The 121,896-nt window shown below is 40.0% G+C and overlaps 2 protein-coding genes across 5 annotated transcripts; both read left to right on the top strand.

Moving 5' to 3' along the window:
• The first annotated feature begins 4,849 nt into the window (after positions 1-4,849).
• Positions 4,850-21,220, top strand: MRLN (myoregulin). 2 transcript variants are annotated; one of them, XM_054659355.2, is made up of 4 exons: positions 4,850-4,975; positions 19,090-19,211; positions 19,646-19,749; positions 20,990-21,215. In XM_054659355.2, exon 4 carries the CDS (start codon positions 21,010-21,012, stop codon positions 21,148-21,150), a length of 141 nt encoding a protein of 46 aa, XP_054515330.1. In that variant the 5' UTR covers positions 4,850-4,975; positions 19,090-19,211; positions 19,646-19,749; positions 20,990-21,009; the 3' UTR covers positions 21,151-21,215.
• Positions 21,221-24,569: 3,349 nt separating this feature from the next.
• Positions 24,570-103,374, top strand: SLC16A9 (solute carrier family 16 member 9). 3 transcript variants are annotated; one of them, XM_016918355.4, is made up of 6 exons: positions 24,570-24,880; positions 72,502-72,733; positions 83,166-83,309; positions 87,033-87,128; positions 99,550-100,464; positions 101,194-103,374. In XM_016918355.4, the coding sequence occupies exons 2-6, from the start codon at positions 72,538-72,540 to the stop codon at positions 101,370-101,372; spliced, it is 1,530 nt and encodes a 509-aa protein (XP_016773844.1). In that variant the 5' UTR covers positions 24,570-24,880; positions 72,502-72,537; the 3' UTR covers positions 101,373-103,374. The 3 variants fall into 3 exon arrangements, with proteins under 3 accessions (XP_016773844.1, XP_507806.3, XP_054515609.1); XM_507806.7 differs by lacking the exon at positions 24,570-24,880 and adding an exon at positions 48,934-49,041; XM_054659634.2 differs by lacking the exon at positions 24,570-24,880 and adding an exon at positions 49,066-51,429.
• Positions 103,375-121,896: the final 18,522 nt, after the last annotated feature.

Raw genomic sequence — 121,896 nt, 5'->3', positions numbered from 1 at the left:
AGGACGTTCAAAATGGACCTTTAAAAACCTCTTGAGGCTTGATTCTTCTGAGAGAGTATTTAAAAAATAAACAAACACAAACCTCTTGAAGTGAAGAAGCCAAGCCAAGAATTCACCATGAGATCTCACCTATATTAATCATAGATTTGAGTAAATTCCTCTCTTCTCGAGGTCACGCAAATAGTCTCGGTTTCCTTGGCCCACTAGCAAGAGAACTTCCTTATTCATCGGTAAGGCTGAGAACCCCATAAGACAACCCTGTAAAGTCAGCCTCAGTTCCTTAAGACTTACTGGCCATATCTTGATTCATTCTCAGATATGACATTCTGAACAAAGCCTTATTCAGAATAAGCTTTGTTGTATAACCAATGTTTCCAATTACCTCGTCTTAATAAGGAGAGCAGATTCTTACTGAACCTATGTAAATAACTATATTGCCATGGAAATAAAAGTATTCAATAAAAGTTTCCGAATTCTGGAGGAAACAGGAAGAAAAAGATAAATGTTTTGTTTTTATTAATCTACATTTTTTTAGATAATAGCTTAAAAGAGAAAGTAGCCCTCATGTCCAGAAAATAGAATGTTAAAGTATTAGCAGCATTCCAAACAAAACCCAAATCATTCCTCATAATTTTGCTCAGGCTTATTCTTGTTCTGTTCCATCTTGGGTTAGTAGCCTCATGAACCCGTTAGCTTCTTAATGAGAATGCAGGAAATCCTGGATGGTCCAATGGCATGGGCCCCAAGTTATTTAAGCAATACCATCATAAGCCTGTGCCCATGAGTACTCAGCATAGTCCTTTCCCGTGGGGCTCTGAGACCATCGTTTTTAATGTCAAAGCACTCTGGTTTGTAGCTGATTTGCAAGTGCTTTGCAGGAAGAATCAAAGTAAAACAACAACAACAAAAACTATCTCTAGAGGCCAAGAGACCAAAAATGACCATGGTTAACTTATTAATGATAATTTTTCAAAAGTGAAATATCTGATGAGTTCGTTACAAAAATAATGCAATTGACAAGGAAATTTGGTTGTTTCTGTGGCATTTAAAACAAAGCAGTGAATTTAAAATCAAAGTGACAGAAAATTTTTAAAGAAAACATAGGAGGTAACAGGATTGTAAGGAACCTTAATTCTTTCAAGAGTGAGAAGACTTTGTTCCTGTAAGTAATCAACGACCTGAAAAACTGAACGTAAAGCACAGAAAATTATTCTGATAAAATAGAATCATTGCCTTTTAGGCAGATTTCTCAGAAGGTAAAGAAAAATCTTAACAACCTCTTAAAAAGTACATAAATGATTCAAGAAAATTTTGTCATTTAACAGAAAGAAAAGCAGTTTTAATTTTGTATCAGCATAATATTTGATATCAAGGCTCTTAAGAAAATCTTGTAAATAAAGCCACTAAACCTTAGCCAGTTTCGACAATGGCAAATAAAATTCCCTTTCTGTGCACCTTCCACAGGTTTCTACATCCATTTAGGTTTTGTGCTACCTATTCTTCTTCCTCATTCTGGAACAGCTAGTCATTTTACTTTAGGACAAAACTATGCTCCTTTACCTTAACAAAAGCACAGCCTGAGTACCTTGCATACAAAGTTACTCTTCTTTGCAATATTTTTCCTAGAGAATCTCACTCAGAATATTAATCATAACTTTTTAACTTCTATTTCACAGAGATAGCTATGAGGTAAATACCTGTGAGCTGTCAGACACTACAATTTTGTAGCAAAGCTTATGAATATATACCTTACAATGTTTTATAGCTTAAATGTCCTTATAGTACAATTTCTCAATGTGGCAAAATACATACAGCCTTAAAATTATGCTTAGTGATTAACATTTTAATACTTTATCTTATTAGAAATGATCTAGATATTTAATGACTATCCATTAATTAACTTAAACTAGCATAAGTTTTAAGTTACTAAAAGATCTTAGAGACTGTCTTAAAGCTGACATACCACAAAACATAATTATTGTTGAAATGAAGTTTGTCAGAATAATAATTTAATTTAGTTAAACACACATCTCCCGTTTTCATCATCTTAAACATCTAGGAAACATAATACTAGTTTATTCAATCAGTAGAGCTGTCTAAATTCAGGAAGAATAAGCCCAAATAGAATATAAATGTATGCTTGCATTATGCTGAACTTGGATAACTCAGAAGACAGCTCTTTCTATCAAAAACAAATATTTAAGTAGTCTTTTTTTTAAAAAAAAGAGTTAACTAAATTTTTTGAATTTGAATTCTTAAAACATTTGCATTCATTTTTTATAAAAATACTTTTTAAAGTATCAGAAGCTCAATTCTACCACCAACAGGGTGGCTTAAAACAACAGAAATTTATTGTGTCATTTCTGGAGACCAGAAGACGAAGACTAAGGTATCGGCAGGACCATGGCCCCTCTGAAGGCTCTGGGGGAGGGTCTTTCTTTGCCTCTTCCTTGCTTCTCTGGTGGTTGCCCACAGTCCTTGGTATTCCTTGGCTTGTGGACACGTCACTCCAATATCTATTTCCTTTGTCACATGATGTCTCCCTATGTGTCTGACTATGTCCCCATTTCCCACTTCTCACAAGGACTCAGGTGATTGGATTAGGACCCACCCTAATCCAGCATGATCTCATCTGGATTATATCAGCAAGGCCTTGTTTCCAAATAGGGTCACATTCACAGGTACTGAGGACTTGGGCTTGAAAATGTCTCTAGGGGATGCAGTTCAACCCACAACAGCTAATAAGTGGTGGGCCTGGTGTTCTGAACACTCATCAGTCAGCTGCAGAGTGGAGTCTCCATGCCCCAGGGACCAGTAAAGATGACCCATTGGAAGTGTGGTAAGAAAATATTAGAATGTCTATTTATTTTTACATTTCTTCTTTTAAAAATTGTGTTTATATTTTATGATGTAAATGATATATTTACAATAGTATATGCATATGTTCTATAAATAAAAATACATATATTCAGTGGGTACTCAAAATTTTTTAATTGACCAGAGAATGGAAAAAAAAAGAAAGGCCGTACACCTATTCCACTCCTTCTCTCCCATCTATTAAACTGAGCGTCACTAGCATATCAGTTTCTCTTTTTCACAGTTGCCTCAGTAGAATAACATTCCACTGGGTGAGATTTGTAGTGAGGTATCCACCCCACCGACCACAGCATTTAGCTGAAAAAGGTTTAGTTTGACAAAAGAGCAGTTACTAGATCTGAGCCAGGGTGAGAAGTAGCTGGAACCTTAAGAATGAAGCAGTTGGCTGGGTGCAGTGGCTCACGGCTGTAATTCCATCACATTGGGAGACAGAGGCAAAGGGTCACTTGAGTCCAGGATTCAAGACCAGGCAAGACCTCATCTCTACAAAAAAAAAAAAAAAAAAAAAAATTTAGCTGAGTGCAGTGGCGCGTGCCTATGGTCCCAGCTACTCAAGAGGCCAAGGTGGGAGGATTGCTTGAACTCAGGAGTTCAAAGCTGCAGTGGGCTATGATCATGATACTGCACTTCAGCCTGGGTGACAGAGTGAGTCCCTATCTCTACTGAAAAAGAAAAAAAGAAGCAATTGAACAATCTTTATGTATTTCAGTAACTTTTCTCTAATTGTCAGTTTTCTTTTTTATTTTTTGAGACAGAGTCTTGCTCTGTTACCTAGGCTGTAGTGCCATGGCATGATCTTGGCTCACTGCAACCTCTGTCTCCAGGGTTCAAGTGATCCTTCTACCTCAGCCTCCTGAGTAGCTGGGACTGCAGGCATGTGCCACCATACCTGGCTACTTTTCTGTATTTTTTTGGTAGATACTGGGTTTCACCATGCTGCCCAGGCTGGTCTCGAACTTCAGAGCTCAAGCCATCTGCCTGCTTTGGCCTACCAAAGTGCTGGTATTACAGGCATGAGCCACCACTCCCAGCCACATAATTGTCAGTTTCTTTTAATACTTCAGACAGAACCAGTGTTTAATGTAATTAGGTATAAAGACATACTGTTAATATTATAAACAATTTGATGCCATTTATGGGGGAGGAGGGAAGGCACAGAATTTGGAATGTTTTGAAATATAAGTTTCCAAAAGACGAGAGCCACTGCAAACCAGAAGTAAAGTGAGGATTACACCTCCATTCTTACCACATGAATTTATGTATGATACAATCACAAGATCCAGCCTCCAACCCCCACATATACCTGTATGTTTCCAGGAATTGTTTTGGGATCTCTAAGGGAAGCCAGCTGATATGCTCACAGGTAAACACATTTTAAAAAGTTGATAACATGCATTTCAAAATCCATTTGTTGATAGATTTTTAAAATTGAGGAGTCAATATAAACAAGGTAAAATGTATAAATTTAAGAAGATATTCAGATGTCCATGGAAAATAATTGTTCAGAAGAGCAAAGGATAGTATAACATTAAATGAGTCATGGTGTCTTTTTGACATTCCTGATTTTTTGTATTATTATTATACTTCAAGTTCTAGGGTACATGTGCACAACATGCAGGTTTGTTACATAGGTATACATATGCCATGTTGGTTTGCTGCACCCATCAACTTGTGATTTACATTAGGTATTTCTCCTAATGCTATCCCTCCCCCAGGCTCCCACCCTCTCCCCGACAGGCCCTGGTGTGTGATGTTCCCTGCCGACATTCAGGATATTTTGTTGGTTGTTTAACTCTTCAAAAACTTGACATAAGGGTCTATTGATTGTGGAGGAACTGATCTCCTTCTCATGGGTTCTTTGAGCTCCTGTGTGGGCATAAGTATATCTTTGTTATAATTTGTTCCACCTGTGCCTGTCAATTTCTTTCCGCTTGCCTCCTCCCGTGACATTCTGGCTCATGTTTCTTCATAAAGCTCTAAGCCAGTTATTAATAACAGACCAGTGAGCCTCCTGATCCACCAAGACCATATGGTGTTTTTCATAAAAGAGAGAGATCATTCCCTTGACTTTGGACTTCGCTTATTGAACCCCTGGACAGTAAGTGTTTTTTGTTTGTTTGTTTGTTTTGTTTTGTTTTTTAATGTAGCATTTTAAGATGTTGATTTTGGAGGAAAGTTTAGTGTGACTCTAAAGTTTATGTGCTTCTGATAGAGGGAGAACATAGTAGGCTAAAATTCACTAAGACTCATAAAGCCTATTTCCTATTCCCTGCAGCATCTCTCTGCTTTTTATAAGGCTGATTATAAAGAGAGACCAATGAATTAGATTTCTACTCCTCTCATTTTCTTTTGGTTAAATAAAGGCAGGAGGAGAAGCAAAGGATTAACGATATTTAAACTACTTGACCAAGACCTGTGGCTGCAGCTTGAGCTGTCTCCTTGTATTTTCTCTCCAAATAGAATTCCAGTGATTTCAAAGAGAATTTTCACATATGAAAAGTATATGTAGGGGATTGGGGGGAGGAGTAGTTGGACAAGAGACCTGGGCACTTTTGTTTTTTTCCCCCTTGTTCTAGGTTTGGATCAGAGAGGGCACCTGTCTTGTTCCATGGATTCATTGCTTCCTTGTTTTTTAGCCAGAGGCTTTGTCTTTGCAGCCTTCTTTATGCTGGTTGCTTCTGAGAGTCCTTCAAAGTAGGTCACTATGTTTTCTGTCTAGAAAAGGGGGACCCTGAAGCCCAGAAAGGCCAATGCCCCGCTTGGTTCTCTTGAGCAGGGTTAAAACCTGACACTCCAATCCTTCTTCAAGACCACAGACTAATATAGCTTTCTGCTTTGGTTATGTATGTTCAATTCTTGAACATGTGCACCAGGCTTCTAAATAAAATGTGTAAGGGAGGCATGACAGGGAACTAGAAGGAGGCAGATGTGGGCTTGTTGTTGAGCCCTGGCTTGGACCACATACAAGCTGTGTGATCCTAAGAAAGTACTCAACCACTCTGAGCCTCAGTTTGCTCATTTGTAAAATGAGAATCATAGTCTCTTTTACAACGTGGTGGGGTTTACTCAGTGTATATAAGAAGCCAAGTATAGTGACAGTGACTGTTATTTTAACAAATTTATAAATTCCTTCTTTGAATTTTTCCTGAATCTTCCTAATTATCTCTCATTTGTTTCCAATTTAAATCCAGAGCCTCCAAATATGGTTTTTGATGGGAAACATGAATTTAAACTGTAGAGGCGATATCTGACTTCTACTACTTTTAGTAACTTCATTTTTAGAATAGTGTAAACCATGCAAATGCTGAGGACAGGTGGATTGGAGGATGGTATACTGTTAGCAATCAAGACATGAAGTCTACAGCTAAGATCAGCGATGATGAGAAACCTCCCCAAACAACTTCAAAATATAAACTATTATTTCCATAAACGTATGTGCTCTATTATAATCAGCATTCTAACATTTTTCTTTTTGCTCTGTCTTTCTATGTTTCCAAAAGACTGGTTTCCACCCTTGCCACATTAGATTCTGTGTGTCTGGATAAGACAGAAAGAAGGATTGTCTCAATACCTGCTTTCCAAAGTGTTGCTCTGTAACTCAGGAGATATGATTGGATTTTTGTTTTCCTCTGTAAACTTTAATTGTGCAAATATGTATTTAATTCCTACCATGTGCAAGACACCATGTGCTAACCTAAAACGGGGTCTATAAAAGTCAGAATGGGCTTACTCATGGTTCAGTACTCCTCCTTGGGTATCACTTTTTTTTTTTTTTTTTTTTTTTTTTGAGACAGAGTCTTACTCTGTCACCCAGGCTGGAGTGCAGTGGCTTGATATCACCTCACTGCAATCTCCACCTCCCGGGCTCAAGTGATTCTTCCACCTCAGCCTCCCGGGTACCTGGGACTACAGGTGTGCACCAACATGCCCAGCTAATTTTTTGTTATTATTTTTTTTTAGTAGAGACAGAGTTTTGCCATGTTGCCCAGCCTGGTCTCAAACTCCTGGGCTCAAGTGAACCACCGCCTTGGTCTCCCAAAGTGCTGGAATTATAGGTGTGAGCCACTGCACCTGGCCAAGTATCACCTTCTAAGTAATGACTTTGTGAAGAATAGAAGAGCAACACCTTAAAGTCACACCTCATCTGCCCAATGGAAAAAAATTGTCATTAAGCACTTACTTTGTTCCAAGCTCTGTGGAAAATGCTAGAGATATCATTTCTGCTCTAAAGGTGGTCATAGTCTGTCATTTAAACTTGAAATTCTATTCTCCAGCCTAACCATCTATTTTCAGCTAAACTTGACTCCAAAGAACAATCAGCTTGTTTCAGAAATCAGATCTGCACCTAAAAACATAAAGACATTGCCACCAGTGAATTTATACCAAGGAGTGTGTGTTGCAGGCCAAGTAGGCAGTTTAAAAGGTTTTGCCAAATGCCTTTGAATACTCAAAAAAGCCCAGAGATTTCCCCACTCCCCTCCATTCACCAACTCCAAATGGGAATGACACTCATTTGGATATCTGAGTTCTGCAGGTCAAAAAACACAAACAAGCCCCCCTAGTCCCATTTCTGCATCCTGCACCCGTTTCTGCATCCTGCACCCATTTCTGCATCCTCGCACCACTCAAAGGACAAGTGTCTGCTGGCACCGCTGTGTTGGGGCTCTCTGAGGAAGCCTCGCACAGCTGATCCCCAGCCAGGGCTCCGGGCATTTCATCCGGCTTTGTAAAAGTGCATCACAACTGTGATTCATGGAGAGGGCTGGAAAACTTGGCAGGGAGAAGGTTGATAACATTTTGATTATTTCAATTCCAGAATATTTCATAATGTTCAGTGCCCATAACTGAATAAATTCGTGTCATCTCAGGGGCAATGTATGATCTGTTTAGGGCAAGAATATGGCAGCTAGAAACGTTAACCTTCAAGAGTCCTGATAGTGGAGGATTAAGAAGTCATGTTTGTTCATATGTAGAAAACTTGTTCTTTTTAGGGCCACAACATTTACTTCAAACATTTGAGGCATGGCCATCAATGGCTTGGGAAAGCCAAAACTGAACAGATGTTGACCTAAAAAGAAAGCAAGTGGGCTGGGCGTGATGGCTTATGCCTGTAATCCCAGCATTTTGGGAGGCCACGGAGGATGGATCACCTGAGGTCAGGAGTTCAACACCAGCCTGTCCAACATGGTGAAACCCTGTCTCTACTAAAAATACAAAAATTAACCGGTGTGGTGGCGGGAGCCTGTAATCCCAGCTACTCGGGAGGCTGAGGCAGGAGAATTACTTAAACCCAGGAGGCGGAGGTTGCAGTGAGCCAAGATTGCGCCATTGCACTCCAGCCTAGGCAACAAGAGCGAAACTCCGTCTCAAAAAAAAAAAAAAAAAAAAAGAGAGAGAGAGCAAGGGAGGTTCCATTGAAGAGAAGAGAAACACAGTGGCTCCTGACAGGTCTGAAACCTGCTTTCTGACCTGGGGCGGGTGGGTGATCAGATGGACCCTCAGGAGTGCTGCCAGGTGAGCCAACACCCTGCTGCTCATGTGTCTGTGTGTCTGCCTCAGCTTCTCTGGGCTTTCCATCTCTTAAGGGCTATTTGTTTCCTCTCATCTAACTGAACCACTCCATCCCTCTTCATGGCTGGGCTGCAAGGAAGTGGCCATCTTTCTGAATCTGCTGCTTCACTTAACTAGGCACTATTTATTGAGTGTCAGGCAGCATGCTGGGCTCTTGGCTTACTTTTTTTGTTTGCTTGTTTTGTTTTGTTTTGTTTTTGAGACCCAGGCTGGAGTTTAGTGGCATGATCTCGGCTCACTGCAACCTCTGCCTGCCAGGTTCAAGCGATTCTTGTGCTTCAGCCTCCCGAGTAGCTGGGACTACAGGTGCGAACCACCACGCCCAGCTAATTTTTGCATTTTTAGTAGAGGCAGGGTTTTGCCATGTTGGCCAAGCTGATCTCCAACTCCTGACTTCAGGTGATCTGCCTGCCTTGGCCTCCCAGAGTGCTGGGATTACGGGTGTGAGCCACCATGCCTGGCCTCTTGGCTTACATTTTTACCAGTCCTGCAATATTGCAGTGGCTAAGGCCGTGGGCATTGGAGCCAAACAAATCTCCATAAAAATCCTTGGTCACCTCTTACTACGTGTGTAACGTTGGACAGCTATCTTAACCTCTCTGGGTTTCTGTATTTTTGAATAAGAAAATAGTGGTATGAATATTCCACCTCATAAAGTTTTATGAGATTAAAAATCAAAGTGTGTATAGAAGGCACTGAACTTTAGCTATGAATAAAGTCCTTTCAACCCCCCACAAGACAGATATTACTCTCTCTGTTCTCCAGATGAGGTGGCATCTGAGGTCAGGTGCTTTGTCCAAGGCTGCAGAGTTAATAGTGGTAAGAGCCAGGATCTCAAACTGGTTCCATCCGGTTCAGATCCTGTACTCTCTCCTCACTCCACCTTGCTGACTGATCATCTGTGACTAACATGTTTCTGTGTTCAGTCGAAGTCCACTTGTCAAATTCTCTGCCTTGTGGCCCTGACCTGCCACATTTTCTACTTTTCACTTGTGATTTGCTTTGATCTGGACTCTCTGGTTATACATGGGCTGGAATCAAAGATGTTGGAGGGTGATGAAGGTAGACTCTCCTCACATAGCTGACTGGTGAAATGCAGAATCCAGTCTATCATAAATGTCAGAAAATTGCTGAGGCAATTGTAGCACTAGCTTTGGAAAAAGTCACTGTGTGACCTCAGACAAGTCTCTGCACTTCTCTGGGCCTTGTTTGTCAAATGAGAAGTTTACAAAAGCTCCGATATCTTTTCTATACCAAGATTTCGTTAGTATTTCCAGTCTTTCCCTCTTGTTGTTTTTCTTAGCTGGAAAGAGAATAATTGACCTGAGATCATGTCTTAATCAGGAAACAAGGTGCAAGAATAATGCCTGCCATCATTTAAACATACAGCCATATGCATTATTTAATTCCTATACAAGCTTTCTATGATATAATGTTCACGTCATTGATAAGTTAATTTCTCAGATTTGTGTTAAATTTCCTTTCTCATATAATTCAACTTCGGGCAGAATTGAAGGGGACCTTAATGAGCTCAGAAAATGCAGCTTGAACTCAAATTTTAGAAGCTTACAGAACACAAAAAATCCATTTACCATTGCATATGCCCAAATTTTCCCAAATTACTCGAATTTGAGTTTAGTGAGGGCAAACCTCCACTATGCTGTAGAAACGGTGGCCATCCCAACAGATCATCCCATTCTAAAACCCTGCACGTCCTGTGCCAAGTTTTTCTTGCCTTCCAACAACTTGACTTGCTTCCCTAATTATAAGCAAAAAAAAAAAAAAAAAAAAACAAAAGAAAAAGCATTAATAAGACATAGTTCTCATACGATTTCTCAAGTTTCTAAAAGACAGTTGTCTTGAACATAAACTTTCTGGGAAAGGGAGATGTTTTCCATAGGGAGACAAGTTGCAAGCACCCAACTTTGGGATTTTATTTTTAAAATTATTTGCTGGGAGAAGTAGACTTATTATGTATGTTTTTCTTGTTGTAATTGTCATTTGGACAAAGTGAACTTTCATTCTTTCCAGAAAGCTTCTGCTTTAAGTATAGTCAAGTCAGTATTTTTTGAGAACTAATTAGTGTCGGAGAGTGTGAGGCACTGGAATCCAGATTCCCCTACCTTCTAGGAAAGCATCACTGACTATAGGGTATCGCATGTAAACAACCATGATACAGTGTGGTCACTGGCAACATGTTACGGACAAGTCGGAAATACATTCTGCCTAAGGAAGTCAGATTGGATAACAGAGGAGGTGAGATTGAATCTCAAAGGATGAATAGGAGTTTAACAGTTTTGCCTGTTTAGGTGCTTAAAGAGAACTTGAGAAGAATGATTCATTCAAGTGCTACTGTCTAACAGTAATATGCTAAACTGTAATTAATAATAGACACTATCACTTACTAAATGTTTACTTTCTAGGCACAAGCATTATCTCATTGAATTATCAGGCTACCCTAAGAAGCAGGTACCATTATCCCCACGTTATGGAACTGCCAACTAAGGCACAGAGTTAATGTAACTTGCTTAAGGTCTCATGCACAGTGGCAGACCTGAGATTCAAACTCTGTCAGTCTGATTCTAGACCCATCTCTCAAACACCATGTCTTGGTAGCATTCTTATTATTTCTCAGCTTAGTTAATGTTAAGGAGGTCAAGGGGAGAAACTTGTTAGCCATAAGGTAACAAGTGGTTAAAAACAAATAACAATAAATATGAATAAAATAGGTAGTAAAAGATAATAAAAATAAATAATAAAAACTGTACTTTTAGCTGGGCGCAGTGGCTCACGCCTGTAATCCCAGCACTTTGGGCGGATGAGGCGGACGGATCACCTGAGGTTGGGAGTTCAAGACCAGCCTGACCAACATGGAGAAACCCCATCTCTACTAAAAATACAAAAATTAGCCAGGCGTGGTGGTGCATGCCTGTAATCCTAGCTACTCAGGAGGCTGAGGCAGGAGAATCACTTGAATCCGGGAGGTGGAGGCTGCAGTGTGCAGTGAGCCGACATCGTGCCATTGGACTCCAGCCTGGGCAACAAGAGCAAAAACAAAAAAACTGTACTTTCAGCTAAATTTGTTGTTAAATAGTGAGCTCACAGTTGTGATCTGGGCAATGTCCCATTTACAAAGGGCAGATTGTTTTGATGTGAATAAATTAGCAACTAACTGTTATAAAGTGAATTCCGGCAAATTTGGGGTTATCGGGGCCAGAGGGGTAACTGTCAGCCCTTGCATCCCATCCACAACCAGCTCACTTATATAGAAAGGATCCAGGACTGAAGAAGGAGCATGGCCATTAATAATTATGTGATGTTTCCATGCCAGTATAGTCCATTTCCATTATAATGTAGATCTTTTCAAAAGTAACTTTTCATTTTAAAACATGAATAAATCAGTATAGTTGAAAGAACATGGCATCTGGAAGCTGAAGTACTGGATTAGTTTCTAAACTATGGCACAGAATACTCAAAGTCCTTCATCTCCCAGTTGTGCATAAGCAGCGCCTGGCACATAATAGACCCTCAATAAATGGTGATTATTATAATATTATTTACTTAAGTGGCTTATTCAGCAGAAGTGGACAGATTTCAACTGTGTCTCATTTTTCAACATATGCCTCTAGGGAACTTCTATCAATATTATCTTAACTGTTAGACATTGATTGAAACAAGGAGAAGGATTAGAAAATTTTTATTAAAAGAGAAAATATTTTTGTAGTGTGACTGATGTGTTTAAGATTATAAACTTGAATCCAATGAAAATTTTTATTTTGAGTGAAAAAGAGACTTTGCAAAGTATATTCATTCTGTACTTTGTCCTAACCAAAAATCCACACTTAATAAAGAGAAATGTTAGAGGTTAGGAGAAATTGAGGAGAGTGTGAAGTCTCAGAACTTGTAATACTTTTATATAATAGAGGTATTTTGTTGTTGTTGTTGTTTTTTTGTTGTTGTGGTTTTTTTGCCAGGGGACCAAGCCATTTAGAAAATACATTGTTCTTATGGTCCCTGGAGTCAGAGTTGACTTCAAAGGCAAGGGCTTACAAACTGGTGGCAGAGTGAAGAACAGAGGGTACAATGAAGTCCAGCTCCTAGAAACCAGGGGTTCCTGCTACTCTCATTTGTCTATCTCTGTGGGATACCACTCCTCAACTATCTAATAAGCAATGAACAGGTCAATTTAAATTAGATTATTTGGACCTGAATCTTGATAGAATCAAAGGAAGAAATAAAAACTTATAAACTAGATGAGAGTATCCATTCTACTTTCAGTACAACAGTTTATAAAATAATAAAGTGACTCCCAATGGCCTCTAGAAATGAGGAAAAGAAAGGCAGAGGTGTTCACATGGTGGGGGGGGGGTGGTGGGGGGGAATTATTTGCCGTCATCTGAAGTTTCAACATAAAAAAAATTTGACCCAAAGTAACCTCAGCTGTCATATCAGAAATGGAAGGTCATGTCATTTTAACTATGATGTTAAAACATTACGTTCGAGATAAGACCAAGGTCTTCAGATAAACACATTCAGTAAGTTGTAGCATAGTTTTTAAGGTGTCCTAACTTGTTTAAAATTTGTGTATATTTTTTGGTACATGTTTCTATCAGATAAAAACTAGGAAATATTTCATCCTGAAAATTACTGCTGTTAAATAGCTATTCTCTTCAACAAATGCCCCTTCGATCCTAAAGAAGAAACACTTACTACCATGATTCATTTTTTTATTTTTATTTTTATTTTTAGTATTTATTGATCATTCTTGGGTGTTTCTCGGAGAGGGGGTTTGGCAGGGTCATAGGACAATAGTGGAGGGAAGGTCGGCAGATAAACATGTGAACAAAGGTCTCTGGTTTTCCTAGGCAGAGGGCCCTGCCGCAGTGTTTGTGTCCCTGGGTATTTGAGATTAGGGAGTGGTGATGACTCTTAATGAGTATGCTGCCTTCAAGCATCTGTTTAACAAAGCACATCTTGCACCGCCCTTAATCCATTTAACCCTTAGTGGACACAGCACATGTTTCAGAGAGCACCGGGTTGGGGGTAAGGTTGTAGATTAACAGCATCCCAAGGCAGAAGAATTTTTCTTAGTACAGAACACAGTGGAGTCTCCTATGTCTACTTCTTTCTACACAGACACAGTAACAATCTGATCTCTCTTTCTTTTCCCCACATTTCCCCCTTTTCTATTAGACAAAACCGCCGTTGTCATCATGGCCCGTTCTCAATGAGCTGTTGGGTACACCTCCCAGACGGGGTGGCGGCTGGGCAGAGGGGCTCCTCACTTCCCAGATGGGGCGGCCGGGCAGAGGCGCCCCCCACCTCCCAGACGGGGCGGCGGGGCAGAGGCGCCCCCCACCTCCCAGACGGGGCGGCGGGGCAGAGGCGCTCCCCACATCCCAGATGATGGGCGGCCAGGCAGAGATGCTCCTCACTTCCTAGACGGGATGACGGTTGGGAAGAGGCTCTTCTCACTTCCCAGACTGGGCAGCCGGGCAGAGGGGCTCCTCACATCCCGGACAATGGGCGGCCAGGCAGAGACGCTCCTCACTTCCTAGACGGGGTGGCGGCCGGGCAGAGGCTGCAATCTCGGCACTTTGGGAGGCCAAGGCAGGCGGCTGGGAGGTGGAGGTTGTAGCGAGCCGAGATCACGCCACTGCACTCCAGCCTGGGCAACATTGAGCACTGAGTGAGCGAGACTCAGTCTGCAATCCTGGCACCTCGGGAGGCTGAGGCTGGCAGATCACTCGCGGTCAGGAGCTGGAGACCAGCCCAGCCAACATGGCAAAACCCCGTCTCCACCAAAAAATACGAAAACCAGTCAGGCATGGCGGCGCACGCCTGCAATCCCAGGCACTCGGCAGGCTGAGGCAGGAGAATCAGGCAGGGAGGTTGCAGTGAGTCGAGATGGCGGCAGTACAGTCCAGCCTCGGCTTGGCATCAGAGGGAGACCGTGCAAAGGTAGCGGCAGCGGTGGAGGTAGGAGGTAGGAGGTAGGAGGTAGAGGTGCCCCTGATTCATTTTCAATGTAAATCCAACCACCATGTGACTCATAATTTTAATCCACAGTAAAACCTGGGTGTGTTAGGAAACTTGTGATGAGACAAATTTGTGTCCTTCCAATTATTTAGATCTAGAAACAGACCTAACATCAAGGGCAAAAACCAAACAGGAACCCCTGGTTCCTGTTCCTCATGGTGGAAGAGATTTGCCTTATCATAGAAGTTACATACTTTCATTAAAATGTTTCATTGATAAATGTAATTTTCCTTTCATTCATATTTGTTATAATGATTGGTTTGACAAAAATAAAATCAGTATAAATTACTTTGAAATATATCAGAGGCAGGAAGACTAACAGTAATGAGACTACTTTCCTTAGTGTTCTGAAGTTATATAGGCAATATCCTTTTAAATGAATGAATGTGAGAAATGGAAACAGCAAGGTGTGGTGGGGGGCGGGGGCGGGTGGCAGTGAGAAATGGAAACAGCAGAGGGAAAAGAAAATCACCCAAATTCCTTCCACCCAAACTTCACAACTATGGCCACTATTGACATTTGGATTTATTTCTCTCTGGTCTTTTATTTTGTTTAGTATTTTAATTATGAAGTCTAACATACATACAGAAAAGCACATGAAGGCCAGGTACAGTGGCTCATGTCTGTAATCCCACCACTTTGGGAGGCTGAGGCAGGAGGATCACTGGAGGCCAGGAGTTCAAGACCAGCCTGGGGAATATAGTGAGACCCTGTCTCTACAAAAATAAAAATAAACTACCTGGGTGTGGTTGCATGTGCCTGTGGCCCCAGCTACTCGTGAGGCTGAGGTGGGAGGATTGCTTGAGTCCAGGAGTTCAAGGCTGCAATGAAATAGGATTGTACCACTACACTCCAAGCTAGGATACAGAGTGAGACTCTCGAAAGAAAGCAAGCAAGAAGGAAGGAAGGAAGGAAAAGAAAGGGAAGGAAGGAAAAGAAAGGGAAGGAAGGAAGGAAGGGAAGGAAGGGAAGGGAAGGGAAGGAAGGAAAAGAAAGGGAAGGAAGGAAAAGAAAGGGAAGGAAGGAAGGAAGGGAAGGAAGGAAGGGAAGGAAGGAAGGGAAGGGAAGGAAGAAAGGAAGGAAATAAATCACATGAAGCTTCTATGTACAGTTTAATAAATAGTTAAAAAGTGATTGCTAGTATAACCACCACCCAGGACAAGAGATGAAACACTGTTGGAATCTCTTGCCTGTTTCCTTTCCCTATACTCCCTAAAGTCAGGACTACTCTGATTTTGTGGTAGCAAATCTCTTTCTTTTCTTGATAAATTTACCACTTGCATTACTGCCAACCATATATATACCCCTAAACCATGCACTTTAACTCTATTTTTCTAGTTTATATAAATGTACTTACGCTGTTGTCTTTTGTGTCTTGCTTTTTAAAATTCAATGCTATCTTTATTAGATTCACCTGTTTTTGTATTTTAAAATTCAATGGTATATTTGTAAGATTCATCTTTGTTTTTGTCTATAGCTGTAGTTTAATTTTTACTATTATATAATATTCCATTATATGACTATGCCACAATTTATCCATGTACTAATGGCATTTAAGTTGTTTCCATATTGAAGCTATTACGATGTTTGGATATGTGTCTTGGTAGGCAGATAGCCATGCATTCTGGTGGGGGATACACTTAGGAGTGTAATGGGTGGTTATAAGTAGGAGTTATAATCATATTTAAACATTTTAATATCATCAAGGTGCAGTGGCTCCCCAGCGCTTTGGGAAACTGAGGAGGGGAGGACCACCTGAGGCCAGCAGTTTGAGGCTGCAGTGAGCTAGAATCGCACTCCTGTTCTCCCAGGATTGCTTGAGGTCAGGAGTTTGAGACTAGCCTGGGCAACATAGCAGGACTCCGTCTCTACAAAAAATTAAAAATTAGCCAGGCAAGGCGGTGCACACCTGTAGCCGTAGCTACTCAGGAGCTGAGGAGGGAGGATTGAATGAGCCCAGGAGTTCAAGGTTACAGTGAGCTATGATCACACCACTACATTCCAGCCTGGGTAACAGAGCAAGCTCCTGTTTCAAAATAAGGAAATAGGTTGGGTGTGGTGGCTCACCTCTGTAATCCTAGCATTTTGGGAGGCTGAGGCAGGTGGACTGCTTGAGCTCAGGGCTTCAGTATCAGCCTGGGCAACGTGGCAAAATCCCATCTCCACAAAAAAATACAAAAAATTAGCTAGGCATGGTGGCACACACCTGTAGTCCCAGCTACGCAGGAGGCTGAGGTGGGAGCATCGCTTGAGCCTGGGAGGTCGAGCCTGTAGTGAGCCATATTTGTGCCACTGCACTCCAGCCTAGGTGACAGAGTGAGATACTATCTCAAAAAAATTAAAAATACAATAAAGAAGTAAATAAAAAATTAAAATAAAAAAGGTACAGTAAAAATGTGGTATAAAAGATAAACAGTGGTACACCTGTATAGGACACTTCCCATGAATGGAGCTTGCAGGACTGGAAGTTGCACTGGGTGAGTCACTGAGTGAATGGTGAGTGAATGTAAAGGCCTAGGACATTCCTGTACACTACTCTAGACTTTGTGAACACTGTACACTTAGGCTACACTAAATTTATTTATCATTTTTTTCTTTCATCAGTAATAAATTTTCAGAATAAAGAAATAGGCTGGGACTGGTGGCTCACCTCTGTAATCTCAGCACTTTGGGAGGCTGAAGCAGACGGATCACCTCAGGGGAGGAGCTCAAGACCAGCCTGGCCAACATGGTGAAACACCGTCTTTACTAAAAATATAAAAATCAGCCAGATTTGCTAGTGCATTCCTGTAATCTCAGCTACTCGGTAGGCTGAGGCAGGAGAATTGCATGAACCCAGAAGGCAGAGGTTGCAGTGTGCTGAGATCGCGCCATTGCACTCCAGCCTGGGCGATAAGAGCGAGACTCTGTCTCAAAAAGAAAGAAAGAAAGAAAGAAAACAAAGAAAAAGAAAAAAATTAAATTTCATATACTCTAATTTTTTACTTTATAAACTTTTTAATTTTCTTAATGTTTTGACTCTTTCATAATAATAATAATACTTAGCTTAAAGCACAAACACATTGTATGGCTGTACACAAACATTTTCTTTCTTTATATCCTAATTCTATAAGCTTTTTTCTATTAAAATTTTTATTTATTTTTTTCTTATAAGACACAAACACACACATTAGCCTAGGTCTGCACAGGGCCAGGATCATTAATATCACTGTCGTCCACATCCGCATCTTGTCCCACTGGAAGGTCTTCAGGGACAATAGCATGCATGGAGCTGTCATCTCCTGTGATAATGATGCCTTCTTCTGGAATACCTCAAGGACCTACCTGGGGCTGTTTTACAGTTAACTTTTAAAAAGATAAGTACAAGGAGTGCACTCTAAAATAATAAAAAGTATAGTATAGTCAATACAACTATTAACACAGTCATTTTTTATCATTATCAAGTATTATGTACCATACATCATTGTACATGCTGTGGTTTCACAGGACTGGCAGTGCTGTAGGTTTGTTTATAGCAGCATCACCACAAACACACGAGTAATGCATTGTGCTATGACATTATAACAACTATGACTTCACTAAGACATAGGAATTTTACAACTCTGTTATAATCTTTTTTTTTTTTTTAAGATGGAGTCTCACTCCGTCGCCCAGGCTGGAGTGCAGTGGCGCGATCTCAGCTCACTGCAGCCTCCACCTCCTAGGTTCAAGCAATTCTCTGCCTCAGCCTCCCAAGTAGCTGGGATTACAGGCGCCTGCCACCACGCCCGGCTAATTTTTGTATTTTTAGTATAGACAGGGTGTCACCATCTTGGCCAGGCTGGTCTTGAACTCCTGACCTTGTGATCCACCCGCCTTGGCCTCCCAAAGTGCTGGGATTACAGGCGTGAGCCACTGTGCCTGGCTAACTCTGTTATAATCTCATGGGGCTACTGCCAGTCCTTCATTGACTCAAGTCATTATGCAGTGTGTGACTGCACGTGGTTAAAGGAGACAGCAATCAGATTTTATAGCCTTGTCTTTTGTAATAAATTCACTCCATTTTCTAATTTGTTTGTAAAAATGATACAAAATATTAAAACATAATACAGTTGGCCCTCCAGATCCATGGGTTCCATATCCATGGATTCAACCAACCACAGATTGAAAATATTTTGAAAAAACTATGTATCCCTATTGCATATGTACAGACTTTTTTTCTTGTCATTGTTTTGTATACAATACAGCATAACAGCTATTTACATAGCACTTATATTGTATTAGGTATTATAAGTAACATATGGAGATGATTTACAGCATATGGGAGGATATGTGTAGTTTATATGTAAATACTATGCCATTTATATCAGGGACTTGAGCATCTATGGATTTTGGTATCCATGGTTACTGTATCTGTGGGGTATTCTAGAACTAATCCCCCATGGGTACTGAGGGATGACTGTACTTAAAAAATAGGCACACAATCTCATGAGTTATGGTCACTTACATACGAAGGCTTTTCTGGTTGTAATTGTTGTTTTGTCATGAAGATATTAAAGCCTTGGTTTCAGATAATTTTTAGGGAATTATTTCTTTTCTTTTCTTTTCTTTTTTTTTTTTGAGATGGAATCTCCCTCTGTCGCCCAGGCTGGAGTGCAGTGGCACCATCTCGGCTTACCGCAACCTCCGCCTCCTGGGTTCAGACAATACTGCTGCCTTGGCCTCCTGAGTAGCTGGGATTACAGGTGTGCACCACCATGCCTGGATAATTTTTTTGTATTTTTAGTAGAGATGGGGTTTCACCATATTGGTCAGGCTGGTCTCGAACTCCTGACCTTGTGATCTGCCCGCTTTGGCCTTCCAAAGTGCTGGGATTACAGGCGTGAGCCACCGTGCCCGGTCGAGAATTACTTCTTTAAAAAGTGTGGTGAATGTTTGCCCCACCAGGAAAATCCTAGAATTTAGCTTAATCTTTCTGTCCAATGTTCAGTTTTATGCTCTACAATTCTGGGATAAACAGAAATTAAAGTGTCATATTTTCAAAAGTTCACTCTTAGACATCTCCTTCCAATCTAGTTTTGAAAACAATTTTGGAAGTTTTTCTGTGTAGGCTCCCTGCCCCTCCACTTCCTACACTACCTCACTGTCCAGTAAAACTTTTTGCTATGATTTGACACAGGAATCAAGGTTGCTAAGAGACCACCTGTGCTGAATGCACTTTGTTCTGGCAAGAGCAGAAAACTGAGAAGCCGTGTTACCTACCACTACCTGGGATTAATTCAGGTGAGAAATGGGTCTCTACTCACTCCTCATTCCTCACTAATTGTCTATTCCCCTCCTCACTTCTTATTTCAGTCTCTCTCTTACTCTTTTTGGAGAGAGTTGAAGGTACCCCTGGGAGCCACAGACTGAAGAAACACAAGCTGGAGTTTGAGGTTTCTGGAGAGAAGGAAAATCACTTTGCAAACCCACGTATTATTTTTGCTCCTTGTTGCTGAAACACAGGCAAAAGGAATTGTTGCATGCAGGGAAAATTCTAGGTGTTTCTTTTGCTAATGATTATTGTATAATTTGGGGCAAGTAATTCCCTTCTCTAGGAATGGAGCAATTTATTACAGAAATTATCAAGATAGCTCAAAATGGGAGTAGATAACACTGGCAGAGTACTCATTTCTTTCCCCTTCTCTTTTTCTTATTCTCTCTTAAAAGTCTACCTGCCTTTTTTATTTTGGGGTGAAAATAGTAGATGAAATATTTTACTACCCAAATCTTGCCACCTTTTTGATACTGACGTTCATTTTAAGTTGAGTATATATGGGGAACTTTGGTGTAAGGCTTTGAAAACCACTTATTTGCCTTTACATCCCCTGTAAAAGGGATTAAGAATGGTTCTAAATGTCCTGCCTAACAGACATTTGGTAAACAGTTCCAACAATGTGGAATGCAGACCACAAATTCCAGGTAGTTTTTAAAACCTGTTTTATTAATACAGAAATGTGGAGGAAATTAAATGTTTGATGTCTTAGTAAGTAACCAAAACATGACAGACAGGATCTTGGGGAAAGAAAAATACCTTTTTTTTTTTTTTTTTTTTTGATCAGTACCTGCCTTTTTTCATGTCTTCAAATTCTCACTTCCTGGTAACACCAATAGTACAAGTTAGAGGAATAGCAGCTTCACCAATGCCAATAAAAATGATTGAAATGACTGCAGATACTTGATAAATAAACTTACTACAGATAACATGAAAAGAGAATGGCCACTATGAAAGTTCCTTGAGCTGTTTGTTTTAGAAAGAAAGGCAAGTTTGGCATAGAGAAAAGCCTGTGATTTTGACAGAAAGTGGTCAAAATAAATGGGAGAAAAATATTTTATTTCATTGATTGGTTACAAATAGGTGTGGCATATTCCCTGGAAGACTTACCTTGTTCACTATCTTTTTATAGTGGAAATATTAGATTGAGTTGAAAGAATCAGTATTATAAATGTGTTCATTTGAAGATACTTTTCTCTTTTTTCCTAGGGAGCGGGAGAATTCTGGATATGACTGGTAAAAACTGGATATTAATTTCTACTACTATTCCCAAAAGTCTAGAAGATGAAATTGTGGGAAGACTTCTAAAAATTTTGTTTGTTATCTTTGTTGACTTAATTTCTATTATATATGTTGTGATAACTTCTTAGAAAGCTGACTTCCTTTCCATGTACATTTCAAACTGAATTACAGTGAATAAAAATTTGTATTTTAACTTGTTGAGTGACTCACGTTTTATGACATTGCCAATTTACTCTAGAAGCCAACAGGACACTGCAATACAAACAACATTGTGTATTGTTTAGTTCTTTATGGCTTATGAAACATTCACATATACTGAAGTGAATTTTTTTCCCCAAAAACATCTATCCTACTGAGTCATGAAACTTCTAGATTTTTGGCCAGGTGTGGTGGCTCACACCTGTAATCCCAGCACTTTGAGAGGCCCAGGTAGGCGGATCCCTTGAGTGCAGGAGTTCGATACGGGCCTGAGCAACCTGAGAAAATCCCATCTCTACTAAAAATAAAAATTAAAAAAATTTGACAGGCATGGTGGTGCATGCCTGTATAGTCCCAGATACTCATACTCGGGATGCTGAGGTGGGAGAATCGCCTGAGTCCAGGAAATCAAGTTTGCAGTGAGCTGTGATCACACCACTGCACTCCAGCCTGGGTGAAAGAGAGAGACCCAGTCTCAAAACAAAAACAAACAAACAAACAAACAACTTCTGGATTTTTTTAACATAGTCGTTATTTGGTGTATTGACTAACATTTATACGTGAGATTGTGAGTGAAGTTGATTTTTTAGGATGTGTACCTATGTGACATTTTACATAATTCTATTTTTAACATACCAAGTTTAACATTCCAGTAGCATAATCTTTACATATGCTGTACCAATTTTCTTATACACATATTTCATCTGTTTGTAGGTGGATTATTTTTCTTAACCCTGGGCAATTGGATAAGTGAGAAATATTTCTATCAACAAAGACTTAGGAATGAAAATACTTAGAAGAGATTCTTTTAGGAAAACAACTTATAAGAAAGGAGAGAAGGCAGAGTATAACCTATGTTGATTTCCTATTTGGGACTAAATGCTCACTCTATGTCATTGAATGTAAGGCTTACAATAACCCTAGGTGGCAGGCACTTCTTGCCTCCATTTTACAGATGAAGAAACTGAATCTTGGAAGAATTGTGCCAGTTTGAGGCCAACACTAGGAAGTGTCTGGAACCGGATCCGGAGGCTTCATAATCTATATGTTGCCTCCAAAGGTAAATAATAACTTTATAAGACAAGTGTAGTTAAAAACCAATCTGTAGAGCTAAACTCTTTTTCTTACAGTAATTCTTTATTCAAGTTCCTCTTGCTGTATTTAATATTGCCTCTGTTTTCTTATTCCATATTTAAACATTTTTTTTTATCAAGAAGAAAGATCAAGTTTACTTTTTTCTTATGTCCCACTCGAAAATGTGTTCTCTTCCCCTGTTTTCTCCATTTCCGCTTTATCTCACAGGGTTAAAATATAACTGTTGAACTTCTACTTTTTAAGCTTTTGAAAAACAAATGACTCTCTGTCCTTTAGACTTTTTGAGTTCTTACTTTGGACATACATACTCAACAAAATTCTGAGTTCTTCTATGTGATAATTGTTTTCTTTGATTTGGTCCAATCATTAATGCAAGGTTTCATAAGAGATCTAATTAAGTGTGAAAGGAATCTGGACCTTTGAGACATATCCTTTAACCAGCTCTTACTTAACCTGTCAGCAGTGTTGTATATTTAACCACAAACCAAATAGAGTCAAACTGAGTGTTAATTGAAAACAGTAGCAGAACGTCCTATTCTTCCTCTACACTGTATTATTAGGCCATACCTTTGGGGTATAAGGACCACCTCCTGTTGATGTGATGTGCTTCTCCTCAAACCCCTATATTTGAGATTTGTTGGAACCCATTATCAGGTTACTCCTGTTTTCAGGCAGTTGTTTCTTTTCTCTGGGAACTTCCAGGCAGTAGACAAGGTGGTCCGAATCATCTATTCTGAAGCCAGACTGCTTGGGTCACTTCCTATAGTTTGACAGCCCTATGTCTCAGCTTCCTTACTTATAAAATGAGAGCCTAGCTCATAGGGTTGTAGAGAAAATGAAATGAGGTAACTGATGCAAAGTGCTTAGTACAGTCCCTGGCATATGGGAAACCTTTAATCTATGATAGATTGCTGTCATTATTATCCTCAGGTGGGAGCAAAAGTGATGTGGCTTCCTTCAAACTTACACTCCCCCTTACACTTAGAATGACCTCATATTAACCCATCACATTGGCCCAAGGAGGTGATTATGTTCCACAGGAACCTAGGCATAGTTCTGCTGGAGGTATAGATCTAAACTGGCTGACCTCGCAGGGCGTCTTTTGGTTATGTTATTTTGGGAGCTGGAAATTACAACTAGGTACCATAATGTGACTTGAGACAAGAAAAGATACATGATGAACATCCTTTTTCAACAAGTAATAAGAGTCTTAATATGCAAGTGTTGTGGCTTTATAATTGGCAATAGGTCATTTTTTTCTTCAGTCTTCAAAAATATTCATTCAGTTCCTTTTTGCCAGATTGTGCTGGGCAGCCAGGCCAAGTTGTAAACAAAACACAGCTACTGTTCTCATGGAGTTCAAAGCTTGGTGGGGAACATGAATGAATACCGAAATGGTGCAATTACAATTGGGGGAAGTATTGGGAAGGATATGCTCACGGTGTTATGAAGGATATAGTGAGAGATGATTCAAGAACTATTAGCAGTGGCAACTTCTGGGAGCTTGTTGGCATCCATAATCCTAGTCCCCCTGAGACCTACTGAATTCAGAATCCACATTGTAACAAGATCCCCAGTGTTCCATACACATCTTATGGTTTGAGAAGCCTTGCGAAGCTCATGTGACTAAGTGTTCCTGCCATCTTGTTGCTCTGGCTATTGAGCTATGTGACATTTGGACAAGTTGCTTAATCTCTCTGGGTCTCATACTCCTCCTGCATTAAAATAAAGAGAGACACAAACAAAAATGGCACAAATACCACATGCTTTGCATATCACATATAAATATGTGAATGTCAAATGAATTGGGCAGAAACTGACACAAAAATGCATACCAGAAAGTAAGGGCTCCACCCCTCATATTGCCTTATGCCCAATTTCTGCCTCCAAAGAAAGAAAAAGTAAAAACTAAAAGGCAGAAATGAAATCCACAGGCAGACAGCCCGGCGCCACACCCTGGGCCTGGTAGTGAAAGATCGACCCCTGACCTAATCGGTTATGTTATCTATAGATTACAGACATTCTATAGACCAGCACTGTGGAAATCCCTATCCTGTTTTGTTCCTATCTAATTACCAGTGCATGCAGCCCCTAGTCACGTACCACCTGCTTGCTCAATCGATCACGACCCTCTCACGTGCACCCCCTTAGAGTTGTGAGCCCTTAAAAGGGACAGGAATTGCTTACTCGGGGAGCTTGGTTCTTGAGACAGGAGTCCTACCAATGCTCCCGGCTGAATAAACCCCCTCCTTCTTTAAGTCAGTGTCTGAGGAGTTTTGTCTGTGGCTCGTCCTGCTACATTTCTTGGTTCACTGACTGGAAGTGAGGTGATTGGCAGATGGTTGAGGCAGCTCCTTAGGTGGCTTAAGCCTGCCCTGTAGAACATCCCTGTGGGGGACTCTGACCAGCCCAAGTGACGCAGATCCTGAGAGCGCTCCTGGGTAGGCATTTGCCCCAGTGGGACGCCTCACCAGAGCAGTGTGTGGCAGGCCCCTGTGGAGGATCAACGCAGTGGCTGAACACCAGGAAGGAACGGGCACTTGGAGTCTGGACATCTAAAACTTGGTAAGACTAGTCTTCGAAACTTGCCCACTCCGTTTGAGTGCAAGTGTGGCCTGATCACCCATGGAGTGCCTTTATTGGCACTTGATTTTGGTTTAGACTTGGTTTGAATTGCTTGACAGGACTGGTCTTGGGAACTTGCCTACTCCATTTCAGTGGAAGCGTGGCCTGATCACCCACGGTGTGCCTGTACCGGCACTTTGGTTTTTGTTTTTGACTTGACTTGGATTGCTTGATACTTTGGTTTTGGTTTTGACCTGGCTTGGATTTCTGGATACTCTGATTTTGGTTTTGATTTTGGTTTGGTGCAAACTGTGTGTGTGTGTGTGTGCGTGTGCCCTTTTTACCTGTTCTTTGTTTTGTGGTGTGCATGTGGTGTGAGCGTGGTGTTTTGTCTCAAAGAAGAGTAGGTCGGGCACAGATAAGCCCACCCTACTAGGAACTATGTTGAAAAATTTCAAAAAAGAATTTAAAGGAGACTATGGAGTACTATGACACCAGGAAAACTTAAAACTTTGTGTAAGAGAGACTGGCCAGCATTAGAGGTAGGTTGGCCATTAGAAGGAAGCCTGGACAGGTCCCTTGTTTCAAAGGTATGGCACAAGGTAACCTGTAAGCCAGGGAACCCAGACCAGTTCCCGTATGTAGACACTTGGTTACAGCTGGTTTTAGACCCCCCGCCCCCAACACACAGTGGTTGAGAGAACAGCAGCATAAGCGACTGGCAGAGGCAAGGAAAGATCAGCAGAGAGAGAGAAAGGAAAGAGACAGAGAGGAAAAGAGGCAAAGAGGGAGAGGAAGAGACAGAGAGGAAGAGACAAAGAGGAAGTCAAGGAGAAAGACAGCGAGAGAGAAAGAAAGAGAGAGGCAGAGAGAGAGGAAGAGACAGAGGCAAAAGGAAAGTCAAAGAGAGAGAGAGGGAAAGTCAAAGAGAGAAAGAAAGAGAGAAAGAGAGAGATATACAAGCAGTTAAGAAAAAAAAAAAGTGTACCCATTCCTTTAAAAGCCAAGGTAAATTTAAAACCTACAATTGATAATTGAAGATATTCTCTGTAACCCTATAACACTTCAATACCACTTTGTAGTCAGTGTAAACAAGGGAGTATCCTGAAAGCACTGAGGTCTTCCTATCAAAAATCCTTAACCCAGTAACCCGCAGATGGCCCAAATGCATTCAATCTGTAGCAGCAATTGCTTTGCTAACAACAACAACAAAAAAGTAAAAAAAAAACTTTTAGAGGAAACGTCATTGTGAGCACACCTCACCAGTTCAGAAGTATCCTAAGGTTAAAGAAAAAAAAAAAGGAAAAAAAGGGGGGGCAGAATTTATATAAAAAGAGTATTGTATGGTAAATTCTTGTCCTGAAATAAATTAACTGGTTGTTTAAAGAAAGAAATATTTGTCATAAGTCAGAAAGTTGAAGCAGCATGTCGAAGAATTGTCTGCAAAAGTCATGAAAGAGAAAAATGTTATAAAAAAGAATTTATGCAAAAAATGTTGTATAATTTAAAAGTAACTAGGCCTCCTGAATGTAAAACTACTGAAAAAAAAACCAAAACAGTTTATGTGCAAGTTGTATAAGAAAAGTAAAATATACCTTTGGTAAAAGGATTATAAGGAGGCATAAGAAGGTACATTTTTACCTACATTAAAAAGTTAAAAAAATTATTGTTTTGAAGATTTAAGCAAGTTTTAAAATATTAATTATAAAGAAAATTCTGTGTGTAAACATCTTAACTAAAGTTAAAGAAGTATCATCCAGTTTTGCTGTGAACTGGACATTAAAGTAAAAGCATAACAGGTTTTTCTTAAAGCACCAACCTGCTCTTTAGCAAAAATTATAAAAGGTTAAAAAGAGTTTATAAAATCTTACCTTATGGTCTGACATTAAAAATTAGATAAATATATCTACAAGGTTTTATTAAAATTAGGTTTAACATTAATAACATACTAATATAAAGATAAAATTTAGCTTATCTGGTATAAAAATCATACGAGAAGCATTGTTAAATGTAAAATGGTATTTGGGTTTCTTTGGTTTAAAAACTAATAAAAATAGGTGCTAAAGGAAATTTCTCAGTAAAAAGGCACTAAGGACTATAAAGTCCACTGCTAAGGTCCCCACATTTAAAACAAAAGGTCAATTCTTAAAAGTTATATACTTGGTTTATCTTCCACTTTCCTTTCTCTCAAAAACTAAAAGTCTTTTAGTACATGTACCACCCCTAGAATTTCCAGTAAACGAGCATTAGCCTGAAGATCACGTTCTCATCAAAGGGTGAAAAGAAGAAAAACTCGAGCCAGCCTGGGAAGGACCCTACCTTGTGCTGCTAACCACCAAGACTTCTGTTCGTATAGCAGAAAAAAGATGGACTCATCACACCCGAGTCAAGAAAGCGCCACCCCCTCCACAGTCGTGGGCCATAGTCCCAGGGGAAAACCCTACCAAACTAAAGCTAAGAAAAATTTAACTCTTTTCATCTATTCTATTTCTCTTTCATCGTTCTATTGCTAAGCATCTAGTTAATAACATAACCAAGTCAATTTCACCTCAAACTATTGCATTTAATGCTTGCCTTATTATACCCTGTGGGGACTTGCCAAGTCAAAGCAGCTTTCTACTTCAGAAAAGTACTTCTGTCCCTCATGACTCTCCTCAGACTGGGCATTAGTAAACTAGGACCATTTAATCCGGGGAGATTTCGATAAAATCCTGGTGCCAACCAGGAGTCTTGCCCCCCGATGTAGAACTTTCATGCCATAGTTGGTCCAACGTTCTGTGGACCACTACAGAGCAAGGATGGACTGCTCCAACTGGTTTTTGTAATTTCCTAAAACCATACATTCATTTTACTAGAGGATCATAGAAGTTAAAGACTTAAAACCAACTTCAGCAATTAAAACAGGATACCAAGATGCAAATGCCTGGTTAAAATGGATCAAATATTCCATCTGCATGTTAAACAAAAACAATTGTTATGCTTGTGCACATGGCAGGGCAGAGGCCCAGATTGTCCCCTTTCCACTAAGGTGGTCCTCCAGTCAACCAGGCGTAGGCTGCATGGTAGCTGTTTTCCAGGATTCTACAGCCTGGAGTAATAAGTCGTGCCAAGATCTCTCTGCTATATCCCAAAGTCCGGCACCCTGTGGATAAGCCCCCGAGGGCCATCCAGCCTCCATCTCCCAACACTAAGTTCACTTCGTGTCTCTCATGACAGGGAGGAAACAGCATTCCTTGGAGACCTGAAAGGATGCAGTGAGCTTAAGAATTTTCAAGAGCTTATCAATCAGTCAGCCCTTGTTCATCCCCGAGCGGATGTGTGGTGGTATTGTGGTGGACCTTTACTGGGCGCTCTGCCAAATAACTGGAGTGGCACTTGTACTTTAGTCTAATTGTCTATCCCTTTTGCCCTGGCATTTTATCAACCAGAAGGAAAAAAAATAAGCCATTGTAAAGCAAGAGAAGCCCCTTATGGGTCTTTCGACTCTCATGTCTATTTAGACACAACTGGAGTCCCACGAGCAATACCAGATCAATTTAAAGCTTTAAATCAAATAGCTGCAGGATTTGAGTCAATATTTTGGTAGGTGACAGTTAATAAAAATGTAGATTAGATAAACTACATCTATTACAACCAACAGCAACGAGCTTTTCATGAGTTAAAAGAAAAACTCATGTCGGCCCCAGCCCTGAGGCTACCTGACCTGACAAAACTCTTTACACTCTATGTGTCAGAAAGGGAAAAAATGGCAGTTGGAGTTTTAACCCAGACTGTGGGGCCCTGGCCAAGGCCAGTGGCCTATCTCTCAAAACAACTAGACAGGGTTTCCAAAGGCTGGCCCCCAGGTCTAAAGGCCCTAGCAGCAACGGCCCTGTTAGCGCAAGAAGCAGATAAACTAACCCTTAGGCAAAACCTGACTATAAAGGCCCCACATGCTGTGGTAACTTTAATGACATCATTGGTTAACAAATCCTAGATCAACCAAGTACCAAAGCTTGCTTATGTGAAAATCCCCACATAACCATTGAAGTTTGCAACACCCTAAACCCCACCACCTTGCTTCTGGTATCAGAGAGCCCAGCTGAACATAACTGTATAAAGGTGTTGGACTCAGTTTATTCTAGCAGGCCCAACCTCCGAGACCATCCTTAAACATCAGTAGACTGTGAGCGGTATGTGGATGGGAGCAGCTTCGCCAACCCCTGCAAAGTGACTCTGAAGAAGATGACAAGCCCTGCTCCAGTCACACCTGGAAGCTGACTGGTCCACGCATGGCCGAAGAATGAGAAAACTCACCGCAGGACTCATTTTCCTTAAAATTTGGACTTGTACAGTAAGGACTTCAACTGACTTTCCTCAGATTGAGGACTGTTCCTAGTGTATACATCAAGTCACTGAGGTAGGGCAAAAGGTTGCTACAGTCCTATTATATTATGGTTATTATATGTGTCCTGGAACTCTAAAAAGAAATTGTTTGTATAATGTTATTCTATACAAGGTGTGTAGCCCAGGAAATGATCAACCTGACGTGTGTTACGACCCATCTGAGCCTCCCATGACCACAGTTTTTAAAATAAGATTAAGGACTGAGGACTGGTGGGGGCTTATAAACAATACGAGTAAAGTGTTAGTCGAAACAGAAGAAAAAGGGGTGCCCAAACAAGTCACCTTAAAATTTGATGCCTTTGCTCTCATTAATAGTAATAAGTTAGGAATAAGGTGTGGTTCTCTTAATTAGGAAAGAGGCTATATGGCAGAAAATAAGTACATCTGTCATAAATTAGGACTGTGTGGAAATAAATGTAAACACATTTATTTACATTTGTAGTCTTGTGTCATTTAGGCCACTTGGATAAAAAAAAAAATGAAAAGGATCCAGTCCACCTTCAGACAGGAAAAAATGTCCCTTCCTGTACTAAAAGACAATGTAACTCCTTAGAGCTAGTAACAACCAATCCCCTTGATCCTCGCTGGAAAAAAGGGGAGCGTGTGACCTTAGGAATTGATGGGCTGGACTGGATCCTCGAGTACATATCTTGATTCAAGGAGAAGTTTACAAATGCTCTCCTGAGCCAGTGTTTCAAACTTTCTATGATGAACTAAATGTGCCAGTACCAGAAATTCCAGGAAAAACAAGAAGTTTGTTTTTGCAATTAGCTGAGCACGTAGCCCAGTCTCTCAATGTCACTTCATGTTATGTATGTGGAGGAACTGTAATAGGAGATCAATGGCCATGGGAAGCCCGAGAATTAGTACCTCCAGACCCAGTTCCTGATGCATTCCCGGCTCAAAAGACTCACCCTGTTAATTTCTGGGTCCTATAAGCCTCAATTATTGGACAATATTGCATAGCTAGAGAAGGAAAAGAATTCACTCACCCCGCAGGACGACTTAGTTGTCTGAGACAGAAACTGTATAATGGTACCACAAAAACAGTCACTTAGTGGAGTTCAAATCACACAGAGAGAAATCCATTTAGTAAATTCCCAAATTTGCAAACCGTGTGGACCCACCCGGAGTCCCACTGGGACTGGACAGCCCCCACTGGATTATATTGCATATGTGGGCATAGAGCTATACCAAATTAGCTGACCAGTGGGCAGGTAGTTGTGTTATTGGCACTATTAAACCATCTTTCTTCCTACTGCCCATAAAAACAGGGAACTCCTGGGCTTCCCTGTCTATGCTTCCTGCAAAAAGAGAATATGGCTATAGGAAATTGAAAAAATGATAAATGGCCCCCTGAGAGAATCATACAATATTATGGGCCTGCTACTTGGGCACAAGATGGCTCGTGGGGATACCGGACCCCCATTTACATGATCAACCAAATCATACGGTTACAAGCTGTCTTAAAAATAATCACTAACAAAACCGGCAGAGCCTTGACTATTCTGGCCTGGCAAGAAACTCAGATGAGAAATGCTATCTATCAAAGTAGATCAGCTCTCGACTGCTTGCTAGCAGCTGAAGGAGAGGTCTGTAAGAATTTTAACCTTACTAATTCCTGCCTATACATAGAAAATCAAAGGCAAGTAGTTGAAGACATAGTTAGAGATATGACAAAACAGGCACATGTGCCCATGCAAGTGTGGCATAGATTTGATCCTAGGGCCATGTTTGGAAAATGAATCCCAGTGCTAGGAGGATTTAAAACTCTCATAATAAGAGTTATAATAGTAATAGGAACCTGCTTACTGCTCCCTTGTTTGCTACCTGTACTTCTTCAAATGATAAAAAGCTTCATTACTACCTTAGTTCACCAAAATGCTTCAGCACAAGGGTACTATATGAATCACTATTGATCTGTCTTGCAAGAAGACATGGGTAGTAAAAATGAAAGTGAGAACTTCCACTATTGAGTGAGAGTCTCAAAGGGGGGGAATAAGGGAGGAGACCAACCCTCATATTATCTTATGCCCAATTTCTGACTCCAAAGAAAGAAAAAGTAAAAACTAAAAGGCAGAAATGAAATCCACGGGGCAGACAGCCCGGTGCCACACCCTGGCCTGGTAGTGAAAGATCGACCCCTGACCTAATTGGTTATGTTATCTATAGATTACAGACATTATATAGAAAAGCACTGTGGAAATCCCTATCCTGTTTTGTTCTGATCTAATTACCAGTGCATGCAGCCCCCAGCCCTTGAAAGGGACAGGAATTGCTCACTCGGGGAGCTCGGCTCTTGAGACAGGAGTCTTGCCAATGCCCCCAGCCAAATAAACCCCTTCCTTCTTTAACTGGGTATCTGAGGAGTTTTGTCTGTGGCTTGTCCTGCTACAAAAGGAGTTATGTAAATCCAAGTCATTATTATAAACATTAGGAAGACAAGAGTAGCTCTTCGAGGTAAGGAATCTGTGACTGCCTTTAGTAGAATTGGGAAAGGATTGTAACAATATCCATGGCAAATATGTATGTATACAGTATGGATTGGGTAACATATAATTTCCTCTGGTAGATTTCTGTGATGTTTCATAGAACTTAATGTCCATCAGTGCTGTTATAATTAACCCTCCAACTGAGGTGGATGGTGTTTCTTAACTTGCCACTAATAAGCTTGGCATACCTGAACACAGATATCTCTGTGCTATTAATTTCATAATCTCTTGGTATTAATTCAAGTGGACTTGCATTCTTCCCAGTGCTATAGTCCCTTGAAGAAATTATTCTGAGTTGAGAAGAGAGGTCAGAAAATGCCTTCCAGAAAGAACCCTTTTTATTTATATGTCAGTATCTAGAATTAGAGTGTACGGTGCTGTGTTTTGCATACATCATGAAACATCTGTACTAACAAGTATATGAGGTATTTCCATTTCATAGATAAGGAAATGCAGGTTCAGAGAAATGAAGTAAAACGCCCAGGTTCATATAGGATATCCTAACTGTGATGATGCAGCTAGAAGGTGAGAGAACCAAGACCTCCCAGCTCAAAACCATCTGCCTCTAGAATCCTGTTGTTAAATGATTAAAACCATTCAGTTATTCTGCCTCATAACAAGCCAGAGAAGTTAATTACCTCACTGCTTCCTCATTTGGAAGACAAGAGGTTTGAACTGTAATGAGGCACCCCAATCCTAAACTCAAGGATTCAATGAGTGAAAATGCAACCTGTTGCATCTGTCCTAAATGTGTCAGGAGACCATTTGCAAGGTCTCACTTTACAGATAACTGTTTCCTCTTCTCTAAGGCTTCCGTCTGTAATAAAATGGCATATGTATTCGCCAGTCATTAAGCTCTGTTGGGAACAGGCCCCCCATATCTGGCCATAAACTGGCCCTAAAACTGGCCATAAACAAAATCTCTGCAGCACTGTGACATGTTCATGATGGCCATGATGCCCATGCTGGAAGGTTGTGGGTTTACTGGAATGAGGGCAAGGAACACCTGGCCCACCAAGGGCGGAGAACCACTTAAGGCGTTCTTAAACCACAAACAATAGCATGAGCGATCTATGCCTTAAAAACATGCTCCCGCTGCAGTTAACTAGCCAGAGCCTATCACTTTATTTCGGCCCATCCCTTTGTTTCCCAAGGAATACTTTTAGTTAATCTATAATCTATAGAAACAATGCTTATCACTGGCTTGCTGTCAATAAATATGTGGGTAAATCTCTGTTCGAGGCTCTCAGCTCTGAAGGCTATGAGACCCCTGATTTCCCACTCCATACCTCTATATTTCTGTGTGTGTGTCTTTAATTCCTCTAATGCTGCTAGGTTAGGGTCTCCATGACTGAGTTGGTCTTGGCAAAGCTCCACTGTTTTTTGTTATTAAATATGAAGTCAGGCCTTATAAATGGGAGTCTCAGATCACTGTTCTGTGTTCAGTACCCAAATAAATTAAAGCTGTACCCATAAAAATCATTTTAATGTAATTTTTAAAATAATTTAAAAATCTCAAATACTATTTTAAGCAATTTGTTTTCAAAGAACTCACAAGTATTGGTATAATTTGGAAACAATTTCCAATTGTTTGGCCTTTATAATAATACCTCTTGTGTGACCAGCACTCTTCAGTTTATGAAGCATTGAGTGACTCATTAGATGGGGTAACATTTGAGTGTCCACTTGAATAAAATGACTTTCAAGAACAGTAAGCCAGAGAGCCATTCCAGTAAGAATGAAAAATTCCTAAGTCTATCGCATAATTGGGATGAACTGCCTCTGTAGTGATGGGGGGCAAGGTTTGAGAGAGGATCTTAAATGTGTGGAGTTTGTATGACCACTTAGACCCAGGGTGTTGTTCTGGGCTGTTCTCTGCATGACTGTTTACTGATCTTACTGGGAGTTGTCCCACTCACTGAGCAAACTCAGGGCAAGATGCTATGTAGGCCAGTCTAAGATCAACAATGATCCCAGACTTATTTATAAACCCACAGGAAAGGCCCCTGAGAGCGCTCTGCCATCTGACCTGAGACTAGGGTGAGGAAGGATTAGTGCTAAGGCACGGGAAGTCCTTTGTGGCCAACTAGGTTTCCAGTGTGAGCCAGGAGACTCATTTGGCCTTTCAGCCAGTAGGCAGCTGCAGACTGTTCTCTGGACTCTTGTACAAGGTGCAATCTCAACTACAGGGCTTGCCATTTTGGGTGTTGTATATGGAAGTTGATTATGACTCATACCATGGAGATCATTCACTCAATAAATATTTATCAAGTACCCTTAGCCTATCTGGCAGTGTTGTAGGTACAGGGATATATTAAGAGTACCAGGTAGGTGGGGCCCCTATCCTTATGGAGCTTGCTTTCAGTGAGGAAGGCAGGCAAGAAGTTGATAAACACATGAGAATTTCATGTGCTGTGGAGAAAATAAAACAGAGGAAAGAGAGAGAGAGCTTAGGTAGAGGAAGAATATTTTCGCTAGCAGGAGCTAAGAAAGTTTTCCTGAGAAAGCAACATTGGAGCAGAGACTTGATTGGTGAGGAGCCTGCTAGGTGGAGGCCTAGAGGAAGAGTGAGGACTCAGATGCCAAGGAAAGCAGATACAAAGGCCCTGGGGTAGGTAGAACTCATTAAAGCATTAGGAAGCTGATATGGTTTGGCTGTGTCCCCACCCAGATCTCACCTAGAATTGTAATAATCCCCATGTGTCAACGGCAGGGCCAGGTGGAGATAATTGAATCATGGGGGTGGTTTCCCCCATACTGTTCTTGTGATAGTGAATAAGTTGCATGAGATCTGATGGTTTTATGAAGCACACACTCTTTTGCCTGCCATCATGTAAGAAATGACTTTGCTGCTCTTTTGCCTTCCATCATGCTTGTGAGGCCTTCTCAGCCATGTGGAACTGTGAGTCAATTAAACCTCTTTTCTTTATAAATTACCCAGTCTCAGGTATGTCTTTAACAGCATCATGAGAACAGAGTCTCACACTGCTAATAAAGATACTACAGAAGCTCACTGTGACTACAGCTTAGTGAGTAAGTGGAGAGCTAATTTTTCAGGATTGATAAAAATCAGCTTCTACATAATTTCTCTGACATTTATCCTGCAACCTGGATGGTTAGGGAAAACTTCCAATGGCAGAAGATACAGATTCTCTATGTATTGTTGTTGTTGTTGTTTTTTTTTTTGGTTGGGGGGATGGAGTCTCACCCTGTCATCCAGGCTGGAGTGCAATGATGAAATCTCGGCTCACTGCAACCTCTGCCTCCCAGGTTCAAGTGATTCTCCCTGTCTCAGCCACCCGAGTAGCTGGGATAACAGGCACACGCCACCATGTCTAGCTAATTTTTGTGTTTTTAGTAGAGACGGGGTTTCACCATATTGGCCAGGCTGGTCTCGAACTCCTGACCTCAGGTGATCCTCCTGCCTTGGCCTTACAAAGTGCTGGGATTACAGGCGTGAACCACTGTACCTGGCCCTATGTATTGTTCTGTGTCCTTTGTGCCAGCATATGTCACAACTTACATTAAACAGTGAATCCTCTCTCTGAAGGTTGCAATTTTTCATGGTTATTCCAGCCTGATCTTGTCTGACCCCTAACTTGGCACAATATTAAGCAGATCTGTTGCTCTACTAGATGAATTTAAAGGCTGTGTTTTGCTGACATATTTTTAAAAACTACAAGCAGAGCTAAAATTACATCTGCTGTATTTTTTTAGTAACAGCTTTATTGAGATATAATTCATATATCATACAATTCAATTGACATACCTGGATGGGTAGAATCTATCTTCTAAAAATGATAATACTGCCAAAAGCAATCTACAAATTCAATGTAATTTCCATCAGAATACCACCATCATTCTTCACAGAACTAGAATAAACAACACTAAAATTCATATGGAACCAAAAAAAGTGCCCCCATAGCCAAAGAAAGACTAAGCAAAAAGAAGAAATCTGGAGGCATCACATTACCTGACTTCAAATATACTATAACGCCATAGTCACCAAAACAGCATGGTACTGGTACAAAATAGGCACATAGACCAATGGAACAGAATAGAGAACCCAGAAATAAAGCCAAGCACTTTCATCCAACTGATCTTCGACAAAGCAAGGAAAAACATAAAGTGGGAAAAGGACACCCTATTCAACAAATGGTGCTTGACAAGCCACATGTAGAAGAATGAAACTGGATCATCTCTTACCTTATACAAAAATCAACTCAAGATGGATCAAAGACTTAAATATAAGGCCTGAAACCATAAAAGTTCTAGAAGATAAGCTAGACCTTGGCTTAGGCAAAGACTTCATGACCTGGAATCCAAAAGCAAATGTAACAAAAACAAAGATAAATAGATGGGACTTAATTAAACTAACAAGATTCTGCACAGCAAAAGAAACAATCAGCAGAGCAAACGGCCCACAGAGTGGGAGAAAATCTTTGCAATCTACACATGTGACGAAGGACCAATATCCAGAATCTATAAGGAACTCAAATAAATTAGCAAGAAAGAAACAAACAATCCCATCAAAAATTGGGCTAAGGACATGATTAGACAATTCTCAAAAGAAGATATACAAATGGCCAACAAACATATGAAAAAATGCTCAACATCACTAATGATCAGAGAAATGCAAATCAAAACCACTATGTGATACCACCTTGCTCCTGAAAGAATGGCCATAATAAAAAAAAATCAAATCAAATAATAATAGATGTTGGCATGGATGTGGTGAAAAGAGAACACTTTTACACTATCGGTGGGAATGTAAACTAGTACAATCACTATGGAAAACAGTGTGAAGATTCCTTAAAAAACTAAAAGCAGAACTACCGTTTGACCCAGCAATTCCACTACTGGCTATCTACCCAGAGGAAAATAAGTCATTATATGAAAAACATACTTTCACATGCATGTATATAGCAGCACAATTCACAATTGCAAAAATATGGAACCAGCCCAAATGACCATCAATCACTGAGTGGATAAAGAAATTGTTTTATATATATATATACACGTATATATATATACGTGTATATATATATACACGTATATATATATACGTGTATATATATACACGTATATATATATACGTATATATATACACGTATATATATACACGTATATATACACGTATATATATACACGTATATATATACACGTATATATACACACGTATATATATACACGTATATATATACACGTATATATATACACGTATATATATACACGTATATATATACGCGTGTATATATATACGCGTATATATACGCGTATATATATACGCGTATATATATACGCGTATATATATACGCGTATATATATACGCGTATATATATACACACATACACACACACACACACACACACACACACACCACGGAATACTACTCAGCTATAAAAAGGAATGAAATAATGGCATTTGCAGCAACCTGGAAGGAACTGGAGACCATTATTCTAAGTGAAGTAACTCAGGAATGGAAAACCAAACATCGTATGTTCTCACTCATAAGTGGGAACTAAGCTATGAGCATGCCAAGGCATAAGAATGATACATTGGACTTTGGGGACTTGGGGGAAAGGGTAGGGGGTGGTGAGGGATAAAAGACTACACATTGGGTACAGCATCCACTGCTCCAGTGATGGGTGCACTGAAATCTCAGAAATCACCACTAAAGAACTTATTCATGTAAAAATAAAATAAAATAAAATAGAAAAAAAAATCAGAAAAAAATGAAAGCAAAAAAAAAAAAAAAACACAAGCAGAGCTAAAGTTACATCTGCTGTATTTTTTTAAATAACAGCTTTATTGAGAGGTAATTCATATACCATACAATTCACTTGACATACAATTGACATGCAATTCAAAGTGTAAAATTTAATGCTTTTTAGCATATTTACAGAGTTCTGCAATCAACATCACAATCAATTTTAGAAATTTTCATCATTCCAAAAAGAAACCCCATGCCCATTAGTACATGTTAGGAGCTTCTCCCCATTTTCCCTCAGCAGGTCCCCCTCCTCAGCCCTAGGCAACCAGTAATCTTCTTTCTGTCTCTAAATTCACCTAATTCTGTGATGTTCATATAAATGGAATATATAACATGTAGCCTTTCCTATCTGTCTTCTTTCCACTTAGAATTTATAAGTACTTTTTACAGCAGAATAATATTCCATTGTATGGATATACCACATTTTCTTTATTTGTTCATCAGTTGATGGGCATTTGCGTTGTTTCCACTTTTTGGCTAATGTGATTAATGCTGCTATGAACATTCATGTACAGGTCTTTGTGAGGGCGTGTTTTCATTTTTCTTGGTTATGTACCCAGGAGTGGAAACCATTGGCTCATCTGGTGACTCTATCTTTAACCTTTTGAGGAAGTGCCAGGCTATTTTACAAAGTGGCTGCCCCACTTTTATAGTTTTTGAAAAGATTTTCTCCTAATCTCTAGAAGGGGGAGCACATTTTTGACACCTGATAATTCTCAGCATTTGAAATGTGAAATACACAGATTATGAAATAAAGAAATTTAAAGAAAATAAATGAGTTTTAAAACTCAAACCAAAGTAAGAGGTTTGAGTTTTAAAACTTTCATTTCTTTTCTTTGAATTTATTTTTTATGCCATCTAATAATAATTTACCTTATTATTGGGGTTCCTTATTACCCATTACATATTAAATAGTTAATTACATAAGAAATTCCTCACATTTTCTTCAAGTGCCTTAGGTCAAGTAATGAAGAGCCAAGTTAACCTGAGATACTTTTTAATTGACAGTCATTAAATTTATTTACCTACTAAATCATTGGGTACCTACTCTATGCCAGTCATGTGTGCAGTGCTGAGTATTTTCTTTGCTATTTTATACTTTGAGAGGTTACTTTATTATTTCAAGGTTGGAGGAACACTGTGTACTTCAAATAATTATCATAGCTAACGTTCCACAAGCAAGCTCTTTGCATATTGAGTTTTTTGCTTTGGGTATTTATTAGTTACATACTTCTTTTTATAAAATATGCCATTTGGGCCACACTTGACAAGTCAAACTTTTTGCAAATTACAGTTGTCAGCACCACAGGAGTTCCATTACGTATTTATTTTTCCACCTCACAGCAATGTTCATTTCTTAATTTATTTGGTGTATATTATAACATTACTGGCTGGAGAACCTCTTGAAAAATAATCTTGACCAGCCAAAGAAAAGTTGAACTAGCGGCCTTTCCAAGAATTACATCGAAGGCAGAATCCAATCCTTTACTTCATTAAGACCACAGTTGACAGAAGATGTACCCGAGTTATAGAAATATTGATGTGATGTGGAAGGAGGGTGATGCCTGAGGAGTGATTTAATTCTATTTAAATTCACATTAAAAAGCCACGTTTCAGACTATTTTGGTCGCTGGACTTTGATTCTCTGAACTGGTTACCATACCTGCGTGTCACTGCAGAAACTTCTTGGATGAATTTGAATAACTCAGATGCCAGTTGTGTAATGGAGAGAAAAGGATAGTGCATATGACATCCATTCATTAGTCATTGTAAATTTGTCGATGGATAGAATTTTCTTCCTTTAACTTTAGTACAGATAGGTTCAGAACCTTACTTGCCATGGGATTCTTTGGTATACTCATGAAAACAAGTACTCATATAGAACTTATGTACTATGTGTTAGGCTGTTCTGAACACTTTTTCTGGTTTAATTCATGAACCTTCACAACTACCATTTGAGGTAGGTATTATTTTCCCTGTTTTATGATGATGAAACAGGCACAAAGAAGATAAGGACCCTCATCAAGATTAAGAAGCTAATAGGTAGTCTGGGCTTCAGGGTCTGTGCTTTTGTCCTATATGCCCTCTGCTTCTTTTAACCTCTTGGGATTTCTGTTTCTTCATCTGAAAAATTAGAAGATTAAATCCTACATTGAATATGAGGTTGCACCTGCTAATCTCCAGGGCCCTTTTCATAAGACTCAGGTTCAGATTCGGCAGTCTCAAAAAGAGCATTCATGACCACATGTGACTAAGAGAAATAATCAAGACAAAAAGTACCCTAGGAATTAAAACACCCAGAAGCAGCTTCTTTGTGCCTCCAAAGATGTCTGAAGAACCAGATTCAATAAAAGGAAATGCCCATAATTATCATTGTACATGATGTTGACAATCAATTCAGCCTTAGATTGGTGGGTACCAGAGTCTTTGTGATGGATCCAAGTATTTGTACCATGGACCATACCTCTCTGTAGACTTGGAAACATAATGACTTTTAATCTAAATCCACAGTGACAGATTTGGTTGAGGATAAAGGAGCTATTGCCATGCTTCTATCTGAGCCAGCTGCACCCCTGGGGTTTGACAGACGTTAGCTTCTTACTGCCAAAAGATATTGTCTTTTTTTCCCTAAGACCTCTTTAGCCTAATCATCAATTTCTCATTCTTCTTGGTTAGGACAGTTCTATTTCCAGTGAAACTTTAGCCCTTCCTTTACCAGACACCGTTCCTTAATATACTGGTATCTCATAGGTTTTCTATTTTTTGTTTCTGTTGCCTCTTCAGTGATCTATGATTATATTTTCCAAGCCACAAATCAAGAAACTGAATTTGACAAAATAATTTTGTACTATTTCCAGTTGCAAAAGAAATCTGAAGATGTATTTTAGATTCAATAATGCTGGAGTTTCATGAAATTTTTATGTGTTATTGGAATGATGAGATATCATATTTGAAATTGGAACTATTCTAGAGGATCCTGCAATGTGAGGCACACTTCCCTCACTTTCTAGCAATTCTTTGTTCTTATTATTCTAAGTTCTAACTGGAAATCCAGAAACTATCTTAGACCTTTATCTACTAATCACAGCCACTACCAGTTATGTGGTACTTCTCTATCTTTCAAATTGGTCCCTATATCATTTTATAATTTTATAGATTTTAAGTTTTCCTATCTTTTGCCTCAGCTATTAAATCAGCCTTCTAACTAGTCTCCTTCCCAGTCAGTGTACCCTCCGACATGGTTTCTAAGAGTGATCACCTTGAAACACAAATTCAACCATGTCATTCCTCTGTTTAGAATGTTGCAATGGTTCTCCTTTGCTGGATAGTCTTCACATGGAGATGAGAACTTCCATGGTCTAAACCATTGTAGAGAACATTTGTTGTTTTTTGGCTAGTCAGCATCCCAGTTTGTTTTTGGAGAAGTATCTCTCCCCTAATGAGTACTCTCAAAGTGCCCTGTTTTCCCCTAGCTTAGAGATGGCTACATGGCCCAAACCAGGCCAGTCACACTTTCTTCTGGGACTTTGAATCTTGAATAAAACTCTGCAAGGATGGAGCTCATTAATGTCCTCATGAGAATACATAGTCCCTACCAATGAGATCTCTAAATGAACGTGGGTCCTTCCAAGTTCTCCAATTTATGCTATCCTGCCAAGAGATGGGAACTGTTAACTGCATTCAAAAGCCCTATGATTGTTTACCTTCCCCTTCCCACAAATACTCTGACTTTTAATCATTTGTAACAATCCATTGTAATTCCCTAGCATACCATGGGAGTCTTTCATGCCATGAAGACTTTGCAGATGCTCTCCTCTCTGTCTTGGAATGCCTCGCTCTCAAGCCAAGCAGTGCCTCAGACTCTGTGTTTCTTTAACATGGCACAAGTTCCCTGATTGGGGTGGTTAGCCCATTCTAGTATTACTGTCAGTCTTCTTTCCTAGATTGCAACCTCCTTTGTTTTACATGATGCCTGGCATAAAATAAACAAGATATATTATTTATTTTTAATTTTTATTTTTTGAGACAGGGTCTCACTCTGTGGCCCAGGCTGGAGTGCAGTGGCACGATCTCTGCTCACTTCAACCTCTGCCTCCCAGGTTCAAGCGATTCTCATGCCTCAGCCTCTTGAGTAGCTGGGATTACACGTGTCAGCCACCATGCCCAGGCTACAAGAATTATTAGATGAATGAATAAATAAAATGACAGTATATTTTGTAGTTCATACATGGGAATTTATGTTATAGATAACAAATAAGGCACATCTCCAGAACTGAAGAAAAGGATAGAAGGTTTAAGATAATAGGATCAACATAAAATTCATGAGACTGACTATAGGAGAATTGCTGATGAAATCAGGGCAAATTTATTAAAATAGGAGTGATGATGATGATAAAGTTATGTGACAAACACAGAGCATGTATGTTACTAGCTAAGTAGTTTCTAATTAGGTAAGTAGTTTTAAAATATCATTTAAATTTATCTATTTATTTATTTTTAGAGTTGGGGGGTCTTACTATGTTGCCCAGGCTGGACTCAAACTTCTGAGCTTCAGCAATTTTCCTCCCTCAGCTTCCCAAGTAGCTGGGACTACAGGCATGTGCCACCACACTCAGTTCAAAATGCTATTTTTAATACAGCTTGGTTAAATAGTAGTGGTTGAGAGCACAGAATCCAGAGTCAGACAGCCTGGGTTTAATCTCCATACCTCTATTTTTTCATTTTTTGGATGGAATAAATTGTACCTACCTCATAAGGTTGTCATTATGAAAATAAAATAATATAGGTAAAGTACTTAGCACAGTGCCTGGTGGTTCTAGTCATTCTTCATTTGCCAGCCCACCCCATCCCAATCCAATTTCTGCCCCTCTTTGACTCTCTGTTCCTGGGAGGCTGAACCCTTATGGGCGGTATTCCATTCTCCCTCAATGCCTGCTTTCTGCGTGGGCTTGGCCAAGGGTAGGCACCACCAAGAGATCTGAGAGCAGAGAGAGAGGTGAGAGTATTGGCTGTACACCCATTTTGATGCCTTGTCTCTGGGAACAAACTACCTTCCTTCCCAATTCCAGCTCCCTTCAGGAGCTGCTAGCCCAGGCCCTGGGCACACTAGGTCTTCCCTTTGTCACTGAAGCCCCAGGAGCAGTAAAGGCTTCCCACTGTCCCTCAGCTTTGAGTGCCTCCTATTTATTCTTTTGACTCTGCCCACATTGCTATAAAGTAATTTTCCCTTAAGATTTCTTTGACTATCTGGGATGAATCCTGTTTCCTGCCCAGACCCTAATACACTGTACATAGTAATTTCTTTAAAATGTGAGCTTTGGTTATTATATTAAATTATTAATATTAAATATTTAAATTGTTAAATTATCAGTGATTTGATAATTGTTAAATTATCAAATAATAAATATTTAAATTGTTAAACTATCAATGAAATTTTCATATAGTTTGATTAACTATATAAAAACAAACATTGATATTGAGAAGGCAGGATTCAGAAGCATCTTCAAAATAAAGCAGGCCAGGCATGGTGGCTCACGCCAATAATCCCAGCACTTTGGAAGGCAGAGGCAGGAGGATCACTTGAGCCCTGGAGTTTGAGATCAGCCTGGGCAATATAGTGAGACCCTGTCTACACATCCCTCAACATACACACGATTAGCTGAGTGTGATGCTGCCTGCCTGTAGTTCCAGCTACTTGGAGGCAGAAGTAGGAGAATCGCTTGAGACCAAAAGGTTCGGGTTGCAGTGAACCAAAATCATGCCACTGCACTCCTGCCTGGGCAACAGAGACCCTGCCACACACACACACACACAAAAAAAAAAAAAAAAAAAAAAAATCCGAACTAACCAACCAAACAAACAAAAAACATAAACCAGAGGACACATTTCATAGCTACAGCAAGTTGCTTGCCTATGGTTTGGAATAACTCCCAAGTACTTTGATGGAAAAGTGTAAGTAGCTCTGCAATGTGGTAGGTGGTAGGGACAGAGATGAGTAAACCATTCTATGTGAGCCCAGCCTGGGGGTAGGGTAAGTAGAGGATAATTCATGTATCCTTTTAGATTGCTTCTGTCTGCATTGATTTCAGTCTATGTTCAAACTGTTAGGAAACTGCTTGACTATATTTTTTTTCCTCAAGGGTATGTTTTTTCCTGTATAACTTTTACTTTCATGGATTAGTTACCATCTTCTAAATTACTCCCAAGAAATCAAAATTGCAGCCTGTTGAATAGATAGATCTAAGGTGACCATATTTGCCAAGTAAACATTTTTTACTTAGTGAACCAGTGGGCAAAGTCTTTGGACTACCTACAAATTTTAGGCAGGATGGACCCTGTACATAGAGTAAAAGTCATGCTCTTTCTCTTACATCATGTAATGAAGAGAAGAAGGCTAAAATGTAACACTTTGAACTGAAAAACTGGTGCCATCTGAAACTTTATGTAATACATCTAAATCAAATACTTAGGCAAAAGCACATTAAAAAAAACTGGCACTGTTTCATAAAAAGATTTGATTCACTCATCTTGTGTTTATTTTGATATAGTATGCATCTACTCCACCTGTATTTTCACAAGAAGAAATTGGATCCGTTGGTACATTTGAACTCCACACCCTGCCTTTGGTAGTAAGCCCTTCTTCCTTAATGATGACACTGTAGATCATGTAAACTGAATTTGTAGCACATAAGATTCTATGGGTGGATTTAAAATGTGGGAAATGGCTTTAAAGTGCCCTGGACAGATGCAGAAATTTTCTCTTCCTCTCCTTCAGTGAACTTTTGAGAACCTGCTATGTGCCAAGCACTCTGCTGGAGCCTGGTATAAAGCTTGGTAAGCACAGCTGGAGGTCCTACGTTATGTGTGGACCCTGGACTCACTTTGCCTGTGTCTGCCTCTGTCTCAGCCATTTCGGTGCCCTCCAACTTCAGGCACCTCTTTAACCTCATGAGGCCTTAATTTTCCTTATACATAAGAATATGCACATTCTGTATAATTTTATGTTTCTGATTTCCACTTTCATGAGAATTTAGAGTGACAATTCAGAGCAGGGTTCTCTGTAGCCTGGTCACCAAGATTCAAACCTCAGCTTCACCTCTCACTATGTGATTGAGGGCAAATTATTCAGCTTCTCTCTAGTTTATTTTCATTATTGGCAAAAGGCAGGTGATAATAGTAGAACCTACTTCTTGGGTTTCTTGTGAAGCTTTAAATTAGTGTAAGAAGTCAGTCCTCATTGTTAGCTCTCCCCAGTCTTGAATCATTCTTCCAAAGTAGATTGGGAAGAGCACAGGCTTAACAATCAGCCAGATCAGGCTCGGAATCTCACTCCATCACTGACCCAGCAAGTGACTCAGCAAGTAACTTAACCATTCTGAACCCCAGTGTCCTCATCTGTAAAGTGAAGATAACAATACTTAGCCAGGCTGGGCACGGTGGCTCATGCCTATAATCCCAACACTTTGGGAGGCTGAGAAGGGAGGATCGCTTGAGCCCAGGTGTTCGAGATCAGCCTGGGCAAGATGGCAAGACCAAGTCCCTACAAATAAATTTTTCGAATTAGCTGGGTGTTGTGGTGCATGCCTGTAGTCCCAGCTACTCAGGTGGCTAAGGTGAAGGATCCCTTGAGCCCCAGAGTTCGAGGGTGAGGTGAACCGTGATCATGCCACTGCACTCCAGCCTGGATGAGAGAGTAAGAGCATGTCTCTAAAAAACAAAACAAAACAATACCATTGATTTATCTTCCCCATTTCCCCTAAATTAAAAATCACTTGAGCCAGATAATATGATGAAAGATAAAGGCAGGAAAATATGAAATGATATTCTGGAGAATTGCAAGTAAAAATACAATATAGTGTATCTTTAAGGTCACTTATAACATTTGAAAATTTGTCCTTTTAAACAAAAGCTCTATAAGCATAAGAGAATGATTTATCCACTTTTATTATTTTCTGACTGTTTATCTGTTAGAGTGTGAGAGAATAAATTGGAATTAATAGAATGGTTTATAGATAGATCTCCAAGCCAACTGCTATAAAAATCACAAAATCAGTTTTCTTTAATTGTTTTTAACACAAAGTATAGTGTCTTCGTAGCTATGCTGTCATTCATAACAGGAGAAGAACATCATGTCAAAAGAAAAGAAACCTGAATGGTGTGGCAAGTCAGGGAGGAAAGTCTGGTCAGCCAGGCAAGCACTGGACCAGTGACTCAGGTGCTGGTCAAGTGTACCACCTTCCCCTGACCTGATGACACCTTGCTCTGCCCTCTGTGTTTCATGTTTCTGCTTCCATGCTGGGATAAGGACCAAAGAACAATTTTAGGTTAATTTCTCCATCTCATTCTCTAAAGGACTAAGGTGGCAAATAGCTTAAGAAAGAGAAGCCTTAGAACATTTCACAAATTATGAAGTTCTTAATAAATGCCTAATAATAACAATGCAAAGCAAAAAATGAACTCTTTTATTTAGTTGACACCTCTATATCAACTTTTGTTTAAAAGCATTTCTCAGGTTCCTTTTCTTCCAAAGCTGGGTTCATTTAAATCTGGCTTATGTAATAGCCTGCCTTTTTCCATCTTGTTGAAACTATCTCTGAGCCTGGAGAGTGACCCAAAGGGCAGATGCTGGCCAGGGCTGTAAAGCCAGCAATATCTAACTTATCTGATTCTCGCTTTGCAAGCACAGCTTGCATTTTTTTTTGTCACTGGATGGAAAAAAGTGGGGGCATAGAGGGGTGGTTTTAGCTTTGTCTCTGCTGACTTATCTGCCTCCCTCACCCCCAGGGTGATCTGGAGCACATCTTGAGCTTCTCCCGGTCAAATTCCATTTGGAAGTAAAGTGTCAGGACTCAACTAGATTTCTGAGTTCTTTTACATGTCTTAATGCTCTCCTGCAGATGATGGGGGCAATTTTCACATTCCAGCCTGGAGCAGTCCCCTTAGCCAAGTGTCTACTGCCCCAGGGCCAGATTCTAGCTCTCTGATTCCTCCAAGCTCCCTTCTAGCCACTTCATTCATTACATTAGAAGCCTGGCCCTGCAGCCATCTGAGTTTATGACCCCTGAGAACCAGTCTTTCTCTCTAAAGCTGGGAGCATGCCTGTGTGTGAGCACAAGCTCATTTTTGGTTCTTAGTTGATAGGCAAGGGCTGGCCTGAGTAAAAATGGAAGTGCTGACTATATACTCTTCTAAAAGAAATCTGGGAAAACTTGGTGCAAGTGATAACAGGCATGTGTCAATTTCAGAAACCAGTTGGTGGATGTAGAATATTTTCCAGGCACAATTTCCTTGTCCCCAAAACATAAGTTCATATACATTGATTGGTTTGAGCAACAATCAAGATAACATGTGCTCTGGTGCTTAGGAAGTATTTGAATCAAAGACAGACTTTCTAAAATTACCTTTCATTGGCTGGGCGCGGTGGCTCACACCTGTAATCTCAGCACTTTGGAGGCCAAGGCGGTGGATCACTTGAGGTTAGGCGTTCAAGACCAGGCCAACATGGTGAAACCCCGTATCCACTAAAAATACAAAAATTAGCCAGGTATAGTGCTGAGTGCCTGTAATCCCAGCTACTCAGGAGGCTGAGGCAGGAGAATTGCTTGAACCCTGGGAGGTGGAGGTTACAATGAGCTGAGATCACGCCGCTGCACTCCAGCCTGGGCAACAGAGCAAGACTCCATCTCAAAAAAAAATATTTTATTGAAACATAGAGAAAAGAACACAAATTATCAGTGTATAGGTCAACACATTACCACAAAGTGAACGCACTTGAGTAACCATAAACCAGGTAAAAAAATACAGCCTAAGAATCCCCTATTGTGTTCCCTTGCCTCTTTAGAAATAAGTTTTTTATGGTGTTGACAGTACAGTTTCTCCATTTTTCCTTCCAGAACTTATTCTTGGGACCACGTTGCTCTCATTCTCACTGTTACTTTTCCCCTCTTCTCTTTTTCCTTCTTAGAACAAAACAAAATACTATTGACTAGCAGTGGTCATTCTCTTCCCTCTAACCTGAAAGTCAATAAATTGAGTAGAAAGGACTGATGGGGGCCAAAAGGGCTGAACCTCCACCACATTTGTGCTGTAAGAAAACATGACATGGTTGCCTAGGCTCCACAGGTTTTTTAAACTCTCATCTCACACAAACTCCATGATACAGGCAAGATTCTTGTAATTTCATAGACAAGGAAACGGAGGCTCAGCAGCTTGATCAGCACTTCTGAAACCTACCCTTTGCCAGGTGTAGAGTCTTCGTCTAGGCCAGGACCTGTCACTTCAGTGTATAAAGGAAGTTCTCATCAAGGTGGTTGATGGCCGCAGTCCCCTTTAAGAAGTAGAAAGTGTGGTGCGGCTTCCCAGAAAAAACACAGAGGAACACAAAAAGTGCATATCACTTTGGAGGGTTCCCACGGCTGGCGAACCACTGGTACCTATGGACAGCCCCCAGCTGCTGCAGTGACTCTGAGGGGTAAAACAGCCATCCATCTCTGCGCGCAAGCTCATTACCAAAGATAGTATTGCCAATGGTAGTATTGTTAGTGCAGTTCAACTGCAGGACAGACTGAACGTCCTTAGAAGCAGCCTGTGTGTGTGTGTGTGTGCACCGCAGGACGCCCTCCTTTCCCGCGGAGCTGTCACAAAGGACTGTACTTGGCATCCTCACTCCTCACTTCCCAGGATCACGGACTCCACAAAGTTCTGGTGCCCGTTTCTCCGGGACCACTGCCAGCTGAGCATACAGCTCCGGCCAGGAGGGCGCCAGCGGCCCCGGGAGCCAGGGAGACCAAGGAAGACTCGCATTCATTTGTAGACCCCGGCTCCCCCCAAATGCGCACGGTCCTTGGCGGGCTTGGCCAGGGCACGTGGTGGGCGGCGGGGGCACAGCGGCGCCTGGGGACGCGCGTGTGTGCGCACCGAGAGGGCGCCTGGCCGACGGCGCCCACCTCTCTCGTGGCTTTGGTGGCTCCAGGCCTGGTAGGGCCGGGGCCGCGGCTCGGGCAGTGCCCTCCCTACTCCTGGCCGGGCTGGGAGCAGCGGGAGCAGGCGCAGCGCCCCTACCGCCCGCTTTTCCGCCTCCATCTCCTCCGCCTCCTCCTCCTCCTTCCCCCAACCACCCGCGCAGTCACAACCGGTTCAGACTGGCCGGGGTGCCCCGCAAAGAGAGACAAGGGAGAAAAAGACAGCAGGGAAAACCCCGGGGAGGAGGAGGCGAAGGAGAAGGTGGAGCTCAGAGAAGGGGGCCGGCTCCCCAGCTCCATGTGGCCGCCGCCGCTGCGGGTCTGTGGGGGCAGAGGGCGGCGGCTCCCGGGGCAGCGCGTAGCGGGACCGATTGCCTAATACTCCGGCAGGGGCCGGGGCCGCAGCTGGCTCGGATAAATAGCCGCCCGGCTGGCCCGGAGCTGCAGGGGAGAGCGGCGGCCGCGATCCCCACCACACCACCAGCCCGGCCGCCCGGGGCACTGAGCTGGGTGCTGAGCACCGGAGGCCCCGCCGAGGCCGGGACTCAGGTAAAGGGCTGGAGCTTGCGGGGAGGGTTCCAAGGGTGGGCAGCAGCCCCTGCTGCCCAGCGTCCTAGAGACAAGAAGTAACTCCCACTCGGAGCAGTAGGAGGGGGCGGTGGAGCAGCATGGAACCGGGCTTTTGTCTGGGGTGTATGCCGGGGGCTTCGAGTGTCCACGGTGCGCCCGCCCCTCGCCGCCCCCTTTTTGATGGGGTGCTTCTACAAAGTGGGCAAGTTTTCCCGGGAATCCGAAGGCGGCATTTTGTACGGAGTTGAAAGAGAGGGAGGGGGTCCTGGGGGTGGTACGGTGGTCCCCCAGAGAGCTGCCTCTGGACTCCAGAGAGCTTCCAGGGTTGCTGGTGGAAGAGCAGGGAGAGGTGCATGTGATGCAGGTGGGCCTCCATTTCCCAGAGGACCGAAAGGCCTCCAACTGCCTTGGTCCGGAGCGCGAGCAACCAGGTGCCCCCGGAGGGTTGGGATTGGGGCGCCGGGGGTACTCCTGACCTACGTGGAGCGCAGCGAGCAGGGCCGGCGGATTCTGCACGTTGGCGCCAGGTTCAGCACCACCCGGCAGCCCTGGGCGAGCGCGGGAGCCCAGCCTTCGCCACCGCCGCAGGAGGCACCGGCACCGCGCCCACCTGGACCCTCAGCCAGAACTTGGGAGGACTTGGTGCTTAATGCCCCATCTTTGGTTCGCCCTAGGTAACCTGTTCTGGCTTCAGCAGCGCCCAGAGGCTTTCCAGAGAGCTGATAACCACGAACAAACTTGGCCGTCAAAAGCAAATCAATGCTTTACCTTGTTTTCTGGGTGCCTAGTCTATCCAACACAAACTATCCCCGAAGTTTAGTCGGGATTTACACTAAATATATTACTTATATAGTAAGTTATTCGATATAACATTTTTGATCAATTTTCTAGGCTACAGTTTTGATGTGTTTTTAAAAAATCTTGAATTAACTGAATAATAGTTCATATTGAAGGTGGATTCTCCCATTTCCTGCACCCAGGATTTTCCGTTATTCCATCAAATTCTGTAAATTGGTATGCCCTAACAGTTTCTTATATTTGAGTTGGCTTCAGCTTCGAGAAATTCTTCAGGCAGGTTTAGGCAGAGGGCTGAGGAAGCTAGAGAAGATTCCGAAGAGAAAGGATGATTATTTGTTGCATGATTATAGCTTCTTTTAAAACTTCTAATAGGAAAACACTTCCACTTTCCTGGACCAAATGCAGAGTAAAGTCATTTTCTATTATCTGTTGCAATAATTAATAATAAATATGTAAATGCAGAAAACATCGTTAGTACCCATATCATTGCCAGAAACCAGTCCCGCTCTCCCCCCACCATCAAAAAAAAGTCCTCGGAAGTAGAAATTAGATAAAATAATTTAACCTGCAATTTTGCAACAGCTCAGACTTTCAGCACCACCGACCCCCTAATAACATCCCTACTGGTTTCTTCCATTTTTTGTGTAGGCGAGTGGAATAACAGGTATCCTTCATATCCATAGGAAGAGCACTGGGAGGAGCCAAAGATATGGGGAGGTAGATCAAGACATTAGGAAATCTTTTCTGGCTTCTGACTTTGAGTCTGAAAAGGTGGTGTGAATTGGTTGGTGTCTGAATCTTTATCAGGACACATTATGGTGGTCTGGGGTGGATCTGGCCATGCAACTCAAGCTAGAGGATGACAACTACAGAGATGTGGTCACATTTTCAAGTTTTACTTTCTTACCCCAATCTTTCAAACCCCTAATTAATTAGGTAATAAAAATTGTATATATTTATGATGCACACAACACAGTATTTTGAAACAGTAATACATTGTAGAATGGCCCAACCAACATAATTAACCTATGTATTATGTCACATTTTTATCTTTTGTTTTTTTTTTTGGTGTGGTGAGAACACTTCAAATCTACCGTCTTAACAGTTTTCAAAATTGTGACTATAGTGACTATAGTCACTATGTTGCACAATAGATCTCTTAAACTTATTGCTCCTATCTAACTGAAATTTTGTATCCTTTGACAAACATCTCTTCACCCCAACCCTAACTACTGGTAACCAGGGTTCTACTCTCTTCTCTGAGTTCAACCATTTTAGATTCAAGTCTCCCTTCCCTTCCCTTCCCCTCCCTTCCCCTCCCTTCCCTTCCCCTCCCTTTCCTTCCCTTCCCTTCCCTTCCCCTCCCTTCCGTTCCCTTCCCTTCCCTTCCCTTCCCTCCGCTCCCTTCCCCTTCTCTGCCCTCCGCTCTTTTCCTTCCCTCTTTTCTTCTCTCTCTTTCTTCTCTCTCTCTTTCTTCTCACTGCAGCCTCGACTTCACCAGGCTCAGGTGATCCTCGCACCTCAGCCTCCCGAGTAGCTGGGACTACAAGCGTGTGCCACCACACCCAGGTAATTTCTGTGTTTTTTGTAGAGATGGCGTTTCGCCATGGTTCCCAAGCTGGATTACAGGCATGAGCCACTGTGCCCGGCTGATTTCCTTCTTTTTTTTCTTTTTTTGAGATGGAGTTTCACTCTTTTTTTTGAGACGGAGTTTTGCTGTTGTCACCCAGGCTGGAGTGCAGTGGTGCAATCTTGGCTTACTGCAACCTCTGCCTCCCGGGTTCAAGCAGTTCTTCTGCCTCAGCCTCCCGAGTAGCTGGCATTACAGGTGCGTGCCACCATGCCTGGCTAATTTTTTGTATTTTTAGTAGAGATGGGGTTTCACCATGTTGGCCAGGCTGGTCTCGAACTTCTGACCTCAGGTGATCAACCCGCCTCAGCCTCCCAAAGTGCTGGGATTACAGGTGTGAGCCACCACGCCTGACTGATTTCCTTCTTTTTCAAGTCTGAATTAGTCTCCTATTGTGTGTGTGTGTGTGTGTGTGTGTGTGTATCACATTTCTTCATCCATTCATCCACTCATAGACATTTAGGTTGATTCCATATCTTGGCTATGGTGAATAATGCTGCAAGGAACATGGAAGTGCAGCTATCTCTTCAATATAATGCTTTCCTTTCCTTTGGGTATATAGTGAGATTGCTGGATCATATGGTAGTTCCATTTTTAATTTTTCTGAGGAACCACTGTATTGTTTTCCATCATGGCTTTCCAAGATAGTATCACTTAATGACTTCAGTTTTAATTAATGATTGCAAAAATGTATGTATTTTGAGCTACTTAGCCTTTTCTTCCGGAGGTTCTTGGCAGACACCAAAGTAACCCTTATGGATGATGAGGCTGAACTATAACAAAACACCAAGTTCAAAAAAAAGAACACATGGTCCCTGCCTCCAAATGTTTAGTGAGAAAAATAGATTTACAAATATCTGTATTACAAGATAGTATAAATGGAGTCATAGGGTAGAACATCAATAGTGTGCTACTGAATGACAAAGGAAAGGAGAGGTTCATTCAAGGCTAAGTGTGAAGAAAAGTTGTGGGGTGGGCATAGCAATTTAGGAAGAGGATTTCCTTGATGGAAAAGAGGCCTGCTGGAACAAGAGAATAGCACAGAGATAAGGAAGTCTAGTGTGTTTATAGGAAGCAAAGCAGTTTGGAGTAGCTGAAACCTGGAATTTAAGACAGATAAGGCTGGGAGGTGGGATGGGGCTAGATTATAGAGACTATGACATGTCATGCTAAGAAATTAAAATATGATTGAACATTATTGGTATATTTACATAAACAGTATCAACATCCTTAACTGTACTTTTTGCCTTTAATTTCAGTTTTATGAGTTTCCTTCTAAAATAAGTAGTTGATTAAAATCTCAATATTTACTTCCTATCAGTTTCTTTCAAGGAGTAAAAGAATAATGTATTCCTAATATCCTTCAATGCTTCATCTAAATCCAACAGTGTTTTACCCCCAAACCTGCATTCCTATGATATTAATAGCTCTTAGCTTGATTAAAACTTCCGATAGAAAAACACTTCCACTTTCCTGGGGCAATATGCAGTGTACAGTCATTTTCTGTTCTCTGTTGCAATCATTAATAATAATAATTAATGTTTATTAAATAGATTATGTTATGTCAAGGGAGCCACATAGCCTTATGTTATCTAGGGAGGCATTATTTTGATCTTAGACTGAGAATTTTTACAAGGTCACACAACTAAGTAAATGGACCAAGGAGTCTACCCCCAGAGCCTGTGCTTTGAACTATTGTACTATCATGTAACAGGGGCATAGTGTATGATAATTATTATTAATATTAGATAGAAACTGGGCCTGATTCCTGTAGCAGGACTGTTTCTCTGTTTTTTTTTCTTTGCATCTTAATTTTCATCATTTGGATTAATTTTATCTTACACTTTCAGTGATGGGACATATTTTAATGTTTTAATACACTTTTAAACTACTCATGGGATCTCGTATTTTTATGACCCACCCAAAAGAAACTCTTAAACTCTGAGAAGAGACAGGATGTGGGATGAAAAAAAATGTTAGCAACAGTGATGGCACAAAATGTGAAGACCAGGCCTCTGGAAGAATGTTGATTACCAATATTCTCATGATTCCCAATAAACTCCCCAAATCACCAGATCTTTTTGCATTTCAGCATCCCATATATTTTTCTGTGTGTCTTGATTTTTTTATTATGAAGGTAATACAGTAAACATACTACTTTGTACATGACATACTAAAGTATGTATTTAGACAACAGATCAAACATCACATGATCATGTATAAATTGTGCAAAACGTTTGCTAACTGAAAGAACACGTCAGTGTTATTATCATAGATTTCTTCACCAGAACACTATTCTCAGGCCAAGCTCTGCAGGAGAGGGTTGTGTGGAGTAGAGAGAAGCTGAAATGAGAACCTGGCAGTCCAGTGACCCTGGTAACAGTGTGGGACACAGGGAGATGATGATACCAATGTATCTCAGTGTCTGGCCCTCACTCTGCCTAAATTTAACTGTTACATCTTTATTTTTGTATTTACTTTGTTAAATATTTGGACCTTTCCATCTTTTCTCAGGCTCTGAGTGGTTTACAGATTCTGCTATTTTCACTTTTGAGTTTGAGAGTAGGACTTAGAAATAGATGACTCTTCAATGGATTGGTGAGTAAAGGATCCTGAAACTGTTCTCTTCTTTAGCATGATGTCTCTCAACTTCAGTTTCCTCATGGGTAGATTGAGGGATTGAATAAGATCAGTGGTGGCAATCACAAATCTTCACAAGGTTTACCCAGATGAGACAGGCATCATAAATGAGCAAAGAAGACTGGGGGCAGTGGTTGGGTAGTAGGTGTGTGGAGGTATGGGGGATAGCACAGGTGAAACTAAATGCAAGGCAACGTTAGTCCTGTGTCAGGGAGATATTAGGGAGTAGAAGGACCTGGAGAGAAAATGCCTCATCCAATGAGAGCCAGACTTACTCAGTTCCAGTTAATCGTTATGTAAGAATGAGGGCTCGGTGTTATCAGAACTTTCAATGTTTTGAGAGAATCCTAAAGTTCAGATTTTTATGTGAAATCTATTCTAGTGTTAAAACATCAGCAATTTGGCCGGGCGCAGTGGCTCACGCCTGTAATCCCAGCACTTTGGAGGCAGAGGCGGGCGGATCACGAGGTCAGGATATTGACACCATCCTGGCTAACAGGGCGAAACCCCGTCTCTACTAAAAAAATACCAAAAGAATTAGCCAGGCATGGTGGCGGGCACCTGTAGTCCCAGCTACTTGGGAGGCTGAGGCAGGAGAATGGCGTGAACCCGGGAGGTGGAGCTTGCAGTGAGCCGAGAGCTCGCCACTGCACTCCGGCCTGGGCGACACAGCAAGACTTCGTCTCAAAAAAAACGAAAAAAAAAATCAGGAATTCATTCAAATTTACTAAAAACAAAACCAAAAACATTGAGCCCGTCAAACGAAACACATTAAGAGACCAGACTTGGCCAGGTTTGGCCTGAGTGGTGCCAAAGTTTCCAAAATTCCTTCTGACGTCAGACTTTTGTGATCCTACATAGCCAATTTCTTCCCCTTTTGCTAAAACATATGGTAGTACTCCCTGTATCCAAATTATGACAGCTTTGGAGGAGCTCTTTGGCAAATGCTAGACTATAAAAAATCTACAAGGCCTTGAACGTTAAAAAATATCCTTTTTCATAGCCGCACTATTGATAAAATTCAGAGGCCTCATACCACGTGAGGCCATGGTAGGAGAATTGCTTCAGCCCAGCAGTTTGAGACCAGCTTGGGTATCATAGTGAGACTTCGTCTCTACAAAAATTGAAAAATTAGCGGTCATAGTGGCACCTGCCTGTAGTCCTAGCTATTTGGGAAGCTGAGGTAGCAGGATCATTTGAGCTTGGGAGGTCAAGGCTGCAGTGATGAGCTGTGATTGCACTACTGCACCCCAGCCTGGTAACACAGCAAGGACCTGTCTCAAAAAATCAGAGGCTCCAGAAGTTAATTACCTGTATTTATTTTCCCTTTCAGGAACAATTAGTGTGATTTAGTTCCAAGATTCAGAACTGCTCCTCTAAATATTTTACTTCCTGTTCTGCCTTTCCATCTCAATGTGAAAGAATCAATTTTGGTTTCCACTTGGATGAGGGGTATTTATAGGCTTGGCTGATGGTGTTCAGACAAAGAAATCTTCATTGTCTTTAACCTGGCAATATTTCACCACGTATTCTGTCCCTCTTCCTTAACAGAGCTATCTGGGGATGTTCTTGAATTTCAACTAGATGGATAAATTAAGGGTTTGACTTTTAGAAGTTAATATGGCAATTTCGATTTTTTTAAAAAGCTATTTATATGGATCCAAAAAATAAAAAGGTAAACATAATGAATGGATTTGCAGTGAAATTCTTTAATACAAGTGTGTTTTTAAAGCTGAGTTTCTTGGATTTGACTGGCTGGGATGTGTTATTTGCTTTATGTCAATGAGCTATTCTACAAACAAGTGGGCCTGACTTAAAGTTCAGAGCAGATGTTGACAATGAGAAGGAAGCATCTGAGTACATAAAACAAGAATGACATGTTGAGAGAAACCACATACCTTACTGTGACTGAGCTGACTACAGAGGACAAACAAGAGGCTCTGAATGACAGTTCTGAGCCACGATTTGCCCTTGTCCTAGCCCCAGTAATGAGTCAGCCCCCACCCTTTCACATCAGCGAGTATGTTAACCATCACTGAATGTTTAACATTTAAAACTGAATCGGAAAGAATCAGGTAATTATTTGATCATTACAGCCATGTCATCCGATGTTATATTGGTAAAAGATTTGGATTTTAATTTTTTTACTTATGTATTTGGCTAGCTTTTCAGATTCAATGGTGGAGACAGACTCTAAGCTCCAGAGAGGAAGGGGCCACATCTCCTTCACCCCACAATGCCTTCTAAATGCACTCAATTCATTTTGTTGAATGAAAGATCTTTGATTAATCATTTGAATATATAGGAGATTTTAGGTAAGTAGGCTTTCAGTGCATTCATTCATTCATTTCATACAGATTTGTTGAGCTTTCCCTATGTGCCAATCATAATTCTTAGTGCTAGGCATATGTGATAGACTTGTGGGCTAGTCCCTTAACAAATAACAATCTATTGTAATAAATATTATGGCAGAGATGCTTAAATCGGTGTGAGACCTTGGAGGAGGAATGACTGATGTAGAGTTTCACAGATGGCATCAAGATGAGAGAAACATTTGGGCTCAGTCTTGAAGGAAGAGTAGAATTGGAGAAAGGCATTCCAGCTGCCTCCAGCTACTAACAGGAACTGAAGAGTCAAAGCTTGGATGAGGGAGGGAGCATAGCTAAAATGCTGAGTCGTGAGCTGTGGGTTGGGGGGCACAGATTTCTGGGACATCCTAGCATTACAGACTTTTAGAAGAAAGAATCAGGTAACTGGCTAGTTATTTAAAGATCTGGATATCTGATGTCATATGAACACAACATGGTTTTATAAAACCAATGCTTTCATTTTTGTTTATAATTTTTGAATAACATTATAGTTTTAGTGATGGACAACTGTAAGCTTCATGAGGGAAAGAATGATTGTCATTGATATCTTAGTGTCCTTTTGTAATTAATGAAATAAAACCTTGTGCTCTGCTAATGGGTAAACTGTGGGTAATGAGGAACCATGGAAGGATCTGAAAAATTGGAAGCAGAATTGAGATGACCAGAGAGCCACGGTTTAGGAAGATGGATCTGGGAGCAGCTCGGCAGATGCCCTGCAGCAGGGAGACAGTGTAAGCTGAGGGATCCATCTGTAGGCAGTTGTGATGGTCCAGGCATTCGCAGAAAAGATGGAGAGGAAGAGTCTGATTGCAGAACTCTTTGGGGGACCCTGGGATGCTGGAGACGAGGAGCTGGGATTCAAGGAAGAGCTGGAATGCAATGAAGTGGAGGCTTTGTGCTTGGGCAAATGGAAGTATGGTCATGACAGTTTTCCAGATAAAATTCAGGAGGAGAAATTAAGAATTGAGTTTGAGGGGCCTGGGCACATCCAGTTGAGATCTTGACATGGAAAATGGTGAAAAATTCGTTAGAAATGTGGATCTGGAGTTCTGAAGAGAGGTCAGAGCTGGGGATGGAGACTTCAGACTTCTTGCTTGAGTATCTGTGATCACTTGGTGGCGTTAGAGAGAGCCTGGGAGAGTCTTGGAGTGGGCTCACGAAAGCCAAGGGGGCAGTGGTTCATAAAAACAGAGAAGTAAACAGTGTCAAGAATGAGGAGGCTGTGCTGACAAACTGTGAGGATGCAGGGAATGCCATAGTGAAAACACTTTTTATTGTCTAGGTGCATCAGAAGCCAGAAATCACTGAGTAGAGGAATGATGAGAAGGTGAGGAGGCAGAGGTAGGGAGAGTACCCTTTCATGCTTTTCTAAGAAAACCTTTGAAAGATGCAACTACAGTAACAAGATTGAACACTTACTAAATAGTTACTTTATGTGAAGCTCCGTGCCTGTGCTTCATGCCAGGCTTGAAATCCCCTGTAGGTTTTAGCATATGCTTGGATGGTTACTAGAAACATGCTCATGTGAAATACAAACTTAAAATGGAGTTCTTCATTTGCTTTTTGATGCACATTGAATTACCACCTTTTTTTGCAAACTGGTTTTGAAAGGGAGATCCCAGGAGTCTTTGGGATAAGGAAGGGGTCTCTGAACTGGGGAAACCGCAGCAAACTGGGGTATGAAGAATGCAAAGATGAACTTGGCTGTGCAGTGCTTAAGAGACAAAGTCAGCATTTGTCAGCTTTCATTCTACCAACAGGTACCCTAATAACTGTACTGCAACATCTGGAAAGGGGGTGGTAGCCAGCTATGTGGTTTCCTGATTTGAGGAGAAAAGGAAAGAAGGAAAGAAAGGAAACAAAAGCAAACCTTGTTTGGACTTCAGTGCCTCTTGATTTTGTCTTTTTTTGGCTGTCACTAACCTGGGGGCTTTTCAATGATCTAAGAGCAGCCTATGATTGTCATTCTGGTCTTTCCTCACTGAGACTTTCTTCTTATTTGCTGACTTTTCTTTCCATCAGGAAATTATTCTAAGAGATGTTGAAAAATGCCATTACCATATCCTGTTATTATTTTTGGGTGGGGGGAGAGATGTGGTACTAATGTGTGTGTGTGTGTGTGTGTGTGTGTGTGTGTGTTTTCAGTGCAGTTGAATCTGAAATAACGAAAACCTAGAACCAAGTATCTAACAGAAGATGTCCTATTATGGCAGGGAAGGAGGAGAGTCGAGGATGTTCTGGCCAGAGGTCTTTATAGGGAAAGTACCTTAAAGATTTTGGGGGAGCTATATGCGGATAAAAAATAACTTTTTCTGACTACCAGTTATGTCTAAAGGGATTTAAAAAAAAAAACAGTGGTACTTCATATTGAGATTACTATGTGCCAGGCACTGGGCTAGGTGCTTTACAGAAATTAACTCATATAATTATTACCACAATCTGATGAGGTAAATACTGTCATTCCTCTCACTTTTCAGATGAAGAAAAAGAGGCAGAGAGCTATTTAAGTAACTTGCTGAAGGTCACACTCTTGGCTGGTACCAGAGCTGCGATGTACACTCGGGTTATCCAAGACACCAGCCAGTGTGCTTATTCCTTATGCAAAATTTTCTAGAATAGACGTTCTCATGTACTCACAGATGTAAGTATCTGTGTGTGTACTCGTATGAGACTGTAGTTATTGAAAACACAGAGAAGTGGAAATTCAACCTGCCATTCTTTTGAACTACATAATACCTTTACCAAATGATCACAGCCTCTCTCCTGCTACCTTTCCCACACTGAGAGGTTGTTTGGTTAATTTGAGCAAATTAATAGGTGACAGTCATTATCCTGACAGCCTTATAATTATCATCATTCACACCATTATCTTTGTTAGAATCTTCTCAGGGGTTTTCCTGCCAGGCCCATGCCTGTTCTGTTGGGGACTGCGGATAAAGCAGAATTGGGGAAAGAGCAGAACACTAGGGTATGAAAAATGCAAAGATAAACTCGACTGTGCAGTGCTTAAGAGACAAAGTGTTGTAATCCCAGCACTTCGGGAGGCTGAGGCAGACAGATCAACTGAGGTCAGGAGTTCGAGACAAGCCTGGCTAACATGGTGAAACCCCATCTCTACTAAAAATACAAGAAAAAACATTAGCTGGGCATGGTGGCGGATGCCTGTAATCCCAGCTACTCGAGAGGCTGAGACAGGAGAATTGCTTGAACCCGGGAGGTGGAGGTTGCAATGAGCCAAGATCCTGCCATTGCACTCCAGCCTGGGTGACGAGGGTGAAACTCTGCTCAAAAAAAAAAAGAAAAAAAAAAAAAAAAAGAGACAAAGTGTTGGCTTTTGTCAGCTGAGTGTGGCTTGGACACAAAGAATTGGGGCAAGTATCTGGGCACTGACTGCCCAGAGGTTCTTGGAGCTGCTCCTCCTGGGTCTTTTCCTTGGCTGCTGCACAGCAGAAGGGTGGCATTTGGGGTGGTTGAACCTGTGCTTGGCTATTTGGGACAATGGGAAAGAGACAGAACAAGACTTTTCTCTCTTCTGGCTGGCAGTGGTGTGTTCTTGCTCTTTCTGGAGCCATAAGGGTGAAACTGTGCTCATTCTCTAGCCAGAGACCAGCCAACAGATTCTGGGGATTTGCCACGTTAAAGTGTGGGGTTAATAGCATTGCCACCACCAGTGGGGACAGAGTCAAATACAGCAAGTCAGGAAGGAGCAGGCAACTGTACATTCCTTTGGTCTTCCTCTATGGTCCAGTGTGCTTAGGAAAAAAAAGTCATATTCTCCTGAAAGGATCTAATTATTCTGCTCTTTTGTTTTGTAAAGTTTTGTTTAAGTGTTCTAAGTATTAAGAAATAACTAAAGATTTAAAAGTTTCCAAAGCCCTAGATTTCTAAATAATCCAGTAACCAGTTGTTGTTCTAGAATTCTGGGGTAACCAGTAACTACTCCTTAGACAATGGCTATGAAATTACCAGAAATCCCTTAAGTTCCAGATTCTTCAATACCAGAAAAAAACCCTAAGGTTGTGAATGTAATAGCTAACATTTATTGAGGGTTTTTTGTTTTGTTTTGTTTTTTGTTTTTTTTACTGTGTGCCCAGCAGTGAGCTTTGAATTTGCAACCCACTCTTATTCGATTTTACAAATGAGAAAACTGAGGCTCAAAGCCAACAAGCAATTGGCTTAAAATCCCATGCTAAGTAGCACAGACTGGACCAGAACTTAGATACAAACTTGATTTAAGAAGCCTCTGATCTTAACATTACTCAGTTCCTATCGTTCTGGAACCAGATGCTAGAGAAATGTGCCTTCTTCCTGTCTACCCCATCTTCATGGTAAAACTAAGAATAAAGGAAAGCTAGGAAGTAATTGAAAAAATTGTTAACTTGCTTAAAATAGTTTTCTGTTATCTCCTTCCTCCATATGTACCTAAAGCAGCCCAAGGACACTGATGTTGACCTCGGAAACCCTGAATTTATGTTTTATTCTCATTGTTCAGATTCCTCTTTCAGGCTATTTAGGCATTCCTGCACCTGAGGAGAAACTGTGCTCTGTTGCTCCTTTGTTTGAGGAGCCATAATACCCATGAAATAAGCAATACATAATTTCCTGATTGTATTTCCCTCATACAAACCTGTTACTAGGTTAAAAATTTGGGTGTAGGTATAGGTGGGGAGAGTGGATGTGGGTGGCAAGGAGGGCCATTGACGAGGTGGAGGGGCTCGTATTTATGAAAAGTCTCATGCAGCTGCTGTTAATTTTCTCTCTAAGTCAGGCCATATATTTGTTCATTGTAACTGTGTGTTTATAGCATACATCTTTTAAAAAGTAAATTTGTTGTGTTATAACCTACATCCAGTAAAATTCAACAATTATAAGCATACAGTATGATGAGTTTTGACAAATTCACATAGGGTTTACATTAATTTTTTTGGTAACAGATTTATTAAATTATAAATTACATATACTTCACTTATTTAAAGTGTATAATTCCTTGATGGCTTTAGTATATTCAGAGTAGTACAACCATCACTACCATCAATTTTAGAGCATTTTCATCACCCCCGAAGAAACCTCATATGCATTAGCAGTCACTCCCCATTTCTCCCTACCCCAAAACCTCCCAGCCCTAGGCAGCCACTAATCTACTTTCTGTTTCTACAGATGTGCCTGTTCTGGACATTTCACATAAGTGGAATCATACAATATGTGGTCTCTTTCAATTACATCTTCTCACTTAGCTTAAGGTTTTTAAGGTTATACATGTTGTTGCATGTATAAGCATTCCATCCCTTTTTATTGCTGAATAATAGTCCATTGTGTAGATATATATCATACTTTATCCATTCATCAGTTGATGGGCATTTGGATCCATTATCTATATATGTTTATGAGTTTTTATCACATATAATATATAAAAATATTTAGTGTGTATATATATATATACGTGTGTGTGTGTGTATATATATACGTGTGTGTGTGTATATATATATATATATATATTTGAGATGGAGTCTCGCTCTGTCACCCAGGTTGGAGCGCAGTGGCACGATCTCAGGTCACTGCAACCTCCACCTCCTGGGTTTAAGCGATTCTCCTGTCTCAGCCCCCGAGTAGCTGGGATTACAGGCACCCACCATCACAGCTGGCTAATTTTTGTATTTTTAGTAGAGATGGGGTTTCACTATGTTGGCCAGGCTGGTCTTAAACTCCTGGCCTCAAGTGATCCACCCACCTTGGCCTCCCAAAGTGCTGGAATTACAGGCATGAGCCACTGCACCTGGCTGAATATTTAGTATACTTAATGTATTCTATCTATAGTCTATCTTAATATATAGACTATTTTCTATATATATTCATCACTGGCTAATAGCATTCATTTTTAAGATGTAGATATTTAATCGAAACCTTGATTTTCATATCCTCTTTTTTGTTTTCTTACTTTCAATATTTAGTATGCTAGTAGTCAGAAACATGAAAGTAGCTTAATCCCATCTTGATTTCTGAGACAATCTGATCAAGGCCACCACAACTGGATTTACAGTTGTACGAAAATTATTATTTGGAGGCCAGGCGTGGTGGCTCACGCCTATAATCCCAGCATTTTAGGAGGCCGAGGCAGGCGGATCACGAGGTCAGGAGATCAAGACCATCCTGATTTACACGGTGAAACCCTGTCTCTACTAACAATACAAAAAAAAGTTACCGGGCGTGGTGGCGGGCGCCTGTAGTCCCAGCTACTCGGGAGGCTGAGGCAGGAGAATGGCCTGAACCCGGAAGGCGGAGCTTGTGGTGAGTCGAGATAGCGCCACTGCACTCCAGCCTGGGCGACAGAGCGAGACTCCATCTCAAAATAAATAAATAAATAAATAAATAAATAAATAAGTAAGTAAAATTAACAGGCCGGGTGCAGTGGCTCACGCCTGTAATCCCAGCACTTTGGGAGGCAGAGGCAAGCGGATCACGAGGTCAGGAGATCAAGACCATCCTGGCTAACAGTGAAACTCGTCTTACTAAAAATACAAAAAAATTAACCGGGTGTGGTGGCGGGCGCCTGTTGTCCCAGCTACTTGGGAGGCTGCGGCAGGAGAATGACGTGAACCTGGGAGGCGGAGCTTACGGTGAGCCGAGATCACGCCACTGCACTCCAGCCTGGGCGAAAGAGTGAGACTCCATCTCAAAATAAATAAATAAATAAATAATACATAAAATTATTATTTGGAGTTCACCCCATTGAATAGCTATTTCAAACCGTAGAAAATTCTTATAGAATTGTGTGTGTGTGTATATATAGACATACAGAATGAAGATGACTCAATATGATTTTACAAAGAGTTTTAATACTTTAGAAGCACAACAGGGTGGATTCTTTTTCTTTTCCTTAAGAACTGATGTTGATATATAAGTATATTTTTTTGACTTTAGAAGAGAAATGATACACTGACATCTTGAAACGTCATTGGAAAGTGACAAAATTGATCCAGTGACTATAACTTTTAAAGGACTTACGTTAGTGTTAACATGATGACATTTGCTAATATATCAATCAACAAAGAGAGTAGATTTACTTGACAGTTTAGGTCTTTGACCCAGAGGAGACTTACTTTAAAGTTCTGTCCTACTTAAAAATTGTTATAAAAATCAGTTATAAGTGTGTTGACACTGTTGCAGCTGATGACCGCAGATGCACTTTTTACCCCTTGAACAGTATAAAACGAAATTGCTTAAGAAATGGGAAAGCAAAAGTAGAAGTAGAATATTACGTGTGGTATGGAGAAGGCGGACTCAAGAACTAGAGATAAGATCACTTGTGTTATGCGTCTCATGAAATGAAATGTAATTAATTTGTATTTGAATTGGGAGCTTCAGTTTGTTTTAAATATATTTGTTTACCTATTGTTTTAGAATTCCCAAAAAGTTATCTACATTTTTGCTTACATTTCATGAAAACACCCAAAGAATGACTTGTTTACCTACATTTTTTTGTTTGTTTTTAGGTATTGGTTAATTATTTCTCAATTCCCAGGATTCCTTCACCCAAACTGAGGTGGTATAGAATAAATGATACATGTTTGGAGGGACAAAATTCATTGTTTGAGGGAAAGAGTGATATCAGTATTACAACTGCTTCTGGCTGAACAGGTTTGCTTTTTAGTTTATAAAACTTGTTATCTACATTGGAGTCAGAGCTAAAACATAATTTTCAGTAGCTTTTGAAGTGTTTTATTTTAACAGCTTTATTGAGGTATATAACTCATACATGATAAAACTGATCCATTTAATATGTGCAGCTCAGTGATTTTTAGCATGTTCATAGAGTTGTGCTACCTGCACCACAATCTAATTTTAAAATGTTTTCATCATCCCACAAAGAAGCCCTGCACCCTTTAACAGTCATTCCCCATTTCCACCCCTCAAACTTTTTTCCAAAGTGGCTTCAGCCTTTTCATCTGCAACAGCAGCATGTGAGGGTTTCAGTCCACCTCCTCGCCCATGGTTTATAGCCTTAAAGTGTCATAAATGTAACTGTAGGAAGGTCATGGAACCCAGCATGATTTAGACTTTTGACTCACCTCACAGATAACTAGATCAAGGCAAAATCAACCTGGAATCAACCATTTTTTTCCCAAGATAAAGTCACAGGATTCTAGGCTCTTAAAGTGCTTCAGCACCAGACAATCCGGTAGTGATTGAGATTCAAATAAAAATGTGCTACTGTTGACCTCCTTTTATATTTCAAGTGAAAAGTCTATCTATGAATCTTTAAGGAGATGTTTATAGACAATGCTCAAATGGGGGTTATTAGGGAAAGATAATTTTGGGGAAGGGAGCAAAGGCAACAGGAAACTGTCAACTGAAAATAAGATTAAATACTTGTAAATCACTTTGTATTTGGCAAAAATTAGTATAGTGCATATGTATACATTTCAGGGATAGAAATACTCAGTGTTCTTAAATGTCACACCTGCAGTTCTGACAGCCTATATCCAGAGCAGAAATTTTCAGCCAATGTAAAGAGTTGAAGAAACAAAGGATTGGCATTATTTGAGCAGAACTAAACATAATCGAAGGTGCTGGAACTTAAAGCTTTATTGTGAATGAAATGTAGTCTTTCATCAATAGTCTTTTTCGTTTCCCGAAGGAAGTGATTAGAACTTGCCAACTCTCCTTTCCCCTTAAACAAAACAGGTTCTGGCTTTAGGAGATATACTATCCTTTCTACTAATGATAATCTAATTTTGTTGAATAGTGATATCTTCTTATGGTTAATATTATTTCATGCTCTTCTCTCTCCTCCAAGGGAGGCTCATAATACATGTACTGTATTTAATTTTTTTAAGTTAAAGTTAAGAAAGATGCTTACAAGTTCAAGTTCAAATTCAAATTAATTCTGTGAAACTTCTTTAAACCCTGTAGTATAAAAAAACTGCCCCTAAATTAGTGTTCTTCAAATGATCTCTCAAAATGGTTTCTAATTTTGAGTTTTATAAGGTGTCTGGTCACTCAGAGTCCTGGTTTGTTAACACTCTGGTTGAAGGAGATTCCAAATTCTCAAATAGTTTACTAGAATGTAGTACAATATCTATTTCTTAGAAACACATTTTCATACATTTGTATGAATAAGACTCCAAAACATTGAATATATGCATGGATCATAAATCTAAATAACATAGTGCCTTCTGATACTTACAGATCTTGTTTCATTCATTTATTTACTTACTTATTTATTTAGAGATGGAGTCTTGCTCTGTCACCTAGGCTGGAGTGCAGTGGCGTGATCTCAGCTCACTGCAACCTCTGCCTCCCAGGTTCAAGCGATTCTCCAGCCTCAGCCTCCCGAGTAGCTGGGATTACAGGCGCATGCCACCATGCCCAGATAATTTTTGTATTTTTTAGTAGAGACGGGGTTTTGCCATGTTGGCCAGGCTGGTCTGGAACTCCTGACCTCAGGTGATCCACCCACTTCGGCCTCCCAGAGTGCTGAGATTATAGGTGTGAGCCACCCTGCCTGGCCTTTTTTTTTTTTTTGGAAAAAAAATTCCACTACTTAGATAATATAAATGATTAATTCTACAATATGTAGAAACAATTATTTCTTGTGGTTATAAACACAGACTTCTTGAAACACATTTTTCTTGAATTTACATGGAGAGTACCATTTTTCTAATCTTGTTTTGCTCTGTGAGCCCTGTAAGAACTGCCCTCTCCAACTCCACCAAACCTATCGGGCCTATCCTGAATACACATGTATGTTCATGTTATTCCTCTTGCCTTGGCCACCCTTCTATGAATCCCTTCATTGTTCTTCACAACTAACCTACTTTATGAGGCCCTTCCACTCCTGCTCCCATCTTGAGTGCTTTCATTTCCTTCGACTCCTAAACATTTAATATCCATCCACTTGTTTGGCACCCAATCGTGTACATACTCTTTTGCACATACCTTTCCACGTGGACACACCTTCCCATGTACACATATCTTACCTTCCTAAGTGAGTTAAAAGAGTTCCTGAGGTCAGGGACCATACCTTATATGCCTTCTGGTCTCCCTTAGTAGCTAGTGCAATATAACTTAAATGTAAGTGATCAAGAATATTTTGGATAAAGACCACTTGCTTCTTTTTTTTTTTCTTTTTGAGACAGCGTCTTGATCTGTTGCCCAGGGTGGAGAATAGTGGCATAATCGTGGCTCACTGTAGCCTTGACCTTCTCAGCTCAAGCTATCTTCCTGCCTCAGCCTCCCAAGTAGCTGGGACCACAGGTGCATGCCACCACACCCACCTAATTTTTAAGACCACTTTTATCTTGCTGCATTTCTGTAAACATTAGGATAAATGGGCTTAGTGGAAATTTTAGTTAATTTGGAATTTTTATGAAAAAGAATGCCAGATAAGGGAATGTATCATATTAGATCATAAGATATGAAGAAGGGAGGATAATAAGAAATTTTCATAAAAATAGATATGGCACATCTATATTTCTTATATTCTATGGTCATCAACAATATTCCTCAGCTTTACCTTTGTCCCAAATGGAACCAAGTGGGGTATGGATGGTTAAAATAATCAACTTGAAATTACTGCATACTCACAATATATTTATTCAGTTGCAAGTAAAGAAATGAGTACCGATAACTTAACAAAATAATTTACTGGGTTAGCTCACAAATGTGGAAGGTTGGAGAAACCAGGCTTCCGTATCTCTAGGGGGTCAAGGTAGTAGGACTGACAGAGGTCTCTTCAGTGCACTTTCATGGGGATCCGTAAACTCCGCAGATTTTCCTTTCCTTATATAGCATTTCACTCAAGATTTAGGCATTTCAATCAAGACTCAGAGTCCTGAAATCCTACTGGCTTCTCTTGGGTTAGATACCCTTTATTGCTCAAGGTCAAGGAAACTTAATTAACAGTCCCACAAGCCCTCTAGCCATGGGACTGATCTACATCCTCAAAAAGGAAGTTGAGCACCATTACAAAAAAGGAGAAATGAAGGCTAGCCTATTCATAAAATCACCTTACGCAGTACAGAATATCAGAAAAAGAGCTGGTGAGAGGCACCTAGGGAATAGAGGAAGCCACGGGAGGAGGGTACTAGAGTGACAGAATACAGGAAATCACTAAATGGCAGTTTTAACTGTGTTCTGTTGACACTACATGTATCTTAAACTCTGAGATGATGACAGATCAGAAGCTGTTAGTCATCACTATAAAAACTTGCCTTTCTAGTCAGAGTTGATGTGCATGGGAACTTTGTATTTCCAAGGTTTGCTCTCTTAAATATTTACTGTGAGAATTTCTTTGGCTCTTGTCCTACATCCTGAAATGTCACCGAAGGCAGGGCATGGCAATGCAAGGTAGGGTGGAGGTGTGTGGTGTAGAAAGGCATTTTTGTCTACTTAGGTTTGAAAACTGATAAGGGAGATAATTCTCTTCATCCTCCCCCATTGCCCGCAACCTCCCAGGAATACTGGCTTTATTCATGATTCTGGTGCTTTGTCTCTATAAATGTGTACTTTTCCTGAAGTGCTGTGATTGGAGCATTTGAATGAAGGACAATCTCGTATGCATTTGTCTTCACACAACCTCTTAGTCTCTTTAGATGTTTGGCTATTTCTATCATATCCTATCTAGTTTGAGGAGTTCAGACAATATTTTCTTTAAAGAGGATTCTGAACAGAAATTGTAAAGTACTAAATTGTCATTAGAAAGATCAGAATTGCATTGTTTACTTTTACAATAGAGTAGGTACCAGAGAGAGCAAATTTCCAATGGAGGGACATATTTGATTACTACAAAAGTTTCTGATTTGGAAGTTTGGATAATTCTGTTAACACAATCATATGGTTTGAGTGTCTAGATTTTATACCTACAGTTTTGTTCACTAATTGTAACATCTCTCTGTTTTTGATTATTAAATGTTGAAAGTTAATTTGTGTAAAGACTTATGCACGTGGTGACATGAGTTCTGCCCAGTGCTCTGAAATCAAAGTGAAGAAATAAATCCATGGAAGCCCAGGCAAATGATGGGTGTAGCTATGACTCTCTGAAGGTAGCCAAATGCCTTGTCATCTAATTAGGCTGTGTATGAATGGATAATTGATATTGATATTCCTACTGTCTTCAGACATTATCTGTTGAAACCACAGCCAAGTTCATGGTTTGGCAGAATCTGTGGGCAAAGACTCTGTTGTACCTGACAGTAAACCTGGCATAGTGAAGAGACATGGAAGGTACAGGTTAAGTGGGAGGCCCTGCTGGGGACCTGAAGGTTAAGCCTTGGATCTCCAAATCCATTGCCATGTAAACTGTTTAGGAAAAGAAGGAAAATTTTTCTTTTCTTTTCTTTCCTTTTTTTTTTTGTTGTTGTTGTTGAGACAGGGTCTCACTGTGTCACCCACACTGGAGTGCAGTGGTGCAATTACTGCTCACTGTAACCTCAAACTCCTGGACTCAAGCCATCCTCCCACCTCAGCCTTTTGAGCAGCTGAGACTACAGCTGCACCACCACACCAGGCTAATTTTTGTATTTTTTTGTAGAGATAGAGTTTCACTATGTTGCCCAGGCTGGCCTTGAACTCCTGGGCTCAAGCCATTCCTTGGCCTCCTGAAGTTCTGGCATTACAGGCATGAGCCACTGTGCCCAGCCCAAAGCTTTAAATAAAGTAAACACCATTTGGTTACCAACACTAGTAGAAATCAAAAACAAAAATAGACAAATTTTGCCTATGAAGTAAAAAATCCCTCCGCCAAAATAGACTAACATAGTCAAAACAATGCATGAACCAAGGAAATTTAATCCAATAATTCATGGATGCTTCAGTAGTAGAAAACATATATTTTATCATATTAAGAGTTATAAAGGGAAAATTGTATGACCATCTTCCTATACACTGGAAATACATTTGATAAAATGTAATAACAATTATTTATAATAACACTCAAAAATATAAAAATGCAAATTACTTTCTTAACTTCGTAAAAGAAATCCAACTAAGCACCAGAGGCAACATCATGGTATTTGAGGGCATTCCCACTAAAGTTAAGAACAAGACAAAAATGTATACTTTTGTTAATTGGTATTATTCTGTATGTACTGTTCAATGCAAAGACAAAAGAAGGAAATTAGGGGCCAGGCACGGTGGCTCATGCCTGTAATCCCGGCACTTTGGGAGGCTGAGATGGGTGGATCACCTGAGGTCAGGGGTTCAAGACCAGCCTGGCCAACATGGTGAAACCCCGTCTCTACTAAAAATACAAAAAATTAGCTGGGCATGGTGGTGCCTGTAATCCCAGCTATTCAGGAGGCTGAGGCAGGAGAATTGCTTGAACCTAGGAGGCGGAGGTTGCTGTGGGCCGAGATTGTGCCATTGCACTCCAGCCTGGGCAACAAGAGCGAAACTTTGATTAATCAGCCTATGTGCCTGACACTGGTCTTGCAGTACAACTGGAAACCAAAACAAGGTGGAGGATGTCCTGAATTAAGATGTTTTCACCTCATTGTATAACAGAGACAGCCAATAAATCTACCATTTGATTTAAAAAAAAAAAAGGAAATTGGAAGTATAAAAATTTAAGACATATAAGGAGATAAAAAATTGTAACTGTAGGTGACTATATGACTGTATTGCATTGTGCATTGTATATACCCAAGAAAATCATCTGAAAATCCACCACAAATAGGAGAATTTTGTAAGGAAGTGGGATGTAAAATTAACATACAGACATCAATAGCTTTTAAGCATACGAACAGAAGACAAATAAATGACCCCAATTACAATATTAGCAGTGAGGATAAAATCTATAAAAATACAATACAATGAAATATTGAGGAACATTTTAAACACTAAGAACATAGATGGAGACTTGAACAAATGCAAAACATATTATGTTCTTAGAATGAGTTGACATCATAAAAGGTCAATTCTCCTTACATCAATTTTTAAATTTAACTCAGTCCTAATGAAAGCATCATCTGATTTCTTTTTGAACCAGAAAGGCTGATTCTGAAGTTCATATAGAACAGAAAACATGAATAGCTATAAAATATTGCAAAAGGAGTGTAATTATAAAGACAGAAAAAGCCCCATTAGAGATTAAAATATGGTAAAAGGACTTTTATAAAAAAGATTCTGTGATGAAACAAATGTGGTAATGATGTGTGAATAGACAGACCAATGGAACAGAATAGAATATCCATATACACCTAAGAATTAGGAATTTCAACCGGCTTTTCATCTCCAAAACGGTACACGACATTTATACTGTAAGAAATGCGAGTTGAGTGAGCCAAGATCGAGCCACTGCACTCCAGCCTGGGCGACAGAGCGAAACTCCGTCTCAAAAAAAAAAAAAAAAAAGAAAGAAATGCAAGTTGAAACTATGATGAAATGCTATTTTAAAACCAAGAAATTTGCAAAAATCCAAAAGTTTCACAACACATTCAAAATCCTGGAGACAATATGAATTAGCTCAATGCTCTTGAACTTAATTTGGTAATACCTGGCCTCAATGATCCTCCCAACTCAGCTTTTTCAGTATTTTCTGAAATTACAATTACAAATGTATATTCCCTTTGACTCAGCAATTCCTCTTTTGGATTTTACCTAACAAATATGCCTATAAGCAAAAAGATATATGAATATGTAAGGTTTTTCACTGCACATTGTTTTCCATTAAAGCCACAGGGACTGGTCGAACAAACTAAGATAAAGTCCCATACTGGAATACAGTGCAGAAGTAAGAAATGAATAAGGAAGATCAGTATGCATTGATGTGGAAGATCTTCCAGATATTTGTCAAGTGAAAGAGAACAAGGCACATACCAATGTATATAATACGCTATTTTTTTGTGTGTAAAAAATAGGGGAAATCTATATTTGAGTTTGCCAGTGTACGCATAAAGAAACTTTAGAAGGCTATACAAGAAACAAGATGCATTGGTTACCTGTGGAGGAGATAAGGCTTAGATGGGAAATAGGTAGACAGGGGACTGTTTATCTTTTGTCTTTTTTTCATTATGAACCATGCAAGTGTTTTTGCCTATTCAATAAGTAAATAAATAAGCAAGCATACAGCCATATGTATACATCCTATGTACTTATAAAAATGACCAAGGATGCTGTCTATGTATTGATAGGGAAAAATCTCTCAGGATGTTATGTGGACAAAGGAAGGTGGGGAATGTAATGTATAATATACTACTTTTTTATGAAAAAGAGAGACATTGAAAATATTTGCTTGGTTTTGCTTATAAATGCATAAAGAAACTGGAAAAACACTCCAGTTGGTGAACATTGTGATGTGCTGCCAGTTCCATTCCAGGCCTCCTTCAGGAATGACAGAGTCCTTGCCCCAGCTGTTGAGAATGCTGCCAGCCCTTATGGGGATAGATTGCCTCCTTTGAAGGGAGCCGCCTCACCTCAGATCACCACCCATTCCTGGGTAGCCACATCCAGTGCATGATCAACATGGAAGTGTGGATGGGCAGCTCCCAGCACCCAGCTCAGCACATCTCTGAAGGGTCATCCCAACTTTAGAAATCCCCTTCTTTATAACTGCAAGGTTATCTGCAGCTGATCTTCTCCCTCTGCCATCCGTGCCCTTCCATAGGCATCAACTCGAAAGCATTCCTAATCAGTCTACTTCTTGCTAGGAATCTGCTTCCTAGGGAACCCAAGAAACTAAAAACTAAGAAACTAAAATTAGTGGTTCTCTGTGGTTGAGCAGGGTGGGAATCTGGTGAAGGTGGACAAGGTTGAGAAGGCTATATTTCACTTTATGCCTTTTTATAATTAAAAAAAAATTGTACCATGTGTCTACATCATTTATTCAAATTATAAATGCAAATGTATTTGTTAACTTGCTATGTCAGTGATATTTTATGCTTTTCCATGTATGTCTTTGGAGAACCTTTTTTTTTTTTTTTACTTTAGGAGGAGATATTTTAACCCCAAGTGCTGTGCCCTACCACACTCTAAATAAGATTTTCTTTTCTGTTTGTTTTTGTTTAGGACCTGCAGAGAAACGCCTCCTGATTTTGTCTTACAATGGAACATAAAAAGTCGCCTGACGGTGGATGGGGCTGGGTGATTGTGTTTGTCTCCTTCCTTACTCAGTTTTTGTGTTACGGATCCCCACTAGCTGTTGGAGTCCTGTACATAGAATGGCTGGATGCCTTTGGTGAAGGAAAAGGAAAAACAGCCTGGGTTGGATCCCTGGCAAGTGGAGTTGGCTTGCTTGCAAGTAAGTGGATAAATTAATGCCTCTCTTTACTCTTTAATCATTTAATTACATTTACTACATCATGAACATTGTGCAAGGCAGAGAGGGCTTTCTTTTCAAAGTATAACATATCTTTTCCTGCCTTCATTGCAATGATTGTACTTTCACTATAATAAATCAGTGTGAAAATGCAGGCACTCCCTAAGATGTTAAATCATCCATCCATTCATTCATTTCTTTATTCATTTATTTTCTACGATGTGCCGGGCATTGAACTAGATGCTGGAAATGAAAAGATAAACAGCAAACACATGGTTCCTGCCCTTAAGAGGCTCATAGTCTTGTAAGATTCACACATATATAAGTAAGAATGAGTCAGGGAGATGAAGGTAGTGATCCAGGTATGCTCAAGGTACATTGGTAAGGACCAAAGGACAAAATGGCTCTCAGCAGCCTTCTAGGCAGCTTCTACATGGCTTGTGATTACTCTTCTCTGTTTCAGATACACTGTGGTCAAATCACATGTCCTGTGGTCATGAGAACTTCACAAGAAAAAGCTGACATAGCAAAGAGTCTCACAAAATCCAATCCAATCCAATCACAAAATTAAAATCCTCATTAAGGATTTTAATATAGTGTTATGTATAAGACATATGTGATATATTTTGTGTGTCTCCAAAAGTGATGTTCTTGATGAACAGTTACATATGATGTAATAGTGATTCCTGTCATCTTTAGAGAGAATAGTAGAGACTTTTTATTTTCCTTTTCACCATTAAAATCATATGCCACTTGAACTTCTAGAGTCATAGTTTGAACTCTGCAGTAATATTTAGTGACCATTATTCCAACATATTTGGAACTATTTAAGCAGAACAGATGGTGATCTAGATAGGGTCAGTAGCCCTGGGGTCTCTTCCTGTGTGCTATGAACTCACCATTATTCATTGAGTAAATCACAATCTCTATTCTTATGGGGAAAATAAGGACATTAAATATGATTTGTAAGGTATTTTTCAGCTCTAAAATGGTTTCATGAAAAATGCATTAGTCATTCCTTCTTTTAAATATGCTTCTCTCCTGAATTTTAAAGGGGATGTCTTTCAAAAAAAGCAATGCCTCCAATTGTTGTATTACCTTGTTAAACTATAAACAAGAAAAAAAGGCTTAAAAAACAATGCAGGATCATCTTGCTATGTCAGATAAGATGATTAAATATAAGTAAACAAATAAAAATAATATTGCCATTATGAGCTCAAGGGAAACAGGGAAAGTTTGCCTTAGATTTGTTTGATAGAGTTTCTCAAAATAAAGATTGTTTGTAAAGCCACCAAAGTACAAGTGGATGATAATTGATATGTTAATAATGTGATTTGAATGTATTGATTTCTAAAATAAGACCTGTAGTGGGGAGGAAATAATTTTTTTAATGTTCTCTAATTAGTCACCATTTCTATTAGCAAATACTAAGTTAAACAGAAATGTAATTACTTTGGCTTCCAGCAAGGGTCAAAGGATAATTAAAATGCTGACTCAATTAGCACATACTTGAAGAATGAAGCTTCTTTTCACAAGTCTGTCCAGGTTGGAGTAGAGGGCTGAGGCAAGCCGAGATCTCCTTAAGGATGGGCATTGGTGGTCAGAGCTGAAGCTGACTGTTTTTGACAATTCAACTGCAGCTCTACACGTTTTCCAAGTTTCTAGGTGGATGATAACTCATCTCAAGAGCCGGGAGCAGCCCTCTTTACTCTTAGGCAGAACTGGCTACATAATTTGCAGGCCCCAGTGCAAATTTAGTGACAGCAGAGCAAATTTAGTGACAGAATTTAGTGACAGCAGAGCACTAAACCAAGTGTGGGATCCTTCTAAACACTGGGCCCTGTGCAACTTGCATAGTCACAAATCCAACAAGCCAGCCCTGCTTGTAGGGACCAGAGAGTTAGGGCATCTTATCAAAATTCTGGGAGACAACAAGTACTTGAAGGAGCTTGAGGGTGGAGTCAGAAGCTAATTCAAGTCCTGGCTCTACCACCATTGAGCTGACTGACCTTATGCAAGTCACTTAACCTCTCTAGGTCCAATGCCTTTAGCTAGATGAGGAAGCAATTGCACCTGGTGAGCAAAGCTTTTAAAGATGAGCATAGAAAAATGAGGGCAAATAATTCAAGAATGAAAAGTGGTGGGGAAAAAAAAGGATGGCTAAATAGCTACAACTTACACCTGCGTGTGTGTGTATATATACATACACATATACATATACATATATATATACACTTTAGATATTGTGTACAAGTTTCAGCATAGCTGGCTCCATTGAACATATTGTATTTGATGTTATCCTCTTTGGGTTCCTCATAGCATAAATTAAGATGCAAACCCTGAAACAGTGTTTATATAGTATTAGCAAGCAGTGTCTGGCAGTGTGCAAGTCACATTGACCATCAGCTTTATGACAACTTTGCTCTACAGAGAAACAAGTGGATCATTAGTACCTTGGAAGTGGAATAAGTATTTTCATGTTGGTGACTCAAATGGTTATCAGTGGTTCTTAGCCAGGGAGATAATTAGGATCATCTATGGGACCATTTCAGCATATAATTGCGTGGATTTGACACGCAGACATTCTAATTCATTTGGTCCATGATGGGGCCTAGATTCATGAATTATTATTATTATTATTATTATTATTATTATTTGAGATTGGGTCTTGCTCTGTCACCCAGGCTGGAGTGCAGTGGTGCTATATTGGCTCACTGCAACCTCGACCTCCCGGGTTCAAGTGATTCTCCCAACTCAGCCTCTTGAGTAGCTGGGACTACAGGTGCATGTCACCATGCCCAACTATTTTTTTCTTATTTTTTGTAGAAACAAGGTCTCACCATGTGGCCCAGGCTGGTCTCAAACTCCTGGGCTCAAGGGATTCTCCTGCCTCAGCCTCCCAAAGTGTTGAGATTACAGGCATAAGCTACTGTGCCTGGCCTCATGAATTTTTTAAAGTCCCCAAAGTGATTTTTAGTTAGGAACTACCACTGGCTTAAGCCCTCTATATTTAAATTTTAATCTTTCACTTTTTGATAACTCTCTGATATATGATTTGCTTTGACATTTTTAAAATAAAGAGAACTATTGTAGATTTCTTCTTGTGTGTGGCACTACTCATGCCGTGTAAATCATGAAAAGTAAATTGTCTGTAAACCTGCAAAAGAAAGGGACCATTCAGGATGAAAGATGAAGACAGTTCTTGGAAGTATGGGTGGGAGAGGGAGCTGGAACCTTGCCAAGACTGTGCCTAAGCATGTGAAACATAAAGTCCTACTCCTGGGCTTTGGCAAACCTAGATTTGGACAGTAGCTCATAATAGCATATTACAACTGTGAAAAGGCATGAAATTCTGGACTTTATACTCTTCATAATCTTAATTCCTAATTCGTTTTCCTTGAGACTTAAATAATTGAGAAGAAAATACTTCTTCCCCTTGCTTGAATTCTTTGTTTGTCCAGATAATCCCTGGGATGAATAAAGCTGGGGAGGAAGGATCCTACCCTCCTGGGTTATACATTGTGAATGAGCTCATCCTCATTACATATATTCCTAGGGTCTCTGAGCTAGGGATGCCAATATAGAAAACACCATCCATGTTTCTAAAAGGTTTGTAGTCTCAGGGAAGAGACAGAAAAAAAAGGTAACTAATAATTTGAGAATTCACAAATATCAAGGAGAATAGCAATGGCAAAACAATCTCTGAGGTTTTAGAGGGATAGCCTTTGAGGAAGCTATTGAGATGGGCCAGATAGGAAGACGGACTTTCATAGGCAGATAGACAGGGAGAGGGAAGTCCATGCAAATTACCTTTATGCAGAGGCCTGGATTTGGTACTGCAGAGGCTGTGTTCTCATGGAGTAAATTTGGCTGGAAAGGAGGGATTGTGTTGGGAGGTGTGTCGGTCAGTTTTATGTTTCAACTTGGCTAGGTTACATTCTCCAGTTGTTCAAACACCAATCTAGGTGTTGCTGTGAAGTTATTTTGTAGATGTGAATAAAGTGCATAGTCACTTAACTTTAAATAAGGTAGCTTATCCTAGAAAATCTAGGTGGATTTGGCTCAATTGTTGAAAGGCTTTAAGAGCAGAAATGAGCTTTCCCAAAAGAAGAAGTTCTGCTTGTAATTGTAGCTGCAGCCTATCCCTGAGAGTTCCAACATGCCCTTCCTAATGGCCTCCTCTGCAAATTTTTGACTTGGTTAGCTAGGCAGGTATTGTCTGGCTGCCTAGTATGGTTGTGCCAAACGTGTAAGCCAATTCCTTGCAACAAATGTCTTAATATATGCTTCCTACTGGTTTTGTTTTTCTGGTTGAAACTTGACTGATATGGGAGGAATGGAAGGTAACTGAACTAGAGAGCTATCATGGCCTTGCATTGTTTTAAGATGAGCTAACACACCCTTTGGCTAGATATTGTTCTCCAAATTCAAGGAAACGGTGGTTCTGTTTCTCACACTACCCAAGTGCTGAAACAGCAGGAAATAGCACGGACATCTAGTCTGCAGTTTTGTACTCAAAGCAGATTTGAGAGTCCTTGCCCTCTCCCTTTTGTCTTCACTTCCTCCAAAGGTGTTCAAACTCATAACACGAGTCAGTAAACGCATCACCATGTTAATATAATGAGTCAGTATGGCCAGGCCCACTTGCTGAATGAGTTATGAGTGCTGGCAGAGCTGGGTTTGGGCATTACCCCTAAGCACTGTTAACTCCTTCAAGGAGTACTGAATTCCTGCTTCTCTTAAGGATTCTGTTGCATTGGCAGGTTCCCAGTGTGCTAGGCAGTTTTAAGATTGGTAGGAATAAAGACCAGGTTTTGGTTAAGCTTTCTGCCATCTCTAAATACCACCAAACCCACTAAAATGAAAGGCAGTCAGGGTATATGAGATCAACAATTTGAGTGGGTGTGGCTCCTTAGTGCCTTTTTCTTTCTCAAGGAGATGAACTTGAGATTTATAGTCTTTGCTGGAGCAAGGATTGAGGAACCTGCAATTTGGAGGAGCTCACACCTTGGGCTCCCTGAATTTTAGGTGGAAAGGTAGGACCTTCACAGGCCCAACTCATCCACTCTGTTAGGAAATCCTTGCTGCATGGCAGGTCCATAACCCGGTTACTACTATATTCTGTTTCTCACTGTAGCATCAGCCAACTTATGTATTCACTGCAGCAGACCTGGCCATCCTTCTACGCCTGGGACTCTCTGAAACTTTTTAGGAAAAAGAAGTGTGACACAGGAAGGGGAACATCACACTCTGGGGACTGTTGTGGGGTGGGGGGAGGGGGGAGGGATAGCATTGGGAGATATACCCAATGCTAGAGGGCGAGTTAGTGGGTGCAGCGCATCAGCATGGCACATGTATACATATGTAACTAACCTGCACATTGTGCACATGTACCCTAAAACTTAAAGTATAATAATAATAAATTTAAAAAATAATAATAAAAGTAGCTAAACTTTAAAAAAAAAAAGTGCGTGGAGGTTGAGTTTATTTCCTAAAGGGAATAATTTCATTCCCAAAACTATCCTATAATAAATTAAAAACTGAAAAATCACGTTATGTTTCTGTTCCCTCCATTTAGAATAGATGTTCATCCCTTTTGTTGACATAACCATACTTCGCAGCCTAGTTCAAGGCTTAGTTCTGTGGCCTTGGTTTTTCTTCCTCTTATGAAATCCCCAAACAAGCCGTCTGAACCTTTCTTTTGGTGCTTTTGGCCTTGGGTTTTATTTTAACCCTTGATGCGAGTTTGTTTTGCCTCTTGTCTAAGTCCTCGATTGTGTTTGATTTCTCTGTGTCCTTTTCTAACATGATATGAGATTCTAGTACTGTGCTGTCCAGTAGGGTGGGCACATGTGGCTACTGGGCACCTGAAATGTGGCTTATTCCAGTTTAGATGAGCTATAGGTATAATAAACACACACTGCGCTGGGTGTAGTGGCTCATGCCTGTAATACTTAGAGCTTTGGGAGGCTGAGGCAGGAGGATCACTTGAGACCAGGAGTTTAAGACCAGCCTGGGCAACATAATGAGACCCTGTCTCTATAATTTTTTTTTTTTTAATTAGCCAGGAGTGGTGGTAACTTGGGAGGCTGAGGCAATAGTGGCTTCTAAACACCGATACTGACAACAATAATATTGGCTCTTGAACACTAATACGCAGGCAGTGGTAAGTTCAGGAAAAACTTTCACCAAAGGCAAAATGAATATAAAGGCAATGATAGATGAAATGTATGAGTGTGTGTCTGTGTGTGTGTGTGTGTGTGTGTGTGAAGTTCTATTATCTTCTTACTGTCTTGCATTTTATTCCGGAATTACATCCTTCTCACTATTTGCTTATTTAAACATTTCTTCTTCTCTAATTAAGCAGTAGTAATAATAGATGGTTATTACTTTTTTTTTTTTTTTGAGACAAGAGTTTTGCTCATTGCCCAGGCTGGAGCACAGTGGCGTGATCCCAGCTCACTGCAACCTCCACTTTCCCGGTTCATGCAATTCTCCTGCCTCAGCCTACCGAGTAGCTGGGATTACAGGCATGTGTCATCACACCTGGCTAATTTTTGTATTTTTAGTAGAGGCAGGGTTTCGCCATGTTGGCCAACCTGGTCTTGAACTCCTGACCTCAGGTGTTCCACCTGCCTTGGCCTCACAAAGTGCTGGGATTACAGGCTGGAGCCACCATGCCCGGCCAGTTATTATATTTTTAAAGTATCTTGTGAAAATAAAACATTAGGAACCCTCGCCCCTTTTTCCCCCCTTTTTTTCCCTAAAATTGTTCAGGTTCAAAGGTGTGGAATCACTGGTTCATGTCACAGGTAAACTAACTTTTGTTCCAAAGTTCCCTTCTGCAAAGTTTTCACTTTGCATTGTAAGAAATCTCCTGAAAGTAGCCCTTTGATTTAATCTGTCTCTTGAAACTCATCCAGTGCTGAGGAATAATAGATGGTTTATCATCTTGAGGCCTTGCACAGTTACTACAAAGAGCTAAATACATAAATATATCACATTTTGCAGATGTGACTTGATGGTCACTTTGATACATTTTGTCTTGTTATTGCTGAAATATGAGGCTATTGTGTTTTAAATCTATGTGAATAGAATCTATAAATAAACCCAGGTTCTAAGGATAAGGGTAAAATAATTTTGCTCTAAACTATTGAACACCAAGTGATTATAAATTTTATGTTTTCATCTAACATAAGTTCATAAAGCTATGTTATCTATAAGACATTAACAAAAGTACCATTACCAGTGGTGAATCCATACAGGTCTGCAGCAGACTTGATCCTTGCTTCCTTGGAGGAAAGAATTCCGCCAGGGGGCAGAAGTGGGTTTAAAGCAGAGAAAGAGACCAAGGCAAGTTTTAGAGCCGGAGTGAGAGTTTATTAAAAAGTTTTAGAGCAGGAGTGAAAGGAAGTATTTACACTTGGAAGAGGGCCATGTGGGCAACTTGAGAGATTCAGGTGCCCCATTCAGCCCTTGACTTGGGGTTTTACAAGTTGGCATGGTTCTGGGGTTTTTCCTTCTCTCTTGATTCTTCCCTCATGGTTGGCTGTTGCTCAACTGCCGCATAGGCAGTGTTGGTCATTTGGGAGGGTGACCACGTGCATAGTGTGTTTACTGAGGCTGTGCTCATGCTCCGTAGGGGCAGTTTTCCTTTACCAGTCAAATGCCCCCAGAGGAAGGTCGTACATCCACCATTTTGCCTCTTAGTGAGCATGCCAGAGTCCACTTGTCCAACTCCTGAGATCTTATTGGGAAGCTGCTGATCACCAGCTCCAGGTGTTTTCTGTCTACTGGGAGACTCTCTTCCCCTGGTGTTGGCTGTGGCCAATTATCATTTCAGAAAAACAGTTTAATAAACATCTGACCATCACCTGATGGTTACTGGAAATTCCTGGGTGAGGCGAGGGCTCTCCTGCCCTGCTCATGTCTGCCTAACTACCTACTCTAACAGTACCTTGATGTTCTTTACTAGTAATTTGATTTCTAGGAAAAAATTAAGATCCCAATTGAACTATTTCTCAATCAGGGAGAATGCTGGTCTGACTTTGGCCTTAGACCTGTCATTGGCTAGCTATGGACTCTTGGTCAAATCACATGATCTTTCTGAGTTCCAGTTTCACCATTTTTAAATTGAGGTGTTTAGACCGTTTTCAACTTCCAAAATTTCAGCTCTAAAATTTTTTGTCTTTAATCTCTGACCTAACGATATATTTCTCTAAATCAGCAGCAGATGGCAGTGTGAAAGTAGAGAATTTTAAAACCTGTTTCCATTTGCTGTTTCCACTGTAAGAGAATTTCTGTTCATTTTTTCCTAATGCTTAAATTGTTCTTCAAAAAAAATCATTTGTTAGGCAAAAAAAGTGACTTAAGAATTTATCACATAGTTGATAATGATGCTGTATATTTCATACAGCAGTGGCTTTGGTTGTACATGCTATGAAAATTATTACTCCTCCATCTTGCCCCCACACTCCCAGGCTCTGAGGCTTCCTCATGGAATTAGCATGCATTAAAGAGCATAAAGTCCTATTTTGAGGATGAAACTTGAAACTTTTCAAGTATGCCAGGAATAATCTCTGTGTGTTTCAATTCCAATGTGTTGTAAAATTTGTGAACACTGAAACTCAATGTCAATGTAGTTTGGTAACAACAGAGAAGGGTCATGCCTTATGCTGTCAGACATTCATTTGTAAAATTAGACTCTTAAAACTGTTTCTATTTTTGAAGTATCTAAGTATTTCTCATTGGGTGTACAGACAGCCCAACTATTGGATGATAAATTTGGTCTTTCAAATGGATTTTCCTTTTAAAATACTGGCACAGAATATTTCCCTCTATTTGTCATGCAAATGTATCAGTCTCCTCTTCTGCGCTGACTCACACAAGAGGGCCTGAAAATGTGAGGGTCCAATTTATGGCCAGGAAGGAATGTGGGAGAGCCTTAAGCATCAGGAGCTATGATCTCAGTGTATCTCAGGGGCCATAAACTGGTCTTAAATATGTGTATAAGAAGTTCTCTGGTATTGGGAAGAATGTAAGAGCATAGTGCATGGGTTATTGGAACCTACCTCTGTCATTTACAAACAGTGAGACCATGATGGATTCCATTGTTTCTCTGAGGTTGCTTCAAAAAGTGGTAAAAGACACATACATACAGAAAAGTGTATGTATCATGACAGTATAGCTTGATGAATGCTCATGAACTGAATACACTCATATAATCATTACATTCATGCCAAGAACAAGAACATGAGCAATACCCCGCAAGTTTGGCTTTGCGCTCTTCTGATTATAACTCCCCAGCCCCTACTAAAGATAGCCAGTATCCTGACTTCTAACACAGATTAGTTTTGCTTGTTTCTGTAGTTTTTATAATTGAAAGTATATGGGTTGTACTTTTTATGTTGGGTGTCTTTCATTTACATTGTGTCTTTCATTTACATTGTGTTTGTGTGATACACCCTTAATGTGTGTAGTTGTAGATCATTTTCACTGCCATATAATTATGTATATAACTCTAGGTGTTTATGTGGAATTGAATTCCACATAGAATTGAAACTTCTGGGTTTTACAGCGTGTTGTGTTCGGCTTTAGTAAACACTGCCAGCAGTGTGTGAGAATTCTGTTCCTACCGCTTTCTTGCTAACAGTATTGTCTGTCTTTAGCCATTCTGGTAGGTGTGGTTTTTGAAAATTGGAGATCAACTTGAAAGGTTGTCAACTCAGTTCAGATATACTTCTCTTTGCTTTCAAATCCTTGGTCTTTCTTCTACCATTGACTTGAACAGCTTCTTTGAGCTTCAGTTTCCTTCCATGTTAAATGAGACTGTTGGGCTAAATAACCCTTAATGTCCTTTTATTTCTAGTACATTAAGTTCTGTACTTCTGAGTACAGTCCTAGTAGGAAAGAATTTCACTATCACTTAAATTCTGTTGCATGAGCTGTTGCCCACTTACGTGTAGAACAATTCCAGGTGATGGTCACTTTTGCCTGTCAGTCAACAGGGCACAGTAACACGGTCAGGTGGGTACTATTATAATTCCCGTTTTCAGATGAGGAAACTAAGGCACAGAATGATCAAATAAGTTGCCCAAGACCGAATAGCTACCAAGTAGTAGGGCTAGAATTTGAATAAAATCTGACTCCAGAACCTCCATTTTACCTATGTGATAATATCATCCTTTAATTTCATTATCAAAAAGAATGGGACTAACAGTAGTATCCACATCCCAGGGCTGCAGTAAGATGAAAATGAGATGAGATTGTTCATGTGAGCTGCCTCATATAGTGTCTGCATATCATAAATATTCAGTGTATTTTATTTTTGTTGTTTTATGGTGGAAAGAATCATTTTGAACTTAAGATGGATGGATCATATGATAATAAGTGAAGGTTTCATTTCTTTTTTTAGGTCCTGTCTGCAGTCTCTGTGTCTCATCTTTTGGAGCAAGACCTGTCACAATCTTCAGTGGCTTCATGGTGGCTGGAGGCCTGATGTTGAGCAGTTTTGCTCCCAATATCTACTTTCTGTTTTTTTCCTATGGCATTGTTGTAGGTAAGGAACCTCATCACTATGACTTTCCTAACCTTCAAGAGATACACATCATTTCACCAGTGCCAGGTTTATGATCCAGTTAATGTAAAGGAGTGAAAATGCTCACTAATAATTTACTTTCAATAACCACTTCTCCAAAAACTGTTGCTTTAGTGAAAAAAACCTGCCCAGTGAATCAAAATGTTTGAAAGAACAAACAATCCATACTCTGTCTCCTTGCAAGGCACAGGGAAGTTTTTCATCTCAGCCCTTGTCTCTCTATAGCACGTATGGGAAAAGTGAGAGGGGAACATAAAACTTGGGTGTTATTGACATCTGTCACTTCTCACTAAATTATGAAGTGGCCCTTTTCCTATTGGGCAGTCAAGCAAGATTCTTTGAAGCTGTTTGTGTTCACAAACAGCTGTTTGCATTCCATAGCATCTGTTGCTGTGGACCCAAGTCAAAAGCCACAGCACAAGTAAAAAGTAGATTTGAAAGCATGTATTACTATTTTTTTTAGAGATAAGACATGAGTGAAGAAAGCTGAGTGGTGGGATGATACTGGTTACAGGGGAGGAAAGCATAGGAGGCGCAGGGCCTTAGAGTACTGAAAATTCGGGAAGATATCCTTGTCATGTCATTACACTAATTAGGTTCAGTGTTAAAAATCACCAAACTTGGTATTTCTAGGGGCTGTTGGTAGGGACTTAGAAAAAGATGGCCTCCAGCTTTCAAGTTTCTTCTTAATGCCTGAAAGGAGCTAATTTTATTGACTATCACTATTCCTTTTTTCTGCCTGGAAATATTTCTCCAATAATAAATAATAGAAAATGTAGCAACTAATATTCACTGTGTACTTATCATATGATAGAGACTGTGCTAAATGCTTTATATGATCTCATTTCCTCTTCACAAGAACCCATTTTACAGAGAGGGAAAGTGAAGCTCAGAGAAGTAAAAATATTACTAACTAAATTAACAAAGCTAGGAGACTTCATCTGATACTTAGAGACGCTCAGTCTGACACTCAGTAGTCCATTTATATGGGATTTGATATTGGCTTAGGCTTACACTTATGGCTATTGCCGCTGATGGTGGAGTTACAGGGCTTTCACTTGGTTTTCCTCACTATGATGATGTTGTAGGGAATGATAACTCTTATTGCTTTGTCCAAGGGACCAAAGAACAATGTAGGGAGTTCTATCAGCTCTTGTGTATATGTGCTATAATTAAATATCAGGGACTGGGGAAAGGACCATTGGCTGGGCAGTTGGGGCATAATCCCATATATTACCTGCCCCATGTAAGCCCACTCTAAGGGGAAGCCATGCAAACTCTTCATGTCTCTAACAACAATGTTCAAAATGTATTTCACTTTCCTCAGTGTACAGTTACTTAAATAGATGGCATAGTTCTCTCTGGGGAAAGACTCACGTTATCATTCCATATATACCAACTTGTCATCATGTTTGTTGCAGTGTCCTTGCTCCTAGAGTCCTGGCCTTTCCTTCATTTAGTGGATTCTGGGTCAGAAAACAGGCTCAGGTCTGAGGACGTACATAGCTCTGATTTGGCAATAGGTTCTGATTCTCAGTGACTAAGAGGAAACTGTCAGCTCATGGAGGGAGCACTGGACTTCAGGTCAGCAGACACAGGTTCTGTGAGTTTGAGCAAGCTCCTTCATCTCCACGAATGACTGTACCCTCCCTCATCTGTGAAGGCAGGCTAAGAAACCTACCTCGTGTGGGTCTTGTGAGGACTAAATGATGTCAAGCAAGATAACAATAAAATAAAGAGTTGAGTTAGATTTCAATTAATAAAAATATCTCTCACCACGGTAATTATTGGGGACCTGTGAGTTACTGCTTGCTGGCAAATTATTAATATTTACCACCATGGTTGATTTCTTCACAGTTTTATTTCATCAGTAGGCTCATAGTATAGGGCTCATGGAATGTTTGTGGGATAAATAAATGGGATAATAATGAACACTGGCACTTTCATTCTGTTACCATTTGAAATAGAGTATCAAATTGAAAAAAAAGTGACAGGAAATTATTACACAGTCTAAAATCTCATTCCTGTATCATGAGCTCTTTAGAAAAATAAGAAGGGTTCAGTCTAATGGTAACATTTGTAAGATGCAATTCTGTGCAGAATCATTTTAGTATAACATTTAAAGTTTAGAAGTTGCTGTTTCAACTTTTTTGGCATTGACACTTAGTAACCTGAAATGTCTTTTTTTCATGTCTTCAATGCTTAACCTTTGACACAGCTCTGACAACGGAATCACAGAAAGCATGTAACTTTGCATTATTTACAATAAAACCGCCTCCAAAGGCTTTCAGAAATAGTCTTAGTTAAGGGTGACACTTTTTGGCTTCACAAAATTGATTGGTTAGAAACAGTTCTTATTTCATGTTTTGAAGTGTCCTCTGTGTAGTAATGACAACTATATAAATTAATCCAACTCATGTCTTAGATTTTGAGAGTATTTTTTTCCCCATAAATGACATAAAAGGGCACTCTATTTTTAAAGGGTTATTTAAAGTCTAGTTGTTTTAATCTCTCTCATTTCATTAATAAGACTCTGTGTGCAATCATGGATAATCATCTGAGTCATGGGTTAAGTGCTGATTTCCTAAAATGTTTATGCAGTGTATTTGTTAAATTCATGTATTCTTTTAAATCATAGTCCAGGTAGCTATTTTAAGTAAGGAAAATGACCTTAATAATTCACATAATAGGCCATAGTTAAAATTCAATTATTAGACTATGGCTTATTTGTTGTTTTAGAGTGATCCTCAAGAACAGATAATGTTGTGGAAGAAAAGCATAAAGTAAATGACTGAGGGCCAACGGAGAATTATATGAAAAACAAACTGGGGTTGTCAGATTCTTAAAAGGGAAGAAAATATTAAGCTAACAAACGAGAGCCTTGGAGATGATCTGGAGATAAATATTACCCTTGGGATTCAGGAAGAGAAATTTAGTTGCAACATTTTTTTTGTTGCTAATTATAAAATAATTTCAAATTTACAGAAAAGTGGAGAATAGTATAGCAAACAACCATATGCTCACCAATAGTTGTCAGTATTTTGTTGTATGTGCTTCCTTTTTTTGGTGAAAGTATTTTAAAGTAAAGACATTACTACATTTTACTTCTAAATAAGGTAATATGCACCTCTAAAAGATGAAGACTTACAGATATAAATTTCACTGTGGTGAGATGATATGAGAACCCCACAGGGCCTTCATATTGCAGACTGGGTTGTGCAGGCTAAACTCTAACAAAATAGCTTTGAGTGATCAAGTGTATTTTAAAAAGTTGTTTAGAGGACTTAGAAGAGGAAGAACACTGAGCTGGGGGCAAGGACTTGGAAAAGGCATAGATCTCTAAGGGGCAAACTTGATCAAATTTGCTATTTGGTATGTGAATTTAGCCATTTTCTTTCTTTCTCCATAATCTCTTAATTTACATTGGCGTTATTCATTCATGCTTTAGAAATTGGATACTTTTTTACTGGACCCTGATCTTAAGGTGGGTGTGGGGTGAAAAATGAGGCTGCCCAATGGTGTCTATTGGGGCTACACACATGGAAGGAATCTAGAAGTCTGTACTTGTAACAGTTTTAGCCAGTGAGTAATGGAATGTCTTATTGGACATACTTGTTTTTCCTTTTTTCTCTTGCATTGAAGTAATGCAGTGTCTTAATTTATGCAATGTCTTCTCATGCTTAGGTCTTGGATGTGGTTTATTATACACTGCAACAGTGACCATTACGTGCCAGTATTTTGACGATCGCCGAGGCCTAGCGCTTGGCCTGATTTCAACAGGTATATTTTCAAAATGAGTACAGTATTGTCACCATTCAGTCTTCTAAACAAAGTAAAAAGTTACCAAGCACAGATATGTTTAACCAACCATTACCCAGCTACCAATCAGGTAGCAAAATAATTTCTTTACTTCTGGAAGGAAAGTTTATTTTACACCATATATATGGCAGTAGCTTTCGTTTTTTTTTTTTTACATTTTACATTATAAATTTTTATGTCTTATATGGGATGTTTTCTAAAATATATAGCTCTTCTAAAATTGTAAACTGATATTTAGTATAACATTAATAAATTTTTACAGGGACACCTATGATTGTCAAAGCACTTTTAGAAACTTAAATTTAAATGACCATAAAACTTGAAAAGTTGTCTTTATGATATTTCTAAAAAAGCTATTTTTTCCTGCCATTGTGTTTGCTTCCTGAAAGTCCAAAGTAAACCTTCTCGTTATTTATTATTTATTATTATTATATTTTAAGTTCTGGGTTACTTGTGCAGAACATGCAGTTTTGTTACATAGGTATACATGTGCCACGGTGGTTTGCTGCACCCATCAACCCATGATCTACATTAGGTATTTCTCCTAATGCTATCCCTCCCGTAGCCCCCCACCCCCCAACAGGCCCCGGTGTGTGATGTTCCCCTCCCTGTGCCCATACGTTCTCATTGTTCAACTCCCACTTATCAGTGAGAACATGTGGTGTTTGGTTTTCTGTTCCTGTGTTAGTTTGCTGAGAATGATGGTTTCCAGCTTCACTCATATCCCTGCAAAGGACACGAACTCATTCTTTTTTAAGGCTGCATAGTATTCCGTGGAGTGTATGTGCCACATTTTCTTTCTTTCTTTCTCTTTCTTTCTTTCTTTCTTTCTTTCTTTCTTTCTTTCTTTCTTTCTTTCTTTCTTTCTTTCCTTCTTTCTTTCCTTCCTTCCTTCCTTCCTTCCTTCTTTTCTTTTTTCTTTTTTTTGAGACGGAGTTGCACTCTTGTTGCCCAGGCTGGAGTGTAACAGCACAATCTTGGCTCACCACAACCTCCACCTCCTGGGTTCAAGTGATTCTCCTGTCTCAGCCTCCCGAGTAGCTGGAATTATAGGCATGTGCCACCATGCCCGGCTAATTTTTTGTATTTTTAGTAGAGACAGGGTTTCTTCATGTTGGTCAGACTAATCTCAAACTCCCGACCTCAGGTGATCTGCCCCTCTCGGCCTCCCAAAGTGCTGGGATTACAGGCGTGAGCCACTGTGCCTGGACTATGCATGCCACATTTTCTTTATCCAGTCTAAGATTGATGGACATTTGGGTTGGTTCCAAGTCTTTGCTATTGTGAATAGTGCTTCAATAAACATACATGTGCATGTGTCTTTATGGTAGAATGATTTATAATCCTTGGGGTATATATCCAGTAATGGGATTGCTGGGTCAAATGGTATTTCTAGTTCTAGATCCTTGAGAATTGCCACACTGTCTTCCACAATGATTGAAGTGTAAAAGCATTCCTATTTCTCTACATCCTCTCCAGCATCTGTTGTTTCCTGACTTTTTAATGATTGCCATTCTAACTGGCGTGAGATGGTATCTCATTGTGGTTTTGATTTGCATTTCTCTAATGACCAGTGATGATGAGTTTTTTTTCATATGTTTGTTGGCTGCATAAATGTCTTCTTTTTTTCTTTTCTTTTCTTTTTTTTTTTTTTTGAGACGGAGTTTTGCTCTTTTGCCTAGGTTGGAGTGCAGTGGCGCAATCTCAGCTCACTGCAACCTCCACCTTCCAGTTTCAAGTGATTCTCCTGCCTCAGCCTCCTGAGTAGCTGGGATTACAGGTGCCTGCCACCACGCCCGGCTAATTTTTGTATTTTTAGTAGAGACAGTGTTTCCCTACGTTGGCCATGGAAGTCTTGAACTCCTGACCTTGTGATCTGCCTGCCTCAGCCTCCTAAAATGTTGGGATTACAGGCGTGAGCCACTGTGCCTGGCCAGATGTCTTCTTTTGAAAAGTGTCTGTTCATATCCTTCGCCACTTTTTGATGGGGTTGTTTTTTTTCTTGTAAATTTGTTTATGTTCCTTGTAGATTCTGGATATTAGCTCTTTATCAGATGGATAGATTGCAAATATTTTCTCCCATTCTGTAGGTTGCCTGTTCACTCTGATGATAGTTTCTTTTGCTTTGCAGAAGCTCTTTAGTTTAATTAGATCCCATTTGTCTATTTTGGCTTTTGTTGCCATTGCTTTCGGTGTTTTAGTCATGATGTCTTTGCCCATGCCTATGTCCTGAATGGTATTGCCTAGGTTTTCTTCTAGGGTTTTTATGGTTTTAGGTCTTATATTTAAATCTTTAATACATCTTGCGTTAATTTTTATATAAGGTGTAAGGAAGGGGTCCGGTTTCAGTTTTCTGCATATGGCTAGCCTGTTTTCCCAACACCATTTATTAAATAGGGAATCCTTTCCCCATTGCTTGTTTTTGTCAGGTTTGTCAAAGATCAGATGGTTGTATATGTGTGGTGTTATTTCTGAGGCCTCTGTTCTGTTCTATTGGTCTGTATCTCTGTTTTGGTACCAGTACCATGCTGTTTTTGTTACTGTAGCCTTGTAGTATAGTTTGAAGTCAGGTAGTGTGAAGCCTTCAGCTTTGTTCCTTTTGCTTAGAATTGTCTTGGCTATATGGGCTCTTTTTTGCTTCCATATGAAATTTAAAGTAGTTTTTTTCCAATTCTGTGAAGAAAGTCAATGGTAGCTTGATGGGAATAGCATTGAATCTATAAATTACCTTGGGCAGTATGGCCATTTTCACGATATTGATTCTTCCTATGCATCAGCATGGAAGGTTTTTTCATTTGTTTGTGTACTCTCTTATTTCCTTGAGCGGTGGTTTGTAGTTCTCCTTGAAGAGGTCCTTCACATGCCTTGTAAGTTGTATTTCTAGGTATTTTATTCTCTATGTAGCATGTGAATGGGAGTTCACTCATGATTTGACTATCTGTCTATTATTGGTGTATAGGAATGCTTGTGATTTTTGCCATTGATTTTGTGTCCTGAGACTTTGCTGAAGTTTCTTATTAGCTTAAGGAGATTTTGGGCTGAGACAATGGGGTTTTCTAAATATACAATCATGTCATCTGCAAACAGAGATAATTTGATTTCCTCTCTTCCTATTTGAATACACTTTATTTCTGTCTCTTGCCTGATTGCCCTGGCAAGAACTTCCAATACTATGATGAATAGGAGTGGTGAGAGAGGGTATCCTTGTCTTGTGTTGGTTTTCAAAGGGAATGCTTCCAGCTTTTGCCCATTCAATATAATATTGGCTGTCGGTTTGTCAGAAATAGCTCTTATTATTTTGAGATATGTTCCATCAATACCTAGGTTATTGAGAGTTTTTAGCATGAAGGGGTGTTGAATTTTATCGAAGGCCTTTTCTGCATCTACTGAGATAATCATTTGGTTTTTGTCATTGGTTTTGTTTATGTGATGGATTACGTTTATTGATTTGCATATGTTGAACCAGCCTTGCATCCCAGGGATGAAGCCAACTTGATCGTGGTGGATAAGCTTTTTAATGTGCTGCTGGATTTGGTTTGCCAGTATTTTATTGAGGAAATTCGCATCAATGTTTATCAGGGATATTGGCCTGAAATTTTCTCTTTTTGTTGTGTTTCTGCCAGGTTTTGGTATCAGGATGATGCTGGCCTCATACAATGAGTTAGGGAGGAGTCCTTGTTTTTCTATTGTTTGGAATAGTTTTAGAAGGAATGCTGCCAGCTCCTCTTTGTACCTCTGTTAGAATTTGGCTGTGAATCCGCCTGGTCATGGGCATTTTTTTTGGTTGGTAGGCTATTAATTACTGCCTTAATTTCAGAGCTTGTTATTGATCTATTCAGAAATTCGACTTCTTCCTGGTTTAGTCCTGGGAGGGTGTGTGTGTCCAGGAATTTATCCATTTATTCTAGATTTTCCCGTTTACTTGTGTAGAGGTGTTTATAGTATTCTCTGATGGGATTTGTATTTCTGTGTGATCAGTGGTGATCTCCCCTTTATCATTTTTTATTGTGTCTATTTGATTCTTCTCTCTTTTCTTATTTGTTAGTCTGGCTAGCGGTCTATTTTGTTAATTTTTTCAAAAAACCAGCTCCTGGATCGAGACCATCTTGGCTAACACGGTGAAACCCCGTTTCTACTAAAAATACAAAAAATTAGCCGGGCGTGTTGGCGGGCGCCTGTAGTCCCAGCTACTTGGGAGGCTGAGGCAGGAGAATGGCGTGAACCCGGGAGGCGGAGCTTGCAGTGAGCCGAGATGGCGCCACTGCACTCCAACCTGGGAGACAGAGCAAGACTCCGTCTCAAAAAAAAAAAAAAAAAAAAAAAAAAAAAAAAAAAAAAAAAAAAAAAACCAGCTCCTGGATTCATTGATTTTTTTGAAGGATTTTTCATGTCTCTATCTCCTTCAGTTCTGCTCTGATCTTAGTTATTTCTTGTCTTATGCTAGCTTTTGAATTTGTTTGCTCTTGCTTCTCCAGTTCTTTAAATTGAGATGTTAGGATGTCGATTTTAGATATTTCCCACTTTCTCCTGTGGGCATTTAGTGCTATAAATTTTCCTGTAAACACTGCTTTAGCTGTGTCCCAGAGATTCTGGTACATTGTGTCTTTGTTCTCTTTGGTTTCAAAGAACTTATTTATTTCTGCCTTAATTTTGTTATTTACTCAGTAGTCATTCCGAAGCAGGTTGTTCAGTTTCCATGTAGTTGTGTGGTTTTCAGTGAGTTTCTTAATTCTGAGCTCTAATTTGATTGCACTGTGGTCTGAGAGACTGTTTGTTATGATTTCTGTTCTTTTCCATTTGCTGAGGAGTGTTTTACTTCCAATTATGTGGTCTATTTCAGAATAAGTGCTGTGTGATGCTGAGAAGAATGTATATTCTGTTGATTTGGGGTGTAGAGTTCTGTTGATGTCTATTAGGTCTGCTTGGTCCAGAGCTGAGTTCAAGTCCTGAATATCCTTGTTAATTTTCTGTCTCATTGATCTGTCCAGTATTGACAGTGGGATGTTAAAACCTCCCACTATTATTGTGTGGGAGTCTAAATCTCCTTATAGGTCTCTAAGAACTTGCTTTATGAATATGGGTGCTCCTGTATTGGGTGCATATATATTTAGGATTGTTAGCATTGATCCCTTTACCATTATATAATGACCTTCTTTGTCTTTTTTGATCTTTGTTTCTTTAAAGTCCTTTTATCAGAGACTAGGATTGCAACCCCTACTTTTTTTTACTTTCCATTTGCTTGGTAAATCTTCCTCCATCCCTTTATTTTGAGCCTATGCGTGTCTTCGCACATGAGCTGGGTCTTCTGAATACAGCACACCAATGGATCTTGACTCTTTATCCAATTTGCCAGTCTGTGTCTTTTAATTGGGGCATTTAGCTCATTTACATTTAAGGTTAATATTGTTATGTGTGAATTTGATCCTGTCATTATGATGCTAGCTGGTTATTTTGCCCATTAGTTGATGCAGTTTCTTCATAGTGTCGATGGTCTTTACATTTTGGTATGTTTTTGCAGTGGCTGGTACTGGTTGTTTCTTTCCATATTTAGTACCTGCTTCAGGAGCTCTTGTAAGGCAGGACTGGTGGTGACAGACTCTCTCAGCATTTGCTTCTCTGTAAAGAATTTTATTTCTCCTTCACTTATGAAGCTTAGTTTGGCTGGATATAAAATTCTGGGTTGAAAATTCTTTTCTTTAAGAATGTTGAACATTGGCCCTCACTCTCTTCTGGCTTGTAAGGTCTCTACAGAGAGATCCGCTTTTAGTCCGATGGGCTTCCCTTTGTGGGTAACCCAACCTTTCTCTCTGGCTGCCCTTAATATTTTTTCCTTCATTTCAACCTTGGTGAATCTCATAATTATGTGTCTTAGGGTTGCCCTTCTCAAGGAGTATCTTTGTGTTGTTCTCTGTATTTCCTGAATTTGAATGTTGGCCTGTCTTGCTAGGTTGGGGAAGTTCTCCTTGATAATATCCTGAAGTGTGTTTTCCAACTTGGTTCCATTCTCCCCATCACTTTCAAGTACACCAATCAAATGTAGGTTTGGTCTTTTCATGTAGTCCCATATTTCCTAGAGGCTTTGTTTGTTCCTTTTTATTCTTTTTTCTCTAATCTTGTCTTCATACTTTATTTCATTAGGTTGATCTTCAATCTCTGATATCCTTTCTTCCACTTGATCAATTTGGCTATTGATACTTGTGTATGCTTCACGAAGTTCTCATGGTGTGTTTTTCAGCTTCATCAGGTCATTCATGTTCTTCTCTAAACTGGTTATTCTAGTTAGCAATTACTCTAACCTTTTTTTAAAGCTCCTTAGCTTCCTTGCATTGGGTTAAAACATGCTCCTTTAGCTCGGAGGAGTTTGTTATTACCCACCTTCTATAGCCTACTTCTGTCAATTCATCAAACTCATTCTTCATCCAATTTTGTTCCTTTGCTGGCAAAGAGTTGCGATCCTTTGGAGGAAAAGAGGCATTCTGGTTTTTGGAATTTTCAGCCTTTTTGTGCTGGTTTTTCCTCATCTTCGTGGATTTATTTACCTTTGGTCTTTGCCGTTGGTGACCTTTGGATGGAGTTTTTGCGTGGTCATCCTTTTTGTTGATGTTGATGCTATCACTTTCTGTTTGTTAGTTTTCCTTCTAACAGGCCCCTCTTCTGCAGTTCTGCTGGAGTTTGCTGGGGGTTTACTTCAGACCCTGTTTGCCTGGGTATCACCAGCGGAGGCTGGAGAACAGCAAAAATTACTGCCTGCTCCTTCCTCTGGAAGCTTCATCCCAGAGGGGCACCTGCCAAATATCAGCTGGAGCTCTCTTGTATGAGGTATCTCTCTACCCCTGCTGGGAGATGTTTCCCAGTCAGGAGGTATGGGGGTCAGGGACCAACATGAGAAGGCACTCTGTCCCTTACCAGAGCTCGAATGCTGTGCTGGGAGATCCGCTGCTCTCTTTAGAGCTGGAAGGCAGGAATGTTTAAGTCTGCTGAAGCTGCGCCCACAACCGCCCCTTCCCCCACATACTCTGTCCCAGGAAGATGGGAGTTTTATCTATAACCCCTTGCCTGGGGCTGCTGCCTTTCTTACAGAGATATCCTGCCCAGAGAGGAGGAATCCAGATAGCGGGAGTGGCTTTCAAAAGTCTCTAAAATATCTAAATTGGGGGCATTCTATGTCCAACAGAACATATGAAAAGAAAGCCTATGGGCCCAGTAAATTGAGAGTCACATGCTGGTGAAGACATTGCTAAAAGAAAAAGAAAGTGCTTCTAGAAAGCACCTTATCCCTGAAAAAGATAGGAGAAAGGGAACGAAAATTAACATCCCTAAGGCCACTGTCAGAAAGACTGATGCTGATCATGTCTCCACCTCCTTGTAGTGTGGAACTTACAATTTTTCTAAAGTACTGGTTTCTCAATACCTCTCACTGGCCTACGTGCATATCCAAATGACAAGCTGTTTACTCTTGTTATTCCTTTAGTAATCAAGAGATGATCACTGAGGGGGAAAATATAAAATATAATTTTTAAATATAAAAGCATTCTGGACATATAAAAGTGGTTTTTCAATTTTCAGATGAATTTTTTAAAGTTATGTACAGTTCTTATCAAAATTTATGTGGCCAACATTTCCTGAGTTTTTTAGGACATACAGTTGCCAAGTTATCAAAAGTTGTAAATTTACATATGCTTCTTGCTGGTAGGTGAGTAACCCTGGAAGGTCAGGCTTTTAGATAGCCTGAAGAACGTCAGTAGTTATTCTGGCAACAGGATCCAAACTAATATTTTATTCCTGAGGCCAACCCAGTGGCAACAAAGTGATTCGTGGTTGAATTGAATCCAGCTGTATATTTCCCCAACATATTTTAAAAAGCACTGCCCAGTGAGAAGTGTGAATTGTGGTCTAGGTGGAGACAAGGCCAGAGTCAGAGGACATGGCTAAGGCAGTGATGGGAGAAGGGATGCAAAAACAGAAGATGGGGAATCCAGAGTAGTTGGAATGCAGTTTGCAGAACCTGTGAGGATCTTCCACAAGTGTGGGAAGGACTGTAAGAGTAGGCATGGCAGCTTCAAGGACAGTGGGTCTCACCTGTACTATATTTGCTGTAGAGGCAGTATGACATCGAGTTAGAAGCACAAGCCTGGATCCACACTGTCTAGTTTTGAATCCTCTTCTGTCACTCACTAGCTATCTGGTGTTAGACAAGTTACTTAACTGTTCTGTACCTCCGTTTTGGAACTGTAAACTGGGGATAATAGTACGTTGATGAAAAGAGTCAAATTCTTTAAAATATTTGAATTTTTATGAGTAACAAATGGCCTGTGACACAGTCCCACGAGAGTCTGTCTCAGGTGGTCAGGCTAAACTTGATTTTATACATTTTAGGGAGACATAAGACATCAATCAATATATGTAAGTTGTACATTGGCTTGGTCTGGAAAGGCAGGACAACTGGGAACAGGGGCTTCCAGGTTGTAGGTGGATTCAAGAATTTTTTAAGTGGCAGTAAATTGAAAGGGTTAAGTTATTGTCTGAAGATCTAGAATCAATACAAGTGAATGTCTGGGTTAAGACAAGGGGTTGTGGAGACCAAGGTTCCCATTATGCAGATAGAATCAATAGAAGGGAATATTTCTTATCAGACTTAAAGAGTCTGTTCTATCAGTCTTAAGGTGCCTGTTTTAATGTTAATACTGGTCAGCTGTGTTTGAATTCCAAAGAGGGGAGAGTATAATGAGGCATATCCAGCCCCCCATCCCCCTGACCTTATCATGGCCTGAACTAGTTTTTCAGGTTTACTTCAGAATACCCTTGGCCAAGGGGAGGGTCCATCAGCTGGCTGGGTGGCTTAGAATTTTATTTTTGATTTACAAATAGTACCCATCACATTGGGTTATTGGACATATGAAAGGGATGTATGTGTAAGGCACATGACGGGGGCTCTCAAGTGTTAGCAGTTATAATTCTGACCTAGGTTTCCCTAATGTCCAAATGTATTTGTGTTGAAGGTGTTGGGAGTTGCATGCTGTGACAGATGATCTTGATTTTCACTCAGTCTTGAGAGGAGGGCATAGGGGCCTGGTCCATAGCACACTAAATAAAAAATGAAGCAACTATGGGCCGTCAAGATTTAAAGGAGTTTTCAGTTTCAACTCACAGGGAGCTAGGTGAAGGGAAATTAGGGAGAAGTATGAACCCACCTTCAGTCAAAGATATGATAAGCAAAACAAAAGTCACAGCAGAGTTTTTTAAAAATTAAAAAGAAACCCCACATCAAAACACTTGAAATATTGTGACCTAGTTGAAAGAAAGGAATGTGGGCATGAAATGAAGGTTTGGGGGAAGCGATCTTCCTCTGTAGTGAACAGGGGTTGGTCCACAAATGCCCATGGGCCAAATCTGGCCTACTGCTGGTTTGTGTATGATTAACAAGCTACAATTGGTTTTTACATTTTTAAATGATTGAAAAAAATCAAAAGAAGAATATTCATAATACGTGAAAACTATGTGCAATTTACATTTCAGCGTGCATAAATAAAATTTAACACAGCCATGCTCATTTTTTTATGGATTATCTCTAGCTGGTTTCATGCTTCAAGGGCAGAGTTGAATATTTGGGACAGAGATTGTACACCCTCTATGCCTTAAATATTTACTCTCTGATCCTTTCCGGAAGTTATTGACCCCTAGTATTAGTGAGTTAAAGCATGGCTGTATTTCTCACTGCTTCGTGTTCCCTGAACACCATTTAATATTTTCTCTCTTTGTAATAATGTATAACATGCATGGAAGCATAATTAGTGCTTTATTTCACTTAACCCTTTACAATGATTATTTTAAAATTAGGATGCTCTTTTTGAAGATTAAAAATTACAGTTTTAGCTATTGCATGCAGGGCTTAATTCCTAGGTAATGGGTTGATAGGTGCAGCAAACCACCATGGCTATATTTACCTACGTAACAAACCTGCACGTCCTGCACATGTATCCTGGAACTTAAAATTTTTAACAATCACAGTTTTGCAGTTTACAGAATTCCACCAGGAAACTCTAAATTACTCTTCAATACCCCGGGGGAAAAAATCCTGCATCTTTCTAAACCACAGACATGTTCTTGTGGGATGAAGGCTGAGGAAACTAGCCTCCAATGTGTAATTTGATTTTCCCCACTCTCTCCTATCTTATGTGTTCAATAAATATCTGTTGAATTGATTTTCATCATGTTGACAGATAAACTTAGTTGGCAAGAATAGGAAAGTTGTTTATTTATTTGTTCTGTGTGAAAATATAGAACTTTCAAAACACCAAGAGCATTTTTTTTTTGTTTTTTTTGAGACGGAGTCTCGCTCTGTCGCCCACGCTGGAGTGCAGTGGCGCGATCTCGGCTCACTGCAAGCTCCGCCTCCCGGGTTCACGCCATTCTCCTGCCTCAGCCTCCCGAGTAGCTGGGACTACAGGCGCCCGCTACCACGCCCGGCTAATTTTTTGTATTTTTAGTAGAGACGGGGTTTCACCGTGTTAGCCAGGATGGTCTCGATCTCCTGACCTCGTGATCCGCCCGCCTCGGCCTCCCAAACTGTTGGGATTACAGGCGTGAGCCACCGCGCCCGGCCCAAGAGCATTTTTAAGTATCTAATGATGTGACACTTTGTTAGAATCTGTACAAAGAAATAGGCAAAAATCACGAATTTATAGTTAATGGGTACTAATGCAGTACATGAGGTCACCCTGCTGTTTTTAATTCTGTCAGTGTGTTTTCTGTAGCGTTTTTAACTTTTACAGTATATGCCACGTTTAATGAGAGAAGGAAAGGATTACATTTGTCTACTGTTATTACTTCTCAGTAGTTAGCAAAGAGATACTCTCTTAACAGTCCCAAAAGATACTATTTTAGTTGCCATTACATTAACATGAAACATTAATATTTCCATGCAAAGTTTTTTTTCCTTTGGGAATGAAGGGGTTAACTTTAAAAAATGTTAAGAAGGGACAACTGAGGTCCCAAAGAAAATATTTTCTTACAACTCTAAGGCAGAGCCATTTGGCTATTTGGAAGAATTGTTTTATAAGATGGGTTTTTATAGCAATCTTATCCATGCAATCAGTGATGCCTCTGAGCTTGGTCCTATTGGCATCCTGATGAGATTATAATGTAATTTAATACTGACCATTTTAAACATATGATCAACCTTTTCAGACTATTTTTTTCCTGATTTTTCACATGACATTTCCCAATGACATTTACATTTAAAAATGCTCAGTTTATTAAAGATTGAAATCAGAACCAGATGAGAACAGTACCAATTGATTAGGCTACCATAACTTGGCAACCCTGTGTGTTTAGTGTGATCAGTGCTAAAAAGGTGAATTATTCACAGTGTACATAGATGTGTAAACCAGCATATTTTGTAATTTAAATACCCTAAAAAAATTCTACTTTTCTCATAATTGTATTAATGCGTGAAAAGGATGAATCACTCATTCCGGTGATTCAGCAATGGATTTGAACTATCAAGCCATTATAAATATCCTTAAACTGCAATATACTATTTTTAAAAAGTAAAATATGAAAATTTACTTTTCTGGAATAAATACGTAGCATGGAGCCTGGCACATAATAAGTGCAAAGAAAATAGTTTCATGATGATACTTGGTTTTTGGGTTTTTTTGTTTGTTTGTTTGTTTGCTTGTTTGAGACGGAGTCTCACTCTGTCACCAGGCTGGAGTGCAGTGGTGCAATCTTGGCTCACTGCAACCTCTACCTCCTGGGTTCAAGCGACTCTTCTGCCTCAGCCTCCCAAGTAGCTGGGACTACAGGCGTGTGTCACCATGCCCAGCTAATTTTTGTATTTTTAGTAGAGACGGGATTTCACCATGTTGGCCAGGATGGTCTCGAACTCCTGACCTCGTGATCCACCCACCTCGGCCTCCCAAAGTGCTGGGATTACAGGCCTGTGCCACCACACCCAGCCCATGATACTTGTTAAGAATATGGGCTATTGGGGTCAAACTGACTGAGTGTGAATCCTATTTATGTTCTTTACAGATTTTTGATCTATGGCAAATTTCTCAACCATTCCAGCCCTAGGTCACTGCATCTCTAGATTGGGAATAATAATAGGACCTACTCAATGGGATCAGTAAAAGCATTAAACATGATCGTGCGATGTAAAGTGCTTAACAGTGTCTGAGCTGCAAATTCTAATTCTTAAATGTTCTATCAGTATTACTATATTATTGTTATTATTGTTATCTTCTATCTTCTTAATATGATTTTAATATGAAGTTACATATAAATGCCAGTATAAAAAATAAATTGAATTGTGATACTACAAATTCTAATCCTGAGAGCCTCAGATTACGAGGTTGAACAGTTCCCATTCCCTTTTTAGGTTCAAGCGTTGGCCTTTTCATATATGCTGCTCTGCAGAGGATGCTGGTTGAGTTCTATGGACTGGATGGATGCTTGCTGATTGTGGGTGCTTTAGCTTTAAATATATTAGCCTGTGGCAGTCTGATGAGACCCCTCCAATCTTCTGATTGTCCATTGCCTAAAAAAATAGCTCCAGAAGATCTACCAGATAAATACTCCATTTACAATGAAAAAGGAAAGAATCTGGAAGAAAACATAAACATTCTTGACAAGAGCTACAGTAGTGAGGAAAAATGCAGGATCACGTTAGCCAATGGTGACTGGAAACAAGACAGCCTACTTCATAAAAACCCCACAGTGACACACACAAAAGAGCCTGAAACGTACAAAAAGAAAGTTGCAGAACAGACATATTTTTGCAAACAGCTTGCCAAGAGGAAGTGGCAGTTATATAAAAACTACTGTGGTGAAACTGTGGCTCTTTTTAAAAACAAAGTATTTTCAGCCCTTTTCATTGCTATCTTACTCTTTGACATCGGAGGGTTTCCACCTTCATTACTTATGGAAGATGTAGCAAGAAGTTCAAACGTGAAAGAAGAAGAGTTTATTATGCCACTTATTTCCATTATAGGCATTATGACAGCAGTTGGTAAACTGCTTTTAGGGATACTGGCTGACTTCAAGTGGATTAATACCTTGTATCTTTATGTTGCTACCTTAATCATCATGGGCCTAGCCTTGTGTGCAATTCCATTTGCCAAAAGCTATGTCACATTGGCGTTGCTTTCTGGGATCCTAGGGTTTCTTACTGGTAATTGGTCCATCTTTCCATATGTGACCACGAAGACTGTGGGAATTGAAAAATTAGCCCATGCCTATGGGATATTAATGTTCTTTGCTGGACTTGGAAATAGCCTAGGACCACCCATCGTTGGTAAGATATTTATCTTAAAATCATCCCATTTTACTGTTCTTCCTTGTCATATCTCCAGATATAGAGGTCCAGATTGTAATAGTAGCACAGATTTGTACAAAATAAATCTGCATGGAACATCTCATGGTAATGATTTATTCAAGACTGCTTTGATATAATTGAGAAAGCGAATATGCATGCTCTGGGATTTGTGTTCACTCTTTATTTGGGAGAAACTCAAAATGCCTGCTTTTTTTTTTTTTTTTTTTTGGAGACGGAGTTTTGCACTGTCGCCCAGGCTGGAGTGCAGTTGCGTGATCTCGGCTCACCGCAAGCTCCGCCTTCTGGGTTCATGCCATTCTCCTGCCTCAGCCTCCTGAGTAGCTGGGAGTAAAGGCACCTGCCACCACGCCCGGCTAATGTTTTTTTTTTTTTTTTTTTTTTTAGTAGAGACGGGGTTTCACCGTGTTAGCCAGGATGGTCTCCATCTCCTGACCTCGTGATCCCCCCGCCTCGGCCTCCCAAAGTGCTGGGATTAGAGGCGTGAGCCACCGCACCCGGCCTGCCTGCTTATTCTTATCCAAATATTTGAGAGATTCTCTTCTTCTAACTCCCAGTAAACCACGTTGGAAGTAGTGGAGTAATATATATACTAATTATAACTATATATAAAACTGATATAATTAGGGTATGGGATGGATGTTCATACTATTTCCATGAAACTTACTTTTTTTCTTACTGTCTTTTCAGGTTGGTTTTATGACTGGACCCAGACCTATGAGATTGCATTTTATTTTAGTGGCTTCTGTGTCCTGCTGGGAGGTTTTATTCTGCTGCTGGCAGCCTTGCCCTCTTGGGATACATGCAACAAGCAACTCCCCAAGCCAGCTCCAACAACTTTCTTGTACAAAGTTGCCTCTAATGTTTAGAGGAATATTGGAAGACACTATTTTTGCTATTTTATACCATATAGCAACGATATTTTAACAGATTCTCAAGCAAATTTTCTAGAGTCAAGACTATTTTCTCATAGCAAAATTTCACAATGACTGACTCTGAATGAATTATTTTTTTTTACATATCCTATTTTTTATGTAGTGTATGCGTAGCCTCTATCTCGTATTTTTTTCTATTTCTCCTCCCCACACCATCAATGGGACTATTCTGTTTTGCTGTTATTCACTAGTTCTTAACATTGTAAAAAGTTTGACCAGCCTCAGAAGGCTTTCTCTGTGTAAAGAAGTATAATTTCTCTGCCAACTCCATTTAATCCACTGCAAGGCACCTAGAGAGACTGCTCCTATTTTAAAAGTGATGCAAGCATCATGATAAGATATGTGTGAAGCCCACTAGGAAATAAATCATTCTCTTCTCTATGTTTGACTTGCTAGTAAACAGAAGACTTCACGCCAGCCAGGAAATTAAAGTGGCGACTAAAACAGCCTTAAGAATTGCAGTGGAGCAAATTGGTCATTTTTTTTAAAAAGATATTTTAACCTACAGTCACCAGTTTTCATTATTCTATTTACCTCACTGAAGTACTCACATGTTGTTTGGTACCCACTGAGCAACTGTTTCAGTTCCTAAGGTATTTGCTGAGATGTGGGTGAACTCCAAATGGAGAAGTAGTCACTGTAGACTTTCTTCATGGTTGACCACTCCAACCTTGCTCACTTTTGCTTCTTGGCCATCCACTCAGCTGATGTTTCCTGGGAAGTGCTAATTTTACCTGTTTCCAAATTGGAAACACATTTCTCAATCATTCCGTTCTGGCAAATGGGAAACATCCATTTGCTTTGGGCACAGTGGGGATGGGCTGCAATTTCTTGCATATCCTCCCAGTGAAGCATTTATTTGCTACTATCAGATTTTACCACTATCAAATATAATTCAAGGGCAGAATTAAACGTGAGTGTGTGTGTGTGTGTGCTATGCATGCTCTAAGTCTGCATGGGATATGGGAATGGAAAAGGGCAATAAGAAATTAATACCCTTATTCAGTTGCATTTAACCTTAAGAAAAATGTCCTTGGGATAAACTCCAATGTTTAATACATTGATTTTTTTTCTAAAGAAATGGGTTTTAAACTTTGGTATGCATCAGAATTCCCTGTAGATCTTTTTGAAAATATAGGTACCTGGGTATCATGCATAGAACTTTTAATTCTGCTGGTGTAGGCTGTTGCCCAAACATCTATAATTTTACTGAGCTCTTCAAGTGATTCTGATAACACAGCCTGGATTGAGAATTTTTATAAGATTGGCAATGGAAAAACATTTATTCTTTTAAATAATATATTTTTTAAAACCCAAGAGGTCAGGGGATTTTATAAACAAATAGCCAAGTGTTCTTTAAATAGGAGGCACCCTTCCCATTGTGCCAAAATCATCTTTTCATTTATTTTGAAGTATGTATGATTATTTTATACTTGTATGTTGCCTTTCTTCCAAGGCGCCTGAAGCACTTTATAAACACGAATCCTCACAACACCTCTGTGAGGTAGGTAAATAGTACTTTTCTATGTAGTAAACCTGGAATATGGAGAATTTCATAACAGTTCATTCTACTTAATAATGCAATAATGGAGCTCCAAGATGTCTTGGACTTCTACAACACACTCAGACTTCTGGAAAGTTTTCTGTACCTCATTCTTTAGTCCCTGTCAAGGTTAGTAAATAAAATAAGTGACATAAAAAAAAAAAAAACTAAACTACTTGTTGTGTTGAAAGTTCCTTTTTGCCAATGTTATGTTCAGGAAACCCAATAACCTGAAAAAGTTTGACTTTGATGTGACATCTTCATATTCATCAATGCTGATAATTGTCCAAAGGCATCTTCACTATGTCTGCTAAATAACATCCAATGTGGGCATTATCTGTTGTCTAGGGGATGAATTTTAAGTTACAATAAAATATTTTTCTTTGTTTTGCATCAGTTTGGTTGCTTTTTCTCCTCTTAGTTCTCCACCCAATTATAGTGACATGTCACTTGAATGTGAAACTATAAATTACCTGGCATAATTCAGACTCTGGAACATGGTTATTGGACAAAAGCATATTCAAAATGCTTAGCTACTTTGACCATTGCCTTCCGAAAAGCTAGTTTATCAGCTTTACCTCTTGTGGTAAAGAGTACTCTGCAGGTCTTAATTCTTAATAATAATTTATAGAATTCTTAATATGTTTCAAGCTTATGTTGTTTAACCCTCATAATAACCTTGTGAGATGAAGATTATGACCCTCATTTTATGATCTAAAACATAATTGTCATAATACTATGGACAACATATTATAAAAGTATAAGTAATTTCCAAAATCAAAATGCAAAAATTTTCTCTTCGTAGAAATTAAAGTAAACCCTTTAATTTCTAACATGGTTCAGAAATTAGGCCTGGCCAGGAGGGTTGCTCTAAAGCCAATCCTTTAGTGAACAGAGAAAATTTTCTGTAGGGTAATCATGTCAGCAGGGAAGAAGGTTCAGCCACCGACCTTTAAAGGGCTCATGAGGAACAGTTCCCAAGAACCAGGAGTTCCAGTACTGGGAGGTCATGACCAAACATTTATGCCAGCCAACCAGTCCAGTGACCTTAGGTAGCCTCGGTGCTTAGCAGTTGGTATAGAATTATCCTAACTCAGGATGTTCCAGGACATAAAGGGGAGCTCCATTTTGAAACAAAGGACATCTCATTTTCTCTTTTATTTAGAAGGAATATTATATTGAACACATAAAATACATGATTTACATTAGCAGTACCATGCACTTTCTCCTTCATTAGTAACAATCTTGGGCCGGGTGCAGTGGCTCATATCTGTAATTCCAGCAATTTGCGAGACCGAGGTGGGCAGATCACTCAAGGCCAGAATTTGGAGACCAGCCCGGTCAACATGGTGAAACCCCATCTCAACTAAAAATACAAAAATTAGCCAGGTGTGGTAGCACATGCCTGCAATCCTGGCTACTCAGGTGACTGAGGCAGGAGAGTCACTTGAACCCAGGAGTTGGAGGCTGCAGTGAGCCAAGATTGTACCACTGCACTTCAGCCTTGGTGACAGAATGAGACCGCATCTCAAAAAGAAAAAAATATCTTGGGACCGTCTGCTATATAGTCAATTGTATATGAAGGATGTCAGTAAAATCCCTCTTTGAGTAAGGAGTTTAATCTCAGTCAGTTAAAATGATCAGAGCTCTATGAATACATGGATAATACTTGGGACTGCAGTGTACATACTTGTTAAGGTTGTGATTCCACAACCAGATTGCCTATCTCAGTCCCTGTGGCCAGGTGACTGTGAGCGAATTATTTAGCCTCTCAGAGCCTCAGTTTCCTCATTTATAAAACACATCATAGGGCTATTGTGGGAATTAAATAAAATTCCCAATATATATACCTGATATGTAGTAGATGTCCAATAAAATATTAGCTATTATTTTTGTCATTGTCATTGTTAAATGTATTGCTTCTCTGTACCTGAGGGAGGCATCAAGTGTTCCAGGAACAGGTGTAGGGTTAATGTTTGCATTAAAGGGCTTCATTTGGAAGAATAATGAGCCTCTGTTATTCCTAATCACATAACTGTCACAGCTTTTGCCTGTTCTTGTCAAAATCTTCTTTCCCTAGGGATTCATGACTCAGCACATTTTTTTGGAATTGCCGTTCAGAAGCTTTGACACAAAACAAAACACAGGCTGTTCCTCCACAAATCAAATAGAAGCCACTTTGTAAATTGAATTGCTATGGGAATTTGAACTTTTTCCTCTCTTAAGAACTCTCATCTGAGCTGCTCAGAAGGTGGGCCTGAAATTGGGCAGAAAGCAAAATGATCCGATTTGTTTACCGAGTACTAATTGGCTTCGGCTCAGGGCCCTTACCTCACTGCTTTCCAGCCTTTGAGACTTACTCTTGAGGGAGTGCAATTTCTTGCCAGGTCTCCTGGGATTCTATTCCTAGTGGAGCTCAGCCGCATTAGTTGTTTTTTTGCTGCATGCATTCCTTGTCCTAATGAGTCATTTACTTTTATTCTTTCTCCTTGCAAAAAGAAAAAATAAATTTAAATTTAATCAGTTTTTAATAAAAAAAGATATCCTAAAATCTTTGGTAAGCAACATGTTTTCAATACATAATAATTAACCGTGGTCAAGTGCTTTCCTGTGATAGGTCACCTTAAAACTACATAGCCACAAAGATAATTATTTCTTCTTCCTGGGAAGTTCCTGATGTGATAAAGCAAGTTGTTATTCCTCCAGCTTAAATCTGAAAACTGCTGAATATCTACAGCTATAATAGGGCATTGCCAAGGGCAGCCCAAATGACTTTAGAACACTAGCAACAACGGAGCAGCCATTTTTCTGGAAAGCACTCCCTAATAAACTTCCTGCATGCAAACTCTGTTTCATAGTCTCTTTCCCACCAGGAAACTGAGGACAACCGAAATCCCAACATGGTGAGATAATGCCAAGTACACAGGGTCATCAGAGCAGAGAGGGAGGGAGACACCTTTCTTGAAGGCCTTTTATGTGCCCAGTATTGTTACAGGTACTTCACAAACCATGTCTCGTCCTGTTTAAGTTCTAAAGGTGTTGGCAAGACTGGCTGCTCGACTGTCAAGATACCACAAAGATGCCTTCTTATCTTAGGACATTTGGGGTCTGGCTCTTTCCTGACAGGTTGAAGTACTTCATTTCTTATTCATCCAACACTTCTTAAGTGAGCCCCTAGTATGTGTTGGGTACTCTCCCAGGTACCAAGGATATAATGAACAAGATAGACAAGGTTCCTGTACTCTTTGAGCTCATCGGTGCCCCAGAGCTGATCAGAATAAGTTAGATGGCAATGCAGTTGTAACAGAAGCTTCAGCTCCTGTGGGAAATTCTGGAGCTGGGATGGTCCTTCAGCATTGGCCCAGTGGAGTTCAGTCATGTCTGACTCACATTAAGATTCCCAAAAGAATGGATTTAGGGGAGCAAGATGGCTAACTGGAGAAGCCTGGCACTCTTTCAGCTCACATGAAAGAACCAAGGAAAGAAATACACAGCTAAAATTTGACTGCAGTGTTGAAGGGAGAGTGCTGGAGTACAGAGGGACAGTGGAGATACACCTGTGGTGATTGGAAGTCTAGGAGGGCAGTGTGGAGGTACCTGGCGTCTGCAGCCCTGTCTCCTCCACCTAGATCGGATTGTCCCAGAGACAGGAGGGACTTCCCGTTGCATGGGAAAGGATGCAGAAGATCCCCACCAGCCCTCATTGATACTGCAGACAGCTACAGTCCTTACAACAGGAAAATTCTGCAGTCCTCACAAGTCCTGAGCCCAGTTTGGAGAGCTGCTGGGGATTCACTCAGCTGCATTGCCCCAGATTAGGAGTACAAGGTGTGTACTCCCTATCTACCCTCGAGCCTCTGTGAACCAAGCTGCTCAGCACAGTGCCATCTTGAGATCAAAGTCACCCCTTGAATGTACCCTGCTCTAGGGGCGAGCAGCCACTGCACCTCTCCAGCACTGGTGCTCCAGCTTCATTCCACAAGTCCACACAGATGACTGAATGCCACAACGCCAGCAGTGTGGAGCCAGAGCCCATAATCAGCTGTGACTCTGGTCCTGCACAGCCAATAAACCAACCTCTACTGCTGCACCTCCAGCCAAAAAATGGTCTGGCAGTCCCACCCAGGGTGACCCCTCCCTTGAGCTGGCCAAACGGCTGCATACCCTATCCTAAGCAGAAGTGGTCCCTAAGCCTCCAAGCAGCTGATATGCCTCTGGGCCAGTGGAGTGGAAATGCGTCCAGGATCTGGAAACAGCCCTGTAGCACCCTTGCCCTCCACAGACAAGCCTCTGGACTGTCCAATGGCCCTGCATCCCCAACAAGGGCCTGAGAAACAGTCCTGCAGGTTGCTCCTGGTGGGCATGCCTCCAGGCTAGCCAAGCAACTGTTCACCCATGTATTGGGCTTGAGAAACAGCTCCATGGGCCGCTTCTAGTGGGCACAGCCTCATGCCTGTGCTTGCATCCTGGACCTACACAACAGTGCTGGTGGGCTATTCCCTGCAGAAACATCACCAGGTTAGCCGAGCAGTCATGCAGCAATGTCATGAGTCTGAGAATCAGCCTCGTGGCTCCCCTGACAAACAAGTCACCAGGCCAGGTTGGCAGCCACGTGCTCATTTTTGGACCTGAAAAATAGTTTTGTGGGCCACCCACAGTAGATATGCTTCTAGGCTGACCAAGCAGCTTTATGTCTGTGTTCTAAGATAGAGAAATAGCCCCCTGGGTCACCTCCAGCAGTCATGCACTCAGGTCAGCTGAGAAGCTGTGTTACCACATCCTAGACCTGAGAAATAGCCCTAAGGGCTGCCCCTAACACATATGTCCCCAGACTGACCAAGCAGCTGTCTGCCTGCATTCTGGACCTGAGAAAAACTCTGCAAACTTCTCCGGGTAGGCACTCCCCCAGCCTGGCCAAGCAACCATGTGCCTACGCTCCTGGCAAGAGTAACAGCACTGTGGCCTCAATCCTAGTGAGCCAGTCCCCAAGTTGGCCAACCCACTGTGAATATGCATAAGCCCTTGGCCTGTGAAACAGCCTGGTGAGCCCAACACCAACAACACTGCTGCCACAACCTCTCTCAGCCTTGGCCACTGAGAAATTTTTACGTGCCACTAGTGTGGATTGTAGCTGAAGAAACTACACAAAGACGACACTGTTAAATCTACCTAGAAAAAAGGCCAACATATCCCACCAAAATGATATCCCAAGACCCATTCATACAAATAAATTTTTCCTGACAAAACCTAATTCTTAAAATTGGAAGAGGTGACTTTTCCACTAGATGCATAGAAATTAACACAAGAACACATCAACCATGAAAAAGCAAGGAAACATGTCATCTCCAAATAAAAATAAGAATTCCCCAGTAACAGATTCCAATCAACAGGAAATTTATTAAAATGTCAGAAAAGAATTCAAAATAATAATCTTAAGGAAACACAGTGAGATACAAAAGAATACAGATAGACAATTCGATGAAATCAGGAAAGCAATTCATGATTTGAATAAGAAATTCCACAGAGATATTATAAAAAAGAACCAGACAGAAATCTTAGAGCTGAAGAATTCAGAAAAGAAATAAAAGGTACAACTGACAGCTTCAACAGCAGACTAGACCAAGCAAAAGAAATAATTTTTAAACTTGAAGACAGATTATTTGAAATAACACAGGCAGACAGAAATAAAAGAAGAAAAAAGAAAAAAGAATGAAGAAAGCCCAGAGGATTTATGAGACACCATTAAGTGAACAAATATTTGTATAATGGGCATTCCAGAAGGAGAAGAGAATGGAAAAGTTGAGAAAAATATATTTAATGAAATAATAGCAGAGAACTTCCCAAGTCTTGGGAGAGATATGGACATCCAGGTCCAGGAAGTTCAAAGAACCCCAGAAAGATTCAACCCAAAAGGTTCTCTCTGAGGCACACTAGAGTCAGATTGTCTAAAGTCAAAGACAGAGAAAGAATTTTAAAAGTAGCAAGAGAAAAGCATCAAGTCACATATAAAGAAATGCCTATTAGACTAATAGCAGATTCCTCAACAGAAACCTTACAGGCCAGGAGAGAATGGGATGATATATTTGAAATGCTAGAAGAAAAAAAGTGCCAGCCAGGAATATCATACCCAGCAAAGCCATCCTTCAGAAATGAAGAAGAAATAAAATCTTTTGCAGACAAGCAAAAACTAAGGGAATTCATCACCACTAGATCAATTAGTCTTACAAGAAATGCTCAGGGGAGTCTGACATCTGGAAGTAAAACCACTATCATGAAAACTATAAAACTCACTGGCAGAGCCAATACACAAATGAGAAAGAAAAAGGAATCAAACCTTATCACTACAGAAAGCCACCCACCTACAAAAATAAGCAATGAGAAAGAAAGTAAGGAACAATGAATATACAAAAGAACCAAAAAACAATAAAATGGCAAGAGTAGATTCTTGCCTATCAATAATAATCTTGAATGTAAATGGATTAAATTCCCTATTTAAAAGATATAGACTGGCTAAATGGATTTCAGAAACAAGACTCAACTATATGTTGCCTATAAGAATTTCACCTCACCTGTAAATGCACACATAGACGGAAAGTGAAGGGATGGAAAATGGTATTCCATGCAAATGGAAACCAAAAGTGAACAGGAATAGCTATACTGGTATTAGACAAAACAGATTTCAAGTTAAAAGCTGCAAAAAGAGACAAAGACATTAGATAATAGTAAAGGGACCAATTAGCAAGAGAATATAACAATTGTAAATATTTACCCAACCCTGGAGCACCTAGATATATAAAGCTAATATTATTAGATCTAAAGTAAAACAGAGATCCTTATACAGTAATAGTTGGTGACTTCAACATCTCACTCTCATCATTGTGAGAGATAATCTAGACAGAAAATCAACAAAGAAACACTGAAGTTAAGCTGCACCATAGACCAAATGAACCTAACAGATATTTACAAAGCATTTTACCTGACACCTGCAGAATACACATTCTTTTCATAAGCACATGGGACATTCTCCAGTATTGACTATGTGTTAGTACACAAAACAAGTCTGAATTTAAAAAAATCAAATCATATCTAGTATCTTATGTGACCATAATAGAATAAAACTAGACATCAATAAGAAAAGAAACATTTGAAACTATACAAATACATGAAAATTAAACAACATGCTCCTGAATGACCAATGGGTGAAGAAAAAAATTAAGAATGAAATATAAAAAGATTTCTTAAAACTATGAAAATAAAAAACACAACACACCCAAACCTATGGGACACAGCAAAAGCAGTATTAAGAGTCAAGTTTATTGCAATCAATACCTATTTAAAAAACTAGAAAGATTCAAATAAACAACCTAAAGATGCACCTCAAGGAACTAGAAAAGCAAGAACAATCCAAACCCTGAATTAGTAGAAGGAAAGAAATAATAAAGATCAGAGCAGAAATAAATGAAATCGAGAAAAAACATCCCCACAAAACATCAACAAAACAAAAAGCTGTTGTTTTTGAAAAGATAAACAAAACCAACAAGTCATTAGTTAGACTAAGAAAAAAAAAAAGAACACAAATAAATAAAATCAGATAAAGAAAAGGAGACATCACAATGGATGCCACAGAAATATACAGGATCATTAGAAAATATCTTAAACAACTATATGCCAATAAATCTAAAAATCTAGAGGAAATGGATAAATTCCTGTACACATACAACCTACCAAGATTGAACAAAAAGAAATAGAAAACCTGAGTAGAACAACAACAATTAATAAGATTGAATCAGTAATAAAATGTCTTCCAACAGCCTGGGCATGGTGGCTCATTCCAGTAATCCTAGCACTTTGGGAGGCCAAGGTGGGTGGATCGTCTGAGGTAAGGAGTTCAAGACCAGCCTGGCCAACAACCTGTCTTTACTATAAATACAAAAATCAGCTGGGCATGGTGGCATGTACTTGTAGTCCCAGCTACTTGGGAGGCTGAGGCAGGAGAATCACTGCAACCTCATTGCAGAGGTTGCAATGAGCCAAGATCGGGCCACTGCACTCCAGCCTTGGTGACAGAGTGAGACTCTGTCTCAAAAAAAAAAAAAAAAAAGTCTTCCAAAAGAGAAGAGTCTAAGACAGATGGCTTCACCCCTGAATTATCTCGAATCTTTAAACAAGAATTAATACGAATTCTTCTCAAACTATCTCAAAGAACTGAAGCAAAGGGAATTTTTTCTAACTCATTCTATGAGGCCAGCATTACCCTGATACCCAAACCAGGTAAGAACAGAACAGCAACAAAAAAGAAAACTACAGGCCAATATCTTTAATAAATATGGATGCAAAAATCTTCAACAAAATACTTGGAAACCTAATCCAACAACACATTAAAAAGATAATATGTCAAAATCAAGTGAGATTTATCCCAGGAATATAAGGATGGTTTAATATATGCAAGTCAATAAACATCATAGATCACATCAATGAATAAAGGATAAAAATGATAGGATCATCTCAATAGATGCAGAAAAAGCATTTGATCAAATGATCAAACAAAAATCCCAAAGTGATAAAAACTCTCAATGAATTAGGCATAGAAGGAAAGGTCATATATGACAAACCCACATCTAACATCTTACTGAACAGGGGAAAGCTGAAAGGTTTTCCTCTAAGAACTGGAACAAAACAAGGATGTCCACTCTCACCACTCTTATTCAACATAGTACTGTAAGTCCTAGACAGAACAATTAAGCAAGAAAGAAATAAAACACATCCAAATTGGAAAGAAAGAAGTAAACTTTTCCCTGTTTGCAGATGACATGCTCTTGTATGTAGAAAAAGCCAAAGACTCTACCAAAAATCTCTTAGAACTGACAAATGAATCAGTAAAGCTGCAGGATACAAAATTAACATACACAAATCAGTAGTATTTCTATACATGAACAACAAACTAGTCAAAAAAGAAATCAAGAAGGCAAATCCCGTCTATAATAGCTAATATAATATAATATAATATAATAACCAGAATTTGTCAGGAAATATTTATTTGTATGAATGGGTCGTGGGGTATCAGTTTCGTGGGATATGTTGGCCTTTGTTCTAGGTAGATTTAGCAGTGTAGTCTTTGTGTAGTTTCTTCAGCTACAATCCACACTAGTGGCATGTAAAAATTTCTCAGTGGCCAAGGCTGAGAGAGGTTGTGGCAGCAGTGTTGTTGGTGTTGGGCTCACCAGGCTGTTTTACAGGCCAAGGGCTTATATGTATACACAGTGGGTTGGCTGACCTGGAGACTAGCTCACTAGGATTGAGGCCACAGTGCTGTTACTCTTGCCAGGAGCATAGGCACATGGTTGCTTGGCCAGGAGTTCAAGGCTGCAATGATCTATAATCATACCACTGAACTCCAGTCTGGGCAACAAAGTGAGACCCCATCTCTTAAAAAAATAAAAATTAAATTAAAAAAACAAGACATACAAGTGGCCAATAAATATGAAAAAATGCTCAACATCACTAATCTCAGGAAAATGCAAGTCAAAACGGCAGTAAGGTATCATCTTCCCCAATTAGGATGGCTATTATCAAAAAGACAAAGCATAACAAATGCTGGCAAGTATGCAGAGAAAAGGGAACTCTTATACACTGTTTGTGGGAATGTAAACTAGTACAGCCACTATGGAGAACAGTATGGAGGTTCCTCAAAAAACTGCAAATAGAACTGCCATATGTTCCAGTAATCCCACTACTGGGAATTTATCCAGAGGAAAGGAATTCATTATATGAGAGACATCTGCACCTTCATGTTTATTGCAACATTATCTACAATAGCCAAGATATGAAATCAACCTAGTTGATTCTGAGTTGACCAATGAATGAGTTTTTCCCTCCCTTGAGGGCAAATATTATTGTGAACTCATGGATTTTAAATTTTGGAGGAGGGAGAATTTCAGCAATGGCAGTTTTGTTGTTGTTGTTGTCTGATGCTCAAATTTTCTACCAAATTGACTCCTGAGTCCGAAGTCCGCAGAAGGTCAGTAGTCCTTGATAGTTTTTTTACTTCCCAATAGGATAAGATATTTTAGGATCATCCTGGATATTTTTTTGCCCCAGATCTGGAATTAGCTATTCCTCCAAGGAGTCTTTGGGGATAGTTTTTAGACTGTAATGTGGGTACTAGAGATACTCATTGCTACTGGGTTGGAGATTGCTTCTGCAAAATTGGTATTTTTGTTTTGTAAGCAGAAAATGCATCATGAGTTAATACTGACAACTCTAATTTAAATCAATGGTCACTTTTTTTATCTAACTTCGTTGATTTTGTATTTAAATTCTTCTCTGTTGCTAAAAATCCTGATTTTCGAATGACAGTAATGTAAGTATTTGCTTTATCCTACTATTTGTATAACATTTTCAAAATAACAGTAAATTATAATTATTACTAATAATATGATAACTGAAAACTGTTTTCTAGTTCTTTTTGTCTCTAGAGTAACCTATTCTAGATGTGTGAGCCAACTATGTTATAGTCCCTTGAAATGGTTTCTCTCCGTGTGACTAAGTCACCAATTTGATACTTGGGTTTATTTGTGCACTTTTAATTTGTATTTCTCCTATTATGAGTGGGACTGAATATCTTTTTATGCATTTAAGGGATACTTGTATTCCTTTATTTGCAAATTCTCTTTTTCTACAGGAGAGTTTGCCTGTTTTTTCCCTATTTTCAGAAACCCTTTCTATTCTATATTAGGGATATTTACCCCTTGTTTGTCTGTACTATAAGTTGAAATTGGTTTTTCCCATTTTCTCATTTGTCTTCTTATTTATCACATCTTTTGCCATGTTAAAGCTTTTTTTATTTTTTATGTTTAACTCATTTTTATCATGTTTTCTCAAATTGATTTAAAATATAAATTTGTATAACTTAGTAGCTTAGATAGTAACTTAGTAGCTATGAGTTATTTGTATAATTTAGATAGTAGCTTAGATAATAGCTAATATTTTCACTTATTTGCTTATTTGTGTAATTATAATACAAAGTTTACATAGTATGGAGTGAATTTTATAAATACTTCCCATTTATGCCTTATGAGTTTTGTTCCATGCTTAGGAAGGCCTTCTCAACTTCAAATTATTTTTTAAATGTATCAGGATATTTTTGGTTACAGACTACAGAATACTAACATTAAAAATTATAAGGATGTATATTAAGAATATTTATTATCTTGCATAGCAAAAAGTCTGGAGCTAGGAAAATTCCAGCATAGTTAATTTTGTGACATAACATTGTCATCAAGGACCTAAGTTGTTTTCATCTTTTTGTTTTATAATCATAAGTATAGTAGTTTATCCTCTTAGGCTGGCTGTCCTTATGGCCTCCAAGGGCTGCCACTGTTCTGTCATATGCAGACAACCATAAAAATAGAAAATGAAGGCTTCTCCTCAGACTTCATGTTTGGACAAAGTGGAAAAGCATTCTCAGAAGGCCCATGGCTGGACTTGGGTCCAAATCATGCTGCATGACCATTTCCAGTTCAGTCACTGCATTGGAGATGAAATTGGCAAGAATGACTAATAAAGATTTAACTGGCTGAGCGTGGTAGCTCATGCCTGTAATTCTAGCACATTCGGAGGCTGAGGCGGGAGGCTCTCTTGAGCTTAGCAGTTTGAAGTCAGCCTGGGCAACATAGTGAGACCCCATCTCTACTTAAAAAATTAAAAATTAGCTGGGTGTGGTTGCATGCACTATAGTTTCAGCTATGCAAGAGGCTGAGGTGGCAGGATCGCTTGAACTCAGGAGTTGGAGTTTGCAGTGAACTATAATTGCAACATTGCACTCCAGCCTGGGCAACAGAGTGAGACCCAGTCTCAAAAAATTTTTTAAAAAAGATTTAATCCTGAGACTTGGGCGGGGCCTAAAGCAAATGATTACCACACATGTGAGCATAATCTGGGTTTTGAGAGAAAGAAAGAAATCACCATTGTGTCGTCTTGCAGATTCATTTCTTACACATAAAACTTCCATCCACCTAAAATTTGTGTTAGTGTAAGCAGTGAGCTAGGGATCAAGCTTATTGTTTTTTCCTAAACAACTAGCTAGATGTCCTATGTATTAAATAACTTATCTTTTAAATCAGCTCCCTTATGATAGTTTCTAAAAGGAAACAGGAAAATCTGCTGAGAGCATGGGAATTTTTGGTCAAGTCTTTTAAATTCACTATTTCACAGAAATCCCTTGTGAGACGTCTCCTTCAAATCACATTGCTCACATCACAACCAGAACTGCAATGTCAGAAACTGTTAGGCGATGTTCTCTCTGCATCTAAAACCTAGACAAATAGTGCAAAACATAATTTAAAATTTATGAATTCTAGGCCGAAAGTCATGTGATATGCCAGCTATTTTTATTTTGAAAATTTGATACTTAAGTGTACCTGCATGTTATTTATATTGAAATAACTGAACACCCACCATGTGCCAGCCCCATAGTGGCCTTAAGAAGCTTAGATTTTATATAAGACAGAGAGATCAAAAACAAATAGATCTGTGTGTGTGTGTGCATACATATATACACACAATGGACAGAAAGAGTAAGAGGGATGAGCAGGCTAGGATATGGGGATGTTTTTAAAGATATAATTGACAGGGAGGTTTTTCATTGAGGAGTTGACATTTGAGTAGAGTCATGATGCAAATGAGAAAGCAAGCTACATGGCTAGCTACGGAAATTGCAGTCCAGGTTGTTGCAGGAAGTCAGGGACCCCGAAAGGAGTGAACGGCTGAAGCCATGGCAGAAGACATGGATTGTGAAGATCTCATGGACATTTATTAGTTCCCCAAATTAATACTTTTATAATTTTTTATGCCTGTCTTTACTGCAGTCTCTGAACATAAATTGTGAAGATTTCATGGACACTTATCACTTCCCCAATCAATACCCTTGTGATTTCCTATGCCTGTCTTTACTTTAATCTCTTAATCCTGTCATCTTGTAAGCTGAGGAGGATGTATGTCGCCTCAGGACCCTGTGATGATTATGCTAACTGCACAAATTATTTGTAGAGCATGTGTGTTTGAACTATATGAAATCTGGGCACCTTGAAAAAAGAACAGGATAACAGCAATGTTCAGGGAACAAGAGAGATAACCTTAAACTCTGAGCGCCGGTGAGCCAGGTGGAACAGAGCCATATTTCTCTTCTTTCAAAAGCAAATGGGAGAAATATCGCTGAATTCTTTTTCTCAGCAAGGAACATCCCTGAGAAAGAGAATGCATCCCTGAGGGTGGGCCTCTAAAATGGCCCCCTTGGGTGCGGCCGTCTTTTATGGTCGAGCTGTAGGGATGAAATAAGCCCCAGACTCCCATAGTGCTCCCAGGCTTATTAGGATGAGGAAATTCCCAGCTAATAAATTTTTGGTCAGACTGGTTGTCTGCTCTCAAACCCTGTCTCCTGATAAGATGTTATCAATGACAATGCGTGCCCAAAACTTCATTAGCAATTTTAATTTTGCCCCGTCCTGTGGTCCTGTGATCTTGCCCTGCCTCCATTTGCCTTGTGATATTCTATTACCTTGTGAAGCACGTGATCTCTGTGACCCACACCCTATTTGTACACTCCCACTCCTTTGAAAATCACTAATAAAAACTTGTTAGTTTTGCGGCTTGTGGGGCATCACGGAACCTACTGACATGTGATGTCTCCCCTGGATGCCCAGCTTTAAAATTTCTCTCTTTTGTGCTCTGTCCCTTTATTTCTCAACCCAGCCGATGCTTAGGGAAAATAGAAAAGAACCTACATGACTATCGGGGGCAGGTTCCCTGATACTAGGTAGAGCAACAGAGTTCCAAGGCACTGAGGCAGGAATATGCTTAGCTGTGATGGGTGGAGTAAAGTGAATGAGAAAGAGAGGAGATCAGAGAATGAAGGAACTTACAGGCATCATACAGAGCCTTATAGGCCACTATAAGGATGTTGGCTTTTGCATTAAATGAGGTTGAGACCAATCCAGTGATGAGAGACAGGGAGCGGAGAGATTGGACGGGAGAGAGGGAGGAATAAAGGAAAGAAGAAAGGAAGGCAGGCAGGAAGGAAAGAAGGAAGAAAAGTGATAGATCAAATTTTTTTTTTTCAGACAGGGTCTCACTCTGTTGCCCAGGCTTTAGTGCAGTAGTGCAATTGCAGCTCACTGCAACCTTTACCTCATGGGCTCAAGTGATCCTCTCACCTCAGCCTGGAGTAGCTGGAATTACAGATGTGCACCACCATGCCTGGCTTTTCATTTTATTTTATTTTTTGTAGAGATTAGGTCTCACTATGTTGCCCAGGCTAGTCTTGAACTACTTATCTCAAGCAATCCTCCTGCCCCAGCATCCCAAAGTGCTGGGATTATAGGCATGAGCAACCATGGCTGACCCTGATTAATGTTTTAAGAGAATCCTTCTGGTTGTTTTGTTGAGAATGAACTATAGGAACACAAGGGGGAAAAGCAGAGAGATAAGGTAGGAAGCCATTACAGTGATTCATTTGGGAGATAAAGGTAACTTGGAATAGATTAGCAATGGTGATGTGTAACCAGATTCTGGATATACTTCAAGGTACAGTCAATAAGACTTATTAAGTTTGGTATGGGGTATGAAGGAGAAAGGCAAAAATTATCCCAAGGCTTTTGGCTTCAGCAACCAAAAGAATGGAGTTGCCATTTGATGAGATGGGAAAAGTTATGCAGATTGTGAAATAAGAGCCCTGGGGTGTCTATGTTAAGTTTGAGATAGCTACTATACATCCAAGTGGAGATGTTAAGCAAGATGTACGAGCATGGAGTTCAGGGTTGCTGTCTGTGTACTTGGGAATCATCAGGCATATAGAAGGTATTTAAAACTACAAGTCTGGATGAGATACCTAGGGAGTGAGTGAAGAGAGGCAAGGACCAAGTGTGAGAATTCCATGAAATCAACAAAAGAGACTGAAAGGGACCAAGTCAGTAAGATAGGAGGAAAAGGAGAGAATAATGTCTCTACAGCCAAGTGAAGAAAGTGATTCAAGAAAGAGGAAGTGATGAGCTGTGTTAAATGATGCTGATGGATCAAGTAAGGTAAGGGCTGCACACTGATCACTGGCTTCAACAGCGTGGAGATCATTTGGTAATCTTGATAAGTAGTTTGCAGGAGTAGCCAGCACACAAGTGTCTCATTAGAATGGGTTCAATAGAGAATTGGGGGAAAGTGATTGGAAATCATCAATACAAATAATTCTTAAGTAGTTTATTCTTGTGTATGATGAAAATATAAACTCTGTTGAAAACATAAACATGATTGAGCATGATGCTCGTTTGCCCAAAATTTCTGTTTCCATCCCTATGTGAGATTTATTTGTTTTGCTTTGTCTCATGGCCAAAAATGAATTCCTGGCTTTGATCATTCTTGATACTCTCCTCTGGCAATTACCTTGAGAGAAAGTGGATGAGTCACATGCACAGTTCTGGAAAAATAACTTGAAACATCTGTCTGACTAAAGGGTGATCCCTAGCCATCTTCCTTATGAAAGTCCTCTCCACCTGTGCAGTAAGTTGGGGTGAGGCATTCTGGTTGGACCTACTGGGTGGCAGTTGCTGTGGATGAGGTTATAAAGTATCACCTCCTTTGATTTTACAGTTCTGCCTGGTTTATAAAGTGCTTTATTATTCATCATCTCATCTGATCCTCATAACAACAGTGTGATGTAGGCCAGGCAGATGATGAAATCACTATTTTATGTAGGAGGAAACTGAAGATTCCAGTGACTGAGGAATTGTCTTAGGGCATGGAGCTGGGATGCACACCCAGGACTTCTGACCACCTGTCTCCTGTTGTTCCCACTGAGTCCGGTTCTACTGGCTAGCTCAGTCCTATTGTTCTTGGCTAGAGCTGTTTTCCTGTGTGATGTCTTCCTTGTAACAGGAAGGGAAGAAAGGATGGTATTTAGTCTTCAGTGTGATATATCAACAACCTGGGGCTGCTTGATCTGCCTTGGTGTCTGGAAGCCATGGACTCCAGCCTGAGCTCTCTCCTCTTTTGACCCTTGCAGATGCTCTGTTTTTCTCAGGTTGTGGCTCAAAGTTTGAAGGGAGGTGACAAGCCTATCAGATTTTACTGGATGACATTTACTTCTATTAAAATCTAGTGTAGCTCTTTTTAAAATTAAGAGATTAAAGGATTAGATAAAGTTACAATGTAACCCAATAGGTGGCCTTTCATTTTGTGCTTCTGAAATTATCTAACTTCTCTTCCATTTCCAAGAACATTCCAGAACTTAATTTTAGAGAGTGTAATTCACATGCTAATATTCCTAGTCAAAGCAAATGAAACATGTCTCTGTGTTATGCATAAATGGGAGGGTATTAAGGGGGAAATTTGGAACTGAGCTGACAGAATTAATAAACCTGATTTTTTTTCTGAAAGCTCATGTTTTTCCCTTAAGATGTTACAATGGCTTCAAAAAGGTTATCAAGGAGTGTTCACTAGTATTCTCAAGCAGCACACACACATTCAGTGTCTGCAGAGTCTGCTGAATGTGAGGCACTGGCCTGATTACTGATTACACAGTAAGGTGCATTTATATATGACAGATTTCATTACTCCAGGTTAACTTCCGGTTTGCTATTTGTAGATATTTCATGGAATTATAAAGCCATCTTGAACTCAGAGAGAAGAGAGGACAGATAGAAATTACTCCATTAATTACCTCTGAGGGCCAAGTATCATATAACAGTCTACATGAAGGAAAGGCAAAATGACTGTGGGGAAAATGGGTGTTGAGGTCACACATCATCTATGAGTGGCCTTCCTCCAATCCAGCAATAAGTGTATCTCCAAAAGAGGCATGTGGAGTGGTAGAAGTGTGTGCTTGGGAGCTCTTAAATCAAACAGGTTGCTCTAAGTGGTGAACACACTTTTGGGAAATATGTGGTGATACAGTCACTCTCACATGCCATGATGACAGGTGTCAGAGTAAATTATTCATAGACAATTTGGCAATATGTACCAAAATATGAATGTATATACCCTTTGATACAGTAGTCTCAATATGAAGAATTTTTACTTCCCAGCACTTTGGGAGGCTGAGGCAGGTGGATGGCTTCAGCCCACGTGTTCAATACCAGCCTGGCCAACAGGGTAAAACCCCATCTCTACAAAAAATTTTAAAATTAGCCAGGCCTGGTGGCACACGCCTATAGTCCCAGCTACCAAAGAGGCTGAGGTAAAAGGATCACTTGAGCTGGGGAAGTGGATGTTGTGGTGAGCTGAGATCACATCACTGCATTCCAGCCTGGGTGACTGAGTGAGACTCTGTCTCAAACAAACAAACAAACAAAAACAACAAAAAACCCACAAAAAATAAATTTATACCAATTTTTTAGATGTGTGCAAAGATGAACACAAATGCTTATCACAGCATTGTTTATAAGACTGAAGCTGGGAACAACCTCAATGTCTAAGACTAGAAGGCTTAATAAAGATATATTACATTGATACTGAACTGCCATGCAGCCAATAGAGAGAATAAGAGACACTGAGATGCGCTATTATAGAGTGTGCTTCAGGATATATTAAGTGAAGCAGTGTGTGTGTGTGTGTGTGTGTGTGTGTATCAGTCAGGATCCCATCAGGAAACAGAATTTGCCCCAGATGGTTCAAATGTTGAGCTTTCATCAATGGACAATGAACAGAAGTGTGGGCAGGGCACGTTAAGACACTCAGACACTAGCACCAGTGGGAAGCCATTATCACAGTGGACACTGTGCTGCTCCACCCGATCTCCTTTTCAGGGCTGACACACCATCCACAAGGGCTGAGAATATCAGCTGTTGTTTGCTCACAGCTGACCCCTCTCTAGAATTCCCTCAGCCACCACAGGGGACAGTCTCGCCCAGGTTGCACTTTTGCTTGGGGGTGGCCATGGCCAATGACTGTCCAATTCAGGGATATGAAAGCCCACCCCCTTGTCTCAATTTGGGACAATTCTGAAGGGCCATCCAGAAGTTCCCTGGAGCATCAGCTGAGGCCTCATTGAACTGCATTTCAGGTTAGCTTCTCCTCCCAGCCAATGCTGCTTCCCTCCTTTCCTTACTAAAATAAAGCACCCTTCAATAAGCTATCTGCACACACCTCTCCATCTCAGTTTGTTTCCAGGGAACCTAATCTAAGGCACATCCCTGGGGCCAAAGGTGCTGAAGGTGCTAGAGACTGAAGTAGAGCCCGCACACAGAAGCTGAAGTTGTGAAGGGATGCAGCTACTACCAGGAGCATGCAGCTAAAGTGGAGGAAGAGGAGATACCCAAGTTTCTCTCTCCTCTCACTCTCCAACCCCCTTTCATTGTCTCTCACTGGACAACCTCAAATGGAAACTAGCCAGCAAGGAGTATAAGGTATGTAGGGGTCACTTCTGGGGACAAAGAATAGGACCTAAAATAGACTGGGAATGGAGAGTGGAAAATAGAAAAGAAGTAGCACAGTATCTCCTCTTTATGTAAATAGGAGAAATATATAAATATGTACATATATGCACACACAAAAGATGCTAGCTGTGCATAGAAATTTTCTGGAATGGTATAGAAGAAAATGTAAATAGTGGTTGCTTCTGGTAAAGGTAACTGTGCGAATAGGGTATACAGAAGATTTGTCCTTCATTCATTCTCTTCTGACCATTCTACTTTTTAAATATAAGTGCATATGTACTTAATATTGTATTTGAAATAAAAATTAGATGAACATTTGGAGCTTCTAGGTAGGGTATTAAGCAGAGAAGTTGGAGTGAGTGATTGTTTTGTTCATTCATGGATGGTTGCTAGGTGCCTTGCATTGTACTGCATTAACACAAAGAAGAAAGGTCCCTGCCTTAATGAGGAACTTACAGTTTAGTGTAGCACAAACAATGACAATAATGCAATGGGA

Source organism: Pan troglodytes, chromosome 8 (assembly GCF_028858775.2).
Source record: "Pan troglodytes isolate AG18354 chromosome 8, NHGRI_mPanTro3-v2.0_pri, whole genome shotgun sequence".
Classification (NCBI taxonomy): Eukaryota; Metazoa; Chordata; class Mammalia; order Primates; family Hominidae; genus Pan; species Pan troglodytes.
This window is presented reverse-complemented; position numbering and strand designations above follow the sequence as displayed.

Bases quoted from the DNA above. Each gene is read 5' to 3' on its own strand.
- MRLN (XM_054659355.2), top strand. From the start codon at position 21,010: ATGACTGGTAAAAACTGGATATTAATTTCTACTACTATTCCCAAAAGT.
- SLC16A9 (XM_016918355.4), top strand. From the start codon at position 72,538: ATGGAACATAAAAAGTCGCCTGACGGTGGATGGGGCTGGGTGATTGTG. The intron at 72,734-83,165 runs GTAAGTGGATAA...TTCTTTTTTTAG, and splicing joins TGGAGTTGGCTTGCTTGCAA to GTCCTGTCTGCAGTCTCTGT. The intron at 83,310-87,032 runs GTAAGGAACCTC...TCTCATGCTTAG, and splicing joins TTCCTATGGCATTGTTGTAG to GTCTTGGATGTGGTTTATTA.